Source organism: Colias eurytheme, chromosome 21 (assembly GCF_061535395.1).
Source record: "Colias eurytheme isolate Ceu_HAF_F1 chromosome 21, ilColEury1 Martin Lab GWU primary, whole genome shotgun sequence".
Taxonomy (NCBI): domain Eukaryota; kingdom Metazoa; phylum Arthropoda; class Insecta; order Lepidoptera; family Pieridae; genus Colias; species Colias eurytheme.
The window spans coordinates 4,663,447-4,785,342 of NC_143000.1; the positions used below are offsets into that span (position 1 = coordinate 4,663,447).

General features: G+C 32.0%; 15 protein-coding genes across 16 annotated transcripts; 5 read left to right on the top strand and 10 right to left on the bottom strand.

The window, feature by feature from the left end:
• Positions 1–2,870: 2,870 nt before the first annotated feature.
• LOC149899070 (uncharacterized) lies at positions 2,871–5,128 on the top strand. The gene has a single exon (XM_090114704.1). The coding sequence runs from the start codon at positions 3,037–3,039 to the stop codon at positions 5,023–5,025; it is 1,989 nt and encodes a 662-aa protein (XP_089970830.1). The 5' UTR covers positions 2,871–3,036; the 3' UTR covers positions 5,026–5,128.
• A 4,286-nt stretch (positions 5,129–9,414) lies between these two features.
• LOC149899071 (fatty acid-binding protein 2-like) lies at positions 9,415–11,203 on the bottom strand. Its single transcript, XM_090114729.1, has 4 exons — positions 11,070–11,203; positions 10,745–10,911; positions 9,847–9,957; positions 9,415–9,537 (listed from the first exon to the last, which is right to left on the bottom strand). The coding sequence occupies exons 1-4, from the start codon at positions 11,137–11,139 to the stop codon at positions 9,481–9,483; spliced, it is 405 nt and encodes a 134-aa protein (XP_089970855.1). The 5' UTR covers positions 11,140–11,203; the 3' UTR covers positions 9,415–9,480.
• Positions 11,204–13,267: 2,064 nt separating this feature from the next.
• Positions 13,268–18,478, bottom strand: LOC149899072 (fatty acid-binding protein 2-like). Its single transcript, XM_090114752.1, has 4 exons — positions 18,379–18,478; positions 16,236–16,408; positions 14,476–14,586; positions 13,268–13,354 (listed from the first exon to the last, which is right to left on the bottom strand). The coding sequence occupies exons 1-4, from the start codon at positions 18,446–18,448 to the stop codon at positions 13,298–13,300; spliced, it is 411 nt and encodes a 136-aa protein (XP_089970878.1). The 5' UTR covers positions 18,449–18,478; the 3' UTR covers positions 13,268–13,297.
• Positions 18,479–23,449: 4,971 nt separating this feature from the next.
• LOC149899073 (fatty acid-binding protein 2-like) lies at positions 23,450–26,189 on the bottom strand. Its single transcript, XM_090114080.1, has 4 exons — positions 26,086–26,189; positions 25,128–25,294; positions 24,597–24,707; positions 23,450–23,586 (listed from the first exon to the last, which is right to left on the bottom strand). Exons 1-4 carry the CDS (start codon positions 26,153–26,155, stop codon positions 23,530–23,532), a joined length of 405 nt encoding a protein of 134 aa, XP_089970206.1. The 5' UTR covers positions 26,156–26,189; the 3' UTR covers positions 23,450–23,529.
• An 11,137-nt stretch (positions 26,190–37,326) lies between these two features.
• LOC149899074 (fatty acid-binding protein 2-like) lies at positions 37,327–38,682 on the bottom strand. Its single transcript, XM_090114288.1, has 4 exons — positions 38,613–38,682; positions 38,047–38,213; positions 37,580–37,690; positions 37,327–37,383 (listed from the first exon to the last, which is right to left on the bottom strand). Exons 1-4 carry the CDS (start codon positions 38,680–38,682, stop codon positions 37,327–37,329), a joined length of 405 nt encoding a protein of 134 aa, XP_089970414.1.
• Positions 38,683–41,565: 2,883 nt separating this feature from the next.
• LOC149899075 (fatty acid-binding protein 2-like) lies at positions 41,566–45,440 on the bottom strand. The gene is made up of 5 exons (XM_090114613.1): positions 45,255–45,440; positions 44,546–44,712; positions 43,967–44,116; positions 42,329–42,439; positions 41,566–41,695 (listed from the first exon to the last, which is right to left on the bottom strand). The coding sequence occupies exons 1-5, from the start codon at positions 45,322–45,324 to the stop codon at positions 41,639–41,641; spliced, it is 555 nt and encodes a 184-aa protein (XP_089970739.1). The 5' UTR covers positions 45,325–45,440; the 3' UTR covers positions 41,566–41,638.
• An 893-nt stretch (positions 45,441–46,333) lies between these two features.
• LOC149899076 (fatty acid-binding protein 2-like) lies at positions 46,334–48,021 on the bottom strand. Its single transcript, XM_090114162.1, has 4 exons — positions 47,922–48,021; positions 47,592–47,758; positions 47,046–47,156; positions 46,334–46,390 (listed from the first exon to the last, which is right to left on the bottom strand). The coding sequence occupies exons 1-4, from the start codon at positions 47,989–47,991 to the stop codon at positions 46,334–46,336; spliced, it is 405 nt and encodes a 134-aa protein (XP_089970288.1). The 5' UTR covers positions 47,992–48,021.
• A 3,194-nt stretch (positions 48,022–51,215) lies between these two features.
• Positions 51,216–52,551, bottom strand: LOC149899077 (fatty acid-binding protein 2-like). The gene is made up of 4 exons (XM_090114161.1): positions 52,432–52,551; positions 52,109–52,275; positions 51,689–51,796; positions 51,216–51,410 (listed from the first exon to the last, which is right to left on the bottom strand). Exons 1-4 carry the CDS (start codon positions 52,499–52,501, stop codon positions 51,354–51,356), a joined length of 402 nt encoding a protein of 133 aa, XP_089970287.1. The 5' UTR covers positions 52,502–52,551; the 3' UTR covers positions 51,216–51,353.
• A 1,711-nt stretch (positions 52,552–54,262) lies between these two features.
• LOC149899078 (fatty acid-binding protein 2-like) lies at positions 54,263–60,375 on the bottom strand. The gene is made up of 4 exons (XM_090114163.1): positions 59,905–60,375; positions 59,460–59,626; positions 55,071–55,178; positions 54,263–54,491 (listed from the first exon to the last, which is right to left on the bottom strand). Exons 1-4 carry the CDS (start codon positions 59,972–59,974, stop codon positions 54,438–54,440), a joined length of 399 nt encoding a protein of 132 aa, XP_089970289.1. The 5' UTR covers positions 59,975–60,375; the 3' UTR covers positions 54,263–54,437.
• A 6,247-nt stretch (positions 60,376–66,622) lies between these two features.
• On the bottom strand, positions 66,623–71,276 carry LOC149899079 (fatty acid-binding protein-like). The gene is made up of 4 exons (XM_090114160.1): positions 71,131–71,276; positions 67,566–67,735; positions 67,084–67,191; positions 66,623–66,762 (listed from the first exon to the last, which is right to left on the bottom strand). Exons 1-4 carry the CDS (start codon positions 71,201–71,203, stop codon positions 66,703–66,705), a joined length of 411 nt encoding a protein of 136 aa, XP_089970286.1. The 5' UTR covers positions 71,204–71,276; the 3' UTR covers positions 66,623–66,702.
• A 2,827-nt stretch (positions 71,277–74,103) lies between these two features.
• Positions 74,104–82,681, top strand: LOC149899080 (luciferin 4-monooxygenase-like). The gene is made up of 12 exons (XM_090114158.1): positions 74,104–74,189; positions 74,716–74,875; positions 75,930–76,137; positions 76,314–76,512; positions 76,693–76,815; positions 77,336–77,510; positions 77,904–78,044; positions 78,379–78,504; positions 78,851–78,934; positions 79,102–79,248; positions 79,730–79,892; positions 82,519–82,681. The coding sequence occupies exons 2-12, from the start codon at positions 74,720–74,722 to the stop codon at positions 82,635–82,637; spliced, it is 1,641 nt and encodes a 546-aa protein (XP_089970284.1). The 5' UTR covers positions 74,104–74,189; positions 74,716–74,719; the 3' UTR covers positions 82,638–82,681.
• A 718-nt stretch (positions 82,682–83,399) lies between these two features.
• LOC149899081 (uncharacterized) lies at positions 83,400–89,793 on the top strand. The gene is made up of 2 exons (XM_090114155.1): positions 83,400–83,854; positions 87,801–89,793. Exons 1-2 carry the CDS (start codon positions 83,844–83,846, stop codon positions 89,470–89,472), a joined length of 1,683 nt encoding a protein of 560 aa, XP_089970281.1. The 5' UTR covers positions 83,400–83,843; the 3' UTR covers positions 89,473–89,793.
• Positions 89,794–95,383: 5,590 nt separating this feature from the next.
• Positions 95,384–106,430, top strand: LOC149899082 (luciferin 4-monooxygenase-like). 2 transcript variants are annotated; one of them, XM_090114544.1, is made up of 12 exons: positions 95,384–95,506; positions 99,585–99,753; positions 99,947–100,154; positions 102,661–102,859; positions 102,945–103,067; positions 103,650–103,824; positions 104,048–104,188; positions 104,436–104,561; positions 104,794–104,877; positions 105,130–105,276; positions 105,635–105,800; positions 106,158–106,430. In XM_090114544.1, the coding sequence occupies exons 2-12, from the start codon at positions 99,598–99,600 to the stop codon at positions 106,283–106,285; spliced, it is 1,653 nt and encodes a 550-aa protein (XP_089970670.1). In that variant the 5' UTR covers positions 95,384–95,506; positions 99,585–99,597; the 3' UTR covers positions 106,286–106,430. The 2 variants fall into 2 exon arrangements, with proteins under 2 accessions (XP_089970670.1, XP_089970671.1); XM_090114545.1 differs by having other exon boundaries at positions 95,384–95,502.
• A 658-nt stretch (positions 106,431–107,088) lies between these two features.
• LOC149899083 (luciferin 4-monooxygenase-like) lies at positions 107,089–112,362 on the top strand. Its single transcript, XM_090114156.1, has 12 exons — positions 107,089–107,332; positions 108,378–108,573; positions 108,854–109,061; positions 109,159–109,357; positions 109,551–109,673; positions 109,994–110,168; positions 110,471–110,611; positions 110,875–111,000; positions 111,196–111,279; positions 111,447–111,590; positions 111,752–111,917; positions 112,202–112,362. Exons 2-12 carry the CDS (start codon positions 108,421–108,423, stop codon positions 112,327–112,329), a joined length of 1,647 nt encoding a protein of 548 aa, XP_089970282.1. The 5' UTR covers positions 107,089–107,332; positions 108,378–108,420; the 3' UTR covers positions 112,330–112,362.
• A 448-nt stretch (positions 112,363–112,810) lies between these two features.
• On the bottom strand, positions 112,811–121,255 carry LOC149899084 (luciferin 4-monooxygenase-like). Its single transcript, XM_090114159.1, has 11 exons — positions 120,953–121,255; positions 119,179–119,386; positions 118,506–118,692; positions 118,277–118,420; positions 117,513–117,663; positions 116,769–116,903; positions 115,971–116,102; positions 114,549–114,629; positions 114,059–114,205; positions 113,625–113,790; positions 112,811–113,057 (listed from the first exon to the last, which is right to left on the bottom strand). The coding sequence occupies exons 1-11, from the start codon at positions 121,037–121,039 to the stop codon at positions 112,930–112,932; spliced, it is 1,566 nt and encodes a 521-aa protein (XP_089970285.1). The 5' UTR covers positions 121,040–121,255; the 3' UTR covers positions 112,811–112,929.
• Positions 121,256–121,896: the final 641 nt, after the last annotated feature.

Below are 121,896 nucleotides of genomic sequence, written 5' to 3' on the forward strand. Positions count from 1 at the left end.
CGGCCTATGTATGTGTCATATTTTGCAATTGTTTATAAATACATGGTGATGTAATTGGTGTAGGTAGTACGAATATCTAAAAAATCTATGAAGAATTTTGTGATACAGTAAATGGAAGAATTATAGACTATTTTACAGTATTTAATAAAATCATTTAATTTTTTGTTCATTTTCATTAGAAATGTCAATTTTTCTCACTAAGGTGGAAATTTGGATGATAAGGATCTTGTTAGAAAAATAATTTTTGACTAAAATCGGCATTTTTACCAATAACAGTGTGATAATGAGCTTTTACTAAATCAGGCACACTTCTCGAACTCTATATTTTCTCTTGTATCGGCTTTTCGGTAACATTTCAAAAGAAAAAATTTCATCTGATCAAAGTAACGATACCACAGCTAACATTTGACAGTATGTACATAAACAAAATGATGTCGATAAAAACATTTCAGGTCGTTTGAGAAATTTGCCATTGCCAAAAAAGCTCATTATCACACTGTTTGTATGCATTTTCTGAGTAAATTTACTATGGTAATGTATATTATATTTTAGACCATTAGAAAGTAGATATTTTAACGAACAAAAAGCCTCCAAACTTTTTGTAAAAAGCTGATATTTCGACGTCAGAATTTTCGATTGAAAATTAGGTTGTATTTTTGGTATTAAGTTGAAATAAGGCGAAAAAAATAAATATTTTCAATCAAATAAATTACAGTGTATTTGAGACACAATAAGGTAACTTTTCACCAAATATGTTTATTTGTAAAATATCACCCGGAATACTTTAAGAAGAAAGGAGATGTAAATTCGCATATTATGTTGACAAGATACCAAAACAAATTACATTTCCCAACGTGTAGAATTAACAAAGCTAAAAACAGTGTAATATTTATGGCTATTAAAATATATAATAAAATACCGGACAATTTCAAGGAACTACCAGTAAATTTTTTCAAAAATAAACTGACGAACTGGTTGATGGTGAAACAATTTTATGACATTGAAGAATTTATGACTTTTAAGTAGTGTAAACTGAATTGTGTGTGATAAGTGTGTGATATAATCGTGTTAATCGTAGTGCGTTCGCGTAATTGTGAAAATTGAATTGTGTGTACATTTAAATAATTAGACTAATCAACTTTCTTTTTCAATATTTGCACACCCAAACAATGGGTAGAATGTATTAGCCACATAATATTGTAATTAAAAACATCTATAATTTGTAACTACATTCTTGCAAATAAATATAATTTTGAATTTTTGAATATAGTAGAAATTTTTTTTTTTTTTTTAAAAAGAAATAAAAAACCAATAACTTGGTTTTTTGACTTACAACTTTTGTACTTTTTATTACCTACAACTTTGCCATTGAACTTTTTTCCATAGGACTTGTAGTTTTGTTGGAAATCAAGAGAAACCATTTTTTAGCCTTAAAAGCTCCCCCCTCCCACTTCCCGAACTCGGATTGTCTGTAATTTATTTTTCTTTTAATTTTTATCACATTCTCCTCCTTTTCTAATTGAGGAGAATGTGATAAAAATTAAAAGAAAAATAAATTACAGACAATCCGAGTTCGGGAAGTGGGAGGGGGGAGCTTTTAAGGCTAAAAAATGGTTTCTCTTTTTTGGGTTTCATCCTACTACTATTTTTTTTAGGTTTTTATCATTTTGGAAGGGATTGGCCCTGGTGTATGTTGGGAGTGAGCGAACGTGTTATTCTTATTGTTTTTATAGACCTGAAATTTAATTATTATTTGATAATTGAATAATTATTAATACTTTTATCCAATTGATTATTATTAGAATAAATAATTAACTTCATCAATTGATTTACTTTTAAATTATAATTTTACAGGTAAATTATGAGAGCTTTCATAATTATATTTGCATATATTTATCTACAACGCACCCATTTTACAATTCAAGTCTAAAATGAAACTAGAGTCGCATTTATTTTTGAACATACTGTAAGTGAAATTGCATAAGTGTGAGTACTGTGAACATGCCAGCTTTCCTTAATTGACCGATACGCCCTTAGGCAATAAGATACCTACCAAAATCGTCGACTTACTCCATGACGTGATGGTATTGAAATGACGCGACATAGCAATCTCAATGCGCATATAGAAATTTCACTCATTCATTTTAAAGAAAGCTCATTTTAAATCATTATCTATCGTCTTTGTTTTAAATATATACCAAGAAACGTAATTTAGCGGTGCGACTAAGCACAAACTCCGTTTATTTTATCATGTTTGCAATGACCTTGCGCCTGGTGTCAGTCTGTACACCATAATAATATTTATACGTGATTATACACGATAAACCACAGCGATAATAATCTCATAAACGTAGTACTTAGACGTAGCACGACACTAGCACCTGTGACTAGCACCTTAGGGCGTATTCAGAAAGAAAGCTTGAAACTTATAAGCGCTTATAAGCGCTTATCGGCGCTTATAAGCGCTGGTAACCCGCGCAGGAAAATATATGAACATGCGCTTATAAGCGCTGATCGGCGCCGACAAGTTTGTTGAAACTTGTTGAAACTTGTCGGCGCCTATATATTGTCATGTTCATATATTTTCCTGCGCGGGTTACCAGCGCTTATAAGCGCCGATAAGCGCTTATAAGCGCTTATAAGTTTCAAGCTTTCTTTCTGAATACGCCCTTAGAGCATTTAATGCTCAGAGCACCACACTAGCACCACAGTATTATAATATTGTAATACTGAGCTAGCACCGACTAGCACGATTACTATAAGGCACGATTATTAAGCTCTTTGCGTTACATAATCTGTGGCATACTGCAAATGTATCTCTGTGGTATATAACCTAGAACAAAATGGTAACATCGGAATTCGGAAACATCGGAATTCGGAAATGTCATAACAAAGCAACATGAGAATTGAGAAATTTTAATTTAATTGAAATAAAATAAATAGGATTTATGAGGCAGTTATTCCTTCCTTTTTCGCATAACAATATATTTATAATTTATAATCTATTAAAACGTCCAGTTCTTATCAGTTATAAGAATGTTGAACGAAATATCTCGCAGATGCATTAATATCAGTAAACATGAAGAAACAATGATGAATTATCACAACTCTGCAATAACGTTACGCGGAGATAAACACTTACATATTCTAGAATTATCCTACAACTTGCAGTGCTTTGACAAGAAAATAAATTTAGTGGAATCATCAATACCCTGTCCAAAAAACAGTGCATGTGTGGAGTACCTGACGAACTGTTCAAAAGATGGATTAAAAAATATCGAGCTCGTAGAAATGATAACAAACCCATGCTTATGGCCATACAGCGATCATTTAAACAGGGAATTGACAAATATCACATCCTTCAAATGGTCACCGTCTAATGTGATATTTAATAATCAAAGTGTCCTGGCAACATTGAATAGTGTTGGTAATTTAAATTTCTTCGGAAAGCAACGAAAAGTATGGATGTGCCTTTTTGATTTTTCATCAATCATTAAGCAATATCTAGCTTCTGAGGCGCTAATCCCAGCTACGGTGAACAAACACATAAACTTTAACAAATTGAAAGGAATTGTTTATTCCATTAGTATCACCACATTTTGTTGGTGTCCTCTAACCAATAGGGACAAATCATGTTACCTTGCTACTGCTCAGAAAAGTGGGTGTATATATTTTTGGTGTCTCCTGTTTCATGATTCTGATATAAGCGTAAAAAATGTTGGTAAAATACAAACAAATGATGTAGACATCATGTCTATGGAATGGATACCCTGTGGAAATGATAATTTTTTATTTGTATATTCCAATATGTTAGGAGAAGTAACTGCAAATGTTTGCCAAATACATGAAGATAAGTTACAAGAAATATCAACCATTTCTATATGGAAGTATAAGGATAGATCAATACCAAAGTATATCAAATATATACTTAAGGACAATCAGATAATTCTAGTATTTGATAAACACAGACATGTTATTGCACAAATGTATGATGAGGATTTTAATTTAGTATCGGAAGTTTTTAAAATTGTTAACGATGAAAGAATAACAACAATAACAAAAGCAAAAGAGGGGTTGTATGTGGCGACGATAAACATGAACATATATAAAGCGAATATTATAATTAATGGTAATACATTAGATTTGAGTTTTGAACAAATTCAGCTGAAAGACACCTATACAAACCATGAATTGTATGGTCTCTGCTTTACTGAAAATGATGCAATATGTAATATAGCTCTAATTGATAGAAATATAAAGTTTAGAAAAGAACAATTAAAAATGTATGTAGTATCACTACATTTTGACGGAGAGAACGAAGCAGATAGTTTAATATTTAAGAACCCATCAAATGAATTGGCTCCAATGTGGGATTGTATTGAGTTAATAAGATATAAATGTATGAAAACTAAGCAATTGCCAAAAATTGATTATGAATCTTTCTTCAAAGAAGCAGAGACAGATGTTTACAAAATGAAAGTCTATTTAGTTCTACTACAGTTATATAATAGTCTTGAAAGTATTTTAAAGAACAAATCAAAAGGAATGTTGCCTGAAACATCAGTTGCTGTGATACAGGATAAAATATTAGCTGCATATGCTTCTACTCGTATTACTGAAATATATGAGATGTTGAATAATGACCATGCGCTTAGTACATTAGAATCTGAATGTTTATCTGGCTGCAGAATTTTTTTTGAGCATTATAGTAAAAAATATAAATTATCATTGAGTGATTGTGTACCCAATATAGATTTTCAACAAATAGACATACATATCGAGAAATCTAAGTTGAATACAAATAAATATGTTTGTCAATTCTGTGATGATGATATAGAAGGGTTCTCTTGTAAAAGTGGACATACAAATATGTTTTGTGTATTAACATTAACACCAATAATTGATGATATGGAATATTTAGTGTGTATGCGTTGTAATGTAACTGCACGGATGGACCTTTATCCATTTGAGCCTAAATGTGTCTTCTGTGATGCCCATCTTGATTGTTTTCATTTAATTTATTGAACATTGACATAGGTATATTGTTTTTGAAATGTTTTCAAAAAAAACATTTAAATGTTAATAAATTCGTTTAAATAAAATGAAGAAATATTTTACTCATATTTTTTTAAAGATGTGACTCAGGTCATAGATTGAAGTTTGCGTAGGGGTCACCAATATTTCAAGTTTAATATTATTTGGTTTAGTAGTACCACTACTAGTTATTATTCTGTCCTTAAAGTATTTATAGCTCACATTCGATCGTTACAATTGTTACAATATTATTATAATCATTGAAAATATAATGAATTGTTTAATAATTTTTTGGGTGGCCTTAAACCAACCTTCAACTCATTAACTGAAAGAGACAAGAGTAGAAATTCGATTGCCGAATGGCGGCTGCAGCTGCGGCGGGATCACGGGGCCGAGTGGCCGAGAGACGTCGCGGTCGCTGCGGCAAGACGAAAGTCGTGGGTTCGAATATTTCTGTTTTAAAATTTTTATACCATATCCATACTATAATATTATTATACTTAAAAAGTAGTAAGGAACTTACTTAGTAAACTGTAAGGAACGGGAACTATGCGGGTTTTTCTTTGACAGCGCGGGCAAAGCCGCGGGTGGAAAGCTAGTTTCTAATATTTCGAGTTGATAAAAAAGACTTCCTTACTCGATACACATTTTTTTGCACATTTATTACAAATGGAAGTATTCTTCTTTATCGGTGAATATCAGACACTTTCTTGTTGCACTCAATAATCCTTCACTCAGTTTAACATTAACACACTAATAATCTTATTCGAGTATGTACTGCTTTAGATGAGTGGTCGCAGGTGGTCGCTATGATTTGATATGAGTTGTTTCTCAAAAAGCATAACAACAAAAAAATAGACATAGGTACTTAAGTATAAATAATAATTAAAAGCACCCAGTTACAACTAAACACAAAAAATTAAAGACGGTAAATACATATTGTATACAGGAAAAATATCATATCAATATGAGATAGAATCTAGGTACATGGTAAGAGCATAAATCAGCTCTCCCTACTTTACGTAAAAGGAACAAGAAATATTGGAACAGTTGGTTGAAAAGATACTTACAAGATAATAATACTTATTTATTTAGTCCCCAATAATTTAACAACAATTGTTAATATGTTGCAATAATTAACATGCAAGATAGATAGGTACTTATCCAAAATCGAATGTTTAATTGAGCGTGAGTGATGACTGATATTTCGTAAAAAAAAATTATGATAAGTATTCATTGCCAACTGAGATAATATATATATTATTTTAATCTATCGAGTTATCATCCTTAGGACTTTCCTTAGCCGTAACCTAGACAGAAAAGCTTTTCTCAAAGTATAGCCAATACCTAGATAATAATTTGGTAATATTTCATACCTACTGTTATCTATCACTAAGTCGTAGTTCAATAATGTAAGGACATTAATTTAAATAAGAACCTATCTTATACCTTGAAAATATAAAGGCAATGGCTTTCGCAAATGCTACGCAATCTCTTGTTACCAAAGGCTCGGAATTCATAAGCTCCAAGATAACAAACTCTGCATATTTACAAAAAATTGTAGTAGATCATCGGTTGCTGATGATAATAAATTTGGAATTGGTTGTAGCACTTTTTAACTAGCAAATCGCATTGTTCGTTGTTCCAGGTCAATTTATGTTCCTATAGTCAGCCGTCGGGTAACTAGTTACAATAGGGTACATACTAGGGTACAATAAATAAATTTTGAATTTGAATTTGAATTTAGTTTATAATTAGGTACGTCCATACGTTTAGATCCTAATAAGAGCTTTGATAAACTAATACACTATCAAAGCTCAAATATTTTATCTTTATAACTTTTTAAACGGCTCCATATAAATGTGAATCAAAATATGTACAGTCACGAGCAATAATATATGCCTAGGGGGCGATGTGCAAAAATATCTGTCACTAGAACTAATTCAATAATATCTGTCTGCCCGTATACAGCAAAAATATCTGACATTAGTAGGCAGCATAATAAAGTGGCATCAAAATTATGTGACGAAAATGTTACAGCAAATAATTGTGACAACCTCTCACGGCATAAATATGTGACATCAACTAGGAAGCAATAATATCTGACACAATTTCATATTTCTGTATTTTGCATCGATTCCTCATACAAATCTATACTAATCTATACTAATATAATATTATAAAGAGGAAAGGTTTGTATGTATGTATGTATGGTTTTCACGCATAAACTACTGGACCGATTTTGATGAAATTTGGCACAGATAATCTTTAGACCCTGAGAAAGAACATAGGCTACCTTTTATTTCGAAATATGTACCACGGGCGAAGCCGGGGCGGACCGCTAGTCATAAATATGTGACATCAACTAGGTGGCAATAATATCTGACACAATTTCATATTTCTATATTTTGCATCGATTCCTCACACAAAGCATAATTATGTGACAGCGACTAGGTGGCAATAATATCTGACACAATTTTATATTTCTGTATTTTGCGTTGATTGCACACTAAAAGCATAAATATGTGACATCAACTAGGAAGCAATAATATCTGACACAATTTTATTTTCAATTTAATATTGAATTAATATCTACAAAATAAATAAATTTTATTTTAACTACGTTGTTTTAAAACATTATTACCATATTAATTAATATGTGCCGTCGTTGTATACTACATATTGTATGTCTAGATATTATATACTACTAGCTTAACACCCGCGGCTTCGCCCGCGTTTTCAAAGAAAAACCCTCATAGTTTCCGTTCCTGTGGGATTTCCAGGATAAAAGCTCTCATAAGCGTTAATCCAAGTTACCTTCTATGTGTGTGCTAAATTCCATTTTCTCTTTTTTATGTGAAAGAGTAACAAACATCCTTACATGATACTCACGAACTTTCGCATTTATAATTAATATTAGAAGGATATCATATCATGACAAAATTAAAGTATTCATATACTTACATGAATGCCCACTTGGGTAGATCTATTTTATTTGAAGGTTCAGTGTAACCTTCATGTATTATTTAGAAATTGTTTTGTCACATGTTTTGTTATATTTGACGTTAGCGGCGTTTGACACGATTGCTCCGTTATTCATTTTCATTTACTTATAATTAGCCTATAATATTGCTATTATTTTATTGAATATCGAAAATTATGGCAAGTTATCATATTATCGTAATTTTATTAAAAAAAATATTTACAAAATATAATGTGTCTTTTGTTCATATTCTTACCCCAGCAAAATACATAACACTAATTCAATAAATAACGGTTTGCCTTTTTAAAATCCTATCCTATCTTATCCTACTAGTCCTACTATAATCCTACTTCCTATCCTACTAATCTAGTATTATTAATGCGAAAGTTTGTGAGGATGTGTATGTGTGTGTTTGTTACTCTTTCACGCAAATACTACTGAACCGATTACAATAAAATTTAGCAGACAAATAAAGGGGAACTTGGGTTAACACTTAGGATAGGTTTTATCCCAAAATTCCCACGGGATCGGGAACTATGCGGTATTTCTGTGAAAACGCAGGCGAAGCCGCGGGCGGAAAGCTAGTGTCACATATTTATGCTTTTTGTGAGGAATCAATTATATTTTACAATATGGAAATATAAAATTGTGTCAGATATTATTGCCTCCTACGTGACGTCACATATTTATGCTTCGAGAGGTTGTCACAATTATTTGCTGTAACATTTTCGTCACATAATTTTGATGTCACTTTATTATGCTGCCTACTAATGTCAGATATTTTTGCTGTATACGGGCAGACAGATATTATTGAACCCGTTCTTATGACAGATATTATTGCTAATCTGCAAATGGTAATATATTTATGCTTCTGACTGTACATGTCAATTCTTTCAACTTCAAAACAACACAGTAGTTAGTGAGGTTTAAAATGGCTAAAAATACTGGACTATAAAATAAATATAAAGTCTAGCTGAACATTTATTATCGTTAAGATAAATAATTCTCATTCGTCACTCACACTGAAATTTAATTATTCTTAGGATATTGAAAAATTACAGCACAGATGGATAAGATACCCGGCACTTGGGAAATTTTCCTAATTTATGATCAAGCCAATTGATAAAAATGTGCGACAAACGAACATTAGGTGCAAGACAGGACTATACTAACAGTTTACACTTCCATAAATAATCCTGATAAGCGTGAGGACTGATAGGTACACATTTAGGGCGATTATTATCGCAAAATGCTTGTAGGTACTACGAAAGTGAGCAATTGCAAAGAATAGAATTATTAAATAATAACTTGGGATGATAAAGAATGGTGTTTATTCCCTGGTTGAATATTTTTACTCATATCCCATTTAAAAATAAAACACTACGTAAAAAGTGAGATTGTATTTCATAAACAAGAACTTAAACATCTCTTTACATTAAAATATTTTTTTGATCCACTGATGACTATTGAGCGACGTAGAATCTCTTAGCAGTGCCGGACCAGAAGTTGGAGGTGATTGTCTGCAAAATAATTGATAGGTAGGTACACAAAACTGAATCAAAATGTTATAAATAAAGAGCAAGCAAGTAGGCAGGTGGCCACCTGATGTTAAGTGGTCACCACCGCCCATAAACACTAGTAACACAGGTGCTTAATTAACACGCTCTTTTCTTGAAGGCCCCAATGTTGCAGTTGTTCGGGAATACCGCAGGTTGTAAATCGTTACAAAGCTTCATCATATACGGAGAAGGAAAAGCTCTGACGTTGAACCTATAATTTCGCATCTACTGTACTTGATTTATAAAACAATATAATAAAATACAACTTACCACTACCAGTTCCTCCGGAGAATATTCCCTTACGTATGTGATGCTGTTGCCATCGTCGAATGTTTGTACTTGTGTAAGCTTGTTGCCTTCTACAGTGATTATATTCTTAGGCTAAAATGAAAACAATCAATATAATATGTAACAATCAATTAGTAAAGACAGATATGGTTAAAATAATTTGGAAAATCCAAAAGTGCACGCCTCATAATTTTTTTTTAATAAATATTTATTAATTATTCTTTTTGTTTATTTAATAACAATTAAACCACATCGAATCAGACCCTGAAAAATGAAAGGGTTCTATTCCTGAGCATACTCAAGCGTAAGAGAAAAAAAAAGACTCGATTAGTAAAGTATTTCGGTCGCTATCGTGTTAACAAGAAAAAGGATCCGCACATACAGACACACGGACGTCCAAGACAGAACTTTTTTAAACTGTTTTTTAACTAGTTTAAATAACAAAAATGACATCAAAAATATCATGAACGTTAAAAATAGTGTTTTTTCTTAATATGTGTGTGTATGTATTATCTTACAAGTGCAATGTATGATACATAAAGACATTTTAAGTTTGAAAAATCAGATGTTTTTCGCGAAGTGACAGTAGTACCCACCTCAACGCTTCGCTTATGAGGCGTGCAATTTAAATTTTTAAAAATTTCGAAGGTAACGCATCGGCAGGTAGGGAATCTTAAAAAGTTATGGAATATTTATTTCGGTTTAAGCCGATGTACTTAAGGTCTGAAAGTGTTGGTAGGTAGGTGCGTCATTGTATACCGACATAGCAACTTACAAAATGTAATGTATTTTATGTTTATTACTACCTAGGTACTGCCTGTTATATGCAATTATAGGTATTCTTCATTAATTATACCGTTACTTATTTAAAGATACTCACAACAACTCCTGGGGCTAAAACTTCGTCAAATTCGACGCCGCTCTTGAATTTCATTTCAAAGGATTTTCCTTCATAGACTGTTGTGATAACATATTCGTCACCATTTTGGTCCAATTTTTGTGTCGATCTGCTATTAATGTATGCTTGAGTTTCTGCAGGTGGAAGTTCTAGAAAACGAATAAGTGGGTTAATAGGTATTTATATGACGATATTTTACCGTACATATTATATATTTTGGTAGTAAGAATACTGAATATACTTTGACTAAGCATATTGTATAAAAAAATCTTAAATTTCCTGTGAAAATCTTTAAAAGATCACTTACTTAGGCTATTGACGAAATCTTCGAAGTTTTCAGTGCGCTCCAATTTGAACATCTTTCCAAAGTAAGCCATGTTTGAGAAATAGAATTATAACTGTCTCGACAGGAACTCAGCAAAGTGATAAAAAAATGTAATGTACCGGTTACTTATATTCGTGGTGAACCCGCTAATCAATGTTCATATCAGAAGCTAGAGCCCATCATTAATCGATATCAAATATCAATATAATTTAACCGCCACGAGTTTTTCGTACGTTTATTATTTACTAGCGGTCCGCCCCGGCTTCGCCCGTGGTACATATTTCGCAATAAAAGGTAGCCTATGTTCTTTCTCAGGGTCTCAAGATTGTCTGTGCCAAATTTCATCAAAGTCGGTCCAGTAGTTTATGCGTGAAAACCATACATACATAATTACAAACCTTTCCTCTTTATAATATTAGTATAGACTATAGAATTGATAACAGATAACTATATTACTCATCGTGAGATAGAAAGTAATTTTATTTGTATGGATCATCGTTTTCATTTATTCTTGTAGTATTTTTTCTTAGTTTGGAATAAAAATAAAGCATCAATGCTCGTTTTTTAATATGTACAGGCGTGCAGAAATTACAAGAATTTTCGGCTTTAGTAGTCACTAGAGTGTCGTTCAAATTTATTTTTAATTCTGTAAATTTTTTCATATGTGTCATGCTTATTTTTTTTTCATTACTTATGTAAGTTTCGCGGCGTGTTTTGTCGTGGTACCTACGTGATTGAAATAAAATACCTGGATAATATATATTATTATTTGTAACGTGATATTATAATGATATACCTACAGTGAATTGACTTTGCACGCCGCAGTACAAAAATAAATTCGAATGATAATTATTATAATGTTGAAACTTGAAATCAATGCAAAACATCCTAAGATGAGTGCATTTAATCAATTAACATACAATTTCAAGCTTTATAATGTTAGTACATATAAGCCATAATATAGAGATACCATAGAAATGGCGACAATTTGATTAAATTTGATCAAATTGATTGATCTAGGAATTAAGTAAGGAGTTCCGAGTTCCCTTGCAAGACAGAATGCCTACTTATTACTTTCATATTACGGTGCATTTACATCAAACGAGCGAATGCTCATTCTAACCCGACTATGTCAAATTCTTTTAGTGTAAACAGGCGTAGAGCGTTCTTTAGTTGTTTCTAGTGCGTTCGAAAATATGTTAAGCAATATTCTAATACTGAACATCACTGAATACGAGTTTGCGTTTACACAAAGATAACGAAAGAATGTTCTTGCTCTAGCTCTGTGTTCGTTTGATTTAAATGCACCGTTATATTACATACTAGCTTCCGCCCGCGACTCCGTCCGCGCGGAAAAATTAAGATTTATTTATTTCTACGTATTTTTCCGGGATAAAAAGTATCCTATTTTATGCCCAGGATAATAAGGTATAATTATACCAAGTTTCATCGAAATCGAACCGTTAGTTTTTACGTGATGCCTTCACATACAGACAGACAGACAGACAGACAGACGAAAATTTTTTTAATCACATATTTGGGTTTGGTATCGATCCAGTAACACCCCCTGCTATTTATTTTTTCAATATTTTCAATGTACAGAATTGACCCTTCTACAGATTTATTATATGTATAGATATAACGTTTTATGAAAGTTCTTGATAAGTGTAAAGACTGATACAGATTATAGGTGGGGCGATCATTATCGCAAAATGTGTACTACGAAAGTTAATAACATAACAAAGATTAACACAACGCAGTAACGAGATTTTGGGAATTATGACGTGGAATAAGCGTGGAATGGATAATGGATATATGCTTATTGATTTTTCCCTGGTTACATAATAACTATTTAGTCATCGAAACGATGAAGGAAAACATCGTGAGGAAACCGATATGTCAAAGAATAAAAAAAAAATACGACAACATTTGACATCTTCCAACCCGCACTTGACCAGGATTACGGCCTCATCTGCTTATACGGGAGGCCTGTGTCCCAGCAGTGGGAACGTATATGGGCTGATGATGATGATGATGATCAAGTAATCTGTGTCTTTGCTTCAATATTGTTGCCTACTTAAAGGGTTTATACCAACTTATTGCATTATCATTTAAAAATAAAACACTAGGTACGTACAAAGTGAGATTATATTTCATAAATAAGAACTTAAAATTTAATTCTCGTTGTTAAAAGCATTCATAGTAAATTATTATTCAGCGACGAAGAATCTCTTGGCAGTGCCGGGCCAGAAGTTAGAGGTGATAGTCTGTAAAATATTATGTGAATGAGTTTAATCATTTAAAATTGATTAAGGCTTATTGCCTTATTAATTAACAATTACAAGATTTATCTGTTCGCATTATAGTAATGAAATATAATGCATTAAATAGCAAGAAAATGTAACGGATCACAAACTTTCGACAGTCTTCAATCTAACGAGATTGATTACATTTATTTGCATCATACGTGATACGAGAACTTTGTTTCTAGATATATTTATTTACCTATCATATTATGTTTCATATGATAGGTAAATAAATATAAGTATTAACATAAACATTAAAATATGATTTGTTATAACTAAGAACTTTGACTTTTATAGGTTTGTTAAATATATTATTATCTACTAGATTTCCGCCCGCGGCTTCGCCCGCATTTTCAAAGGAAAACCCGCATAGTTCCCGTTCCCGTGGGATTTCCGGGATAAAACCTATCCTATGTGTTAATCCAAGTTACCCTCTATATGTGTGCTAAATTTCATTGTAATCGGTTCTGTAGTTTTTACGTGAAAGAGTAACAAACATCCATACATCCATACAAACTTTCGCCTTTATAATAGTATTAAGATAGTAGTAAACATAATATAGTTCTGAATAGAATAGAATAGAAAATCTTTATTGAAAAAGTTTCAAAATAATACAGTTAAAAATATGGGGAAATTAAAGCCTGTGTTAGTTCAAAACTGTGTTACAGGCTTTAGAATCCCCTCACAATCTTAGTATATTGGTTGCCTTTTTCAACTTAAATAATTTTACAATTTAAACAAAAAAAAAAGATTGCATGCATGTATGTTTGTGTGTGTGTGTGTGTGTGTGTGTGTGTGTGTGTGTGTGTGTGTGTGTGTGTATGTATGTGTGTGTAATAGAATAATAATTTCTTTTAAATATATGAACGTAATAAGTTCTCTGTGGCTTCGTAATCTAACTGCTTAAGAATAATTAATAGATATTTTTTAAATTTATGATTTGTATATTTTTTAACTATTTTTACGTTATTACCAAATAAGCTATTATATATCTTTGGAGAAAAGAAATCCAAACATCTACTACCGAAAGCAGTATTAAGTTAAGATGTTACTTATGAAATAATTTATAGCATTTCTCTTACCACCACAAGTTCTTCCGGAGAGTATTCCTTTACATATGTGATGCTGTTGCCATCTTCGAATGCTTGTACGTGTGTAAACTTGTTGCCGTCTACAGTTATAACACTGTTGGGCTGAAATGAATTGAATAGATAATTGCAATCCATACTAATAGATATTATAAATGCGAAAGTAACTCTGTCTGTCTGTCTGTTACTCAATCACGCCTAAACTACTGAACCAATTTGCATGAAATTTGGTAAGTATGGAGATATTTTGATACCCGAGAAAGGACATAGGCTACCTTTTATTGCGAAATATGTACCACGGGCGAAGCCGGGGCGGACCACTAGTTATTAATAAATGATTGAAATACTCGGAGGTATAAATGTACCACGCCGGTATTTACATAAAATATTTCGTAAAATTATGCTTTTTCATTATTAGAAATTTAGAACCCAGTTACTTAAAAAGGTAACCTATTAAAAACTCGAATTTCTATTACCCGAATCTTAAAACCCCGAAAACGGTTGTTAGAACTTTTAAAAGACAGATGTAATGAATGACAAATTTTTAAAATTCCTTTTTTATTTCCCAGATGAATCAATTTCCAGATGCACCAAAACCAGATTTTTAAAAAGTATTTTTTTGTTTCCCGTATTCTCATAATACAGATCTCAATATACCAGATTCTCAGAATACTTTTTTTTGTTTCCCATCGTACCATTTTCCAAATAAACTATTGCCAAATTTTCATAATCTTTTTATTTGGATCCCATATAATCGTATAACCTCGTATAACAGATAAACTATTGCCAGATTTGCATAATCTTTTTATTTGATTTCCATACAATCGTGATTATACCTTTACTATCGACTGAAAATAAACATTGTCAGTAAGTAAATTTATTGTTTTACTTGTCCATTACAGACCGGTTTTAGTGTCAAAGTCGACTCAGTAGGTTAGGTTTGAACTACGACCCCCACGCTAGAACCGACTCGCTATTGTTTTACTTGCCCATTACAGAAAGGTTTAAGTGTCAAATTCGACTCAGTAGGTTAGGTTAGGTTTGAACTGTGATCCCTCACGCACGAGCCGAGCGAGCGAAGCGAGCGTGCCGCGGCAGCGGCCGGCGAGTGCCAGAACCGATTCGCTATTGTTTTACTTGCCCATTACAGAAAGGTTAAAGTGTTAAAATCTATTCAGTAGGTTAGGTTAGGTTAGGTTCGTGCTGCGACCCCCTGGAAGGATTTCGTTTTGCTGGATATCGTTTATTTGAATTTCAAAAATCTGGACATTGTTTGTCTGGATATCAATTAACTGTATTTCAAAAATTTGTGTTTTAAAAATCTGGCTTTCGTGCATATGGATTACGGTCATCTGGATTTTGTGCATTTAGATTTCGTATGTCTGGAACTCATTCGTCTGGATTGAAAAACGTCGTACAAATAAAGAAATGGGCAAATGAAATTCGGAGTTGCGATTATATGGCAAACAAAACTTCGAAATTTTAAAATTCGGGGTTATGAAAAAATGTCCAAACGTTTTCTGGATTATGATATTCGGAATATTAAAATTCGAGATTAAGATAGGTAACCACTTAAAAAAGCTGTTCTTATAGTAGAGCCTAGAGGAGACCGTGAGAGATTGGCCTTCACCGATTTGATATCAAGATGACTGATGAGGCGTATTTTTATGAAATATTTCATATACACATATTCCTATGCTCACTTGCCTATCAAAAAGTGCAGCTTATTTTTATTATTATTTAAAGATACTCACAATTATAACTCCTGGTCTAGGGATTTCGTCAAACTTGACGCCGCTCTTGAATTTGTTTTCAAAAGATTGTCCTTCCTTATAGATTGTTGTAATAGTATATTCGTCTCCATCTTTATCCAATTTTTCTGACAAATTGCTATTTATGAATTCGTGAGTTAGTTCAGGTGAGAGTTCTGGAAAAATAAATCGTTTATTAATTTGTATACTGTAAAATCTCCTTTATATATACATAGGTATATATACAATTATGTACAGGGTGTAGTGGTGTAATCGTTAAGTGTGCACAAGCGATTATTCCGTAACTATTGCAGATATCGAAAAACTTTAAACTGATTTCGAAAGTACTTAACCTAATGAGTAAAATGGCCATAATAAATTTTTAAAAATAAAACGAGAAATAGCCAAAAATGTTACATTAAACGCTCTCATACATTTTATTTCCCATACATTTTGTATTCATAGCAGATATTCGAAGTGATGTCCTCATTGTGCAATTCAATGAGGAGCTCTGTTTACAGTTTCTAAATGAACTTCCCTTCAAATATGCGAAGTAATTAAAGCAGAAAACCAAAAAAGAAAGAAAAAGCTAAAATGTTCATATTAAATGAACATGGGATATTCGTATCTCATACTAAATGTATGAGAGGGTATCAAGTTAATTTTTTAGATATTTCTCGTTTTATTTTTAAAAAATTATTATGGCCATTTTACTCAATAGGTTAAGTACTTCCGATATCAGTTTAAAGTTTTTTTGATATCTGTAGGTAATAGTTACGGAATAATCGCCTGTGCACACTTAACGATTACACCCTGTATATAATTATATGGAGGAGATTTTACTTTTTATTTTTTAGTATATACTAGCGGTCCGCCCCGGCTTCGCCCGTGGTACATATTTCGCAATAAAAGGTAGCCTATGTTCTTTCTCACGGTCTAAAGATTATCTGTACCAAATTTCATCAAAATCGGTCCAGTAGTTTATGTGTGAAAACCATACATACATACATACATATTACATACATACAAACCTTTCTTCTTTATAATATTAGTATAGACTAGCTTTCCACCCGCGGCATCGCCCGCGCAGTTAAAGAAAAACCCGCATAGTTCCCGTTCCCGTGGGATTTCCGTAATAAAACCTATCCTATGTCCCGGGGTAAAAAGTAGCCTATGTCCTTTCTCGGGTATCAAAATATCGCTATACCAAATTTCGGTAATTAAACACCTATTTATTGGTTTTAAATCTTTTAATTATCATCATGTTAATAAAATTTTTGCACTTACCACATTTAGATTTAAATTTTTCGATTGAAGCCTTCTGAATAATAAAATGAAATTTTTAGGGTCTACCTGATAGATATGTAGTGGTATTGTATCTTACTAAGACAGAATAAATCATAAGCTCAACCGAGACGGTCGTATTATTTCATTTACACCAGCTCCCCTCACCTCAGATAGAGCAAGTTTTTTAAAGCCAAATGGAAAACTTTTTTTTATGTGATTTTATTTTTTATGGGCCCTTGCAGTTGTGAACATACTGGGTAATTTTATCTTTCTTGGCATTTAATTCTTTTTTTATTCCATTCAAAGATCTAACCATAGTAAATGTTACCATACTGCATTGGCCTATCTTTCAGCTTAGCACACAAAAAAAAATCAAGCATCTAGCGCAATAATTCACGTCACCATAAATAAAAATCTCATCGTACTCGAAGATAGATGAAAAATTGAAAAAAATGTCATAACTCCGAAAATACGAAAAATCGCAAAACATACGTGGGGGTGATTCAGATAGCCCTCTAGGTCCTCTACCTCCCAACTTCCGTTCATCACTACTTTTTGGGACACCCTGTATAATATATCCCAACTGATAATATTTAATACAAGTAAATCACTACACGGTAGGCATAAAACGAAGTCGCCTTCTCTGTCCTTATGTCCCTTTGTATGCTTAAGTCTTTAAAACAACGCAACGGATTTTGATGCAGATTTTTTTTTAACTGATAAAGTGATTTAAGAGGAAGGTTTTAGTGTATAATTTATTAGGTTTTAGACAAAGCGGGCGAAGCCGGGGACGGAAAGCTAGTTGAGAATAAAAAAAAGGTAATTTTCCATAAAAAATGATTCTTAACAGTTTACTTACTAAAACATTCGACGAAAGCTTCGAAGTTTTCGGAGCGGTCCAATTTGTACATTTTTCCAAAGAAAGACATGGTGAACAAATAGTTTTGTAATTGCTTTGAAAGAACTTCAACAAAGTGATTATAAAATGTAATGTATCGGTTACTTATATTCGTGAAGAGCCTTATTATCAACTAGCGACCCGCCCCGGCTTCGCACGGGTGCAATGCTGATACTAAAATATACACTACTGACTACGTGAACGTTGTATAGGTATAAAAATATAGCGGCCCGCTCCGGCCTCCGGCATCGCACGGGTATAAAATACATAGCCGGGCGGCCGCAAACGCTACTTCCTGCAATTTTTAAATCTGTAATATCTTCGAAAATATTCACTTAAATCATACGGTGTAAAGGGCCATATAGATCTATATTAAATGAACAATGTATCCATGGTATTTCATTGGTTAAGGATTAATGCTGTATTGGTTAAAATCGCTTCGAAAATTAGCCATTATTTGTCGTAAAAAGTAAATGACAAAAAAAAGTTATTGTGGGTTATCCATAAGAGATAGACATATACCATCGCGGACTTTTCTGTAGACCTTTTCAATGTGTATAATACTTAGTACATTATTTTGATAAAACTCGTAGGGTTCAGCCTGCGTTTGCAATGTAAGCGGAATAAATGTAATTTTTTACGACATCACATTAGAAACCTCAAAAATAACAGTACTTCTCCACTACTTAATGGATCTTATTATACATATAAACCTTCCTCTTGAATCACTCTATCTATTAAAAAAAACCGCATCAAAATCCGTTGCGTAGTTTCAAAGATTTAAGCGTACAAAGGGACATAGGGACATAGGGACAGGGAAAGCGACTTTGTTTTATACTATGTAGTGATGTTCATATCAATGCTCATCATTAATCTATAATATATCCATACTAATATTATAAATGCGAAAGTAACTCTGTCTGTCTGTCTGTTACTCAATCACGCCTAAACTACTGAACCAATTTGCATGAAATTTGGTATGGAGATATTTTGATACCCGAGAAAGGACATAGGCTAGGTACCTTTTATTGCGAAATATGTACCACTGGCGAAGCCGGGGCGGACCTCTAGTCTATAATATATGTATTATTATAACTATAATGAAACCGAAACGATTTTTCTGTACGTTTAATATTTTTTTTACCATTAATAAAATTATTTACACCTTCATTAATAGAATAAAACTATGTTATTCAGGTGCCTAGGTAATGTTAAATTTCTTTAGGATCATTTTTTTGACTTATTATTTCGCAATATTATTCGATTGTATAAGGTTCTATTAAAATATATATTTAAGACTTTTAAGGAAATGCTATTTTATTGTTAATCTCAATTAATTAGCTTCTGTTCAAATGCGGATTACGCAGATAAAACCGCGGGCAAAACCTAGCTATTTATGGTTTTCTGTAACCAACGCATCAGAGATTATTATATTATCTGTTACTCATGATTTACTTTTTGGAACTACACTTCAATCTTAATTTTTGTCTGGTGTTCTACGAATTGGCCGGCTTATCAACATTCAAAATACGTAGAAACACTATAATAAATAATTTCCATTTTGCCATAGATAAGGACAGTCGGGTGACACTGGGGGTAGTAATTAGTAATCAGTTGTTTAGTATTTAGTAATCTGTGGCTGGTACTCTATGACGTCAAATCGGCGGGAAATATTTTACTAGAATGTAGGCTTGCAAATTACCTACTAGGGAAAGAAGTCATCGACTGATGAATATTTAGTTTTGTTTTTTTGATCCATTTAGCCACGAAATTTTATGTCACTTAATTTTCAACTAGTGATCACCAGCACAAAGTTTATTATCTATGGGTGAGGATTATATTATTATTAATATTTTTTATTTTATTTATTTAAAGTAAAGGGAACTTTTAGGCAGAAAAGCGAGCGCCTAAATCTTAATTAAACAATATTGAAATAATGTATGTAAATATTTATTTAACTTCTGTTTTATTTTTAAAGAAGCAATGCTATTTTTAATATATATATAAATGAATCGCAAAATGTGTTGGTAAGCGCATAACTCGAGAACGGCTGAACCGATTTCGATAATTCTTTTTTTATTATATTCCTTGAAGTACGAGGTTCTTATGTAGAGAGGTTCTTATGTAGAGAAAACGTAAATATGTACCACGGGCGAAGCCGGGGCGGACCGCTAGTTTTTAATAAATATATAGGTACCAAATTTTACAACTTTTTTAAAATATAGCACATTAATTATTATACTTATAAATTTAAAATTGAACTTTACACAGGAGAGTTTTAAAACAAGCTACCTACTTAAAAAGAACTTACAACTTAAAACGACTGATGTTGAGAATCTGATTAATAACTTGAAGCCCCTTACCTATTTATTGTTATAAGATGCTACAAAATAAAACGCAAAAAATTGATTTTACATAACTAATATTTTTTATAATAAATAAAAAAAAAAATAGTTGAGCAATCGTTGATTATCGATTATAGATACCTACTTAGACTTTAAACTAATATCGAAAGCTCTTTACCTAATGAGTAAAATGACAATTATAACTTTTTAAAAATGAAACGGGAAATATCCAAAAATTTTATATCAAACATGTCCATACATTTAGTATGAGATATGATATGACTATCCCCAACATGTAATATGAAAGGTATTGGTTATTTTTTTGGTTTTGTGCTTAAATATCTTCGTAAATTTTTATGAAAATTCATTTAGAAACTATAAATAGAGCTCGATGTGGAATACAATGCTATTCCAAAACGAGGATGTCACTCCGAACATTTGCTTTGAATACAAAATGTATGAGAAATTAATTAATGTAATTAAATGTGTTTAATGTAATTTTTTTGGATATTTCCCGTTTTATTTTTAAAAAGTTATTACCTACTGTCATTTTACTCATTAGGTAAAGGGCTTTCGAAATCAGTTTAAAGTTTTTTGATATCTGCAATACTTACGGAATAATCGAGTGTGCACACTTAACGATTACACCCTGTATATTTCCAGCTGTTATATCTTATTTTGTAATTCTGTGTAAACAGTATCTCTCTGTAAATTTAAGTAATTATTTAAATTTTAAATAATGATGACGTGGCGTAGCGTTGTGGGAACGCGGGGGGCAGCCCGCCCCGGGCGGCAAAATTTCACAGTAAATAATAAAATGTATTTTGTAAATATTTGAACCATTTCATATTTTCAACGCAACTATAAATTTTTGACCGATTGAAAAGAGCACGGAATTTTTATTACGTGATGGTCTATACTGATTTGCGGGGATTCCCCGTATTTTATTTTATGCTTGGATTGTTTATGACTTATAATATTAGTATGGATATATTAAGTTCAATACTATTTACTACGTCCCTTTAAGAAAGTACGTGATGCTTTGACAATTCAAAGAAAGTTTTATTCATGGATCTTCAGTTGTTTCGTTCACACTGTTTCGTAAATGTGATTTTTGTGCAAATAAGTATAGTCCAGGATCCTTCACCCATTTTTGCAAGTGATTACTATCAAGCTAATTTTCCGTGAGTAGCTTTATTTTGATGAGACGCCCAATAATTTCCTGTACGAAACTCTCGATTGATGACCTCGTTATCGATACACATTGGAAAGAGGGGACTCTTTGTTCAAACCATAGATTTTGTAGGACAAATATTTTTTTGGAATAATTAAGATAATTATCTTGAGATTGAACAAAAAAAAAATCAGTTAGTAGGTAATAAATATTTGAGAACCCACGCTACACCACTGTCGCCAGATAGATATAACGGATAAAATATACCTACGTATAGTACCTATCTTAATTACAGAATTTAATATACAATAATGCAGGAGGGATTTACTTCTAACGAAACAAAAAAGACGTGTGGCACTCGGGGACTGCCGCGGTAATGCTATTGCATGCTATGTTATTGTCCTTTCTTGTCCTTTCGTGTGCCTTCGCGACCAACTCGTTCCAAATGTCTTTTTCACATACAACATACCAGAACCAACAACGCGTGCCACTTCACAGAATGTGTGTCTTACACAATGACAAACTAAATGAAATACATCTGTTTTCATGCTCCCGATATAGTTTCAAATGTACAATAAACCAATTATATGTATAAACCTTCTAACTTTGGATAAGTACATGCTTAATTAATGCTTTTTCTCTCGATTTAATATTTCAGAAGTCTGTATTAGTTTTAAGTGTTTGGTTACCTTGCAACAGATTATTGTACAAGTGAATTCTTTTTTTTCTTTTACTTTTTCTATTTATGTTCACTGTGAGACGTAGAGGAAACAATTGTTAATGTTGTTATTGATTATGTCATTAATTTATGTATACCCCTTTAATTGTTTCTGTAAGATCTCCAAATAAATAAATTATAAATAATATGCCTTCAAGCCACACCTCCGTGCCCGTCGGAGAGGGGAGCGTGTGGTTGTTTCGTTACGGAATTTCTGGATTCGGTCCCCGCGCTCAAGGCCTGCGATAGAAGCTATGCAATAGGTTAAAAATATCATAACACATTATAATTTTATTACCTGTTCCTCCCACACACAGGTCACCGGCCACAACCACAAAAGGCCGTCACCGGCATATTTCCTGTACTTTTCATACATTACTTCTCGTGGCTCGTGTGCGGCGACACTTATTGTGAGAGAACTTACCAATTCAAGTTTATCTGGAAAATATTCTCATACAATTGTAACCATATCACCACCTTGGAATCTTTGCACGCTGTGTTACCTTGTCACCTTCTACGGTATACGTCGTCTTAGCCTGAATATACGTCGTATTTATTTTTTATTTTTGACATAGGCAACATTTGACACCTTCCAACCCGCACTTGAGCAGCGTGGTGGATTAGGTACGGCCTCATCTGCTTACGGGAGGCCTGTGTCCCAGAAGTGGGAACGTAAATGAGCTGATGATGATGATAATGATGATCAAGTAATCTGTGTCTTTGCTTCAATATTGTTACCTACTTAAAGGGTTTATACCAACTTATTGCATTATCATTTAAAAATAAAACACTAGGTACGTAAAAAGTGAGATTATATTTCATAAATAAGAACTTATAATTTAATTCTCGTTGTTAAAAAAATTCATAGTTCGCTATTATTCAGCGACGAAGAATCTCTTGGCGGTGCCGGACCAGAAGTTAGAGGTGATAGTCTGTAAAATATCATTTGAGTGAGTTCCAGAACCATTTTAAATTAAGGCATTAAAATGAACAATTCCTAGATTTATCTGCAATATAGTTGCATACGTAGTATATCATTATTAGTCTGTGATTATAGTAACGAACTAACGAAATATAATGCATTAAATTGCAAGAAAATGGAACGGATAACTTTCGACAGTATACCTACAATTTCGTGAGTTAGATTATTTTAGCGGTTTTTACAATCTTAGGATTACACTTCTATTGTCATAACTCATACGAGTAGGTATTGTATCATAAAAAACAATAATAAAAATATGATTTGTTGTAATAGTTCAGGATCCATCGCCCATTTTTGCAAGTGATTACTATCAAGCTAATTTTTCGTGAGTAGCTTTATATTGATGAGACGACCAATAATTTCATGTACGAAACTCTCGATTGTGGTAGCTAACAGAGGTAACAAGGATAAATTTTTTTTTATTTGATGGTTCTCAAATATTTATTACGCAATTTGTAGGACAATATGTCTGTTGAATTATATAAATATTAACTAAGTGAAAACAAAAAATCAGCTGGTTAGTAATCATTTATGATGACCTCGTATCGATACACATTGGAAAGAGGGGAATCTTTGATCTAACCATAGATTTTGTAGGACAAATATTCTTTCGAATAATTTAGATAATTATCTTGAGATTGAACAAAAAAAAATCAGTTTTAGTAATAAATATTTGAGAACTATCAAATCAAAAAATTTGTATCCTTGTTACCTCTGTTAGCTACCACAATCGAGAGTTTCGTATAGGAAATTATTGGGCGTCTCATCAAAATAAAGCTACTCACGGAAAATTAGCTTGATAGTAATCACTTGAAAAAATGGGCGATGGATCCTGAACTATAACTTAGAAGTTTGAATTTTGAAGGTTTGTTAAATATAATATGATTATAGTAGTAAACATATTATACCTATATCATTGATATCACGTATGCAATAATTAATAATAAGCATTTCTCTTACCACCACAAGTTCTTCCGGAGAGTATTCCCTTACATATGTGATGCTGTTGCCATCTTCGAATGTTTGTACGTGTGTAAGCTTGTTGTCTTCTACAGTTATAACACTCTTGGCCTGAAATGGATTGAATCAGTGTAATTATAGGTATATTAAGAGTATAATTAGTGAAGAATCAGGCTGACGTAGATACTTCTACAGACCATTATTATACTTGTTAAAAATAAAAGTCAATCATATCCGCAAAGATGGTGGATATTTTTTTATAATGTTCTAATGGCAACACTTTGAATATTTTAATATACTTACATAACCACTTAATATTTTGTAATATTATGCACCTTTATTATTATAGAACGGATAACCCTGTTACTTAAAATTAAAAGAAGCTACACTTAATATAGTAGCGGGGACCGTGGGAGATCGATCTTCAGCTGATAACTGATATTTAGTGAAATATAATTCAGAAACAAATATAATGATCACTTGCCTATTTAAATTGATCATTTTTATTGTTATTTAAAGGTAGGTACTCACAGTAACTTCTGGTCTTAAGATTTCGTCAAACTCGACGCCGCTCTTGAATTTGTTTTCAAAAGATTGCCCATCATAGACTGTTGTAATAATATATTCGTCTCCATCTTTATCCAATTTTTGTGACGATTTGCTATTTAGGAATGCTTGAGTTTGTTCAGGTGAGAGTTCTATAAAAAAAAATCGTTTATTAATTTGTATAGGTACTGTAAAATCTCCTCCATATAATAAATAACTATATACAGGGTGTTCCACTGTTGGTATACTAAGCTCAAAGGAGGTTATAGTTTTGGATATGCTGAGTACGTAAAAAATACTTATAAAATTCCAGACGCAGTTTTTTTTTCAAATAGATGAATTCTTAAAACTCTATGTGTACACCCATAAAAAGCAACCCGCCCAGCTTTGCTACCAGCACGTGATCTGTCGTTTAAGATTGTGTTTTCATAGACAAAATTCTCTCATTAGCGAAGCAGTTTAGGCCGTCTGCGCGAAGCTAGAGAAGAAAACATGGATTTTCAAAAAAAAATTAGCAAAAATTTTTGATGTAATTTTGTTGTTTAAGTATTTTTTACGTGATCAGTGTTGCAAAACTACAAGTCCCTTCGTGCTTAGTACACCAATAGTGGGACACCCTGTATATGTAAACATAAGTAAAAAATCGATCAATCGAATCAATCCGAACTGATAATAATAAACAAGTAAATCACTACACAGTATAAAACGAAGTCGCCTTCTCTGCCCCTATGTCCCTTTGTATGTTTAAATCTTTAAAACAATGCAACGGATGTTGATGCAGATTTTTTAACTGATAAAGTGATTCAAGAGGAAGGTTTTAAGGTAGGTATAATTTATTAGGTTTTGGACGAGTTTAGGTATAATTTATTAGGTTTGGAAAGCTAGTTGAGAATAAAAAAGAAGGTAAATGTCCATGAAAAATGATTCTTAACAGTTTACTTACTTAAACTTTCGGCGAAAGCTTCGAAGTTTTCGGAGCGGTCCAATTTGTACATTTTTCCAAAGAAAGACATGGTGAACAAATAGTTTTGTAATTGCTTTGAAAGAACTTCAACAAAGTGATAATAAAATGTAATGTATCGGTTACTTATATTCGTGATGAGCCCGATTATCTATGTTCATATCAATTTTCATCATTAATCGATATTATACAACTGTTTTAAAACCGAAAAGACTTTTTCTGTATGTATGATATTTTTTATACCATTAGCATTGAGATATACGTAATTATGGAGACGACACCGCCTACATCTCTTATGTTCCGCTCAACATAAGCTATATGGCTTAACTGCACGCTCATTTTTTAGGGTTCCGTAGCCAAAATGGCAAAAACGGAACCCTTATAGTTTCGTCATGTCCGTCTGTCCGTCTGTCCGTCTGTCCGTCTGTCACAGCCGATTTACTCGGAAACTATAAGTACTACAGTGATGAAATTTGATGGGAATATGTGTTGTATGAACCGCTACAAAAATATGACACTAAATAGTAAAAAAAAGAATTGGGGGTGGGGCCCCCCATACATGTAACTGAGGGATGAAATTTTTTTTTTCGATGTACATACCCGTGTGGGGTATCAATGGAAAGGTCTTTTAAAATGATATAAAGTTTTCTAAAAACATTTTTCTTAAAGTGAACGGTTTTTGAGATATCAGCTCTCAAAGTCGTAAAAAGTATGTCCCCCCCCCTCTATTTTTATAACTACGGGGTATAAAATTCTAAAAAAAATAGAGGTGATGCATGCTAATTAACTCTTTCAACGATTTTTGGTTTGATCAAAGTATCTCTTATAGTTTTTGAGATAGGTTGATTTAACTGTAATTTATTATATTTGCTGCTACGGAACCCTTTGTGCGCGAGCCCGACTCGCACTTGGCCGGTTTTATTATTTGTTTTAAAGTGAAACGGATCAAATATACCTTCGTGTGTGTTACGATATTGCACAAATAATACGGAAAAGTGACTAACATAACTTTTCATCGGTAAGTACCTAACTAGATAATAATTTTTAAAACTTAGTTAGAGCAAAAAAATGGCGCACAGATTTTGTTCGTGGTGTCTCCTCCATACGTAGTAATATTATCTCAATGTCAAATCAAAATCAAAAATTATTTAAAAACTAACATAGTTTTTCATTTCATTCAGTTAACTACATAATTAGGTTATGTTTTATTTCTTTAGGATTATTTTTTTGACTTATTAACTCAGGCCCCGGAACCACAGACACAATAGAAAATCTATTGTGTCGTGGACCGATCGGGCCGCTTGGGGCTCAATGGGTTATTCTTTCGCAACATTATTCGATTTTATCAGGTTCTATTAAAATATGTTTTTAAGGAAATGCTATTTTTTTTTGTTAAGCGCAATTAATTGGCTATTTGTTCAAATAGTGAAAATATTTTTCTATGTTGTCATAAGAAGTCAAATAATTCCTGAAGTGCTATGCGGATTACGCACATAAAACCACGGGCAAAACCTAGCTTTCTATAATATGTTATCTGTGACCAACGCATCATAATCAGAGATTATTATATTATCTGTTACTCATGATTTACTTTTTGGAACTACACTTCAATCTTAATATTTGTCTGGTGTTCTACGAATTGGTCGGCTTATCAACGCAGGGCATTCAATATACGTAGAAACACTATTTTGATATTTTCCATTTTGTCATAGATAAGGACGGTCGGGTGACACTGGGCGACGCCGGGCGTAGTAATTAGTAATCACTAATCAGTTATTTAGTATTTAGTAATCTGTGGCTGGTACTCTATGATGTCAAATCAGCGGGAAATCTTTTACAATGTAGGAGTAGGCACGCAAACTAGGAAAAGAAGTCATCGACTGATGAATATTTAGTTTTGTTTTTTTCATTTAGTCACGCAATTTTATGTCATACACTTTATTTTTAACTAGTTTATCATCTATGGGTGAGGATTTGAGTCAAACATTATTGTGCTCGGAATCCTGATGATGGGAGTATAAAACTAAAGTAAAGGGAACTTTTAGGCAGAAAAGCGAGCGCCTAAATTTCAATTAAATAAGATTCAAATAATGTACAGATACATAAATAAATAAATATATATATATGTCATGGCCATATCGTAGATTTGCTCATTTCATGAAATGGCCAACATAGTTTGATCAGATCGTTAGATCGTCAACTTTTCACGATTCGGTCATCGACATTTGGCCAGATCGTATAAAATATCTTAGAGAGTCCATAAAACATTAAAAAATTCAGAATATTTTAAGAACTTGTTTATTGTCATTTAAGTTAGTGCCGCGGTAGCGCCGGCGAATACCAGAAGCGAATGGTTTTTTCAATAGAAAACAGTTAGGTTAGGTTAGGTTAGACTTTAATAAACAACGCACGAGCCGAGCGAGCAAAGCGAGCGTGCCGCGGCAGTGGCCGGCGAGTGGCAGAAGCGAATAGCTTTTTAAAAAAGAAACAAAAATGGTCATATTTCGTGAAATAGCCATCCACGTTTGGCCTAATCGACGATCTGAAACGTTGACGTATAACGATCTGGCCAAACTAAATTGGCCATTTCATGAAATGAGCAAATCTACGACATGGCCACGACATATACATAAATAGTCATTAAACTTGTGTTTTTTTTATAAGGAAACAATTATTTATAAGGAAGCTATTTTTTTAATTAATTTATAATGTAAATATATTTAAAATTGAACTTTAAAAATAATTATTAAAGGAGTTATAAAACAAGCTACTCAAAAAGTACTTAGAGACTGATGATAAGAATCTCGAGACCCTTTATTTATTGATATAAGTAATTGTAGATTTTATAGGATGCTATAAAATATTTATTTATTATTCCTATAAAATAAAAAGCAAAAAATTGACATAATTTTACATAATATTTTTAAAACTAAATAAAAATTAAATAGTTGATATAAATAGTATAGCATGCGTTGATTAACTTATTCGGCAATATAATATTTCTTCGCGGTGCTGGGCCAAAAGTTGGTGGTGATTATCTGTAAAAAATAATGCTAAATTATGTATTATCGTATATTTATAGATATATTTCCAGCTGTTATATCTTATTTTATAATTCTGTGTAAACAGTAGGTACCTATCTCTATCTACAATTAATTATTTAAATAATGACTACTTTTAGTGATAGCCAGATAGATAATACAGATAATATATAGAATTTAAGTAACATACAATAATGCAGAAGGGATTTACTTCTAACGAACCAAAAAAATTTTCATACATTACTTCTCGTGGCAGCGCTTGTGCCTGTTCTGAGTGGCTCGTGTGCGGCGACACTTATTGTGAGAGAACTTACCAATTCAAGTTTATCTGGATAATATTCTCTTACAATTGTAACCATATCACCATCTTGAAATTTTTGCAACTATGTTACCTTATCACCTTCTACGGTATACGTCGTCTTAGCCTGATACATAGAACCCAAATCAAACATTGTATAATTAAGGTAAATAGTTCATAAACTATAATAATTTTATTTATTTAAAATTTAAATTTTAAATATAGATTTTATAGTTTCGCGGTTTTGATATTCCACGGAGCGGAGATGAGTATGTTGCATGGTTTGAAGTAGAGTATACAGGGTGTCCCACTTTCGGTATACTAAGCGCAAAGGGACTTGTAGTTTTGCATACGCTGAGTACGTAAAAAATACTTATAAAATTCCAGACGCATTTTTTTTTTCAAATAGAGGAGTTCTTAAAATTCCATGTGTACACCCCTAAAAAGCAACCCGCCCAACTTGGCCACCCGCACGTGAGCTATCGTTTAAGATTATGTTTTCATAGACAAAATGCTCACATTAGCAAAGCGATATATGCCGGCTGCGCGAAGCTAGAGAAGAATACATGGATTTTAAGGAAAAATTTGGCGAAAATTTTTCACGTAATTTTGTTATTTGAGTATTTTTTACGTGATCAGTGTATGCAAAACTACAAGTCCCTTCGCGCTTAGTATACCGAAAGTGTGACACCCTGAATAGATGCTGATAGCTACTTTTCCTATATCGGTATTAGGCCATAGGGTCCAAACAGAGCGAACAGCATCGGGAAGCAATTGCTGCGCGAAACAGCTCGGTCAGTGTGGACATGGAGAGGTAGAAAAAAAACTCCAAAAAGAAAAAAAAATATTTTCGTTGGGAGGTTGTTCGCTCTGTAGGGACCCGCTTATTTACCTACGATGCAGATAATTTATCATATTTATTAATTTAATTGTTCCTAGCTAATTCAACATTTGCACGAAATTAAACACATGATTAAAATATGTACATACCTAATTATATGAACACGTCGCAGGCAATTCGCAAATCTGGCCTTTCATGAATAGCCTAGGTTCTTTTTATAGACTTCATTCTTTAAATTGCGTCTATTACATGAGACTTCTACAATAATACTACCCACTACTTTGATTATATTACCGATCGATATGTTATATTATTTAAATATCATGTGCCTTTCGTTAATATAATATCCGTCAATTAAAATAGCATCTCCCTCACTACTGAGCCATCGTTACTCGCTTTTAATTCGCTCGCTAACATCATATTACATAATATTATATCATATCAAATTGAATACTATTACATTTAAGTAGGTATACTAACTACGTACTGAATCTATATATATATATATATATATATATATATATGGGTGATTATACAAAAATGGGGTAACTCGATGTCATCAGCCAATTTAAACAAAGTCTTATTATATTTTATTCAAATAACAATCTATTTTAAAACAATGAAGCGTCCTTTATTTGGTCACTCAATTTCACTTCTTTATTTAAAATACAAATGAATAAAAAAAATAAATTAATACTTCAAATGTCAGTACTTTGGCATGTCACAACTCCGAAAACCAACAATCAAGTGACTATCGTTTAAACATTATCATCGATTTAAGAAAACTTACTAATTCACTACAATCTTTGATGTACATAGTATTATATACTACAACTTTCATAACGCAATGTTTTCCATTTTATTTAAAAAATAAAATTAAACTTTGTCATCGTTTTCACTAGTCAGTCCGTTGTGTGTTTTTTAAATTTGAAATTCTCGCAAAATATCACCAAGTCGAGGTCAAATCCCTGTCTAAGTATTAATGCTGGCAATGAAGTTACTTGTGCACCGCATATTTTGACGGCCGTCATAACTGTACCAGCGCTAGGGTTGTGTTTGTCCTCTAAAATCTTGCTGCGCCAGCCAACATTTCAGTCCTATGGTGAGTCGTTATTTTATTGTTAATCCGATTTTTATTTTCATTTATAAATGGTTAACTATGATTTATAAAACTATAGTTTGTTGATATTAGAAATTAGGCAAAAAAACATAATTTGTGATTATAACCTCATATTAAGTCCCTTTTCATCAATCCGCTGGCATCAGTCCTTTGTCAGATATCGTGCCAGAGGACTGACGCGACCCCATAGTACTGATGATTCTGTCGTTTTTGAGAATTTTTATCTTGATTGCTATTGGTATAAGCATATCTATTTTATATTTCAGTTTAAAACATCATGCGCCACGCTAAAAGAAACTGAATTTGACTAGGGAAGAAACATTTAAGAAACAGTAGCAACGAAAAGAGCTATTGAAACAAACTATAATAATTTTATTAAAAAGATCTTATTTTATTTTGATTATTGATTTTGATGCTTTCAGGGCATGGCAGGGTATATTTATCAGATAAATACGTATACGTATAATACTGTGAAGTAAAATTACCTCAAAATAACATAAAAGTTAATTAATATACTTAATAACATTATAAAAATGTCAAGGGGCTCTTATGAAAACTCAGATGAGAGTTTCATTCGAGCCTTTGGTTTTTAATTTTACTATAATTAGTACTTTTAACATAAATATTGGTAGATTTTTAGGGCTCCGAACCTCAAAAGGAAAAAACAGAACCCTTATAGGATCACTTTGTTTTCCGTTTGTCTGTTAAGACGTTTTTTTTTGGAACGCGTGGAGGAATCAATCTGAAATTTATATTGGATACTCAAGATTAAGAAACCTTGGGGCTGTAAAAAAATCAAACTTATAACGCAACGCAATCAAAAGATACCTACATCCGTTAATACTGCAAATTTCCGCAAAATTCAATATTCGCAAGGGAATAAAAAAACACACAGGATGCTTCCCGTGTATACAGTCTACTATAAACTGCTATATAGTTTACTTCTACTTAGTAAATAGCAACGTCTTATTACACAGATAAAGGAAAAATTGCTAAAAATGTAAATTTTTAGTTACAAACATAATAAAAAATAGGTTTGTTAGGACTCCAACTCGCACTTGGCCGTTTTTTTGTTTCTATTGTTTGTGAATTACTTGAAATATCAAGTAAAACTAAGTCAAAGTAGTAAAAGTTAAGTAAGAGAGTAAGAATATTCACGTAGCGTTAAATGTCAGAAGGCTGTTTTGAAACTTGAGACATTGTTTTTTCCCAGTATCACATATTATTAATTATCATTTTTAAACGTAACTAAGTGATTTTAATACTTAAAAGACATGTGCCATTATTAAAACAGAGATTTGTAGTAATTTTCATTCAATTTCTTTAAGAATATAACAAAATTGTGCTTTTTATCAGTACCATGTTAGCCTCGTCAGTCCCCTGGAGGCCAATTCCAGAAAATTTAAAATATCTCACAATCTACTTAAAAAAGTGGCTGGCCCGATTTGGAACAATATATTCCTTAGATCAGCTATCATATACACCCTAATTTGTAACAATCTGATATAATAAATATAGTAAACAAAATATCCTCAAAAGTTATCCCATTTTTGTATAATCACCCATATATATATATATATATATACCTATCGTTCCTTCTTAAAAAAATTAACGCGTTCATACTTTAAAAAAACTTCGTAATATTCAGTGCGATAGCCAATTTTGTAGATAATAAAATAAACAAATAAAGGCGCTGGTAGTGATGGAATACCCCCAGTGTTCTTAAAAAAATGTGCTGATTCTTTATGCTTTCATTTGTCTATTATTTTTAATTTGTCTGTCAACCGGTATGGAGAGTTTAAAACCAGATTGTAAACTACAGGCCTATATCTATCCTGAATTCGTTAGGTAAAATTTTCGAGATCGTTATTCATAAACGCATCTCACCACTTGTCTATAAATTTATACCACCTCAGCAGCATGATGGCTTTATGAAAAAACGTTCCACTGTCACTAACTTATCCGTTTTAATTAATTATACTTTTGATGAAATGAACAATGGACGGCAAGTAGACGTAATCTACACGGACTTTGAAAAAGCTTTCGATCGTGTCGATCACATTATTCTTCAAAATAAACTTTACGCACTTGGTTTAAGATGTGACCTACACAGATGGATTTGTTCTTACATAATAAACAGAACACAGGCGGTAGTTTTGGGTTCTGCTAGGAGTGACTTTGTGGGCATAGTATCTGGGGTACCCCAAGGATCTATTCTCGGGCCATTGCTGTACAATGCCTACTTATTTGACATATTTACCTGCATACAACACGTGCGCTACTTAATGTACGCTGATGACAAAAAAATTTACTACGGAATTGAATCCGTCGAACACTGCCGCCTAATTCAAAGTGACTTAGATAGACTGGCAGCATATTATATTAAGAATCGTATAAGTGTAAATGTTAATAAGTGCCAAAAAATCACTTTTAGTAGGAAAAAATATCCAATAAACTTTGAATATAAAATAAACGATGTTTTGATAAAAGAAGTGAACTGTGTACGTGATCTAGGCGTATCGCTAGATTAAAAATTGATTATGTCGGAACATATTGACATCATTGTAAATAAAGCCTATAAACAACTTGGTTTCATAAAGCGATCATGTAAAGATTTTAACAGCATAAATTGTATAAAATCTCTATATTCGGCCTATATTCGAAGCATACTCGACTACGCGTCGAGTATTTGGTCTCCCAGCTACGCCGTATACATAGATAGAATAGAATCAATACAAAAAAGGTTTCTCAGGTTCTTAAGCTTTAAAAACTTTACTTATTTTGACAGCTATGACGAAGCTTGTGTCCGCTACGAAATAGAACCGCTAGAAATACGACGTAAACGAAGTGATCTAATGTTGCTTCACGCATTATGGAATAACCACATTGACTGCTCAGAATTGCTTGAATCGATGCAATTGAATGTACCCGGTTTTCGTACGCGCCAGACTAACTTATTTTACATCCCTAAAGTTAATACTAATTATGCACGAAACGGTGTGTTAAATCGCATTATGCGTGTATACAACGCAGAGTACACAAGTGCTGACATTTTCCTACTCTCTAAACAACGCTTTGCTAATGAAATATCTAAAATAAATGGTTTTTTAAACAAGCACTAGCACACACGCACACACCTACACGCACGCACACGTACACATACACACACACTCACACACACACTCACACACACATACTCTCACACACACACACACTCAGTATGTTATGTTTTTTATAATTAATATTATTGTTACTAGTTTATAGTCTATTCTTGAAAATGATATTATGTTGTAATCCTTATTGGCTATTTGTTCAGTTAATCAGCAAAATAGTGGTCTTGTTAAATGTAAAGCTGTTGGATTACCAAATAAATAAATAAATAAATAAATAATTCATATGACATTGAAATTATTTCAGAACAGCATAGGACACCCTGAATATGTTAAAGTAACATTTTTAGGCTGAAGAGGTTATAATTTTTTGTTTATTCCAGCCGGTTTTTTATTTTGACTTCTTATGGACTACGTACATAAACTCTTACATAAAAAGTATTATTATTCAGTGATGCTATCTATCTACTTATCTAGATCTTCCACGGCCCAAGAAAAATATCGTGTTATGATAGGTATATTTTTATAAAATATATTTTATACTAGCGGTCCGCCCCGGCTTCGCCCGTGGTACATGCTTACGTTTTCTCTACATAAGAACCATCCTCGTACTTCAAGGAATATAATAAAAAAAGAATTATCGAAATCGGTTCAGCCGTTCTCGAGTTATGCGCTTACCAACACATTTTGCGATTCATTTTTATATATAAAGACTAGCGGTCCGCCCCGGCTTCGCCTGTGGTACATAATTACGTTTTCTCTACATAAGAACCATCATCGTACTTCAAGGAATATAATAAAAAAAGAATTATCGAAATCGGTTCAGCCATTCTCGAGTTATGCGCTTACCAACACATTTTGCGATTCATTTTTATATATAAGAGAAGAAGATAAAGAAGATGTATAAGCTGTCATTTAAGAGGGCTGGATAAATCTTAAATTTAACTTCCCCAGCAAAATATTTTTATTTTTACTGTCTGTAACATTTCTGTAAGATTTCCAGAATCGTTATCATAGATTATTATCAATTAGTCATAACTGCGTTGATTAGAAAATTGATCAAAGTACACGGTCATAACATAAACATTTCCTTCAGTTATAAAAAGGAAATTTTCCTAAAATGAGGAAAAAATTGGAAAAAATACAGGCGCCTAAAAAGTGTTCTGAAAAAATGAGGTCGCACTTAAAATTAATTTTCTGAGGAATTAGTTATCTTATTTGTCAATACTTGATAAGGAGTCGGTTTTTAACGGTTTTTTATGGAGGTAGTGCATGATTCCGAAATCACCTATGAAGTCAAAGCGGAGTGATTAAGTTTTTGTTTTAAACAGGTGCCTAACTTAATATAATATAAATATAATTAACTTAACTTATAATTATTTTTTTTATTTTTGTTAACTTATCCAACAACTCCATGTTCCAACCTTCATAAAAACACCAACAGTAGATATGTTACATTTTAATCATTCACAACTTTAAACGCAAAATTTCATGTTTCATCATTAGTGTCCTTTAAACAATTTAAAAATGCTTGTTAAATGTACAAATTTTTCGCCTACAATATGTTTGTGGCGAGATAACACCTACATTCACCTTTCTACCATCATAGCGTACTTGGATAATAAACTAGGTACCTAACAATTAATGTTAAATGTGGATGTTGGATCCGTACGAAATTCCTCAGTGCTATAATAGCTCATAGACTATAACTAAAATGTTAGTGTTTCATTTCAACGTATGTAGAGCCCAACGTAGAGCCTGATACATATTTTCACACATATTTATATGACATAGATACAACTTCATCATCAGATAACGTTTTACGTATCATAAGTATCTAGAACAGATTGAAGCTATCTAGAATTATTTTGTGGACTCCTAAATTCTGACGAAGATTTATAAAAATTGCATATCGTTCTTACGAATCGAATGGTTCAAAATAAGTATAGGTTCAGCTATCAAGAGCATTTCCAAAAACACGTTACGTTTCCACATTTCATCTACATATTATTTACATTATAGTAGTATTAGTGACCTTATTAACCAATAATATGTAATTATTATTTTTTTGTTTAGGGTAGTTTTTTTTCAAGTCCAAGCTAAAGGATCAAGTTTTATCAGTTACTGTACCTATATATATTACTGTACTGTACCTATATATATATATTTCAATACATAGAAAATGGTTACGTGCGCGTGCTAATCTGGACTATACATACCTATTTGATACTAGAGGTCCGCCCCGGCTTCGCCCGTGGTACATATTTCGCAATAAAAGGTAGCCTATGTCCTTTCTCGGGTATCAAAATATCTCCATACCAAATTTCATGCAAATTGGTTCAGCAGTTTAGGCGTGATTGAGTAACAGACAGACAGACAGAGTTACTTTCGCATTTATAATATTAGTATGGATTGATTGAACGAAATACATATACTTATATCTAACTTTTGAAAAAAGGGGATGCGTGTCTCATTCTTGAGCTATGTCAATCAATTAATTGCTATGCGTTCATTAGAGGTGCCTACGCAATATCTAATCTTACTGATCATTTATTTTGCATATTAAAATGTGAAGTCAAACAAAAGTAATATAGAAGATGATCACAAAAATAGTCATCATATGAAAGGAAGCGAAAAAGTTATAATCAATGTGCGGTTAGTACCCGCTTAATTCATGCCTTTCTATTTTGGTGTTAATCAAGGCAGCATATTCATTCATTGGTCAAAAGATACAAGAAAATAAAAGTCATTAAAATTACGTTATAGAATTTTAATTAATAGTAGTATCAAAGAAACTCTTCTTGTTAATTTATTTACTCGGCGACGAAATACCGCTTGACGGTGCCGGGCCAAGAGGTGGTGGTCATCGTCTGTAAAAATTTAATATATATACAGTTTTTGTAATAACTATCAATATTTATTTCTTTATTAATTATGTGAATTAATAATAGAAACAGCTGAGAAAGGAACTGACCAAAGTCAAACTATAAACCAAATCTTTTTCTATTTGATTTCAAGAAATATCTCTGAATTCTGATGAAGTTTTTAAAGATTGTGTAAACTTACCACATCAAGTTTGTCGGGATAATATTCTCTAATCGATGTAACAACAATACCATCTTGGAACTTTTGCACTTGAGTGAATTTATTCCCATCTACGGTAAAAGTTGTCTTAGACTGAAAAAAAAATAACGCTAATCAGTATTATAAATATTATAAAGCTTTTTCGCTTCAGCATCCGTAAATGTACTAATAATAGTGTAATATTACCGTTAATATGTGTTTGTGATTTTTAATTGAATCTATATTAAAATTGTATCTAAAATATAAAATTTGTATGCCAATTGTTTGGTGATTTTGTGGACTATAATAATATGAAAAATGTGAATTAAACAAATATTTTTAACAAAATGTTTAAAAGCCCCCAAATAAATAATAAAAAAAAAATGTTTTTTGCTGTTTTTTTTTTTTGCAAAAAATATTCCATATGTACTATTGATGAATGATTGATAGATAATACTGATAATACTCACAATTCCCTTAGGACCAACCGACTCCTCAAACTCGACGCCGCTCTTAAAATTCAAAACTATATTCCTGTCATTAAATTGTAATGTAAGGACGTATTCATCTCCATTTTTTTCTATTTTTTGTTTGGTTTTGGTTTTAACAACCATATCGACTACCTCATCTGGTATTTCTGAAACACAGAGCGTGTAAATACATATTAGTATTAAAAGAACGACTTATAAAATAAAAAAAATGAAACTACAAATTAGTGAATGTAAATCAATTTTTTTGGTCAGTGAAATCTATTCCAGCAATTTAGTATTTAATAAACCGAGATTTGATTAAATACTAAATTTATTTGAAAAGTTAAAATAACAAAACGATTTTACCATTACCTACTCTGAACCATTCCTTCGTTTGTAAGTGAAAATAAAACAAATTTTAAAATACTTAATATTAAAAACCAACAATCACTTATTTCAGCATTCATCCCCTATATTTTCGAAATGCAATTCATACAATTGAAAACTCTCTTGAAAATTCTCAATAATTTCGTTCAACTTGAAATATGCATTAAATTAATACTCACTTAGACTTCTTACGAACGCTTCATAATTTTCCGATTTTTCCTCAACATAGGTTTTGCCAAAGTACGCCATCTCTGTATATTTTACAAGAAAGTCTAGAGAAAAATTGGAACTAATTTCACCTTAGCCTCTAATTTCTTCGAATGCACATTTAATAACATTCGAGCGTTAATATAATAAATGCTACTATCGTAATCTCATGTATTATCACGTCCGAATAAGAAGATTACGAACTTAAGGAAAAGATCATTCTTAATTATCTTTTCCTTAAGTTAATGTTGATTTTTTTTGTATATATCATTTATTTGACAAATAAATGATATTTCTTTTTATGATATTACTTATTATTTTTTTTATTTTAGAGATGCCTATGGTCCGGGAGCCAGCAGCAGATTTTATGACCAAGTTCCTCTCAAGCGGTAATTAGTAAAATGCATCAAAGTATAGTATTATGAAGCCTCGTGAACGTCAGCTGGAGCTCGGTTGGGGGGAAGAGCGGTTGTAGCCTCCCGTATCAGCTGACGGTTTTTCCACCAAGATACAGCCAGCTGACATATATTTATCCACAGTTACATATAAGCTATCATCAGGTAAATTTTTGTTTGAGAGGAAATAACGGAAAATAAATTTTTCTTTAAATTTAACTTTCATGTTCGAGACACCAGCTGACGTATAATACACCATGTTGTAACCAGCTGACTATTTTTTTTCGTTGAGATATTGGGTTAGCTACAATTTGACAAATTTTTAGCTGAGAGAAAATGAATGAATGAATGTATTTTTTTTCCTATGTGCGTGGGAGGCTAAAACCGCTCACCCCCCCAACCGAGCGCCAGCTGACGTTCACGAGGCTTTATAATACTATACTCTCATGCGTCTGACGAATTATCTCTTGAGAGGAAATAGTTAACCAAATTTGCACCTGGCTCCCTAACCATACCAAAACTTCAGGACTTCCCAAAAAGTAGTGTAAAGCTGTCAGAACTTTCAAGCTCTAATAGTGGTTTTAAAGTTTAATTAATATATAATTTCTTAAGCCTGAAGTAAATAATAAAAAATAATAAATATGTAATAAGTTTTAGTGTGGTGTCCGACAATAATTATGTATATCTCAAAATATAAGCTAAAAAACATAAGCTTTGAAAGCTGTTCTTAAGTACCGTAGGCCATTTGGTCGATATTGATATCTATTTGTCTAAATGTTTTTGATTACTATAATTATAGGTTTACCATCCATATACATTGAAAAAATTAAAATCCTTTTTAGATTGTCTGTCAAAAATATCTCGGTGTCCGTATAGAGACTTTCCTGGCATGAACACGTCAAATAAGTAATGAAATTATTAACACATAACTACAATTAATATTTTAGCATCCTGCTATTATTATCCTAGTATTTTTAACCGACTTAAAAAAAGGAGGAGGTTCTCACTTCGGTCGGTTTTAGTATTTCTGCTGGTCAATATTATTCCAATTTATTATTAGAAACCAAAGAACAGAACAAACTTTTTTAACAAAAGAAAAAGAGGTTCTCAATATTGTAGGTTCTGTAGAAAAATATGCATATAAAAATTGTTTAAGATTTTTTTCTTTATCAATATCGTGACAAATCATTATAAGTAATATAATAAAATGACTAATCTCTTGGTAAAATAGATAAAGAATCATATTAAAATACACTTAGCATGTCAATCATATTTTATTGTTTAATTAATCATCTAAGTGAATGTAGTATTTATTGCTGTTGTATTCGTTTCGCGAACGTTCGGGGACAGTGTTACGGGTAACGTGATTAACTGGGCATTATTAATATGGACCGGCTAATATTAATAAACTCCAAGACCGAAGGGCAAAGTGATTAATTTAACCTTTGACCAGCCATAATGAATAATTTCCGACAGGCCATAGTCCATGTAATAAGTAAGTGTTTGAGATAGCTTTAATTTATCTGTTATCACTTGGACCGTGCAGTATAAATAATTCCCGACTAGTAGTCGGGCAATTGGATAAATTAGACCGCGGCTAAGCCGACGTTTTATGCCTAGTTAAAAAAGACAGGAACCTAACCGAAACCGCGCCAACAAACTTATCCAAACCAACGACTATTCTATAAAATACTTCGGTTGACCTATTTTATTACTTTGCCAATATTAGGCTGGACAGTATTCATAATGCCCGGGAAAAGTGATCAATCATGCTATTTTAATCACATTAATTTTAGTATGTTACATATACATATATCATTTTTGTCATGTAAGGCTGCGTTTCCACCAGAGATGTGCGAGGATGTGTAGCAAAGAATGTCTTTTTAAGAACCAATAGTATCGTTTCATCAGAGGTGCTAGGTTTTTGCGCATACAAAACAAGCGAGAGATGTGTGCGAGGGACGTGTGGTAACGATCGATGCAATATAACAGAATGTATTGGATTTTCAGATATCTAGGAATAATCTACCTTTTTAAAAATAATGGAATGTTTAAAATAATCGTTAAATTTTATTTCTACGGTGTGAAGAGTATACTTTGCTTTGAGGTTGCATTACAAAATTTACTCAGTCGTGGTTTTTGACTACGGAGATGTATCAAAATTACTTGAAAATAAGGTCGCGCTAGAATATACTATATTCAAATAATTTTAAGAAGTCTAAGAAAATTGGTAAAAACGTTTTGGAGTAAAAAAATATTGTCTGATATTTAATTTAACCCCTGAGCTGTCGCGTCGCGTCAATAAGGCTGTCTGTCGGACAAATTCGAGCGGTCGGCGCTTTTTACCGATTTTTTTTCGATATCAAAATTGTGATATAAATTTTAAGGCAAAAAGTAAAATCTATGCAATTTTGTTATCTTGAAAAGAAAATTTTATTTTGAAAGATACAAAGATGTGAAACTTCAAAATGAATAGAAACTCTCCTAATAGGCAGGTAGGTGCATCAAAATAAAACAAAACAAATAAGCCATTTTATATAAAATTTTAATCAATAATAGAATCTAACACAAAGTTTATAATTTGAGTATGTTGTTAAATTAATTTATTCGGCAACGTAAAATCTCTTGGCGGTGCCGGGCCAGAAGTTGGTGGTGATTGTCTGTAATATAATAATGGTTAATTAATATCCATGGATTAATATATTATATATTTACCAATTAGCTGTGTTCCGCGGTTTTAGCCGCAATGCTCCCCTCCTGTTGGTTTTAGCCTATAGGCTTCCTTGATAAATGGGCTATCTAAAACCTAAATAATTTTTCAAATCGGACCAGTAAGTAGTTCCTGAGATTAGCGCGTTCAAACAAACAAACTCTTCAGCTTTATAATATTATATGGTATAGATTTAACTCATATTGTATTTATATTTTTTTATTAAAAAAAAAACTTAATGTGATGAAAATATAAATGTTATTTTAACGTAAAGTCAAAACAGTAGGTTTGTGTATTCACACAGTAGTTTGAAAACGAGGGCTTTTAGAAATGCAGATGATAGAAAATATATATTATATTATATACAGTTTTTCTAGCAAACATATTATATTTTGATTTTTGTCCTAACTATACCACTATGTATATCCATAGCAATAATTATTAATAAAGTTAATAATTGAAATGCCTATAAATCATTTTATGGAGATTATTAACGGTGAATAGTGTTTGTAACCAAAACAATTATTTTCTAGTGCCCACAATGAAATGTCATCGAAGTTTGATAAACACTTTGAAAACTTACCGCTTCAATTTTATCAGGATAATATTCTCTCACTAATGTTATGGTGTTACCATCTGGAAACTTTTGCACCTGTGTGACCTTATCTCCTTCTACAGTAAACGTTGTTTTAGCCTGAAAAAAATCAGTACAAAAGTGTGTTAAAAGCTAAAGTTATACGCGGTCCGTGCTCTGTTTGGCTCAAATATGTGATTTTTCAAACCAGATTGTCTATCAACCACTTATCTTACAAACATAATATGAATTAGGTACTAATAATTTAAGGAAATGTCTATGTTGTTAGTTAAGAGTTTTTTTTTTCAATTAATACAGTATTTGTGAATACCGATATAGCAGATATAGCCGATGATTACTTGATTTCACTTTTAGCACATAAGTGTCAATTTCGAAGCTAGAAATATCTGAAATTGCTGACAGATCTAACAAACATTTTTTTTAACTAATTGCAAAAATCCTTATTAAAGTCGTTAGTTAAAAGATTTTTTTTTATTTTGTACTCCTAACTTACGAAATTAAAATCCGAACAATGTGAATTTTTTTAGAAAATATAGTCGATAAAATGAATGAATGATTATTTTCATTTTTCACGAAGATATTTGATTTAATTGATATACATATTATTTCAATAAAAGAATGTCTTATTTATGAGATAAAATTTAAAAAATCAACTAAGGCATCTCTATTATTTTTCTACATTTTTTTTAAGTACCATAAAACACTGCGCGCGACCCGATTCAAATCACTATCAGTCGACAGCAAGCCTTTCCAGAGAGAGTACACTCTGCTGGGCGCTCTACTTGACCCCTTGTTGACCTTTGCTGTTCATAGTGTGTCATAGTAAAAGGAAAGCGCAAGCTACGATAGATCGAGTAGATTTTGACTTGCGTTTAATTGAACAAGCGCCGCGCTCTGCGTTGCATATTTGCATTAATCTTGAATTAATTACACTTTGGCCCTGCGCAGACGACAGACTATCCGTGACGCACTTTTTAGTCTGTGAAAATAGAACCTATGAAATTATATGCAGTAACGCACACGACGCGCAAAAAGTCCGGCGCACAAAAAATCCGTGTAATTCGGGCAGACCGCACCGCGCCGCTCCGCACAAAAGTGTGTGAAAAGAATTGAACGTTTGCTTCAACGCGCGCTAACGCAGACGGCGCACACTTTACACGATTTCCATAGCGTCTACGTCCCTACAGCTCTGCCGACAAAATGATCGAAGATGTGTGTCGTGTGCGTTGAGTCTGTGAAAAATCCGCGACCGACTTTTTGCGCGCCATGCAGACTTTTTGTGCGCCGCAGACTCGATCGCACAAAAAGTGTGCCGTCTGCGCAGGGCCTTTTGCTTAATACAACAACTTACATTCCGAAAGTTATGCCGTACCTACATAGTACGAAATTGTGCAGCATGAAAAGCCTATAAAACACTGTAACTACATAATATTATATCTTAAGCTGACTCACAGTTACTATGTATTTGATTTTATAAATTCATTAAATGTCTTATCTTATTGATTGTTAAGTATTACTATTTTAGATAAATTTAACAGCCGATTTTTTTAGTTGATCTGTTCTTCACATATTTAAATAATCGATGTAATGTAATTTAATTACTAATTATATATCTATTTCACGCACCTTTCCCTTTGGCCCAACTGTTTCGTCAAATTCGACGCCATTTTTAGGGTTCCGTAGCCAAAATGGCAAAAACGGAACCCTTATAGTTTCGTCATGTCCGTCTGTCCGTCTGTCCGTCTGTCCGTCTGTCACAGCCGATTTACTCGGAAACTATAAGTACTACAGTGATGAAATTTGATGGGAATATGTGTTGTATGAACCGCTACAAAAATATGACACTAAATAGTAAAAAAAAGAATTGGGGGTGGGGCCCCCCATACATGTAACTGAGGGATGAAATTTTTTTTTTCGATGTACATACCCGTGTGGGGTATCAATGGAAAGGTCTTTTAAAATGATATAAAGTTTTCTAAAAAACATTTTTCTTAAAGTGAACGGTTTTTGAGATATCAGCTCTCAAAGTCGTAAAAAGTATGTCCCCCCCCCTCTATTTTTATAACTACGGGGTATAAAATTCTAAAAAAAATAGAGGTGATGCATGCTAATTAACTCTTTCAACGATTTTTGGTTTGATCAAAGTATCTCTTATAGTTTTTGAGATAGGTTGATTTAACTGTAATTTATTATATTTGCTGCTACGGAACCCTTTGTGCGCGAGCCCGACTCGCACTTGGCCGGTTTATTAAATTTAGAGACCATAGTCCTTTCATTATAAACTGAAGTAAGAACGTACTCGTCACCGTTTTTTTCTAATGTTTGTTTCGCCTTGGCCTTAATAATCAAGTCGGCTAAGTCATCTGGGATTTCTGAAAAACATAAGTAGGTAGGTAAATATAAAAATACAAAAGATGATTAACATATCCAGTTCAGCATTGACTCTTTTTAAATAGGTTTAGAATGTCACTATATTGAACTATACTGATAGTACGTGGTAAGATAAATAAACTAACTTCTAAATATATGCAATGAGTGCTTTACTGTATCTTTTAGAATAATAGTAAAGCACTGATTCTGAGAGACTTATATAATAATATATATTAGTCTGTGCGGGTGGAATAAAAGAGCAATGTTCCAGGAAATATTGAGTTAACAGTATTCAAGTAAACCCACTACTATCAACTAACAAACTTGTTTAAGTTTTTTCTCATAATCTTAGTGCAGATCAATCTAGATTGACCACCATGGCTGAAATTCAATCAGGAACACCATAGAAATATTTATAAAAGCTTTCAAATACAAATGTCTATTTAATAATCCCTATAATACTTTGTTTACAGACAAATTAATTTTTAATGTATTAATGGTGTCCTAAGAAAAAAAGTTAATTTATAATGTAATAAATACTTACTTAGACTTTTGACGAACTCATCAAAGTTTTCCGTTCTGTCCAAAACATAGGATTTGCCAACGAACGCCATTGCTGTTTAATCAGTAGATTTTACTAGAAATTAAAAGGTCTAACTCCACTCTCTTAAACTATTATACATGCACATTCAGTAACTAACTGTGTATATATTTAAAAGCATTATCGTAATCTGTTGTTTTATCGCTTTTAGACTCAAGATAACTTCCGTAATCGAAGTATAATGACAAACAGATCCAAAATCATAGGTAATCTCTGCAATGATACGATTCTAAGGGTAGGTGGGTATTCCACCAATAGTGTGCGATGATGTGTAGCGAGGAATGTGTTCGCGCGAGGAATGTGTGCGAGGACAATGTGAGAGGAATGCGGTATGTTTATTAGGTCTATAATTATTTTTAGTAATTAACATTTCAACTCATTCTCGAACCGCACATTTCCCACAGCTAGACATCCTCGCACGACACATTTGTCTCGCACATTATAGCACCCTAAAGGCTGTTAATATATTTTAGCGATAACTATCAAAATTTCACTTTCCAAATAAGAGTATTATGTTTTTAGGCTTTACTCTTGTTTTAGTAAATTTCCGGTATATTTTATTTATTATTGAAGGATTTCTCAGTTTTAAGTGTCGAAATAGCTAGTAAGGAAGATAAAATTGCAGTCCAGAAACAATGTCCAGAAATCTGTTTTTGAAAAGCAAATTGAAATTAAATGAAAATATATTATTTGAAGCGAACTAATACAAATGCTCCACTAATAATTATTGTTTTAACAGATTTTAATTGGGATGGTATTTTGTATCAATTAAAATCGAACCTAATTTCATTATATAATTAGGTTTGATGCGTTGCAAAATCATTTGTTTTTGAAAAATATTTCATATGAATTCTAACAATACCAAAACCCACATAGATACATATTTTTAAGTGTATCAAAATGAGTTAATGGTTTTAAGGGAAGAATTAGAGAATATATATGACATAAAAACACAAAAGCTTTTAAAAAAATATTTTATTAAAAGCAACAAATAAATTTGTTTGTTGTAAAAAACTAAGTATTTATTGGGCGACGTAGATCTGTTTACAGCTACCGGACCAGAAGTTTGTTGTGATAGTCTGTAAAGAATAAAAAAAAACTATAAAAATATTAATCATAATCAGAATCTATTATTAATAAAACTTATAGTATTAATAGTAGATAATAGATGATTCACGCGTGATGACATATCCGTATTTACTTATTCAGTTACAATTTTGCTAAGTCATTCAAAAGTATCGTGTAATTAATTATTATTTATCTTGGGTTTATAAAAGATACGGAGGCATAAGAAAATTTTCAATTTTTTTATTGTAGTCATTGTCCATAAGCGGTGTGTCAAAATGGTAACAAACTAGCCCCGCGGAACTATTGAATGTAAGAAAATAATTTTCCTATCAGATGTATGGTTTTAACCAGGTCATTCATAACTTTTAGTTTCAATATTATGTTGGTAAGTATGTATTCTGTTTACTCATTTCAATTATAGAGTAATTGCTTCGCACAGCAGTTGCTTTGCGAAGCTATCGCGTCTGTCTGGACCCGGCTATTCTCAAACTCTTCTAGACTTCTTCAGGACTATTACTAGAAGCACTTTTGAATCGTCATAACATAGTTTTACCATTTACCAACGATTCGGAAAAAGTTACTATGGAGAATAACCGGTAAAAATATCCGTGGTATTGAATTCCGTAGTAGCTTTGACGATCTATATATTATTATTGTATAACTTACCATAACAAATTGTTCCGGTGTGAATTCTCTTACATAGGTGATGATGTTCCCATCGGCGAATTTTTGAACGTGAGTAACCGTGTTACCTTCTACCGTGAATGTGCTTCTGGCCTAAAAGAAAGAAATAATTGTTTGTTTGTTTGAAATTTTGGTTTTGGTTGTATTTGTTTCTTATTATAGTCAGTGTGGGTCAGTGATTAGATGAACGATTACAGCTATCTTTACAAGTGTTAGGTAGGTATCTAAATTGTCACAGAAAAGCAATGCCAATATATTGTAACCATGGCGTCTATTTGGTACATTTCCGAACTAATTAAAAAAAGATATTTATTTTTATTATAATTAACTAGCTGGAACCCGTGGTACGCGAGTGAAAGAAGCCTATATACTAATCAAGAATATAATCTATAAGTACCTGTTGTTGTTCTATTTCATACAAAAGCAGCTGATAGGACCTGTATAAAATTTAAACAGGCTTCATTTCAGAGTACCACGCGAGTGAGCCGCTGCAAATTATTATCTTTATAATATTTAAATAACTCTCACAGTAATTGTTGGTCTGATTTGTTCGTCGAACTCGACACCGCTCTTGAATTTAATTTCAACAGGACCACTGGAGTAGATTAGCGTGAGAACGTATTCATCTCCAACTTTGTCCAGTTTTTGTGAATCCTTCCTGTTTAAGAAGCTTTGTGCTTTGTCTTCTGGTAATTCTGAAAATATTATAAAAATTTAGACGGCGATTATAACGGAAGAATATGTGTTACATATAATCCACTGTAACCACTGCTGGGACACGAGCCTGCGCAACGGGCCAAAAAAGTCAAAACAGTATAAGGTAAATTGACGACATATCTAAAGAATTATCATACTTACTCAGAGCCTTAATGTATTCCTCCAAGTTTTCATTTCTGTCCAACGTGTACACTTTGCCCAGGAAAGCCATTTTGTAGGATAGTAGAATGAATTTCACTGATAAATCTAAACATAAATTGAATTTAAGCAAATTCTTCGGCTTATATTGAAAAAGATGACTCGCATTCTTTTTAATCATTGAAGATAAATTAAATTAGGAGTAATTCTTTAAAGAAGACAAGTTAGATAAGAATTAAGGGCCGTAAAAATTATCAGTATTTCAATTATAGAACCACACCTTACAGAAGCTATATTTGCAAATAATGCTGAAAATGCAAAATTATTTGAAATTGTTCATAAATAAAACTTATAGATAAGAACTTATTTATACAGGGTTACCGGTAAAGTCGTACAGAATATTGAAGGGCCCTAGTAGCTCCAATCGAAAAAAAAATGAGAGAAAAGCCAAAAGAAAAAAGGTTTTTATGAAATATTTTTAAAATTCAATATCTCCATAACGGTTAGGTTTCGGATACCATATTATGGGATCAACTCAGAAATGACCTGAATAATAACGTCCTTCAATATTCTGTACGACTTATACAAGACAAGTTAGGAAAAGTACTTTGAATTCTGTTGATCCTTTTCTTATTTCTACGTATTTTCAATGTGTCATATAGTTTTTGCTTAGTAGGCTACCTCAGGTTGGGACGATTGAGTTATAGTTATGGACACAAGTAAGAGTCCTTTTACACCAATAATGTGTGAGGATGTGTAGAGAGTGTTTGTAAAGAACTAATGGTGTCGCTTCGAACGCTACACGCTTGCTAAACGCTTCAAATTTCTAACTAAATGACGCGATATGATAATGTGAGCATCCCCATGCATTTAAATCTATACTAATACTAGCGGTCCGCCCCGGCTTCGCCCGTGGAACATGTTTACGTTTTCTCTACATAAGAACCATCCTCGTACTTCCAGGAATATAATAAAAAAAGAATTATCGAAATCGGTTCAGCCGTTTGTGAACGCGCTAATCTCGGGAACTACTGGTCCAATTTGAAAAATTATTTCAGTGTTAGATAACTCATTTATCGAGAAAGGCTATTATAGGCTATATATAATTACGCTACGACCAACGGGGGTGGAGCCACGGGGGTGAAACCGCGCGGAGCAGCTAGTAAGAAGATAAAAAGAAGTCTTCTCTCAATTATAGATTCATTAGGCAATATTATTCATATCAACAACACTTGGCTTACTATTATTACTAGTATAGTATTATATTATCTGTGCTATTATTATATTAAGAAGTCAATGTAATTTATCGATACCATGCCTTTCATGATACTACAATCTTTTTAATAAATGATGCCCATAAACTTTATCAATACCTAACAGTTGTATACGTAGTAGGTATATTATTATTAGTCTGTGCTAACAGATATTACATAATATCAATATAACAGAAGCAAAATACAATTTCTTAGTTCTTCTGAAGCTTTGTTGACTTGGAACGTTATCTATCAGACTATCACAAAAAACATACAAATCTCAATCTCATAATCTCAAAAGTACTTCATTAATTACCTATTAAAGATATATTACTATGTATATTGTATACCTACCTATGTAGGGGTTTTACTAACCTAGAAAATGTACAACTAAACACCTAAACTTATTTTCATTTTATATGATTCATGTTAGTCTATTAACAGAAACGAACATATAAAAAAAATAAAACACGACTACCTTTTTTCCCAGAACAGAAATCTTAAAAAAGAATACTACACTACGTCTTATCTAAATTTAATTGCACAATGAGTCACAAATTAAATTACTACTGGAAAAATTAATTTAATCACTCATAATATTATATTAATTCCAAAGTAACAAGATTAAAATTTGATAAGGTTGAGAAACTTATAATTTTTAGAAAACAGACAAATATTTCTTATGTTGTACTTTGTTCACGTTGAAAGGAAAATATTTACATCCAATAAATAAGTAGTTGTGTAGGAAAGTAATAGAAGTTCACAAGGAATGCACAATTTCATTAATTTTTCTGTCATAGTTAAGAATTTTATATGAAAAGAGGAGTCGTTGAGAGTTTTCCTTCCGAGAGATTCCTATAGGCATGTTATAGTCAATTACTTGTAATATCTAGACATATAATATATAAGTAATATGTTCTCGTATATGTATGATTTTGATGGACGTATTGATTCCTTAATATTTATTACTAGGCTCGCTAGGCTAAGGCTACTGTGTATTCTGTCTGTGATCAGACTGAGTATGTTATAGCAAACGCTGAGTTACTCAATTTTTATGATTGCATTTTTCTTATCTTTCGTTTTCTTGTTTATTCTCTTTTGTTTTTATCAAAACACATTTAGACTAGAGTACTTACTTAGATAATTTTTGAAACAAAAAAAAAATCGCAGTCGGATGAAACCCATTAGAAAAGGAGGGGAATATGATGAAAATAAAAGGAAAAATAAATTACGGTCAATCCGAGTTCGGGAAGTGGGAGGGGGGAGCTTTTAAGAGAAAAAAATGGTTTCTCTCGATTTCCGACAAAACCACAAGTCCTACGGAAAAAAGTTCAATGGCAAAGTTGTAGGTAATAAAAAGATCAACAACTTTTGTATTTACAATTTTTTCACATAACCTCAAAATTTAGGTGAAAAATTCAAAAAACCAAGTTTTTGGTTTTTTATTTTTATCTACTTCAAAATTTATTTTATACCCCAGTCTAATTGTTATCCGATAATAAATATTAATAGTAAACAAAAATAATTCCATCATTATGTAAGAACATTATCAAGTAATACAATATAATATTTCCTTTCGCTCTTTAAATTTTATGGACAACAATAAATTAAATTTTGATAAGAAAAAGTGAGTTATATTCGTATTATCTACCAAACTTTAGTGCAGTTTTATGATATTTTTGATAAGGTTTTTTATCATTCTTTAAGGAAAAATGCATTGAAAATTACTCGGCACACCTACAGGATCGTCAATTTCTTGTATATTTATAGGTTGTTAAGATATCGATATGATATGATATGATTTCGTTAATATTTTTATCGTATTATATAGGCTTAGATGATTAAGAAAGGTGCCCGTTCATAAAACGCGTCGCACCATTTTATTTTATGTTTTTACATGGCGTATCCATAATAATCAAAACTGGAAGTTATATCTATTTTTACACAATTTCTTTTTGAGATATTATATACCTATTAAATATATTATAATTTGCAAAATGAATAGTAAAACTCAATTATTATCAAAAAAGTTTTATTTTGGAAACATGTTTACAAATTTGTTTAGTAAATAAATACCTATTAATTTAGTTTGTTTTGTCCTTCTTTGAGATTGGATCCAAATAACACGATGTACAAAATTCAATAAATCTTAATATTAATCAATTAATTTAATAAATGTATTTTACTTGGCGACGTAAAACCTCTTAGCGACTCCATCCCAGAAACTGGAAGTTATTGTCTGTAAAAAAGAGAAGAGCATTAGTTTTTAAATGATGTTTTTCTGTAAAAATGTTGTGCAGTAAATTCATACAATGCAAACCACGACCTAGTTTAGAATACAAACATAAAAAAGAATTTATTTAGCTGCTGCTTGGTGAGAATTTTTCTTTAAGTTTGTGTAATAACTGTTATAAAATGAAAATTGATCCATTGACCCATTTTACAGCAGAAAAGTTACATTATTACATATATTTATACCCAGTTACATTATTACATATTTTTTTTATAAATACTTACAACTACAAGTTGTTCAGGCGTGTATTCCCTGACGATCGTAATGGTATTGTCACCAATCTTTTGGACTTGGGTGAATTTATTACCATCTACAGTAATTATGTTCTTGGTCTGGAACAATCATTATGTAAAATATTAAGTACGTTAATTCAGTTAATCCTTGTACGAAATTCGCAAATAGATTATTTGACAGAAGAATTAAAATATACGAATGAAACTAAAGCTTTAGTTATATTTTTTCTAAATACGTTGATATTAAAAGTTCACAGTATGTAGGTAGGTTCTTAGAATAAGAGGATAATAATATTTCTTTCATTATTTTTAACACAAAAAAATATGAAATGTAGTCTAATTACGAATTAGCAATTGCTTACTTTCAGTTTTTTTAATTAATACAATTTAAATGTTTCTTTGTGTACTCACGGTCACTTCCTGTGACAAAGTTTCATCAAATTCAACACCATTTTTGAATTTCATTTCAGTAGTTCCGTTTGCATTATAGGTCGTGATAATATAAAAGTCTCCGTCTTTTTCAATTTTTTGGGAAGGTTTGGCGTTGATGAAGGCATCTGCTTTCTCTTGAGGTAGCTCTAAAGGAAACAAATTATTTGAATTAGTAAATAAATAAAGCTCTAGCAAATTAATTTACAATACAAAAATAACAAAGAGTTATTCAAAATAATTTTAATCACTACGTAAATATGTTTATATTCTTTTTTACGTTGAAAAATTGAAATCATACTTACGCAAGCTACCAACAAAGCTATCGAAGTTTTCGTTCTTATCAAAAGAGTAGAGCTTTCCGTAGAACGCCATTTTGATGTTTTAGAAGCAAAGAATTGAAAGGTACGAATGAATATTACTGAACAATAAGATATCAACACGCTCTTATATTAGCTACAACCCTATTATCGATCATTTACTGATAAAGGCGTCTTTGAGGATCATAACCCTTATCGACTAAAAGTCAAGTGCATTGGGAGGTTTCTTCAAATAATAATAATTATGTTATGTGTTAAACACAACAAAGGTTTTGATACTAGAAAATCACTTCTAAACTGCTGAGTTTAAATACAGTTTTTTTTCAACATTTATTGACTTATTGTTTTGCCCCAATCCTTTTTCCAAAGCATTGTATGTTTTGCATTCATGCGTATTATCAGTACATTAACAATAAACAGGCACCACACATGGAAATGTATGTACATTACAATATGTTATCATATATTGGAATTTGTGCTATTGGTCAAACTGCATCACCATACTGCAAATCTTAATCCTTATTCCTTAGTCATTTAATATAATTATATTTAAGAGAATTAGCACTATACTTACTTTCATATATGTCTTTTTAAAGCCCTAATTAAATAATAATAAGGAGTCAACTCAAAATTTGAATGTTATGAATGTTAGATGTTATTATATGTCATATAAATAACTTTTAAATAAGCTTAAAAGATAAGAGACATAAATACAATTATAGTGCCACAAACTTATCTGACCCGGTGACAGTGTCACTGATGTCGCTTTCTTTTTATTAAAACAAAATATTCCGTATGAAAAGTCTGTGAAAATGTGACATTTCAAAATGGCGGCACGTAGTTCCAGTTTTTGTCACCGGGTCAGATAAGTTTGTGGCACTATACATAAATAATTGGTCAATGACATTGATCAACAATTTTTTTTTTCATTAACCTAATAATTTTCTTGACATTGATTAACAATAATAAACCGATCGATAAGTTTTGTAACAAAAAATAATCGTGTGAAACCTTTTGCAATAGGAAGAGATACAACAAAAAAGAAAGGAAAAATGAATTAAGGGTGATTTGAGTTTGTGAAGTTGAAAGGTAAAAACTTAAGGGGTATCTTGATTTCTGGAAAAACTACAAATCCTTTGAAAAAAAGGTGAGCATTACAGTTGGATGTAATCAAAAGATCTACAACTTTTAAAAATATTTTTTTTTATTATTATACATATATGCTAAAATTAAGGTTGAAATTGATATTTTGGTTTTATGGCATTAAAATGCTTTATAAATATAAATTTATAAAGAATAGAAAAAATTCGATCACGAGGCGGGACTCGAACCCACATCTTTTCGCGCCATTCCGGGGCGGGCATCCGCCCCGGAATGGCTACGTCCATACATACAAACGTCCATACATACAAACATCCATACATACAAACTATTCTTTATAAATTTTTAAAATTAAGGTTGACAAAAAAGTTGTGCTGTCGTCGTTATAATATATCAATATATCAATCATGCAATAATTGTAGTCAGAAAATTGCCACGTTCTTTATTGATTTCCAATAAAGCTCAAAAATTTCATACATTGAGAAAGTAATATATCAAAAGATGAGCCTTTCTCTTCAAATAATTAATTGGATTTCGAGTTTGCTCTACAATTTATTCCATGCAGGAGCACTGTAACGTCAATTTTGATATTTATCTTGTAGCCAGGGCACTTTTGCAACCACACACGGAAATCTACCATATTATAAATTCTTTAATATGTATTAATTTATTTATTATGTATGTACATAGATGGAAGATAAAATAAAACCTCAAGTATATTCAAAATAGTTTTATTTCGAAAATGTATGTAGAAATTAATGTGTATTAATTTCTATCCTAAATAAATAATTTGTATTTCTCTCGTTCTTGATTGAGATCTAATCCTGATTATACGATGTACAACATTTAATCTTATCAGTAACCTTAATAAAGAAAATTAATTACTTTTACTAGGCGACGTAGTATCTTTTCGCTGTACCGTCCCAGAAGTTAGATGTGACAGTCTGTAAAGAAACAAATGAAGAATAGTTTAGTGCTTTTGAATTTATTGTCCTATATAAAACTGTTAAAGCATTAGTTTAAGATTTGACGTTTCTGCATAAAAATAGCAAAATGCACAATAGATAATGCTAGAGTTTATAACATTTACAAAAACGAATAGTTTACGAGCATTTTCCTATCCCGCATATTGAAATTAAAATCTATCCATAGAATCAGTTCAGTAGGTTTTGGTTGTAACCATATGACAATTAATAATATTATGTATATGCTCCAATGGAGAAAAAATGATTGAATTTGTCTCATTACTTTTTATGATTGAATTTGTCTCAGTACTGTACGTTCAGAAAATCTCAAACAATAAAATTTTATACGAACCTTTTGTTCAAACTATCCTAAACTATCCATAAATTGTGTAAAGTTAACTTACTACCTATAAAAATATCATCTTTTTAAAAACGCTATCATGCTTCCAAGTTTATGTTGAAACTTAAAGAGAGCGTTTCTCTTTTTATACTCACGAGAAAAGTCGCTTCACAAAGTATGCCTTATTTAGTAAATATATTATTTAAATAAATACTTACGACTACTAGTTGTTCAGGCGAGTATTCTCTGACGTATGTAACAGATTTGTCACCAAGGGACTGGACTTGTGTGAATTTGTTACCATCTACAGTAATTGTGTTCTTGGTCTGAAATAATTATTATTTTGTTATTAGTAACTATTAAAATAAAGGGAAATGCCTATAAAGTCCAGTTAGTTAATTAAGTTAGTTTGAAATAGATTATTTAGATTTCAAAAACTCTGTTTCAACTAAAAATTAAAATGCATTGTATCTAGATTCTAGGTAGTTTAAAATGAGAGGAATACTGGACATAATAACTTCAATAAGTAAGAATTACTTTTGAGTGTGATGGATCGTTTTGAGTCGCTGACCAATAAATATGTATGTCAGTGTTCAAACAATGACAATGAGCAACCGTCGCCCCATAAGCCTGACTACACAGACATACATAGTGTTAAACCCACTACCACAATTCCAACCAGTAATACTAAATACCTTTCAAAGCAGGAAATAATTGTGTTGTCAGATAATATTGGTCAGGGATTTGGCGCTATGCTCAACAACTTAGGGCTTAAAGTTACTAATGTTTGTACGCCTAACAGTTCATTTAAATATATAATCAAATCACTGGATCATTTCAGCTTTAATAAGAATAATATTGTAATTATATTATATGGGGACAGTTTAAATATAAATAATAAGGATATTGATGTAGGATTAAAAAAAATGTTAGATATTAGTAGTAAGACTAAATGTAAATTTATGTTGTGTACCTTGCCATACCTACCTGGTTTGACACAAGAACAAAATAGATTAATTCATAATATGAATTTAAAATTGTATAACCTAACAAATCATCATCGTGATGCATTTATTTACTTTGACATTAACTCATGTATTAAATCTTTTACTTTGACAAAGAATACAGTGTATCTGCCATATAGATATAAGCGTGAACTTGCTATGTTAATAGCATATAATATTAACCAGTCTGGTACATGTTCGGTATCAGACCATCGATCTACTATAATTTTATGTAGTAGTAATTTTATACATCAACCTAGATTAAGTGTAGACAGACAATCTAGCCCTAAGCTAGATTTAAACTAGTATATAAGACAACAGCTAAGCAGTCTTTTTCCATTGTGCATCAAAATATTCAAGGCTTGGCTAGCAAATTGTTAGAAATAGAATTGTTTCTGAATGATAACAATATTAAAATATTTTGTGTAACAGAACATTGGCTTAAACAATGTCAGTCGTTAGTAAATATTGAAAATTACAAATTAAAAAGTATATACTTTAGGACACAGGCTATTCACGGAGGTTCTGTTATTTTTGTACATGATAGTGTAAAATGTAAAGAACGAACTGACATTGTTAGTCTTTCTGTAGAACGGACCATTGAACTGTCCTGTGTGGAGCTGGAGCGTTATATTATTGTTTGCGTTTATAGACCCCCTTCCAGTGACTATAATATGTTTGAGACAGTCATGGAAGAAATATTAAAGCGTCTAAGCAGGAGTAAAAAAAAAGTTATAGTATGTGGTGATTTTAATATTGATTTACTTTTACAAACACAAACGGCTACACGAATTGTTAATTTGTTTCAGTCATTTAATCTATATAAACTTTTTAACGAATCCACACGAATTACACCTACTTCTGCAACTTGTATTGATAATATATACTGTGACTGCATCTGTTTAGAGAAAAATATTCTCAATACATTGACTTCGGATCACTGTGGCCAGAAAGTAGTTTTTGAATGGGATTGCATACCTACATTTAAAAGGATTAATGTTAGGCCTATAACTAAAAAAGGCATTAATAAATTTAGGAATAATATTAATAAAAACCTGCCCGTACTAAATGATCAATCCTATCCTAATAGTCCTTGTGAAATGTTTAAAAATCTTTTTAATTTAGTACATAAAGAATTTGAAAAAATATTTAAAGTTAAATCTTTAAATATTACCAAGGATTTACCATTTAGTAAATGGGCGACAGCTAGTATACATAGGTGCAGGAACATTCTTTATGAATTATATGGTATGAAGCAATATAATAAAGACCCATCTTTTCTTAGTTATGTTAGAAATTACTCAAAAATTTTTAAAAAAGTTTGTTTCACTGCAAAGCGTTTGTATATCAAAGAAAAAATACGCGACTCTGATAATAAAGTTAAAACAGTTTGGTCAATTATTAATGGTGAAATGGGTAAAAGCAAATCAAGTAATACCATAAAACTAGTAAATAATGACAGGGTTATTGACAAAAGTGCTGATGTTGCGCTTGCTTTTGAAGAATTCTTCAGTAGTGTCCCTGCTACTATTACTAATAGTTTAAATTCGTCTTCAGCACTCGCAGAGACCTTTTTGAGGGACCATGTTGCGGAGTGCAGTACATTATTTGAATTACGACACGTAACTGCTAATGATATTGTTACTGCCTTTAAGACGCTTAATCTTAAAAATACTTGTGATCTTTGGGGAATGTCCGTAAATTTAGTTAATAATATAATAGAAAATGTTGCGAAAAATTTAGCTTCCATATTTAATAAGTGTTGTGACTATGGTACATTTCCTAATTTACTAAAGCTTAGTAAAGTTATACCTTTATTTAAGAAGGGCGATCAAGAAGACTGTAACAATTATAGACCTATCTCTATTTTACCAACATTAAGTAAGGTATTCGAGAAGTTAATATTAAACCAATTGAGTAGTCATTTTGCAAATAATAATTTACTGCACACCAAACAGTTTGGTTTCACAAAGGGGCGCTCAACCACAGATGCTGGAGTTGCACTTCTAACACATATATATAAGGCATGGGAAAACTCAAAAAATGCTCTAGGGATATTTTGTGACCTCTCCAAGGCATTTGACTGCGTTGAACATTGTACTTTGTTACGTAAACTTAATCACTATGGAATTAAAGGAAAAGCCCAGAACCTCATAGCGTCATACCTGCATGATAGGATACAGACTGTAGTTGTTAATGGAGAACGTTCTAGCGGTGCGTCAATTAACATTGGTGTTCCACAGGGGTCAATTTTAGGTCCCTTCTTGTTCTTGGTATATATCAATGATCTTCCCTATTATTTGCAGGATAGGTGTGAAATAGTTCTGTTTGCAGATGATACCTCATTAATTTTTAATGTGGATAGGCATGACCCAAATGTTGACGAAGTGAACAGTGCTCTTTTACACATATCTGAATGGTTTACTGCCAATAATTTATTATTAAATGCCAAAAAAACCACTTGTGTTGAATTTTTACTTCCTAATGTAAAAAAGTTGAACAGAGATATTACCTTGAACGGGGAGGTATTGCATCCTACTGAGTCTACTGTATTTCTAGGGTTAACATTGGACGAGAAACTACAGTGGGGAGCCCATGTCAACACCGCTGCAGGTAGGCTCAGTTCTGCTGCATATGCAGTCCGAAAAATAAGGCATCTCACCGATGAAGATACGGCCAGATTGGTTTATTTCAGCTACTTTCATAGCATTATGTCCTATGGAATTCTACTGTGGGGCAGGGCTGCAGATATAGAAACTATATTTATCTTACAGAAAAGAGCCATTCGCTCTATATATAATTTACGTGCTCGGGACTCACTAAGAGATCATTTTAAAAATACTGGTATCCTTACTGTACCATCACAGTATATATTTAATAATATTTTGCATGTACACAAAAGCTCTGACTTACACACAAGAGTAGGAGATAGACACGATTATGGCACAAGGAACAAGAATAGAATTGAAATGCCATTTTTCCGATTAGCTAAAGTTAAAAATTCATTTATGGGTCAAGGTATACGCTTATACAATAGAATTCCTCATAATATTAAAGAGTTTAGTAGTACTAAATTTAAAACTTACATAAAAAATGTACTAGTTCAGAGAGCGTACTACAGTATTCAGGAATATATGGACGATAAAGACCCATGGAGGGTTGTCGCGTAAAAACCACAGGACAGTTCTTTGGCATATTATGTAGTTAGGTAGATATAAGTTACATATTATGTAAATTTATTGACATTATTTAAAAGAGCAACTATGGAGTTTCTTGCCGATTCTTCTCCATAGATACTGCTTTCCGAATCGGTGGTAAATGTTAAAATACTATGTAATGACGATTCGAAAGTGCTACTAAATAGTAGTCTAATTGAATAAATGAATGTTTGAGTTTGAGTTTGAGTTTGAGTTTGAGTTTGATTATTTTAATATTAAATGTTATTTTAGTACTGACTCTAATGACGTATCTGCAAACCCATACATTCTTCAATACAAAGCTGAATCCAGTCACACATAGATTGGAATTAAGACTATTATAATTACACATAGAAAACTATTACATATTAAGAATTAAGCAATTATTTAAATCATGTGTACTCACAGTAATTTCAGGTGAAAACACTTCGTCAAATTCAACACCATCCTTGAATTTGATTTCACTAGTTCCCCTTATAGAGTTGGTCGTAATGACGTAATAGTCACCATCCTTTTCAATCTTTTGGGAAGGCTTTGAGTTGATATAGGCATCTGTTTGCTCTTGAGGGAGGTCTAGAAAAAAAATATATTATTAGTATATATATGTACCTATATGTATATATGCATAGTATTAGTAAGTATTATTAGCATACATAGAAATGATAACATTACAAGTTATAGAATATTTCTGTAAAAATGATTAAGTCCAATTACTCGCACATCATTTATGGCACTACTCAAATAATATTTTCTACCAAATGTTTGATATCTACATTTTTACGATTTTTATCAACAGCAAAACGAAAATGATAACAAAATAAAAAATAGCTTTCATTTGAACCAATACTTACTCAAGCTTTTCATAAAGCCGTCGAAGTTTTCATTTTTTTCCAAAGTGTAGAGCTTTCCGTAGAACGCCATTTTGATTTATAGAAGCAAAGAATAGATCGTAAAGGTACGAATGGATATTACTGGACAATACGATAACTGCACGTTCTTATATTAGCTAGTCCATCGAACATTTTCTGATAAAGGTATGTTTGAAGTTCAATATCCTTATCGGCATCAAGACAAAAATAATTGGTGGAATGTTCTTTTCAAATTACTATCTAGTAATTAATTATTAATATTTTTTTTGGGTATTTATATCCAGTTTCTAAGAAATCTTACACTTAAGCTGCTGATGGGAAAAAATGTTAGCAAAATTCTCAAAATTTTCTGTTTACACTTCGAAAATCCATAAAAACATTGTATTTAAACATCGATGTTTATTAATGAAATTATCTCACCCTACTTATTAAACCTTTATCCTTTCATTTCCCTTCTAATCTCACCTACATAATTAATTTCTCGATTGAAGTAAAAAAATAACGAATATCAGCCTTTATTAATGTCACAAAATCATTATTTGGTCAGTAAGAAAGACAACCTAAAAAATATCCATAGCAACTGGATGGGACGTTCCTATTACAAATAAGCTCAATAATTAAAACTTTTTTATAAGGTAACTTTTATAAAAAACTAATTGTTAAAAAATTCAAATTTAAACGCACCCTTAGGATAGATAAATAACAACAGGATATTTGGTTTATTACATTCAATTGTGTAAGTACTCTACATGTACAAAAGGACAGCTGACATACTAAATTGTACACAGGTATTGCAAGTCTGCTTGCCCAATGTTTGTAGAAATAATTATATGTAATACCGTTTATTACAAATCACTACATAGTATAAAACAAAGTCGCTTTCTCTGTCGTGTATGCTTAAATCTTTAAAACTACGCAACGGATTATGATGGGTTTTTTTAGTAGATAGAGTGATTCAAGAGGAAGGTTTTAGTATATATATAATTTATGTTTTAGACAAAGCGGGCGAAGCCGCGGGCGGAAAGCTAGTTATATTATACTCTATTATACTCGGGTTAGGAAGCCACTGTTATAATAGCGTATGCATCTTAGGTATGCATATCCACATTCCTACAAACTTCCACGTTTTTTCAACATTGGTAAGAGTAAGGATAATTACTCGTAGTATAATGAAGAAGTATTATGATATTAACATAAATAAATATAGTTCAAAAACTAAACGACATGCTTGAGATAAACTTATGAAATGATTATATTGTCAGCAATCCTTGACAAGTTTACAAAGTTTGAATTAAATCTGTCCGTTTAAAAAGGGTTAAAATTGAATCTAAACGAGACGGTAAATTCAAACATACAGGTGAAGTTAATAAAAGCGTGTTTATAAATTAATATTGCTGATAATATAGACCACTAGCGGCCACCCCGGCTTCGCCCGTGGCACATATTTCGCAATAAAAGGTAGAATATGATCTTTCTCAGGGTCTAAAGATTATCTGTACCAAATTTCATCAAAATCGGCCCAGTAGTTACAGCCTATTCAATACAATCAAACAAACAAACAAACAAAGTTTTCCTCTTTATAATATTGGTGTAGATTAATAACATGTTACTTATGAAGAAATTGGAATGTAAAAACGATTTTCATACTTGTGTATTTAGTCTGGTGTATGTTATGTACATTAGAATTTATTTCAATTATTTTGTTTGTACGATAAAGATTTCTTATCGGTATTGATAAAGTACTACTAATTATGTGATTTATAAATAATTATAAAAAAGTAGTAGTAGCTTACTAAGAAAACTGCATGAACTTTAAAAAAAATAGTAGACCGTGCTTTACTTCATTTATTTTTTTTAATTTGAAGGTATATGCAACATTGATAAAAATAACATGACTCGTTAAACTTTAATCATTAGTTGATGAGGTGGCGTCTTATCAAATGATATCAATCATGCAATTTTAAACAAAAAATTACCACGTCATGCTATGCTCAACAATATTATTTTATGTGTTTTGAAAGTATTAGGGATTTCATAACTTTTTTTCCATTGCAAGTTTTGAATATCATTCTTTAAAAACGTATTGGAACATTATTAACAGTTTATTAATATTACTACTAATGAGTATTTCATAAAATGTGATCGTTTAAAAACAGATCTTAATATGTAGAGAATCTATATACATGCATATTTAAACATATTAAAACAGTTACAATTTTTTCTGTTTGTCTGTTTGTATGTGCGTCAATCATGTAAAAACCACTGGTTTGATTTTGACAAAATTGTATATATTGTGAAATACCAATATTAGGTTCAACTTATAGGCTATATTTTATTCGAACAAACATTTTTTTAGGGATTGCTCTTCCTAAACGTACAGAGGGATAAAAAAGTCGGAATATGTAATTTCTCCTTTTCTACATTCCACGAAGTAAAAAAAAAATTGTAGCCCATGTGCGCGAAACCACTTGCGGAAAGCTAGTAAGAGGTAATTTTTTTATTCGTTCATAAATCGGTATTAGCACAAACTAATAATAATATACTTCGTATTAGCAGTAGTTTCCCCACCCATAACCAAAACTGTAGAGTCTTATCAACGACCTCATATACGATATTTAACTTTTCGATTAGTTTTTATATGGATAAGATTAGTTTATTTTTTTTTTATATCAAACATATTTAGATACAGATAATTAAAGAAAGATTGCGGATTTCGTTTTAAATTGGAATTTTAAAATCAATTTATTGTTTCGACTTGGCTGATCCTCCTTCTTTAGTTAATTTCTAAATATTGTTTTCATAGAGCACAATATTTCCTAATCTAATTAGCGTATGATTATTTGGATAAATGTTCGTAATTTAAGGTAACTAATGCCTTTTTTGACCCCGTCGGATAATGGGATTAAAGTTTAATGGTAGTAAACATATGTTATCTTTATCAATTTAAGCCAAAATGAGATTCCGTACAATATTATTTACTTTTAGTTTTTTAGCAATAACAACTTATCAAAAGACGATGATAAATAAGGGTAATTAGATGCTTAATTCTCTTAAGAAGGCTTCCCTTAATGAGTCGTTTTATATAGTTTCCACCAATTGTTCTCCTAAGATAGAAGGTTTATATCTAAGTCTAGATTTAAAGAAGAGGACATAAATTTTAAGGAACATGGCATAAAATGTGTAATATCTATACATATATATATAGGTAAATAAAACTCAAAGGTGACTGATATAGTGATCTATCAACGCACAGCCCAAACCACTGGACGTATCGGGCTGAAATTTGGCATGCAGACCGTAGATGTTAGCATTGTTAGGACGTAGGCATCCGCTAAGAAAGGATTTTCCGAAATTCTGGCGGGAACGGGGAAAAACGGGGATGCACGTACAAAGTCGTGGGCGGAAGCTAGTCACAAATATAATCAAAATGAATGAATGAAAAATTCTTTATTGTACTTTTTTTACAACATAACATCTTTATTTTACATATTATATCTAATCCTAACACCATTTTCATTAGATATAAAATTAAAATGCCTGTAGGTATGTTGTCCAACTTTCGATGACAAAAAAAAAGAATTATGGATCAAGAATGGTAGACTTCGAATCTCCAAAATTACATATCACAACCACGATTATCTTTAACCGATTGCAATTATAGAATTGTTATCAAGCGAAAGATAATATATATCGTAGTTTTATAACAGAACTTTATAGAAAGAGTCATACGAGTGTTACGTCATATTGAATAGGTACTACAAAAATATCCGCCTCCTTGGTACACTGGTTGACGCGTGAGCGTAGAACCGAGGGGTCCTGGGTTCGATTCCCGGTGGAGACGAAGAAAAAAAAATGTCTCGGTCTGGCAGGACACAGAAGGCTGATCACCTACTTGTCCCTAAAGAAAATCGATCAGTGAAACAGATGTATGAATAATGCATCTGCCCCTTACCCCACTACGGGGACACGGGACTTCACTACAAAAATATTAACTACCTATACGTTCAGGAAAGAAACTTATTCCTGAAAGTTTACTGATAATAATTAATCACTACAAGGTATAAAACAATGCCGATGTTACTGTCCGGACGTTCTTATGACGTATGCTTTAATATTTTAAACGACGGAATAGATAGTGCGTTTTCTTTAATTAAGAGAGTGTTTCTCGAGGTTCTAGTATATAATAACCTAGTTAAGTTTTAGGCAAAGCGGGCGAAGCCACGGACGGCAAGCTAGTAACAGTATATTTTCTTAAATAGGTACTTGTTTTACATTATGTATGTAAAACAAGTACCTATTTAAGAAAATATATGTTTAAAACTTGCTCATTGTCATCATTTGTATGAAAAAATCTTATAAAGGAAGATGTATACTCTTTCAAATTAAAAAAATTCAATGCGCCTTTGAACTTGCAAATATACAAAATTGATATTTGCTTCGAATTTTTATTCAGGATTTTGTAATAGCTGTACATTTCTTTATAACAGGTAATTTAAGTAATTTAAAATAAATATTTACTTACTACGTATATTTTGCTTAAGTTGAACATATTATTGTTTTATTTTTACTTCTATAACTACACAATATAAATAAAACTGGCCGACATTATTTGTACTGTTCATTCAACACTTTGTTGGTTTTTCTACATTGTGTACACAGACCATTAACATTATTTCGATAATATATTCTTGTTAATTTAAATATAAAACGTTCGCGTTGAAAGCCAGCCACTTCAAATCATTGACCTAATAGGTATCTTTCTTTCGTAAAAATTCATTCAAATATAATATGCAAAAATATCGCATTAACGAAATATATTTTGCATTAACCCTAGAAAGATAATCATATTGAGTAGTACGGGAAAGATAGTCATGCGTCAAATTTACGCATGTTTTTTAAATCGCTCTAAGTCGAGGTATATTATTATTTTTTCCATAAATTTTAAGTTTTTATATATTTACAGTTATATTAGAATAATTAATACTACAAACAATTTATTTATTATTATTTTTACATATATAAAAAGACAAAAACATTAAACGTCTGCATTAAATCAACAATTCTTGTAACACGTATTGTTTCTTATAAAAACTTACTTTTTACCACAATTATCAGACTTTTTTATATGTTATATAAATTTTGTAGATATAGTTATATGAAAAATTAGTGAGAAACAACTTTAGGACATATCAACGTATGCTCACAACATAATATAACTATGTTACATTTTTTGCAGGACGCATTTGCCTTTCGTCCTATTTCAGACGGATAAAAGTATAGTAAATACGTTTTTTTACTGAAGGTCTCCTCAGTACTTTCTTACGATGTACCAGATACTTCATTTGGCAACAAATTGGAGATATTATCACGCAAATATCTTCTCAAAGCTGGTGATTCTAAACCTCCACGCATAAACAAAGAAGACAGTTCCATGCGTCTATATTTCACGTTTTTTTGACTCGGATGTTTTTGTACTTTGTTATTAACATTGTGGCTATAAATTTAATATGCAATATGCAGGCAATTTTAATGATTCCATAAAATAAAGCCATTGGCCAACTCATTGTCTTCCTACTAAAGGACATCAGGGAACACATTCGGTCTAATGCATCTACTCCGCCTTTTGCTTGAATGTAATATATCATGTTTGCTTTGTATCTGATCAGGAAAAGCTTCTTCTATGTCACTTTACTCGTCATCTTCAATTTCGTGGTCCTCCTACCTCACTATCGGTATCTTCACAGGGACCCTCATCGCTTTGCATAAGAGCGGCCAGTATACAATATTCTTCCAATTTTCAATCCCCAATTGTTTTCTATATTTGATTCAATATGTATAAACATAAATTTATAACATAAGTTACAATATACAGTAATAATAAGCTAAAAATATTCAAACTACCATAGAATTCAAAATCTTAAAAGTCACGGTAAAGATAATCATGCGTAATTTTGACTCACGTAGTCGTTATATTTCAAAATCGGTTAGATTAACTTTATTGATATGTATACCATAGGATTTCTACCAGTGAGTTATGAAATGTCCTAAACGCACAGTTATGGATTCGCGACATTTAAAAAGATACAGCTATATTTCGAAAACGCATGAGTCATTTTGACGCAGACTATCTTTCTAGGGTTAAAAATAATCTGAACTTCCTGAATGTTTATGTCGTCAATGCCAAAATAAGAGTGTTTAATTCTTGAATTTAAAAACATACCTTCTTCTCAGAATGTTATAATAAATAAAGTTCATAAATAAATTGACAATATTTGTAATGTTGTTTTATAATATTAAAGCTGTGACATTCACTTAGTACATATCTTACCTAACATAAATCTAGGCTACCTCGCATCACGTTTTCCATTTTATCTTAGTATCTACGACTTTATCCCATTGACACAATCATTTATGTACTTTACACAATATATGTGTATACTACACGTACACTAAGGTCAATTATGCGTAAAGTTCATATTCTGGTACGTTTTTTTGTACGTTATGTAATAATTATAGTACAACTTCGCTTGCGTGATGATGTTAATAAGCAAAATGTACTATTCACGACTAGAATCTATCGCTTTGTCAAATTTCATCTAGATCCGTCTAGCTTTTTACGTGATGAGTAAAACTATTAATAAATTAAAGTGATTTGTATCTAGGTTACGTTTAAATATAAACTGAAATAAAAAATCATTACTCCAATATATTATATATTGTATATATCCTAACCAAGATCACAGTAATATAAAGTTATTTTAGGTACCTAATAATAATAAATTATTCTAATCGTTCGTAGACTCTTATACATGTACCATCCCAGCCTTCTGCGGTGGTTATCTGAAAAAATATTTAATTTATTTAATAAATATCTTCATTTTCCCCTATAAAGCTCGAGTTTCTTCGAAATTATTTACAACATATTTAAAAACAAAATGAAGCTATTGTTTACAGTTCAGTAAATCCATACGTCCATAAGCCGCGGGCCGGGCGGAAGGCTAGTATTACAATAAAAAATAAATCAGAGCGAAATCTATAATTTTCGTACAGGACCTGTTTTGAAAATGAATCTCAAGTCATTCCGGATTTCCTATTAAAAACCCCTTAAAAATATATTTAAATACAGGGAATGAAAGGCAATAAAATAAATATTTTACTTACTACTGTTAACTTGGTATCTGTGAATTCTCGAACATGTTTCGATCGTATTCCCTTGTCTTCTTGTGTTTGTATTAGTTTATTGCCTTCTAATGTGATACGAGATTTCACCTGAAAAGTATCAATTGTTACAAGCGCTACTTTACTACAGTTAGAACTAAAATAACAATGTTATAATATTATTTAGTTAATTAGTATAATTTCAATTCGGAAATTGCAACAGTTCTGCTTACGAAACTGTTGGGATTTTTGGCTTAAAAATAAATTAAGTTTTACACAACTTCTTCCTAAATCCTAATATCATGAAATTTGGGTCATGTTCAAATAATAATTACTGTTTGAGTTTCAGTAACCAAAAAGGACCCAAGTTTTCTATATATTCAACTCTTATATGTATAATGGTAAAAATTTGACCCATGTTTATAATTAGAGAATAATAATTGAAACGGAAATCCATCAATTAAATATTAATTTGATATTCTCACCTTGACTCCATCTGGCCTGTCTTCATCAAATTCTTCATCTAATTTAAACGTGGTAATAACTTTCCTAACTGGCGTAGTCATTGTAAGTGTATATGATCCATCTTCATTTTGAGACAAAACACATACTGGGTATAGGGATGTGACTAACTTTCTGGATATAAGGCCCACTCCTGAAAATAAATATAAAATGATGAATTTGCTTCGAGGTTCTTCGGAAAAGCGGGTAAACTAAAAATACGGATTGAGATCTTTTCTATAACAAGTCGATATAAACAACCTATACTTTTGTATGTATATGAATTGAACCAGTAAAGAACTATTTGATCATAATATACATCTCGACGCTGGAGGAGGCCCTCATTGGGCCCTTTATTTCAGTAGTTTTTTGCCTTGCCTTTTGCAATATGAACTGAACATTCAATATACGTGAATCAATAAAACTATCGATTTCGGTAGTTGTATTGATGTGATATACCTAGAATAAAGTATAACTATTTAAATTAAGCTTTTTCAATTTTCATATCAAATAATAATAATCAACCTACAGAATATCTTCAGTGAAGGAAAGTTCTCGATCACAGTATGTATATGAGGTTTATACTTTATATTGAGGTAATAAACATTAAGAAGAGGTTGAGATGTCATTTCAAATGTATAGTTTCGCATAAAAGCAAATATAATATAAGAAAACACAGTGATAATTTTTTTGTGTATACTAGAAATACAATATAAATATTTACATATCAACTCATGATGACGAAGTAAAAAAATTATGACGGCCGCATAGCATATACCTACACAAAATATCATTAACCCATAATAACCGTCAATACGTTTTAGAGGACTTTGGCTACAATGTGACACGAGGATTTTATATTATAAAATCACTTCATAGTATAAAAAAAGTCGCTTTCTCTGTCCCTATGACCCTATGTATGCTTAAAATCTTTAAAACTACGCAACGGATTATGATGCGGTTTTTTAATAGATACTAGATAGAGTGATTGAAGAAGAATCTTTTAGTAAATAATTTATTATCTATAGACAAAGCGGGCAAAGCCGCGGGCGGAAAGCTAGTATGTAATATAAACTGTTTAGTTATTATTATAACGTACCTAGAATATGTATAGTGTAATCATTTATCTTTATAGTAATTAATTATTGTGTTACCTGCACACGGAAAACACGCCAGGCAACATTAACCATCCATTTAAGTGAAGGAAAACTTCCACTAGCCTTTTTATGGCATTTGGTTTATATTTAGTATTTACTTTTAAAAGAAATAAATCCATACTAATATTATAAATGCGAAAGTAACTCTGTCTGTCTGTCTGTTACTCAATCACGCCTTAACTACTGAACCAATTTGCATGAAATTTGGTATAGAGATATTTTGATACCCGGGAAAGGACATAGGCTACTTTTTATCTTGGGAAAATGACGCAAATAACGCGGGCGAAGCCGCGGGCGGAAAGTTAGTGTATAATATATAGAAAAAGGTTAAAAAGGTTATCATAGTCCTCAGACTCCTTCATCCAATAATAGACGATGGATTTCTTAACACCGTAATTAGTAATTACATACATTGCAATATAAAACCGAAACAATATAAAATATCAATTATATTCCTTTTAATTATTTAATATTATTTCCTCGCTTAAAACAATTGCTTATAACCAACGTTACAAAAACAATAATTACTATAGCATTAGTGCATTGTTTACATAATACTCGTATCCATTATCTTAGAAGTAGATTCTAGTATGAAATAAAGTAGAAATAAACAAACGTGCTAATTACGTACTCCGAACTCGGTACTAGTTTTATTGTATTTCATTAATTAATTGGCCGTCGATTCGATCTTTGACTTCTTGGACTTCGTCCGATTGAAACTAATATATGCGATATTAGTTTTTACGAATTACTGAAAAACAGCAAACATCAATAGGTACTCATTATCCGTATGCTTTATAGTCTACTAGCTTACCGCCCGCGGCTTCGCCTAAAACCTAATAAATTATATACTAAAACCTTCCTCTTGAATCACTCTATCTATTAAAAAAACCGCATCAAAATCCGTTGCGTAGTTTCAAAGATTTAAGCGTACAAAGGGACATAGGGACAGAGTATGCGACTTTGTTTTATACTATGTAGTGATATAATAAGTAGGATGATTTTTACGATTAAGACTTGGCTGAAAAAACGCGAAAATCCCTTTGTTTTTTTAATTTTGACCTCAATTATCCGCAAAGGACGTTTTTACACATGTTTTCGACTACCTATTCGTGTTTCAACTGTACGAGAATTTATGTAACTTGCAATGTATTTTTTGTTCAGAGTTTTTATATTACGTCATGTACAGTATAGCTACAAACAACCGACGTAATGTCTTGCATTATGATTTATGACCTCTAACCTAGCAAGACTGTTTTAATATTTAGGTACATTTGAGCAAGAAAATACTTAATAAACTAGATTTACAATTACAATCTATTGTACACTTATAAATTATTACAAAATTAAATTTATTAGTATTTAAATCAAATCTTGAAACACCAAACTTTATCTTTGAAAAGATTAGAGAAAAAATATCAGAAACATTAAATATTGTATTTTCATGTTTTACGAGTGTTCCACCACGTTCCACTGTAAATTTGGCAAATTAAAAAAGAGCGTGTGTGCCGAGCACACGCGTCAAAAGTGAAACCTCTTTGGTAAGATTCAAGAATACCAAAATCGTCGCCTTACAACATGACGCGACGGCATTGGCATGACGTGACCTTGAAATTTTATCTACTCTCAACTCTCCTAAAGAAGTTTCACTTCAAAAAATCCATATTATGTCGAGTCATCGCCTTATTCCATAGTAACTGCTGACTCACTGTACTTAAATGGTTTGATAATAACTAATCATCAACTGATAATATAAGAACCGTTTATTATAAAACAAGTAATTCTTTATAACTCGCATATAAAAATAGTGCTACTACGAGACTCGCAACTTACATAAGAAAAAAAATTATACACTTTATGAAATTTGGAGCAGAGATTACAAAATAGTTTATACATAGGCGGCGATTCTTATCGAAATATTATGATGGATATTCCCCGAACGTAGAACGTAAAATTATAGCAGTTTTTGGTAATTCTGGGTAGATTTATCTTAAATCAGAATTTGTTCTTAGAGTTATGTATTTTAAAAGATAATAGCTGTAGATAACTGTGTATACCTAATATAACAAGATCGTATGATGCCAAGAAATCTTTATCTTGACCATGCAGTATAAATTAAAATTACTGTTAATTGCAAATATTTACAATGCACCTGCATGTTAGTACATTTAATGCTTAAATAAAGTATTATTCTTTGTATTTATTTATATTTTACTGATCTATAACTGAATAATTTAACTTGATTTAATTATAAATTAAAACAAATAGCGGTCTTATCACTATATCGCGATTTCTCCCAGACAACCAGACGTTCGGAGATAAATAAGAAAGATTATTGCTAGATAATAATAAATTGAGAAACTAATGCGTCAAAATAAAAAAAAAAACTCACCAATGTATTTTAAATAATCCTCAAAGTTATCAGATGTTTTCAGTTTATATTTCTTTCCTAAGAATTGTTCCATATTTCTTTATTTTTAATAAACACGTCTGCGATACAACGGAGTCAAACGGTTTGTAAAAGTACAATAATATAGTATGTATTATGAACTCACGTCTAAGTTGAAAACTTGTATTAACATGGTCAATATTTTTTGCATCGATATTTGTTACTTTTTTTTGTATAAATGGATTTTATTTATCTTGATGATATTATTTCGTAGTGAAGAATAAAATTAAGTAAAATTATATGACATTAGTCACACATTAGTGGAAAAAATATTATTTTAAATATTTCACCTTTTTGCTGGAACAATAACACAAACTGTCATTGGGATTCGATTTTTTCACAAATTTTTTAGTCGTGCTTTTATTTGTGACTAATATAAATAAATGTAAGTAGTTAATAGTTACACTATGAAATAGTGCTAGCACAAAATTCAGTGAAAAACAAATTAATATAAAATAATGTGTTTTGCCATTTATTAATGGTTTTCATAAACCGTACGCACTGTAGTGGTACTGTATAATGAAGGCACTGAAGCTTAATGTAACTATTTTCATAAAAAGTTCAAATAAGAAATGTTATAAAATATTTTCATAAATGTAAAATATTTACTATCTATAACGATTAAATCATCAACTAGTTACTGGATAATACTTAAGTATTTTCGCCTACTCTTGTTATTGCATATATATTCAAGGCAGGCGCCATGAATTTTCTTATGTATCATATTATATTATTATGACAAGATAATATGTGTATAATATTCATTCAAGTTTTCTTATAATATTCATTTAGAAGTCTAATATTCATTTTATATGGAACTCTACATATCTTAACTCTACGAGCCGTAACTTAAACTCTACCGTAGATAAGTGAATTGGTCGTATTCCGAACTTGGCAAGCAGCGCAAGGTGAAAATTTTATTCAATTATTAGAATATGTAGTTCTTGAAATAATGAAACGCCAAAGTCACTTATTTTACTAAGGTACAGAGTTTAAATTAGGGCTTTTAGAGTTAAGACGTGTAGAGTTCGACGCTTGGCTCTACGTCATGAGATCCGAGTACTTTTTCAGAGTGCAAAAAAGTTGGCCACATCATTTTATATGAAAATTTTGATGGGATTCATTTATTCAGATAATTTGATAACTATTTCTGATATTATATCAATTTTATTATTTGTACGTTTTAGTGAAGTCCCATGTCCCCAAGTGGGGTAAGGGGCAGATGCACTATACATGTGTTTCACTGATCGATTTTCTTTAGGGACAAGTAGGTGATCAGCCTTCTGTGTCCTGCCAGACCGAGACATTTTTTTTTCTTCGTCTCCACCGGGAATCGAACCCAGGACCCCTCGGTTCTACGCTCACGCGTCAACCAGTGTACCAAGGAGGCGGTCATTTGTACGTTTGATAAGTAAATAATAAAATGACCAGAAACGTGTTCTTAATATAATTAATGTCTTTACAATTTTCTTCATATAAGGGAATCCTTACGAGCACTTGTATGTACATTTATATTAATTTACCTCGGTTAGTGTACAGGCTTACTAAATTTTATCAATATAACACCTATAAATCTTATTAAATACTATTGATCCGCCCAGGCTTCGCCTGTAGTATATCCACGCTTATTTTATAGCCAGGTAGTATACAAACCTTTTTATTTTTTTGAAATCGGCCTAGTAGCTCCTGCTGCCATTCTGTTTTTTTCTAATTAACGCGCTGAAACAAACAGACACAAAAATATTCAGCTTATGTTATTTTATTTTTATTTTTAAGGATCACCAAAGGTTGTAATATAACGCATACATTAATATATGCACAACCAGTTATACATGACCACAACTTACACACAAGACAACAATCAAGAAATTATTATACAGGGTGTAATCGTTAAGTGTGCACAGGCGATTATTCCGTAATTATTGCAAATATCAAAAAACTTTAAACTGATATCGAAAGTACTTAACCTAATGAGTAAAATGGCCATAATACATTTTTAAAAATAAAACGAGAAATAACAAAAAAAATAACTTTAAACCCTCCCATACATTTAGTATGAGATATGAATATCCCATGTACATTGAATATGTTTTAGCTTTTTTTTTTTTGGGTTTCTTTTTGGGTTTCTGCTTTAATTACTTCGCAAATTTGAAGGGAGGTTAATTTAGAAACTGTAAATAGAGCTCCTCATTGTATTGCACAATGAGGCCATCACTTCGATAATCTGCTATGAATACAAAATGTATGGGAGCGTTTAATGTAACATTTTTGGATATTTCTCGTTTTATTTTTAAAAATTTATTACGGCCATTTTACTCATTAGGTTAAGTACTTTCGATATCAGTTTAAAGTTTTTTGATATTTGCCATAGTTACGGAAAAATGGCTTGTGCACACTTAACGATTACACCCTGTATAAGTAATTACAGAATTATAGATTAGTGTCGATATTTCCATATTATCAATATTATCAACTCGGTCCTGCGTCAACAGATCACATAATAGCTCCAGTATAAAAGTTCTATAATAATTATGTATTGTTCTTTAACCTTCCCAGTTCCCACTGCCATTGAAATCAATTCCAGAAATTTGGAGATTCGTGTTTACCCTGCGCGTGTCCTGTGTAAACTGAACCCTTAATTGGCATAATTTTACATATAAATCTGAGCTTTACTACATTGGAAAAATCCAATAACCGAAATTATTTTTTTAGATTTATCTAAATCTAATTTATTTAAAGCTCATTCAACAGCAATCATAAAATGAATGAATTTATATAAAATGTATACTCATGTACATACATTTGTCTGTTTTAATAAACAGATAACGTAATCTGTTTTTACAAATTGAAATAACTTCGTCCCTTTCATATATTATGAATATAAAAGAGATCCATGTATTATTGAACGTCTTATAATATTGTGATTATTAGATAATAACACTAGGTTATACTCTCAAGTCTCATTAATAATAGAAGTTGTTCGGAGTAACGAACGTATACTGGTATTCCTTTGTTTATTATTTCAGTATTTTTTTAGTATATGGGTTCATGACAGTGCAAATAAAGTATAAAAAAAATATTGCTACTAATGTGCTATAAATATTTGTTACTTTTAACCATCTTAAGTGAATAATAATTGAGTTAAACGCATTGCAAACGTTTATTCATAAAAACGTGAAATTTATCTAAACTAATATATTATTTCTAATTTAAACCAAACGTAATTAGATTTTATTCTAGTGATTAATTTAATCGTAAATATGTTTAAACAAATATTATCGTTCCATTCCATCAAAAAGGCAATTCCCGCTTTTTTTCAGAGATAATTATTATAATTCAGACGCATCGATTTTATCCGCATCTAGAAAGGACGTTCGGTGCGTTACCTTACTAGTTACATTAAAAAAATAATTGTACCAATTAACAATTGTTCCACAGTGATCGGTTAATGACCCATTCGTTTTTCTAATGAATAATATAATTATTTCTCTTAATTTTAATTTAATTAATTAAAACATTCTATTTCAGAATAATGACGGCATTAAATACTTGGAGCGATGCAGTTTTTAGGTATATTGATGATATAGGGTTCAAAATAGTTGCAGAAACTGGTGAAGTAAGTGACAGATATCACTTGGGAAAAATTGTTCTGAAATGTTTCCGCGAAGATCCAGAATTTTTGTTACAGGTAATTTAAATTTTTGTAAGTTTATTTTTGCTGCCTCACGATTAAATGTACATTTTAGTGATGATAAATTTTATTAAGCATACCTATGAAAATTAAAATAAATTATCAACCAATGGAAACTCTTTGCCGAGTTTATCGCATTCAAACCAAATACATTTTAAAAATTTCCTCATATATTATATTAGCGGTGCCGCGCGGTTTCACCCGCATTGCTCCGCTCTTGTTGGTCTTAGCGTGATGATTATAGCCTTTCTCGATAAATGGGCTATCTGGAAATCGGACCAGTAGTTCCTGAGATTAGCGCGTTCAAACAAACAAACAAACTCTTCAGCTTTATAATATTAGTATAGATTACCCACTTAGGTAAATATCTCGGTAGTTTTAATAATTGTACATACTATAAAAAGGAAGTCAAAAGATAAGCTAGATAAAATACATATAAGTATTATATAATGTATGGTTGATTTAATCAAGGAAAATGGTGATTTATGAAGTACTATAAATTATAATATAAATTATTATATTGTATGGAAAAAACTTATCGATAGATATATAAATATTATATCGATAAAGGTTTCTCAACACTCAAATTGCAATGAACTTTCATATCGTAATCGGCATAAGCTCTTATATCATTTATTTTCTCTGGAGGAGTTACTGAGGAGGAGAACTCCTTATGAGGGTTTGAGCCTCAATCGGCATGGCCAAGTGTGTGTTGGCAGATGACACATGACGAACTATATCGTTTTTTAATACCTATCCAAAATACATCACTACTTTTTCTTGATGATAGGAAAGCCATCACCAATATTCTTTTTGGTGTCAATAAAAATATTTGCCACATGCTCGTCTAGCCTTTTTTATTGCAGTCGGGAGTTAGCAATTAATATTAGTAAAAATAAGGCAATGTGCCTTGATAAAACACGATAAACTAGTAGATAGAATATTGCTGCACAATAATACGCTTTATTGCAATTATTTGATTTATTATTCTTATCGTTCATCGTGCATTTTTATGAATTGACACTTTTTAATCGGAATTCCTGATGTTCAGATCGATGGAGCTACAAACGAAAGGGACACATTTGGATCGATGTTGGAAAAGTCAATTCGATGCGCAGAAGCATTCAGAAACCTGGGTATAAAGCAGGGTGACGTCATCGTGCTTATGGCCAGCACTTGCTTGGACCTGACAGCTCCGATGTATGCGTGCTTCTATCTTGGAGTCACTGCAGCTTGCATTGATATGACCTTACAAAAAGGTTTGTTCTTTTTTTACCCATATTGCATTGGCCAATCGTCTATAGAATGACTGTTTTTCTATACATCAATTCAAGTAACAAACCCAAAAAATGCAGTACAATTGAGTACTTCCTCCTTTTGTTTTTACATTCTGTGTGATATATGGAAAATAAAAGACTAATTTGGAAAATTTCAGAGGAATTACTCAACGCATTTAATGACGCGAAGCCAAAATTCGTGTTCTGTCTCGGCTCCAAAGCTGTCGCTGTTCAAGAGGCTCTTAATCAATTAGGAATAGAAGCTGAAATTGCTACATATGGGAAAGAGGCATCATTCAATACATTCCCGGAATTTCTTGAGAAATACTCAGATAACGGAAGTGTGCAAGATTTTCAGTAAGTACTTACTTCAGAACATTCACAGGTATGCGTACAAAAAAATCATAATATAAATGTGGCTTTAATTTTATGATAAATCTGCTATAAAAACTAAACTGTCGTGGTATTTTTAGTATGCATATAGTTACTTTTCCAGATACTAAATATGAAAACTAATAAATATTCCTTTGCTTTCAGGCCCGAAGATTTTGACCCTAAAGACACTATAGGGCTTTTAGTTTCGACTAGTGGTTCTACAGGGTTCCCAAAAACGGCAGCTTCATCCCATAGTAATTTAATACATGGACTACCTAACTTATGGTAATAATGTTGTTCCTATGTATTAAATATCTCTTAAGTTTACTTATTAAAGAATTATGAAATTGAGTCAACGACACTTTCCCCTCTTATTTTGTAATACATATTGACGATTGATAGTTTATTTGATTGCACAAGTATCATAAAACGTAAAGATAATAATTTTATTATACTAAATCCGTTATCAGCAGACATCCGTAATCCATTGAGTTCAAATAATGTTTCACAAGTAGTAATTGTAGAAGTTTTTGAAGTAGTAGTTCTTCTCATTCTTTCGTTTCATATGCAACGTAATTTTGTCCTTCTCTTTTATCTAATTCAAACTTAAATTTTAAATGAAACTTACTTTTAAATGAAAATACCTATTCTATAAAGAAACGGTTCAAAAAATTCAATGTTGGTCATTCAGTACCACAAGCAATCATTGAATAATCGGTGCATGCAACTATGAGACAAAAAATTGAGAACTATATCAATTAATTATTATTAACTAAGTATATAATTCTTCTCGAAAACTTTCCAGGGTTAACTTCAGAAAATACCCAACACCGACACGTCTAGCCCTTATAATTTCCCCCGTGCAATGGCTGTCTGCTCTAGTACATTTCGTCATGAGTCCTATATTTAAATACACCCGATTACAGAGCTCTTTACCGATAACACAGCAACACGTTTATGAAATGATTAATAAATATAGGGTAAGTATTTTGACAGACTAATGATGATGAGTTCGAGACGTTTCGTTGTAATTGATTACACTCCCGAGTTTAATAGTAGTGTGATTGAGACAATTCTTACTTCTTAAAAACTTTTATAAAATTAATTAAAAGCTAGAAAAGTAAGACTCAGTAAGAGAAAGAAAGAGATAGTAGGTAGTAAAGAAAGTGATATAACCTGTAAATTGAAACAAAGTGGAAAATGAGTGTCAAAAGTTATAAAAGTGGAAAAAATTCATTAAAATTGAATTAATATTAAATAAAAGGTACAGGCGAACATTTTACGTAAATATTTTTAAAATATTTATAAATTTTATAAAAAGAGATAAAATAAAAACATTAGATACAATTTAAAATTTTCGTTACCCATTTCAGCCAACGTACTTAATTTCGAGTCCCACATTTATGACAACTCTGTTGAGACCAGGAGATCGCGACCAATGCGATTTCAGTTCCATGGAGCATATTTATCTTGGAGGAAGCGTTGTTTCCCAGGAAGTTGTCAATGAATTGAAGGTTGGTTGATGAAAATTAACAAGATATTGAAGTGAACCACATGGGCACATAATCTTACCCTTGCTATCAAGGTTTTCACATAACCATGTGCTGTTTGTACACCTTGGCTATGAAGGAATCCGATTCCTTAGAGGAATTAATACTAGAATTCTTATCAAAAACAAGGCACTTCACTGATTGAAACTTTCCGCCCATTTTCAGTGTCCTGCTCCTATTCTGTTTTGCTTATCTGTTAGTTAAAATTACTAATAAAATATAAAATAATATACTTACGTAAAATTATGCCATCTGAGACATTTTCCCAAATGTTATAATATTCTCATTTAACTTCCAGATTGTTCAGCCAAATGCACAAGTCTTTGTTGGATACGGACTAAGTGAATGTTCAGGATTGTGTTTTAATTACGTGCAAGCCGTTCGCGGCTCCTGTGGAACACCTGTCGGTCAATATCAATATAGAGTGAGTAATGGCTTTTAGTTTTTCAGCAGGCGTTCGTAATTTGTAAATGAAAATTATTGTTCTTTATTTTCGGTTTGATAGCATCATTTTATAGTCAGTCGGAAAAGATGTAGTTTTTAAATATGTGCAATGCTTGGGTTAAAATTAAAATATCCTCTATTTCTGTTAAGTAATTTTTTTGTTATTTTATGAGACATACCTACATACATACTTACTGTACATACTTACCTAAACCTAATTCTTACAAAACCATCAATTAGTTACAAGTAGCTCTATAAAGTTGTATCTACATGTCAGGGAATTATTAAATAAAATTCTTTAAAACAACTATCTTATGCTTTACTAGATCGTGGATATTGACACACAAAAGATCATTGAAGACGCCAATGTTAGTGGAGAATTGTGGATTAAAGGACCAGCTGTATTTAAGGTAACTATTATTTTAAAATAAACTGTAATATCTTTTAAATAGTACACACATTGGTAAAATTAGGGGAACAAAAGTAAAACTTAAATTTTCCTTAATTTTCTTAATTTGATTGAAAACTATTGATATGAATGAAACAGTACTCTAATTTTTGGTTTGAATGATTACAGGGATATTGGAATAGACCAAATGACACAATGCAAGCTTTGACAGAAGACGGTTGGCTTAGAACAGGGGACATAATGTATAGAGATGAGAGTTGGAACTTCTATTTTGTAGATCGCATGAAGCTATTATTGAAGTATAGGAATCATCAGGTATAACATTTATAGTTTGGTATAATGTGCTCGTAAAATATTATATTATCTAATTACATCTTCTAATATAATAAAGAGGACAAATTTGACAGTCCGTTTGCTGCAATTAAAAAAAACTACTCGAACAAATTATTAAAATACATTACAATCGTCATTGTAAACTGCACAATATTTTCTAAGTCTACACTCTAGTACTCTACAGTGTATTTGTAATGTAACGTGGAGTCTACATTGTTTATCCCGCTGATAGTCGACATCAACCTAGATGAAGCCGGGATGCCATATTTTTGTACATTCTAAACTGGCGAGCTATCTAATTTGTCCATAATATAATAATTATACTCTATTAAATAATATCTTCAATAATTTTAACAAAGCTTTATTATACAGCTTTCAAAGTATAAAATTGAGAGCTTATTTTAGCATTGTAATTATAATTGTATTTTTAATACTCATTTAATAACCAGATATAATTTTCTAGGTTTCGCCAGCGGAACTGGAGAATGTAATTCGAAAGCATCCTAGTGTATTGGATGTGGCTGTGACTGGCATTCGGGACCTCGAATGCGGTGACCTGCCAGTTGCCTGTGTGATAACAAAAGATTCCAATGTAACAGAGGATGAAATAAAAGATTTGGTCAAAGGTGAGTTTAATGCCGCATCCGATTTTTTGCTTTCATTGTGAAAGATATTAGTCTGAGAAAATATAGTCTTGCCATACTTTTTCAATTAATTTAATTTAGGTTGAGTTCAAGTCACGAAGTCATCGAGTGTTAAAACAAAAAAAACATTCGAATTTTCGTTTCTAAGTTTTTAGAAACATCCACAATAAAAATTGAAGAAACTTAGTGGTAAAAGTCTCTACAGTAATAACCTGCGGGTTAAATACTTAAATAATTTGGAAAATCCAAAAGTGCACGCCTCATAATTTTTTTTTAATAAATATTTATTAATTATTATTTTTGTTTATTTAATAACAATTAAACCACATCGAATCAGACCCTGAAAAATGAAAGGGTTCTATTCCTGAGCATACTCAAGCGTAAGAGAAAAAAAAAGACTCGATTAGTAAAGTATTTCGGTCGCTATCGTGTTAACAAGAAAAAGGATCCGCACATACAGACACACGGACGTCCAAGACAGAACTTTTTGAAGTGAAACTTCTTTATCGGGGGTGGACAAAAATTTTGTGAGACATTTTTTGCGTTACGCCGCGCGCGTTACATTTTTGCGTTACGCCGTACTCGTGACATTTTTGCGTTACGCCGTAGTTACTCGTGACTATATACATGTTATATTAAAGTGATCAGCAAAATCAAAGGGTTTGTTTTAATTCTAATTCCAGTGAATTTCTAAAAAAAGTAAATAAGTAATTATATCTATTTTTCTAATACTTAGGTGTAATAATGGTTATTTATTTTTCTAAGTTATTTATGATTAACCTCACTTTTTGATTGTATTTTTCAATACACTAACACGAGGGTGGAATTATGGTATCAATTTTTTCTAATACTTGAATGTTGATTGTGGTATTTATTTTTCTAAAATTGTATTTAAAGTTAACCTCAGTTTTTGATTGAATTTTTTAAAACACCAACACGTGGGCGTGATCATGTTATTTATTTTTCAAGTTATTTAAGCTTAACCTCTGTCTTAATATGTATATATTATGTACTATGTGCGTCATTAATTTCTGACTGTTTCGAGATTTGGTGCAAAATAAAACAGTGTGTAAATAAAATTAAACAATTGAGTAAAAGTATAATTTCATAGATAACACGTTGAGAAGTTCCCTGTATAAATATATAATATACATATTTTGTATAAATACATACATAATATGCCTATAGATCTTTACTCAATTGTTTTATTTTATTGATTTTTTACAAATTTTATTTACACACTATTTTATTTTGCACCAAATTTCGAAACAGTCAGAAATTAATGACGCACATATTATATATACGTTTTAATATAGAATATTTTTTATTTTACAACCTTTACAACTTGATCATTAGGAATTTATTACCTCTATTGTTCGAACAAAAATAAGTTACCGACTTTAAGAACGTGCCGACAATGTAAGTAAGTACACTATTGTTTCTTAGAAAACATTTTAGGAGTATACGATAATAAATCTATGACTCACGTAAACACGTGTTTGCTTGATTGGTGTCAGGTGTTCTATTATAATTTTATGAATTCAAAATTTATAAGAATAAACCTCAAACTCTCTGTCCAATCAAAATCCGCCTAAGTCGAAATCCTTTATAAGCTGAAAACGGCAGTGGCCGGCGTAAATATTCAAATAGGTAGCGAGGAGCGAAGCGACGAGCATCTTAGTTTAACTTTTGAACTACCGCACGAGCCGAGCGAGCGAAGCGAGCGAGTTGCATGTAAATATTTAAATAGGTAGCGAGGAGCGAAGCGACGAGCATCTTAGGTTAACTTTTGAACTACCGCACGAGCCGAGCGAGCGAAGCGAGCGAGTCGCGGCAGTGGCCGGCGTAAATATTCAAATAGGTAGCGAGGAGCGAAGCGACGAGCATCTTAGGTTAACTTTTGAACTACCGCACGAGCCGAGCGAGCGAAGCGAGCGAGTTGCAGCAGCAGCCGGTGTAAATATGTAAATAGGTAGCGAGGAGCGAAGCGACGAGCATCTTAGGTCAACTTTTGAACTACCGCACGAGCCGAGCGAGCGAAGCGAGCGGGTTGCAGCAGCGGCCGGTGTAAATATTTAAGTAGGTAGCGACGAGCGTGTGACTAACGTATTTCTTTAATATTGTATATAGTAAATTATTTTTTGAAAAATAAGGACATAAAGAAGTTTCACTTCTTACGTGTGTACTCTAGTACACGCACACATTTTTTTAAACTGTTTTTTAACTAGTTTAAATAACAAAAATGACATCAAAAATATCATGAACGTTAAAAATAGTGTTTTTTTCTTAATATGTGTGTGTATGTATTATCTTACAAGTGCAATGTATGATACATAAAGACATTTTAAGTTTGAAAAATCAGATGTTTTGCGCGAAGTGACAGTAGTACCCACCTCAACGCTTCGCTTATGAGGCGTGCAATACAATACTAAACTGTTTTCATAAAAAGTTTTGATTACGATACATTAAATTCAAACTTTTTATTAATACAGTTTTAGTGTGATTTCAAAATTTGATTTGAATATTCCTACTACAAATAAGTACTTAAATCTGATAGAGATATGTTTTTAAGTTAATTATTTTAATGAATATTTATTTTTATTTTTAGCGTCACTAAGCGACTCGAAACAATTGCGAGGAGGTGTCATATTTATGAAAGAATTGCCTACAACATCTACGGGAAAAGTTGACAGGCCAAGACTTAAGGCAATGGTTAATAGTAGTTAAAATTAATTCAATATAGAGTATACGAAAAGTATTTTTACTTTATAGTAATGTGTTTTATTTAATACCCAGGCGACTTAGAAAACTTTGTTAAGCGCTCTTTCAGTATGCACTCTACTCGTCAAAAGAAATCGCTTTTTACACTTTTTGAAGTGAAACCTCTTCACTCTTGAGGCGCGTTGAGAGTAAAATTTCAAGGTCGCCTCATGGTAATAGCGTCACGTTCATCTTGCCAAAGAAATTTCAGTTCTGCTGACACAGCTCGCCACGGCGGCCACACACGCTCTTGCTTGTGTGGCGACTGGCGAGCACACGTAACAAGAGTTAAAAATATTATAGTGTGTATTTTCAGCTATAAGATAATTTGCTAAATATATACATATTACGATAACATCAATGCTTTAAAAATAATTAGGATATAGTTATGACTAAACACTTTGCTTATGAGATGTGTGTAGTTTTATATAATTTTTCCACCAAAATATAACTTCCTTGAAGATAATATTATGATGATTAAATAATAAAATATTATGACGAGTTTATTATGAAGATAATAACAAAAGCTTTTCGCGTTTCTTTAAAATTTTAATACACAATGAAAACGTCTACTTCTTCTAATATCTAAATTAATGCTTTAAAAAGATGAAGAATATGAAGTACACTTATGGGGAATGGCTAAAATGCAAGAAATAAAAAGAATGGTCAATTATACCACACAACTGTACAATTGTAACGTGTTATGTACTGTATATACACGCCTTAACTATTAGAGGATGCATGGGACCACCCAAGAAGGACTTGCACCTGTTAGCAATTGCGACATCGCGCACACCTGCGATTCCAGAGAGTGTTGCGGCAATCATCGCCACCGCGACGCTGTAGCTGCTCCGCCGTGGACGACGAGCACTCTTTGTTCCAACATCGAACGGGAGGGACATAGTTTAAGTTAGGAATAATTTATCATGTAATTTTTTTTACAATAAATTATTAATAAGTAAATTTCGGTTTTTTTTGCGCCTTCGCGGGCCGGTCGATATAATTGGCGCAGTCTTGTGGATAATCCTTGAGAGCCGTCTCTCGGAACGCGAAACTACAAGCATCGAGTATCGCTATTCCATCGGAGGGACGACGACGGGGATCCAGAACCTACACCGTTGGCCGCCGCAACGCGAAGGGTATCCAAACATTGATACTGCAGGAAAGGCCGAAATGAAAATCCTGTAAGTACACTAATTCTCTTAGTGTCTTGCCACTCCTAGATTGTAAGTTTTCCTAGATTACCCATTCACGGGAACCGAGGAACTGTAGTGCGTAGGCTTAAAATATATTAATTCATCGAGAATTAATTGTAGAATTTTACAAAATCAATTTGTAAAATTCAAATATATAGATATTAGGTTGATAAAAGATTAATAAATTTAAATATCAATTAATTACGAATTGATTAATTTTCGAATTTTACTAATTAATTCATTTTATAATTCAAATATATTAGGTAAAGATTATTAATTTTTATATTAGTTTAACGAAGTAAATAAATTTATATAGGTAATACAGATATTTAAAATGTCAGATTTGGATAAAATTTTTAATGCGCTTAGACTTTTGCCAGAATTCGATGGTAATGTTAACGTTTTAACAAGATTTATACATTTAAGTGACCAATTAGCTGAGGAATTTATAGATAAAGATCCCGGAAATACTTTAAAAACTGCCGCGTTATGTAATGGTATTTTAAATAAAGTTACTGGGCCCGCAGCCCGAGTTATTAATGCAAATGGTATACCTACTACTTGGCACGGTATTAGAAGCGTATTAGTTAATAACTTTTCTGACCATAGAGATGAGACCGCCCTTTATAACGATTTAGCCTTATTAACGCAAGGTCGTAGCTCTCCTCAAGAGTTCTATGAAAGATGTCAGCATCTTTTTAGTACCATAATGACGTATATAGCATTACATGAAACAGTCGTTACTACTCGTGAGGCAAAAAGGGACCTGTATCAAAAATTAACACTACAGGCTTTCCTACGTGGTTTAAGAGATCCGTTAGGCTCACGCATACGTTGCATGCGCCCCGCAACCATTGAAAAGGCATTAGAATACGTTAATGAAGAACAAAGCACTTTATACCTTCAACAACGTAATGAAACTTTTGATAGGAAACCCCATGTACCTTTTAGAATGTCATACTTGCATGAACCGTTTTATAGACATAATGATAATGATTTTAGTGAACCTATCTCTTCTAAACTACAGCCTATTAATTCGTTTAGACCGCAATTTAAGCCATCAAATTTTATTCAACCATACGGACTAGCACGTCCTACTCGTACTATGCAAATTTTCCGCGCTGCACCCCCTAACTATAACCCGCAGAGCAATACGTTCAGATTACAGCCTAAACATCCCGCGCAACCGAAACCGCATCCTATGAGTGGCGTTAGCCATTACGTGACAAAGACTTTACCACCGACACCTTTTGCACGCGCTCATGATTGGTCAAAATTTGGCAATCCACCCCCGAGTAATTATTTTAAGACTAGGGAGGTGAATCATAATGAATATATAGGTGACGAAGATTATTACTGTACCGATTTATATCCTTATGAAGATGACTATGATAATTATGAATATTACTGTACGGAATATGAACCTTATGTACATTACGAACAGACAGACGCACCTGAAAATTTTGTTGAAACGTGTGACGTACGTTCAGAACACGATCAGGATTTTCAGAATCCACCAAAAATTCGAAAAACCAAAATAGAATTAAATCTACACACGCAACGTCAACTTCCTTATATTCAAATTCATAATCCTCCACTTAAATTGTTAATTGATACTGGAGCTAACCAATCTTTTCTTAGCCCCGATGCAGTACAGAGATATTTTCCGGACGTTACTCTTAATTATGATCCCTTTGAAGTAAGTAATGTTCATGCTGTAACACGTAATAATTATTCTATAACATTACCTAGTTTTCCTGAATTTAATGACCCTGACGATATCACATTTTTCGTTTATAAATTTCACAATTATTTCGACGGCTTAATAGGTTCAGATTTGTTAGATAAATGGGAAGCATCCATTAATTATAAAACTAAAACTTTAAATACTTGCAATGCTACGAATCGGTTATTAGTATATGACTCACGGAACGCTAATCTTTATGAGGACGTCATACCCGCAGGAAGTAGTAAATTAGTTAGATTGCCCGTAGATGTTGAGAATGGAGACGCTATTATACCGGAACAAATTATATGTAATTGTCATATTTCTGAATGTTTAACGAAGGCGAAAAGCAATCGCGCTATCGTGGAAATTTCTAATCCAACCCGTAATGATGTAATTTTTTCAATGGATCGACCGGTATGTGCCGAGGTTTATAATAACGAGTGCACGCGCACCAAACGATCGTCCGACCGTGTGAAACAGGTATTATCTCGCTTGCGTACTGATCACTTAAATAATGAGGAACGTTTAAATTTAGAGTCATTATGTACACAGTATGCGGATGTATTTTATATAGAAGGAGAAAACTTAACATTTACGAATAAAATTAAACATTCTATTAGAACTAAGGATGAAATACCGGTTTATACGAAAAGTTATCGCTATCCATTTATTCATAGACAGGAAGTACAGAATCAGATAAGTAAGATGTTAGAACAAGGTATTATTAGACCATCAGATTCAGCATGGAGCTCTCCTATTTGGGTAGTACCTAAAAAGGCAGATGCATCCGGTAAAGTTAAATGGCGTTTAGTTGTTGATTTTAGAAAGTTAAATGAGAAAACTTTGGATGAAAAATATCCGATTCCTAATATTACAGATGTCTTACGTAAATTGGGTAACTGTCAATACTTCACAACGCTAGATTTAGCAAGTGGGTTTTATCAAGTGGAAATGAACCCGGCTGATATTCCAAAAACTGCTTTTAGTGTAGAACATGGTCATTTTGAATTCTTAAGAATGCCCATGGGTCTAAAGAACAGTCCGTCTACTTTTCAAAGAGTTATGGATAATGTACTGAGAGAATTGCAAAATTCTATTTGTGTAGTCTACCTGGATGAAATAATAGTGTTTAGCACTTCTTTACAGGAGCATATCGTTAATCTTGGGAAAGTGTTTCAGAGATTGCGCGAATCCAACTTTAAAATACAGATGGATAAATCGGAATTTCTTAAACTCGAAACCGCGTATCTAGGTCACATTATTAGCAAAGATGGGATAAAGCCTAACCCAGATAAGATATCTGCCATTCAAAAGTATCCTCTTCCGAAAACTCCAACCGACATTAAACGATTTCTAGGTCTATTAGGTTATTATAGGAAATTCATACCAGATTTCGCTAAAATCACGAAACCCATGACGCAATGCTTAAAAAAGGGTTCAAAGATAACATTTTCTAAAGATTACATTGAATGTTTCAATAGGTGTAAAACATTATTAATGAACGATCCAATTCTTCAGTATCCTGATTTCAATAAAGAATTTATTCTTACAACTGACGCGTCGAATTTAGCTATCGGTGCTGTACTCTCTCAAGGCCCCGTTGGTTCCGATAAACCAATTGCGTACGCTTCACGTACACTTAATAGTAGCGAAATTAATTATAGCACGATTGAGAAGGAGCTATTAGCAATTGTCTGGGCAACGAAGTATTTCCGCCCTTACCTTTTTGGCCGTAAGTTTAAAATTATAACTGATCATAGACCCCTTCAATGGGTCATGAATTTAAAGGAACCTAATTCCCGTCTCACACGTTGGAGGCTCAAACTTAGCGAATACGATTACACCGTAATTTATAAGCAGGGAAAACAAAATTGTAACGCCGATGCTTTATCGCGAATTCAAATTAATAATGAGGAAACAGATTCTTTAGCGGTTAATCCAACAGAGACAACACCTTCATTAATAAAAAGAAGTTCAGATACAATTACTGTTCATTCCAATTCAATTAAGATTACTGCACATTCGAAATCAGATACTCTTAAAGCAAATTCCGACACCGTCACAGTTCATACTGACGCGGAGAACCCAATTCTAGATATCCCTATTACAGATGTACCGGCTGATTTACCTATTCATATCTATACTAAGAAGAAATATGGCGCTGTTGCTAAATTTAGGTTTAAGAGGGTACCTAAATTGTTACAGAATCCTTCCTCTGATCCTGTGCCTGATTCAAGCGGAGGATCCCACCCTGAGTAGCTTGGATGATGGACCCGGTATACTACCATTTAATATTGGAACTGCAAGAATTGTCACACATTATCATTCATTTTTGCAAATTATTAATTTAAAAGATATTCGCGATAGTATAACCATAGTAAAGGATCAATTAAATTCATTAACACCTAATTTGCACGATAGATTATTTTCGCTTTATAATTCACATATCGAACACCTGCATTATAAGATTATTAAATTATCAAATCAGTTAGAAACTTTTGAACCCAATCGCAAAAAGAGAGGTCTCATAGATGGTTTAGGTTCAGTAATAAAAAGTATTTCTGGTAACCTAGACTATACGGATGCAATTAAATATGATACCGCAATTAAATTATTACAAAATAATGAAAATAGATTGGTCACAGAAATGAATAATCATATAAGCCTCAGTAAAGATTGGATAAACCAACAATCTGACATTTTAAACAACTTAATTAAAAATCAGGAAAAAATTGAAATAGCTATAAATGATTTAAAGGAAAATAATTTAAACATTACTATATACATCGATTTAATTCAACGCGTAGCAATTTTATCAGATAACATTGATGATATATCTGAGGAATTACATAGATTAGAAAATTTATTAGGTTTTATTCGTGCGAAAAGTACGCATCATCTTATGTTCAATTCAAATTCACTAAAAGAAATGTTAAATAAGTTAAACAAATTTTATGGCAAAGATCAAATCCCTCAAGTTAATTATAGAGAATATTTTGATTTAGTTAAACTAGGCTATTATTATAGTAATAGAAATATAGTTATAGTTTTTATGTTCCCGGTTGTCCTTCCTGCTACCTTTGAATTATTTAAATTATCCATAGTTCCTAATAAAGATAGTAAAGTCCTAATTCCACCCTATCCTTTTGTGGCAATTCACGACGAGGATTTTATGTACATGGAGGCAGAATGCCCGAAGTCTGGCCTAGGGTATCTATGTGAGGACAAGCTGAACCATCATCGATCCAAAAATGACTGCGTGTATCACCTTATTACCACGCAACGAGTCGTCGCATCTTGTCTCTTCACGCCTGTGGAACTCGGAGCGCCCGCACTAGAAAAATTAGACGACGCCCACTACGTCATCAGTTTCCCCAAGCCATCAAAAATTCACCTATCATGCTCGCAAGATCAATATGACGTCATTAAAGGAAGCTACTTAGCCACAATACCCAAAAACTGCATTCTTCAAACGGAGGCTTTCAAGATAGTCAATCGAGAAGATCATATCAAAGGACAGATAATGAAAATTGCAAACCTGCCAGATTCCAGTCAATATAATACAGATGAAGAAGTTCTGAAGTTGAATTCGATAAATTTGGATAAATTACACGCTAGTAACAGAGCTATATCAATGGAAATGCCTATCAGTACCAACAACGGATACGAGATTCTCTATATGCAGCCTTCCATAATACCGATATATGTTATATTAATAACGAGTGCAGTTGCCCTAGTGACATGGTACGTCGTACGGAGAGTGCGTACATCAAAGCCTATTACTACGAGTGTTCATGGTAATCAAAGAGAAGAAATAGAACATCAATCGGCGGAGTGTGAAATTTCAGCGATATTAACGAGCCTTGCCCGCCAATAATCGCTGAACTTCAGGAGGGAGGTGTTATGTACTGTATATACACGCCTTAACTATTAGAGGATGCATGGGACCACCCAAGAAGGACTTGCACCTGTTAGCAATTGCGACATCGCGCACACCTGCGATTCCAGAGAGTGTTGCGGCAATCATCGCCACCGCGACGCTGTAGCTGCTCCGCCGTGGACGACGAGCACTCTTTGTTCCAACATCGAACGGGAGGGACATAGTTTAAGTTAGGAATAATTTATCATGTAATTTTTTTTACAATAAATTATTAATAAGTAAATTTCGGTTTTTTTTGCGCCTTCGCGGGCCGGTCGATATAATTAACGTTACATATGTACCTATTTACAATGATTTTATAACAACATTTAGTGAATACATTCTAAATTGCAGGCTTGTTATGTTCTTTTAGAAAGTATGTAGGGCCTTTGATCTAACATCGTAGTGAAATGAAATTTGCAGTAGTTAAAAATACGATTATTTTTGGTATTAACTAAATTACCTATTTATTATGTCAATAAAGTTTTTTTTTTATTATTGTTTTGAGGGAAATGAAAACAGCAGTAGCAGCATTGAAAACATTACAATGTATGGCTATTATACGTAGTATATTAGGTATTATTAGTCTGTGCTATTATTATTGTGTGGAGTCATAGAATATTAATTAATAGGTATGTAGCAAACGCTAGTAGAGTAATTGATAAATTGCTTTTGACAAATAGACACATTATATTGTATCCTGCAACATAGCTATATTCTATCTACATATCTTAGTCACATACACGGTGTACATTATACATATTATGATAATCCATACTAATATTATAAATGCGAAAGTAACTCTGTCTGTCTGTCTTTTACTCTAACACGCCTAAACTATTGAACCAATTTGCATGAAATTTGGTATGGAGATATTTTTATACCCGAGAAAGGACATAGGATAGGTTTTATCCCGGAAATCCCTCGGGAACTATGCGGGTTTTTATTTGATTGCGCGGGCGATGCCGCGGGTGGAAAGCTAGTATTAAATAAATCTAGCATCTATGACAACTGTTTGTTATTTTGCAGCGAAATACAAATTATTCAGGTTTTTTTTTTCGGATTTTTGATTTGTAAAACCTAAGTGTAAAAATAGTACCAACTTACTATTAAAATTGAATTTTAAATATTATTTAATAAATAAACAAACACATATCTTTCAAGCGTTATTGGTTTTTACAAACTAGGAGTATTGGTTTTGGCAAATTATCCTAGAGGTAGCTAAGAATAGAGAGACGAAACGAAATACAAGAAAAACTGAATAAAAGTTTACAATTTAGGTTCCACTAAATTCTCTTTTCATTGTACTTACATACTTTGCGGCATGAAATACAATATTTTTTTTAAGATTGCTATTTTTTTTTAAAAGTAAGTAAACCTTACCTGAATAAAATATGTTTATGAAACCATGGAGACGGAAGTAGGTACTACTTTTATGGATTTTTTTGAGTAAACCTGTCGTGCAATTATGTTACAAACGAGCAGTAATTTAGTAAATAAAACTTTATTTTTAAGATTATGTCATTTTGCTTAACCTAGATCTAATCGCTTACACGCGTAGTTTTATAGAGACATTTTGTCAAAATCTCGGTTACTAAGCGTGATATGAGTATTATTGGTCCTTGGCGAATTTATATGGTCATTTTATTATGTATTCTTTTATTTCACGATTAGTGAGAGTAGCTAAATTTAAACATCCGAGGTTACAATAATTCGCACACAGCTCACACCTAAAAAGTCTTCACTGATCCATAGACCTGGAAAAAAGGTAAGATCATAGAAACAGCTTTTGCACGATTTCCAAAAAAGAACAACAAAAATTCTTTAGTGTACACCACAGAGAAAATAACAATTAATATGAATAAATAATTAGTCAATAACTAAAAGAGCACCATACAGGCAATCTTATCGCTCAAACACCGATTTTTCCAGACAACCTGGTGGACAAGGAGACGCAATCGTTTGACTTTCGCTATTTTCCGACGAGTTCGACTAAAGCCCACGCGACTAAGTCACCGGTACCAGCGTTCACACCATCATTTTTCTTATTGTCATTGCGTATCGGTCAATTAGGGAAAGCTGGCATGTTCACAGTACTCACACTTATGCAATTTCACTTACATTATGTTCAAAAATAAATGCGACTCTAGTTTCATTTTAGACTTGAATTGTAAAATGGGTGCGTTGTAGATATGTATATGCAAATATAATTACTTATGAAAGCTCTCATAATTTACCTGTAAAATTATAATTTAAAAGTAAATCAATTGATGAAGTTAATTATTTATTCTAATATTAATCAATTGGATAAAAGTATTAATAATAATTCAATTATCAAATAATAATTAAATTCCTGACTTTGGTCGAGTAAAGATATCTAAGAAATATTATATTTGTAGTAAGTACCTACGTAATACCTACCAATACGCGCTAACAAATATGTGTTACATGTTTATTGTATAATTTTCACACTATTGGTTTTAAACTCAAACTCAAACATTTATAATACAATTTAGCTAGCTTTCCGCCTGCGGCTTCGCCCGCGTTTTCAAAAAAAACCCGCATAGTTCCCGTTCCCGTGGGATTTCCGGGATAAAACCTAGCCTATGTCACTCAGAAATGATGTAGCTTTCCAACAGTGAAAGAATTTTTCAAATCTGCCAAGTAGTTTCGGAGCCTATTCAATTCATACAAACAAACAAACAAACAAAAAATCAAACCTTTCCTCTTTATAATATTTGTATAGATTAGACTTCTTCTAGAAGCACTTTTGAATCGTCATAACAGTTTAACAGTTTTAACATTTACCACCAATTCAGGAAGCAGTATCTATAGAGAAGAAGAAGAATCTATTTAATCATAATCGTAATCTTCTACTTCACTGTAACTTTCATCGCTCGAAGAACTCGATGTTTCGTTGTCGGAATTTCTTAATGTTATTATAAATGAGTCAGTGTAATTATCTACTTTTGGTTCTAATTGAATATATTTTTCCTCATGTTCTCGCGTCTTTCTCCAAACGTCACTAAACATATCCAGACTAATAGCATTTGCTTCCTTTCTAAATAATTCTTACACAGTTTTCAAGTTAAAGTTCACATTTTGTGATGCTACTTTCCCTTTAATAATTATGCCCCATAGTAACTCTATTGGGTTGAGTTCTGGATGGTATGGTGGAAGGCGCAATACACTATGTCCATGATCTTTGAGGATTGCATCAAGTAGGTAAAAATTGTGTATAGTTTGGCTTATTTTTTTTAATAATGTGATAACTCTGATTATTAATTAGTTATTTGATTTTTGAAAAAAAAAATGCCGATTTTAGTCAAAATTTATATTTTTCTAACAAGATCCTTATCATCCAAATTTCCACCTTGGTGAGAAAAATTGACATTTCTAATGAAAATGAACAAAAAATTAAATGATTTTATTAAATACTGTAAAATAGTCTATAATATTCTTCCATTTACTGTATCACAAAATTCTTCATAGATTTTTAGATATTCGTACTACACCAATTACATCACCCTGTATTTATAAACAATTGCAAAATATGACACATACATAGGCCGGGAGATACTGACACAAAATTTCGGGTCATTTGTAACAGAATGGCGGTTCTACAGAGGTCTTATTATGCAATGACTAAAAGAAAAATGATGGTCAGAACTCAGAACGCTGGTACCGGCGGACTAGTCGCGTGGGCGTTAGTCGAACTCGTCGGATAAATAGCGAAAGTCAAACGATTTACAAATCGTTTGACTTTTCCGCGGTATGGCGACCATTTGGAATCGTCCGAAAAGTATGGCATGGCGATTTTAGTAAATGGCTGCACGACGATGGTTACCTGTGCAAAAGTGAGCCCGGTACAAATGATTGAATTGTTTTTTTTAAATCAACGCATTCACGTCGGTATGGCGGACTGTAAGTCACATCGTAACTGTATGGCATGACACTACCGCCTACATCTTTTTTAAGGGCTATCGGTAAATTCTAAAATTTTTGTGTTACAAATCGTTGGACTTTCGCTATTTATCCGACGAGTGTGACTAACGCCCACGCGACTAGTCCGCCGGTACCAGCGTTCTGACCATCATTTTTCTTTTTGTCATTGCGTACTAAGACCCCTCTAGACCGCCATCCTGTTACAAATGGCCCGAAATTTTGTGTCAGTATCTCCCGGCCTAACATGTGCAATGTGTAAATGTGTTGACGTTCCAGCTCTTCTTAATATACCTATACCACAGTATTACCATTATTTCCTACAGTAAGGAATCGCCTTTGATGTCGCGCGATGCCGCCGCCAGCGTAGGTAATGACGCTGCCACACGAAAATACGCTAGGGTTGCAACAAATGGGAAATAAAACAATTGTGATTATTAATATTATGATGAAATCTGTATTCATATGTAATAATTGCGATTATTAAATCTGATGTAATTATTTGTTCATAAATATATAATTACAGATATTGCACTGCTAAATATTATTTACGTGGACACTTTATTTTTGGATGTTCTTAATTGTATATTATAATTTATAACATTTAACTAAGTAATGCATTCGCATTGGGATGTACAATCTGATTAGAAAATAATGAGGACAACATATATACATAGATTTGATTTTAATTCAACAGATACAATTAATACAATCTTTCTGAAATATTGTTTCCTTCTGGGATTTCAATGTAGATTTACATCCGTAAACCGAACAGTTTGTGCGCGCCATAATAGAATATGTAAGTACCTATGTATAATAAAATTATTACACAAAAAATACGACTGCGTCATCCTTTCGCGCTAGGTAAAGCAAACTAAGCGTGTTTGCTTTACGCGGCCCGCGTCGCCCGACCCCCGCCAGTTCCCCTCCGTTTCTCTGCACAAGTACATTCGTCGCACTACTGTAGGAAATAATGGTAATACTGTGCCTATACTAAGAACCCTGTAGAACCGCCATCCTGTTACAAATGACTCGAAATTTTGTGTCAATATCTCCCGGTCTATAATATTTAATACGGTAAGTTTTGTCAGAAAAGAAGTTCGGAGAAAAATTATTAATCAAATTATCATCTATAAAATCTACATTTAATTATTAGAATAAGAAAATATGTACTTTTATTAAGAGGGATCGTTTTTGAAATCAAACAGTTGCAAGAGTTTTATGTAAATTTTAGTCGTCACAAGGACACGTTATTTTTTAAGAATTGTAATAAGCGCATCTTCTTACCGTGTTTTCCCGTAAATAATAAAATATATTTGAAAATTATGAAAGAAGAACAATAATAAAAAAAAATATCCTTAGTGTACTTGACTACGACTAGGTACAGTTAAATCGTTGTTTTACAGTTAAATCGTAACAAAAAATGTAATCTTTACAATATTAGTTTTGATTACGCAGCTCTACTATTATACAAGCTATTTATTTATTTAAACACTTTATTGACCTGACATCATTAAACAATAATATATATACGAGTAAAACAACGTTTGAAAAACATTTCCATTGTAGAATATTCCTAGTAGGTACATAATATTACATAATATATTCATTATATTTATACAAGACAGTGTAGTTCCTATATTTCCTATTATATACAGCTGTCCTAAGTTCTAAAATTGAACACAAGCTTCGTCATCTGTTTTTACTCTACATATTCAAGTACCTCATCAATGATTTTCAATATGTCACTATGCATATTTAATAACCTCTAAAACAAAAACAAAAACATAATGATTTATTAACTAGGTACAACGTTATCAAAAATAAACAATGCAGCTAAGTTAGTTCATAGTTGTTTATGTTAAATTGTTGTCTGTACTGTTATATCTTTATAATAATACCTAATAAATAAACAAGAAATTCAAAGACGCGGCAGTACCACAGATCCAGGCGGTCATTCATGATCTAAAGTGCATATAAATACATCGTGTCTTAGTTGTTTGTAATCATAATATTTCCGCGTATTTATAGTGGTTTGTTACTGTGGTAGGTATGTAATTTATATTTGAACGTGCTAACTAAGTACTAAATAATTGTTATTATTTTTATTTTAAAGGATGTGGTTCATGTATGATGTAGGTAAATTATCCTGATCGTGTGTATTGTTTTGCTTTTTTCATTCGGTTAAAAATGCAAGCAATTAATATGTTTTTAAATATTAGATGTTTTAAAAAATTCAAATAATATTTATATACAATACGCCAAATAGACAGTTTCAAAGATTAATAGTGCATATTTAATACATATAATTAAAATAAAAACTAAATTAAAATTATTTCCACTAAGTACTTCATAAATCACAAACAATAAATAATTTTAAGAAGATCGATTCATTTTAACAGTTTGCTTCTTTAAAATAATATGTATCTAGATACCTATATTTTATTGCTATCGACCTCACATGTATTTATCTTAGGAAATGCACGGTTGCAATTAATATAATTATAATTATATTCACATTGCAAACATAGACAGGACTAGAATAACTTAGAATAAATTGATTACTTACAGAGAAGAATAACTATCAACCAAGAATTTGTTTAAAAAAAATAACTTAATGTTAAAAATTTATAACCATTTATTACCACAATGCAATGAAAATCTATAAAATTAATCTTCATAATAATGCATTACCTACGTATATTTAATCAATCAAAATATATCTCTTATTTACTTGTAGATAACACGTATATAAATTAATTAATCAATAATCAATTAATTTTATCCGATTATTTGGGAATGTTAAATATTAGAGCAAGATATATTATTAGTTTTTACATTAAATCAGAAACAGTAACCTAATATTTTTAGTGTGTATGTAGTATTTTTAAAGAGAGAAAATAAATAATAATGACATTGTAGATACTTGGGACTCAATGGGTTAAATAAAATTAATAAAAGTGACTTTAATTAAGCCATTTCGGCAAACGTAGGTATAAATACGAGGGTGAATCAAAAAGTTTTTGGAATCACTATAAAAATGTATGAAAATTTAACAAAAAACATTTTATTTTACTACATCATCCTTATATTGCTCATTACATTTAAAAATCCATTTTCCAAAATTTGTTATTCCCTTTGAAATAAATATTTTTCTGAACTATCCAAAATCTCATCCACGGCATGCATGGCCGCGTCATATTAGTCAAATTTAGTTCCATGGATATTCTACTATAATTTTGGGAATAAGCGGAAAACACAAGGGATTAAGATTGAAGATTTCCGGTGAATTTGGAAATCGAACCCAGCACTGCGGATTGCTGCAACTTCCGAACGATGAACAGGAGCGATGTAATGAAGTAACTGCACGCTCAGTGACAGATTTCCACGAGGTTTATTTTAACCGCATCACGCACTTTTGGGATAATAACAGCATTATATGATCTAGCGATCATCTGTGCTCTCGACATGTAATAAATAAATATGTTTGCTTCACTATTCCAAAATATAGAGGCCACAACTTGTCAAGCGGTAAGAGAAACCTAAGATTTCTTTATTTGCGGGAAGACGGCCGTATCCAAGACATGCTTTATCTTTCAGTTTCGGGATTGATATGGAAAACTCATTATTAATTTATCATAGCTACGATGATAAAAATAAACTGGATCATGCTGTAACATTTCGAGAATGCGCTTTGAAACATAAAACGACACCTTAAAATTCGTCCGGCAACATTCGAGGTACCCTTCTTGCAAACACAATTTTGAACCCTGAATCTGTTAAAATGAATTGAATGCTACCAAATGAAATCTTTAGAATCTCGGCTACATACGTAATTCTTATTTTTCTGTCTTGCAAATCCAAATTCTTGACTTTTGAAACATTTTCTTCTTTAACGGAGGTTGAAGGCCGCCCGGAGCGATGATTGTTTTTACAGCTCGATCTACCTTTTAAATACAGCAACCAAGTAAGCAACCATTGAATAAGGTAAAGCATTACCCCCTCATGTTTGTTGAGTATCCACAAAAACTCTAGCGCTAAAAGTTTAGGCAAAGGCAGTTTATCACAGCATGCAACTCAATTTTTTTTCCAATTGCGAAAATTATGTCGACTCTTTGCGATAAGTAATTAATAACTTGAGAACGATAAAATGAAATCTAGTGAATTTCGACATATAAATATTATATTATTTATTCAATTTAAAGACACTCTTTTAATTGAGTAAAAAATTACCCAAAAAGTTACAATATTTATATGCACTTCTAAGGGCTTTTTGATTCACCCTAGTATCTACGACCTCCGTACATGAAAACGCAATAATAAAAATCGATGTTACTTGACGTCTATTGTTTACCTACTGTAAATTAAAAACCACCAGCTTTCAAATAAAAAGATAATAATCACAATCGGTTCACACACTCCAAAGTGCTGACGTAACAAACCCAAACATTCAAACTGAGAATCACTTTTCTTTTGAAATTGGTTGAAAATAACAATGTTTCATAATGCCTATTCTTTTTTAAATTAAAAACTTTTTGTCCCTTCAAATCTGTCCCATATCATACAGCAGCATAATATTATCTCATCATTAAATGCCTAGCCTAAACAAAATAAGCGTGCTCGCTTATTTTGATAAGCCAGATAAAAACTTTATGAATGATATATTACTTTATTATTACTAAGATAAACAATTATTACAAGTCATAGTTGCATTCATTTTGATTTCATTTCGAAAATACATTAATAATATTAATTCCTATCATTCCTATTGTGTCTGACTACAATCATAAATAATTTGGAAAATCCAAAAGTGCACGCCTCATAATTTTTTTTTAATAAATATTTATTAATTATTATTTTTGTTTATTTAATAACAATTAAACCACATCGAATCAGACCCTGAAAAATGAAAGGGTTCTATTCCTGAGCATACTCAAGCGTAAGAGAAAAAAAAAGACTCGATTAGTAAAGTATTTCGGTCGCTATCGTGTTAACAAGAAAAAGGATCCGCACATACAGACACACGGACGTCCAAGACAGAACTTTTTTAAACTGTTTTTTAACTAGTTTAAATAACAAAAATGACATCAAAAATATCATGAACGTTAAAAATAGTGTTTTTTCTTAATATGTGTGTGTATGTATTATCTTACAAGTGCAATGTATGATACATAAAGACATTTTAAGTTTGAAAAATCAGATGTTTTGCGCGAAGTGACAGTAGTACCCACCTCAACGCTTCGCTTATGAGGCGTGCAATAAGTCAATACACTGCAGATAATATAATAAATTCATTGCACTTTAGATACTGAAAAATTAACTAAATTGTTCATTCAGAATTATTAATTATCTTATTACCTATTGGCTATTGATATCATCATCATCATCATCATCATCAGCCCATATACGTTCCCACTGCTGGGACACGGGCCTCCTATGAGGGTACAGGCCATAATCCACCACGCTGGCCAAGTGCGGGTTGGCGGATGACACATGTCGTCGAACTTTTGATTCTTCGACATGTCGGTTTCCTCACGATGTTTTCCTTCACCGTTCGAGCAGTGGTGATGTTACAACATGCGCAGATAAATTGAAAAATCAATTTATTTCCTGCGCGCTCGCCTGGTCTCGAACCCCGGACTTATCGATTCGAAGTCCGAGGTCTCACCACTGAGCCACCGCTGCTCTTTTATATAAACCTTTGTATTTAGCATAAGGAAAAAGCTATTGATATAAACCTTTGTATTTAGCATAAGGAAAAAGTTTTGACTAGATGTAAACAATTGCAGTACGATAAAACATTTGTAAATTGGAGATTTTATATTTTTTTAATAAAACCTTTCATGGACACTGATGGAAACACAACTCTAAATGAAAAGCATGAAAAGTTATACCAACGCTACTTACTATTACGAGGGAGTTAGGTATTTAAACTTTATACGTAGGTGTAGATATTTTAATGTATTATAATACATATATTATTTGAATATATTGGTACTAAGCAATGATTTCTGTTCAGAAAAATTTTAATTTTTAAAAATCTTCAATTCATGAGTCTTCAAATCTACGCAATATTAAGGTGTACAATTAACTGTAAAATTCTATTAAACTTTGTCTGACTCTCACAGTGTTCTTCCAAAAATGGACAAATACAGAGGAATAAGCGATGCAATACAATGGTACATAAGTAAAATCCAAGCCGAAACAGTAGCCAAGTCCGGTATTCCAAGCGACCGATATCATCTTGGAAAACTAACTCTAGACGCACTCAAAGATGTGCCTGATAAAGTGCTTCAGGTAAGTCTTATTAATAATAATTAAAATAAATATACATAGAATGAAAAACTTAGCTTTTTTAGTCCGGTGTATAAACTAAACTGGTCAGATTTAAGATAACCTTTATTATATTCTGTCTTAAATATATAAAAATACTAGCTTGTTAGTATCATAACAAAAATACAATATTTTTCTTATATTTTACGATCCCTAGATTGATGGAGCAACAGGCGAGACAGAAACCTTCGGGTCAGTTTTAACAAGATCTGTGAAATGCGCAAATGCCATGCGAAAATTGGGAGTAAAGCATAAAGATGTGGTCTTATTAATGGGACCAAATCATATTCACGTTACTATCCCGATGTATGCTGCTTTCTATCTGGGTGCTGGTGTCGCTGGTATTGACATGTACTTGGTCACAAGTGAGTATTTTTCTTGGCTTTATTTATCTTTTATTAGTGGTCCACCCCGGCTTCGCCCGTGGTACCTACATATTTAGTATCCTATGTCCTTGAAGGACATAGGATACTAGAGCCAGGAGAAGGACAGTCCTTCTCCTGGCTCTAAACTACCTCCCTGCCAATTTTCAGCTAAATCGATTCTGCCGTTCTTGAGTTATAAGTGGAGTAACTAACACGACTTTCTTTTATATATTTATTATTCTGTGCTATAGTTTTATTTCCCCTTTGATTAGTGTGGAGGTATACTTACCAGCTAAGGTATAACAGTCTGTGGTATTACTATTCTACTTACCTATAGACAGATGGGGTCTATTCATAACGATAGGAAAATTATTTAAGTATTCATAGTTTATGATAAATACTACAGAGCTGTTTACTTCAATATTATTTGTTTATATAAGAATGAAGTTGCAAATCGCATACAATAAATGTGCTATAAATAAGATAAATATTTAATCATTTTCATTATACCTACAAACATTTAAATAGTCATAGAATCATATCTAATAAATATGTTTTCGTAATTTACGTTAATTTTATTTTATTTGAGTATTGATATAAATGATAATATAACTATAGAAGTTAACAATTTAGAAGATGTGGTAGTTAGTGGTTATTGGTTAATAACAAGTTTATAAACTACTAGCTTTCCACCCGCAGCTTCGCCCGCGCAGTCAAAGAAAAACCCGCATAGTTCCCGTTCCCGTGGGATTTCCGGGATAAAACCTATCTTATTTCCCGGGATAAAAAGTAGCCTATGTCCTTTCTCGGGTATCAAAATATCTCCATACCAAATTTCATGCAAATTGGTTCAGTAGTTTAGGCGTGATTGAGTAACAGACAGACAGACAGAGTTACTTTCGCATTTATAATACCCCAGCCACACTATGCTACTCGTCCTGCTACTCGTCCTGCTCCTCGTCCTGCTCATCGCGCTGCCGCTCGCCTCGATATTGCCGTCTGGCCACACGCTGCTCTACTCGCGCGATTAATCGCGACGCTCTTCACTAGGGATGGATCGTCGACGTATTTTTCATCAACGAGACTACATCGTTAAATGTCGTTTATCAACTAGTCGTTCAACTAGTTAAAATCTTCGACTAGTCCATGTGTAAAATAAATAACTATTATTAAATAAATTCTTAAAACAATAAATTCTAATCTCAATAAAACAATTTAATAAATGTTTATGCTTTCTTACAAAAATTATACTCCCTAAAAAAAGGATTACTAAAAAACTCGTTTGTTTTTATAGTTTAAATTCAAAACATTGGTCTTGTAAACCAAAAATATGTTTTTTAAAAACTTCAAAGAAAATAATTTATTCTTATCAATAAGACTGTTTAGCCGTTGAATTCAACTAGTGCATTGGTGAGCGATGGACTAGTCGAATCGTTGAGTGTACGTGGTACATATAGACGGTTAATTTAACTAGTCCGTTGATTCCATGACGCCCATCCCTAATTCGCACTCGTATTGCCGGTCCTTTGACTCGCGCGCAAAAGCCGACAAAATAGGGAGCAGTGAGCAGGACGATGAGCAGGACGAGTGGCATGACGAGTAACGTGGCCACACTACGTCCCTGTCTACTTCCCTCGTCACTTCCCATACCACTCGTCGAGTCGTGTGGCTGGGGTTTAATATTAGTATGGATTGATTGGGGAAATCTTTAATTCGTTTCTATGATGAAGAGCAAAATGTATATTTGCTAAAAAAATGCTTCAACAGTGAACAAAAAAATAATACCTAAGCAATTCCTATGCGTGTCTCTGTTTATTATCCGCAGGTTATAATATTTACGGACCAACCTAATTTGAGGCAAAATTAGTTTAACAATATAATGAACATAATTATCTCATAATTTCACGTCACTTACTTTATTATGATAGACCACCAAATTGGTTCAATTGCATCAAATTTTGGTTAAATAATGATACGTTTACCTATATAACCATCCTGTTTACTGAGGAAACAAATCTATTGCATATCTATATTACAAGGTCTTGTAATTATATAAGGTGCATTGGAATAATTACGTATGACGGTGTTAATCCAATAATGGGAAAATTAGCACATAGGTTAGAACTAGTGATTGATTAAAAAAATATGTTTTTTTTTTACTAACAAACCTGTCTATTTTCATACAATAGCGATAAGTATCGTGAAGATATCTAGAACAAAACGTAATCATAATTTTCCGAAATTTCTCTACATCCGTAATTCCCCCAATGCACTATACACTGTAATTCACCTTCGAGTATTTTGATTGAAGAATTGAACTTGAACATAATAGCGAAGTATTTAATGATAATAAAATAGTTAATCATCATCGTCAGCCCCTACATGTACTACTCCTACTGCCATAATCCACCACACAGGCTTGATGCAGATTGGCAGAATTTAAATGTCTTCCTTCAATAATACATAGGTATACTACAGCAATCACATTATTAACTTCTTATTTCAGAGGAACTGAAAGACACATTCAGTATTAATAGACCTAAAATAATATTCTGCCAAAGCGAAAGAGCCCATGATGTAGAGGAGGCTTTAACAGGTCTTGATTTAGGCTGTGATGTTATTACTTTTGACTCGGGATCCAAATTCAAGAGCCTTTCTGAATTCTTGGAGGTAGATGGAAAAGGCACATCCGTCGACGAATTTGAGTAAGCGTTTTTTAAATTTTTGTAAAAGTAGTAATATTGTCGGAAACATTTGATCGAAAGTATTTTTCATTTGAAATGCTTGCAGAGCTTCCAATTTCGATCCAGCAGAAACACCACTGATGTTGATAGCAACTAGCGGAACTACAGGCGTGCCCAAATCCGCTGTGGTCACTCACAAAAACCTTCTAATAGGAATTCAGTATATGTGGTATGAAATTAGAGTATATTGTTGATAATAGATAATAGATATATGCAAATTCAATCAATAATTTAAATGTTGTTAGAAGATTGACTTTAATTGAAAGGCGACCTTTCCGGCTTCAAATTTGTACATAATGACTAGCGGCCCGCCCCGGCTTCGCCCGTGGTACATATGAAAAATAGATGTTGGCCGATTCTCAGACTTACCCGATATGCACAGAAAATTTCATGAGAATCGGTCCGGCCGTTTCGGAGGAGTATATGCAGACTAACATTGTGACACGAGAATTTTATATATAAGAAGATAATATTGTAGAGTCATTTTATAACGCTTTGGGATTTATTCCCAATTAACGGGGTCAGTTTAGAATTTATTTATATAAATTTCTCGAATTAATTTCTCGATGATTTAGACGGAGACCATAATCACATATATTTTGATATCAAATCATAATGATCTACTTACTATCTTTAGTACTGTTATCTTTTTGACCTTTGTTACTTCATAAAATAAAGAAATTTTCCACTATCTTCTTAACCCTTAATATTATAATTTACAATACGGTAAATCTACAATTATGTTTTACAGGGCAAACTTTACCACTTTCCCAGCGCCGACTCGTCTCGTAGCAGTATTATCTCCAATACAATGGTATTCTGCCATATTTAAGTATATTTCAACCCCAATTCTGAGACAAACTCGCCTTCAATCCTCATTGCCGATGACTCAAGAACATGCATATCATCTTATTAATAAATATAAGGTAAGATACCTATACGTAAACATCTTTAAACCAAACCACTTCCAAAACCAAACTATCCTAAAACTCTTAACCAAAGAATCCATATAAAATATGAACTTTAACATAATATGTTACTTTCTCTTCCTTTTATTCCCCTATATATATATTTTTCAAGAGTTTTTTTTTGAATTCAAGAGTGTCCTGAGTGAATTAATTAATTTTTACGAATGTTGTTTTATTTCAGCCGTCGTATGCTATGTCAAGTCCAAATTATTGGGTAATACTTTTCAAGCCCGGTGATCGTGAAAAATGTGACCTCACTTGCTTTGATGTACTTATAGCTGGTGGCTGTCCTTTACAAGAGGGACTGAGAAAAGAAATCAAGGTACACAAGTTTTACTTATAGGTACATCATATTTCACTCGTGTCCATCATAATATTCTTTTAATTATTGATGGTATCAAAACAAAAAATATAAGAACAAATACGTTGGGGATGGTTATAAAAGTAAATGATTAATAAAAGATAATGAAACGTTTTAAAATTTTTGAGCAAATGAAAATATGTATAATCTACTTAAAAAATTTTCTAACTCATTTTTTAAATAATTGTCTCGTTTCTTCAATTCACAGAAAGCGACACCCAACACTTTGATACTGAATGTATACGGCATGAGCGAAATAGCTGGTTTGGCAATGGTGTATGATGAGACCGTCCCGCATTCTTTGGGAAGACCGATCCCAAGTCTTACTCATAAGGTAAACTACACGACAGCAATCTGAGTTAAGTTTTTAGGAGCATTTTTGCAAATGTTTAGTTCGTCTTAAAAAATTTGGGGGCTTTTCTCCAAATGTGATAAATAATTATATTTTAAAATGTTTTATATTTTTAAATGCAGTAATAAGACAGTAATAACCTTGTTCTCCCTTTATAATTTATATCATCTAGTATGGATAGAATATAAAATTCATTAAAGGTTATTTTTTTCAGTTAGTAAACCCCGAAACGCTTGAGGAGATTACAAAACCCCACGTGACAGGTGAACTTTGGGTTAAGGGGCCGAGTATTTTTAAGGTAATTAATTATTATTGTTACAATTTTAAATTAATATAAATAGCAGGAAAAATTGATTCTACTTCATATTTTTGTTAGAGTTTATTTATATTATTATTTATTTATATATTTATTGGTAAGCTGTGGTAAATTTGTGGATTTTGGATACTCTGATAAATATGATTATCTGATAAATTTAAATGAACTCAGTTTTGTTCTTAATGCTTAAAATCTGAATGCACTTATATAATTAATATTTAAATTCTGTTCAAGGGCTATTATAATAATCCAGAAGTGACGTCACAAACTCTTACCGAGGACGGTTGGCTTAGAACTGGAGACACAATGTACAGAGATGAAAAATGGTACTTCTATTTTGTGGATCGACTCAAACTGTTACTTAAATATAAAAGCCATCAGGTAAATTCTTAATTATTTATCTTTATTTTAATTTGAATGTGTACCTACACATTTATCGTGCTCTACTACCTATTTTAATAGATGAAAATCAAAATATTCAAAAAAGAATTTTGATTATGTTATGTTTATTTTTTATTTTCATTATGTTTCACTTCGTAGAAGCAGAAGATGATATAATATATTATATATTTAATGTCCTAGACTCCTTTCGCAGCCTTATTCTAAACCGGACACTTATTAGGTATATTATGTAACACTAATACTTTTATGCATTGAATATTTTTCCACAAATATTGTTTCTTATGATGATTGCGAGGACATATCGCATATTCATTATAAATGTTCTGTTGTATTATAGATTTCTCCTGTAGAAATAGAAGCCGTAATTAGCAAACACCCAGGCGTCTTTGAAGTCGCTGTAACAGGAATACGTAATACAGATGAAGGAGATCTGCCCGTTGCGTGCGTGGTGCCTCACGACGGCTACAATATTACTGCTCAAGAAATTAAGGATATAGTTAAGAGTATGTACTAAATGTTTCTTATAATAGCTTAAACCCATTGCAGAGGCTATAATGCCATATTATACTGGCCAAACACAGGTTGTCAGTTGTATTCTTAGGTTGTATCTATTCGTAATCGATCTTTTGGTTCTTGGATATGGGTCTTTTCTCATGATGTTTTCTATTTCTGAAACGTTGAAAATCAAAAACTCTCGAGCCCTCAACTTTAAATTATCGATAATAGTGGAAGTAGTAGATAGAACTACTGTAGAACATTAAATTCTATGATTATTATCCGTCGTCTATGATATATAATGTATATGGATTATTGACTAGAAATTAATAATTATCTTTTGATTATCATGCCTTTCTTTTCAGACAATTTAACAGACTCAAAGCAACTAAGAGGGGGAGTTATATTCGTTAAAAAGCTACCGATGACGTCAACATCGAAAATAGACAGACCTAAACTGGAAAAACTCGCAAAAGAATCAGTAAGAGAATAAAGAGGAACAAAAATATATTATAATTTCTGGATATCTTGTGTTAAGGTTATCTGCCAGTTAAAAAAGACAAATAATGTATAGAAATAAACGTTAAAAACTGTAAGGCTATCAGTGACTGTAAGTGGTGAAATTGGTATTTCATGTCATAAAATTAATAAAATAGTTTTTTTTAGGAGTGCAGTTTTATTTTTCATTTTGAAACATTTTACAATAACAATATATGAAACAACCAAATTATTATAACTAGTACCATCAGTCATATTTGCATGGTCAATGTAAGTCAATTTTTGGTGGTAGTGAACTCTTGTAAAGTCAGGCAAGTTCTTTCAATACGTTATTTTATTCCCCGTCACCTATACCTATAGACCTAGAGTGATCGATCCGTCTCTTTATTTGGTTTTCCAATATGACAAAGTTTCATACAAACTTTTTTCCCCTATTTTATCCCCTTTGGGGTAGAATTGATCAAAATCATTTCTTAGCGGATGCCTACGTCTTAACATCTATCTGCATGCCTAATTTCAGCCCGATCCGTTCACTGGTTTGGGCTAATTATGGTGAAAAACTAACCCCACTTTGTTAAACATAATCTACCTATTGTAATGACGTCTTTCCCTGATACAAGAAATTAATTAATTATCATTTTATTATCTATCTAAACAATTCAAAGGATCCTTGAGTCATATTATCTGTTATGTTTCAAAATTGCTACTCAAAGACACTTTGACGAAAGACACTTGAAATTGCCCTATAATTTTCAAGAACAAAGCTCGCCCCTGTCTATTTTGTTTTAATAATAAATGTGACATTGAAGGTAAAGAGTCTCATGTTCATCGACTAAGGTTGAGTTTATAATGATAAATTTAAAGGATTAGATATGTAATTGTAATATAAATGTGAAAGTATGTTTGTTTACTTGTCTTTCTCTCAAGTATTAGTGATTCAGTAGTAGTGATATACTATTATGGTTTTTGTGTTGTGAGGCAGTTAGGATGCTAAATATAATCCCATGGGAGTTTCCTAACTACCACGCCGGCGCAGGAGCAGGTGAAAAGCTGCCCAGGAAATCGTTCTTAGTTAGATATCTAGTTCAAAATTAAGTACCAATATGTTGCGAATAAATATTATGATTTACCGAAATAAATACCTTATTACGGTAAATCTTGTAGACATACAAATACACAATAAAGACATGATTAATATACAATTAATAATCTTATTTAAATATATTTTAATTGTTTGATGATTAAAGTTCAGTGAACCACTAGATTCCAATGTTTACGGAAATTTATAGTATGTATGTATGATATTTTATTTTTCCCGTACCATACGCAGCATCAGATCAGAGTCTTAATAGCCATATCAATTTTATTTTATGGAGAAGGAATAGATGAGAATATGCAAGGAAGTATTCAATTTATAAATCAAGTCATGCAATAGGAAATATAAATAATATGACGCTCTGAACAATTTTTTCATATCCGATGCATATTTCTATTGTACTCGTGTATATGTATGCAGTTATTAAACTCCGTCGTTTATTGCAATACAACCCGTGTCTAAGTAGGTACATGAAAGAGGTATAAAATAATATTAATGAAATAAATTACAGTGCTAGTAATTTCTCAATCAAGTACCTACAAAATTTGAGTGACTTATACAAACATAATATTATTCTATAAAGCCCGAGTTATTGACTTTATTAAAATTTTATGTATTTGCGTGAAGTGTAATTGGTGCATAAAGTACATGTTAAACAATTGTAGATGGCCGTCGCCTTCATTCATCGATTTAAACTATAATTTTGGAAGCACATCCTTTTTTCATAGAAAATTTGCTTATGTGTGATTCTTAAATTCCACCTTCGATATTATTCTAAATAAATCCTAACCGTAGTTTATAAAATTACACTCGTACTTATAAATGCGGAACGATCGTTATTCGCTACAACCACATATTAACTCAGAATAGTTTGAACCTTGGGACAAATTACATGAATCGAAAATTTAATTTTTAATCCCGTTAAAAGTGAAATTCGAAACATCAGTATTTTAGTTAAAATTTATAAAAATAATCTTATATTTAACTTTAGGTTTACGAAGATAATTGTGTGAATAAACCTCATAGTTTACAAAATGGTATCAAAACTTTCAAATGACTCGGTGCTTTGGTTCATGAACGATTTGACTTCCCGAATTGTAGCCGAATCGGGTATTCCTAGTGACCGCTACCATCTTGGAAAAATTATATTGCAGAGTTTAAAAGACTACCCAGATGCTATTATGCAGGTAAGATTTTTTTGGGTGAAAACATTAAACAGTTATAAAATTATGTGATACATAATTTGCTCATATGCAACTAGAAAATATAGAGAAACTAAACAAGATATACAGAATATTTATATGGGAACTGAGGCCAAGGGGGAAAGAAAGGACAAAGTCTACACGTAATCATTGTTCGACCAAAATGTTAAATATAATAATGCTTTCATTACACGTATCTATAATCGTAGTGGTAAAATCAAAACTATTTTACACTCAATAAAATAATAATCACTATCCTCTAAAGATTAATGGAGCAACTGGAGATTCAGAGACAAACGGTTCAGTTTTAAACAGAACTATCCTATGTGCGATCTGCTTGCGAAATTTTGGCTTAGAAATCGGTGATGTCATTGTTCTTATGGCCCCAAGTGATTTAGACCTGGCTATACCATTCTATGCTGCATTATTTATTGGAGTCACTGTAGCACCCGTGGACAGAACATTGAGTGTTAGTAAGTGATTCCCTTCATATTACAGTCATTACATTGTGAACTTCCATAAAACTTCAGATAGCTTGCTATGAATCGCACAAATCATTATGTTTTACAGGAGAGTTGAAAGCAACATTCGCAGTATCTGAACCGAAAATAGTATTCTGCCTCAGTGAGAAAGCAACTGAGGTCCAACTGGCACTCAATGAAATAGATTCAAATGCTCAAATTGTGACATTCGACAATGGCGACTATTTGTGCAACTTTGAGGAGTTCCTTGAGAAATATGGAGATGATACACCGTTCGAAAGTTTTAAGTAATGCCAAATCTTACATTTTCATAGTATAACTGCAAAATCTGTTATACAATTGTACCCACAATAAATTGAACACATTCAATGATAATAAATTTATTTTGTCAGGCTATTTTTCGCTAAAACAAAATCCAAACATACAAAATATCCCAAGTCCCTTATGAGCATCGATACTTCATTAAAGTAATCATTATAGGGCTACAGACTTCGATGCAGAAGACACAGGAGCTTTACTGCTAGCAACAAGCGGCACCACTGGAGTACCGAAAGCAGCTGAGGCTACTCACAAAAACTTCGCTACTAGCATCCCATATCTTTGGTAAAATGAAAAATTATTATATTTATACAAAAAATATATTAATTCTCTCTTTTTATTTTGTTTAACGATCCGATAAATATTGTGCTAGCATTTAAGTTTCTAAATAGCCTTGCTTAGGTTTGAGATTAAATAGCGTTATGGGAAAACTTCCTTCCCATAAAAGTACCTACGCTATGCATGTATATTGTATATGGCGAATATTCCGAACACGTCTTCTCATTTTTATTACATATTGTTATCATTGTATCCTTACTATATTTAATGATAATTTAAAATATCACACAAATTTCTATTTATATTTAATTTTTTTCTATTAACAGGTCCAGATCAACTATGTTCCCAGGTCCTACTCGAATGGCTTTGATAGGTTCCCCAATTCAATGGTTGACAGCTGTGATGCACTTCCTTGCTTCTCCTATTTTGAAGTACACTAGACTGCAATCATCTTTGCCTTTAACACAGGAACACGCGTATTATATTATAAACACTTACAAGGTACCTTTGTTCTTTTGATATGCAAAGATTATGGATTGAACGTATTATGAATTTATAGTATTACCTATTATAAAACCGAAGAGTTTATCTGTTTGTAACATAAATGAATATGTACACCAAACATTTTATTTATTTTATTTAAAAAACATCACATGCCATTACAGGACAATGCCCAATGCGACACAGATACAATTTTATTTTACAAAAGAAACTTATCTAACTTAAATACTAAATTAAAATTACATACATAACTACATGGTATTCATATTAATTTATGTTACCAAATTGTCTTTTTTTTTCAGCCCTCTTTCACAGTAATGAGTCCAACATTTATGACAACACTTATGAGTCCCGACAAACGTGATGGATGTGATTTCACATGTTTTGATCTCATTATGTTGGGTGGCAGTGCTGTACCACCAGAACTTATTGAAACTATTAAAGTAAGTCGAGATTTAAAGGGATATGTTTTTTATTCAGAATTTGTAGTCGTAACTTTTAGCTTCACTGAATAATTGCGAACTTTTAATTCACGTAAGTGGCTATGCATAACTTTCCGTTCTTTTGAAATAAAATATAAATTTACTGGAAAGTGGAAAGTATGAAAAAATTGGTATAGGCCGGGAAGAAACAAATTATTTCCTATAGTAAACGGTAGAGCTGTTTCTGTATTAACATTGACAGTAATCTTTATATTTATTTACAGGACGTTTCACCAAGTACCGAAGTTTTCAATGCTTATGGAATGAGTGAACTTACAGGTTTAGCTTTCCATAGCGACTATCCCCCACCTGGATCTTCAGGAAAACCTATGGGCTGTTTTCAATATCGGGTATCTAAATACATAATATCTATGTGTGTATATATGGGTATCTAAAAACATATATTTTTATTTATCTTTTGTATTATTTAATTTTTATTGTATTAAGTTTCAAATCAAGAATTCAAGGTAGACAGAAATTATACCTAAAAATTGAAATAGAAATCAGAAGCTATATCGAAGACAACTTCTCAATTTGATTTTCAGATTGTAGACATTGATACACAAGAAAATATCGAAGAACCAAATATACCAGGCGAGCTTTGGCTTAAAGGTCCAGCAATTTTCAAGGTAAATCCTACAAGATTCAACATGAATATCGAAAATCCTCGTGAATATTATTTCCTCACGTTTAAAGGGTAAAAACCCGGTTCATGAATCTACAAAATTACAAAAAATTAAACAAATAAAATGTTAAGAAAGATATGGATAATATGTGTTTAATAATTTTATTTTAGGGTTATTATAAAAATGAAGAAGCGACTGCAGAGACGTTTGTAGATGGTTGGTTCAAAACTGGCGACATGTTTTACCGAGATGAAAATTATAATTTCTTCTTTTGTGAAAGGATAAAGTTACTTTTAAAATATAAAAGCTATCAGGTACATAAACAGACTATACTACTATTAATTTAGATATTATAAATCCTTTTTGAGTGACTCACTGCGCTTTAGAGATTTTAAATTAATAACCTTGTCTTTCGGTTTCTAAAATGCTTACGTATGCTAAAATAAATAACTTTTTGTATTTTTTTATCTAAAAGATATCACCAGTGGAAGTAGAAAGCGTCATACGACAACATCCAGGGGTTCTAGACGTAGCAGTTACAGGCATACCCGATCCGGAATGTGGGGATCTGCCCGTAGCATGTGTGGTCCTTCGAGCCGGATATGATGTCAGCGCGGATGATATAAAGGAGTTAGTGCAAGGTATTGATGTATTTTTTAATCCTATCCTTTTGTATGTTATTATTATTTTTGACAATTAAATAGACATCAATATTATAAATGCTAAAGTTTGTAAGAATAGATGTTTTTTTCTTTGTTTGTCTCCCTAGGTAAACTCCCTAAAGGGTAAAACTGAACGGATTTTGATAATCGAAAATCTCATGAACTATAAAATACTTGCTTTTTCCCACGGTACGGGTGAACCGCGAGACAAAGCTAGTTTTCTAAATATAAAACTAAGGTTCGCTGTATTTAAACATTTTCAGGAACATTGTCTGATGCAAAACAGCTAAGAGGTGGTGTAGTATTTCTAGATGAAATACCCATTACTGCCTCGACGAAAGTCCATAGAAGAAAATTGAAGGAAATCGTGATGGTTGCGGAAAGATACTGATGAAATATATTCTTCATCTCAAATTTCTTATTATGTACCATTGTTTATTAAGAATACTTGCTTAGAACACTCGAATATTATATTAAGTGTGCATGAGAATAACGAAAAGATTTCGAATCGGTGAAATGTCTATGAGCTGTTATTTATTGATATAAAATATGTGCTGTCAATAATATTGAAAATAACGAGCCATTAAATACGTATTGGACTATTGGAACATGTAGAACACAGCTAGAAGCTAGTTCCTTTAAAGATCTCATAAATTTTAATATTTAGCTAAACTAGAGCGTTATCAACCTTTACATTTATAATCACTCATTGTTTTCAAAATGAATCATTAATGCTTCTGTTTATGATTGTTTATTGCATTTCAAATGTATCTTATCTTGTATTGTAGTAGTTAATAGTAAATATTTATATTGTTTTAAATGCACGTCAATAATTAGGTATCATTAAGTGTAGATAAAGAAAAATACTGTAATATCGTTTAAATATTTGTTATATTCATTTATATTAAAAGGAAAACATATTATAGTCCATTTAACAATAATTAACAATTCTTTATTTCTATTAATTTAATTATATTATACTAAAATTATTTTATTCTCTTGGAGAATTTAATACTATATCTAACAGTTTCCCTCGAGCTATTTTCCCAGTCGATGTGGCAGGTAGCTCTTTAAGGAACAGCACACCTCCTCGTAATTCCTTGCTTTTTGATAATTTACCTGAAAAATTAAAATTCATATTATAACGTACCATGCAGTCCCATATTATAGAACTTTATTTTTAAAGAAATAAATAAATTAATATTTCCTTATGTGACCATATTGACCGACCGGTTGGCTTAGTTGGCACTGACCCTGCCTTAGAAGCCAGAGATCGTGGGTTCGATTCCCACCCAGGGCAAATATTTTTGTGATGAACATCGATGTTTGCTCTGTATCTGGGTGTCAATTATCTATATATAAGTAGATATTTAAAATTATAGATGTATGTAGATATATCAGCCATTTGGATTCCTTAACACAAGCGAAAAGCTTTTTATGGGATCATATCGTGCCGTGTGTGCAAAATGTCTTGAAATATATTATATTATATTTATTTTTATGTTTATATACAAATACATCGACAACTGGATCGGTTACAAAAATAGATTAAGTAATTGATTTTTTGTACAGAGAAGCCATAAAATCTCAGGAAACTGCCACTACTTAAGAACTAATAAATAAAACTATCGCAGTATTCAATTACTTCTAACTCAATTCTACAAAAGTTCTACTAATTATACTCACTCAGTACTAAGTTCTTAATTTCTTCAGCAGTGACGTTATGTCCGTTCCGCCGTACAACACAGGCGACCGGTCGCTGTCCATCTTCGGGATCATCAATGCCAATAACACATACTTCACCGACTCCTTTATGACTGTGTATAACTTCCTCTAGTTCTGCTGGTGTTACCTTAAAATATAGGAAAAATGTGAGCCATCACGGAACGCCTGACAGATGTGAACTATCAACATTATTAAGCAGAAAGGAATAGATTGCTGCATATAAGTCTATATTGCGTTGTCACGCAGGAGTTAACTCAGTTACTTTACCATTAATAGTGTATTGCCTGTTGCTTGCCTGCTAATGTATATGTCTTGCATCTATCTTTCGATACAAATTTAAACTCCTTTCAAAAATTTTGTATTTTTTATTTGATAGAAACCAATTGTGAACTTACATGGAAATTTCTATACTTAATAAGCGTTTTAATTCGATCCACAAAGTAATAAAAATCGTTTTCATCTCTATACAAAAGATCGCCTGTCTTGCAATAACCATCTTCTGAAAATACATTAGCAGTTTCCTCTGGATCATTATAATATTCCTGCAAAAAAATACACACAATACTAATTATTACTTCATTTAAATGGTTGTTAAGTTATCCATTTCTGACCGTGACCTACAATCGCGTGGTCACAACAACCAATCTATGTTAAAGTTAATGAAAATATGACGATGTTCATGATTTTTTTCTGTGAATTGAATTGAAATGTGAAAAAATAAACCCTTTATTTTTTTCTCTGGGAACATTTTGAATTCATTTGAGAGTATCGGAATCACCTCTCCATTTTAGACACTGCAATTTTCGAGGAAATACGAAATTAAGTTGTAATTATCAACGACGAAATAAAATTGCTTTCAAATATATGTAATAAATCATTAAATACCGTAAAGCATGGTCCCTTGGCCCACATTTCTCCGGGCACGTTCGGTTCCGTGATCTCGTTTCCAGTCTCAGGATCGACTAACTGTAAAAAATTGTTTAAAGATAGGAACATTCTTGGCATTCTGTTATAATTGCAACTATAATGTAGTTACAAAAAAGGTGTTATTACAATGTTAACGCGCTAATACATTCTACCCACTTTCTGGGTGTGCAAATATTTAAATGGAAATAAGTTAAATTACACTACACCAACACTACACAAATAACGAATGAATGAATGAATGAGAACTTTATTGTACACACCAAATTACAGACATTACATAAAATAGAATACACATAAATTGCACAATGGGCGACCTTATGGCTACAGAGCCATCTCTTCCAGGTAACCCAACCAAGGAAAGCAATGACAAAAACAACGAATACATGTAGGTGGTGTATACTGAAGCACTGAAGCAATAAAAAAGATAAAAAATAAATAAATATGTATAATACGTACTAATAGATAAGAGAAAATACATAAATATATAAGGTCATCACTTAATTAAAGATATGTAGTAATTAAAAAGCAAGTTTTTGAAAGCATCGATGGAACTCGCTTTGCGTATAGCTATTGGTAAGTCATTCCATAGTCTAATAGCCTTCACTGTAAATGAGGAATTGAAAAATTTAGTTTTATGTATGGGTACATTAAGGAGATAAGTATCACTGGATCTCAGATTTAGTCCGTGGTTACTTGCGTACTCAAAGTTGTTTTTTAAGTAGGGTGGGGTTCTGGGATCGAATAATATTCCATACAACAGATGCAGCACATGAGCATCCCGGCGATATCTGATAGGCAGCCATTTCAGCCTGCGACGATAAGCAGAGACATGGTCATACTTACGCAACCCGAAGATAAAACGGATGCACAAGTTCTGAAATCGCTCAAGCTTATCGAGCTGTATCTCAGTAAGGTCACAGAAACTGACATCGGCGTAGTCGAGGATAGGGAGAAGGAGTGATTGTGCTAACAAAATTTTGGTCGGAATCGGAAGAAAGTTTCGTAATCGCTTAAGGGAGTGGTATGCCGCAAATAACCATTAAACTTAAAAGCTAATGCTTGTTATTTTCCCATTTATAACACTAGATTTCCGCCCGCGGGTTCGCCCGCATTTTCAAAGAAAATTCCGCATAGTTCTCGTCCCTGTGGGATTTCCAGGATAAAAATTAGCCTATACATATATTGTTATAAGACAATATATGTAACAGCAATATATGTATATAGTGGGTTTTGAGCTACCTACATACCAAACTTCATTGTAAGCAGTAGTAGTATTTGTCATTTGTGTGAAAGAGTAACAAGCATCCATCCACCCATCCATAGCATTTATAATGTTAGTATAGTAAAAACTTAAGTCAGAATAAAGCTTATTTTACGTACCTTAATAGAATATAGCATGTGAGGTTTACCACTACTACCACGGGGAGTTCCAGGGACAAATTGTAAACAAGGCCCAATTAATTCAGTTTGACCATAACTTTCAAATGCGATTGCTCCTTTTTTCAGACATTTCTAAAATACAATAATACTTACAATACTTATATGTAGTACATTGCGCATCAAAAAGCAATAACGATTGTTATACGATATAAATAAATTAAAAAACGAAGATAAATAAATTTTAAATGAACCTTGAAGGCGTAGGTAGGCAATATACAGGGTGTCCCAGTATTGGTATACTAAGCGCGAAGGGACTTGTAGTTTTGCACACACTGATCACGTTAAACAAGAAAATAACATCAAAAACATTTTACTAATTTTTTCCTGAAAACCCATGTTCTTCTCTAGCTTCGCGCAGCCGGCATATACCGCTTCGCTAAAGTAAGCATTTTGTCTATGAAAATATAATTTTAATAGATCACGTGCTGGTATTTACAGTTGGGCGGGTACGGTTTTAAGAATTCATCTATTTGAAAAAAACTGCGTCTGGAATTTTATAAGTTTTTTACGTACTCAGCGTATGCAAAACTATAACCTCCTTTAAAAGCTTAATGTACCAACAGTGGGACATCCTGTATATAGTGGGTTTATTTATAGGTGGCTAATACAATTCAGGAATATACAATTTATTTTAAACTGTAAAACATGGATTATCGTAAATGGGAAAGATAAAATTTTAATTTTGTATCTATTATAAATATAAAAAAACCTGACTGTGAATAATTTATTAAAATTTACCTGAAATTCATCTAGTACATCCAGATAAACCTTAGAACCGGTGACCACAAGAACATCAAAGCATGTTAGATCAACATCGTTTTTTCGTTTCAGCAGTGTCGCCATTAAAGAAGGACTAATTAATGCTGTTACAGGCTGGAATGGTAAGAAATATTTTCTATAAACTTGATCCAAAATAAGTGAACCTAAGAATTTAGGGGGAATTTCATTTAGTATTACCATGTATTACACTATAATTAGGTACTTAATCGAATTTATATCTTAACCCGAACCCAAAGAAGCCTTAGTTTCTCGGTATACCTAGGTGTAGATTGCGTGTAGTTTTTGTTTAAATTTTAACAAAGTGCAAAAATAACTAATCTTTCGACTTTGTGATATTAGTTATAAGTTGGTATTACCTACTTACTCGTACTCGTACAGTATTAATGAATTAACCTTTGCTTCTTTAGGTCGGTCGTTTAGTAATTAATTGATGTTAATTTTTAAATTTGTGCAGTTAGGTACTGTTATAATTGACAAGCATTATCTACTATATAAAAATAAGTCGGGTTTTCCTTCCTGACGCTATAACTCCTGAATGTACGAACATAGTGCACGAACCGATTTCCACGGTTTTGCATTCGTTGGAAAGGTCTCGGGCTCCGTGAGGTTTATAGCAAAGAAAAGGTGTCTCTGGTGGCGAAACGGACTTCGCCCGGTTTGCTAGTTTTATCATAAAAAATATAATTATTGATAATTGCGTACCTTATATTGGTTGATTATTTTTATAGTATATTCTAAATCGTCCGGTATAGATGATTGTACACGTTTTTGACCAGTAAAGACAGAACCAATTGCAACAAAATACGCAGATATCCAGTTGATGGGCGATAGACATATTGTACTTGTATTGTTGCTGTAAAAATATTTATTTATAAATACTGTATTGCAAGTAAAATAAATACAGAAAGAACATTATATAAGAAAAAGAACATACACAAATGGCGGCCTTATATCCTCTGGAAGATATCGCTATCTGCTAGGTAGCGATATCTTCCAGAGTACCATAATATCACAGTATTACAATATTAATAATATTATGTGTTGCGTGAGGAGATATTATATTTCATGGAGATGGGTGAGATAAATAGATAAGTAATACAGTTTAACATGTTGCTGCTATATACATTGTAAGCTGCCATATAAAATTTATTTATTACATCTTTGTCTCAAAACACTTGATAATTAAAATTACCATTTATTTCTCAGCAATAGGTCTTGTAGAAGGGTACAAATGACCTCTCATTGTGCGTTAGGCTTAATTTTGTTGCTAGTCGTAATGTTTTATTTGGACACATTAATTTATATTTTACTAGCTACTACGATTGTAATATTAGCACAATAATAATGAGTCCAGTTATTTATTTATTTAATAATGAGTCCGTACGCAAATGCTATGTCATAAAGGTCCAGATATAATTATTTTTATAACTTTGTACGCGTGATATAACTTTATTGTAGGCACTTACTATTTTTCCCTAGGCAATAAAGAATGGTGTAACATTTTGCCCGCAATAGCTTCATGTTTGAAAGCAGCTGCCTTTATTTTTCCCGTTGTCCCACTTGTACACATCAAAAATACATATATTTTGTCAATATCGAATTCAGCTACCCTAAAACATAGGTACATTTGGTACAAAAAATAATTTGAATAGTCCAAAAAATTGCAGATTCAATATTAAATAAACACTATCTTACATAAAATTATCATCTATGTGAGAAACATTATTTGACTCGACGAATTTGGGAAAATTCTCATTTCCAAATACAATAAGTTTAACGTCCAATCCTAAATCCTTTGTGACATTCACATATGTTTCGTATGCTGATTTATCGCAAAAAGCTACCTTTGGCGACGTAATTTTAAACAGCTTTTTAATCTCATCTGTAATCAAAGAAATAGTTATTACTTATCTACACTAATATTATAAAGAGGAAAACTTTGTTTGTTTGTTTGTTTGTTTGTTTGTTTGATTGTAATGAATAGGCTCATAAACTACTGGACCGATTTTAAAAATTCTTTCTACATTATCCACGAGTAACATAGGCTAGGTTTTATCCCGGAAATCCCACGGGAACGGGAACTATGCGGGTTTTTCTTTGAAAACGCGGGCGAAGCCGCAGGCGGAAAGCTAGTTATTAATAAAAGTAATTAACTGTTCCAAGTGCATGCACTTCTGACTGACATTTTTTTTTTGGTAATTAGGACTTCTGGGAAATTTAAGGACTATTAATTAAAACCACAGATTAAAACATAAGCCTTGCTTATGCGTTGATTTGAAGCTTTTGAAATACCTAATCGGCTAATCCTTACTTTTTTCAATCATTTGAAATATGTTTCTAAAAAATTGTTAAATTTTAGAATAATTACCATATTTATAGTTTGGATCAACTCCAACAATAGGCAGCCCATTAAATAGAGCACTATAGAAGGGTATGTACAAATCTAAGTGGTTATTACCACTTATAGCCAGAACATCGCCGGGCTTCAAACCAACGCTGCGCAGATACTTCGCTAGCTGAATAGAACGTCTTAATACTGATCCAATTGTTTCTTGCTGGCCTGTTACTACATCTACCTGTAATAAAAAAAATATAATAATAATATGGATACCACTTGTATACGTAGTACAATATTATTATTAGTCTGTGCTATAACTCTTCGCTTTACCTACCTGTTAGTTTACACGCATTAAACATTTTTTTGAACTGTTCTTTGGACTTTGATGCAACATTGACATACATCCGCATTTACATAATGTAGACTCGTATGAATCAAATTATCACTATCCTTTTAATTGAAATCCTTGAAATTTTATTGTTTATTCAATAAATTTTTAGCACGAAACAAGTCTAAATCAACGAGATGTAGACGTATTTAAAAAAGAAAGGGCGATGTGTTTCAAACTTTCTACAGTTGAGTGAAAGTAGTTTTTTTCTTATGAAAATTGATATCTGTATTTGCCCTTACTTCTTCTCATTATATGCATAAGAACAAGTAAGTATAATATGTATAAGTAGACCTTCACCAGGTGCGCAGGTAAACACTTACCTACAGCGTCTTTAAGTATTGATTAATCAATCTTATTTATTACATTTAAGTATACATACATACGTATTCTACATAGAAATAATATTATTTTCAATACATTGAATAAACTTTTATAATATGCTGATTTTTTGTGGAATACCCAAACTCAAACTCGATAAAAAATATGGTTATTTTTAGCATCATTAAAATACAAATCAGCGATTACATAATATTTCTACGGTACGTGATACAAATATATTATAACTCTTATGGTACAATTTTCCAAGCAAAACCCGTAATTGTATACCTACTTTGATCTTCATATTGTTGAACTCTGCGTATCATGATGACTTTTAAAATTATGCTAAAGTTATGTACGTGATTCGTTTAATAATTTCCTCGTTTTGAATTTGTTAATTTAACAAATTTGTGAAAGGTCATACATAGAAAAATATCATGAAACGATAAGATAATAATAAAAAGCATTTATAGACATAGTATTGTTAAGAGACCCAGACCACTAAGAAACTAATTTAGTAAAGAACCAGATGTGACCGATAAGTAAGGATTCTATAATGAAACAACAAATGAGCATCGATCTTATCACTAATAATGGATTATTATTATAATATGTAGTTGTACATAATATTATTTTTATTGGCGCGAAAATTGGACATAGCCATCGAAATACCATAAACCATGGAATAAAAAAAAGAAACTCACAAAAGGAAAGAACTATGAAAAATTCCCAATAACTCCTACGGTCTAAGCCAAATAAATTCATTTCGTTTGTGAAATAAAGGTGTCGAAAGGCAACGAAATAGACATTAATGTGATTATTGAAGTTTATAAAAGGGCTGAAAATATTTGCAAAAAACCAAACACACTTTTATGTCAAAATTATCTGATATTAGTGGATTTGTTTACTTTTAGTTATCAATAATTATAAAACATTGTTACAGATATTAAAAGTGAAGAGATTTTCGCCGATTGATATAAATAATCGAAAAAAACAAAACAAACACGACCTTTATTAAAAATACAGATTGACCTCGGGTATACAAGCAGTGAACTTTAAAAAATGTAGGTGGGAGATAAAAATTTAAGAACTGACCTGACACACCAATTGTGAATTCTCACTCATTGATTGCATCATAACATGACCAATGTGGTAATCCGGTCTCATTTTTAAATCACACATTTTTATATTTGTGTTAACTGCACCACGTACCACGACCAACTGCTTCTAAATAAATCGCCGTGCTCTTGGACAAAGCTTTATACTGGGATATCTTGATATTTATGTCCACAGGCTATGGTATTTTAAACTTAATGCTCTTTATCTTAACGTCTCATTTAGGAGTCGTTATATGATATTCGTATGACAAGATGAGCGTAAGATCATTGACACGTGGTTTGGATATTTTATATCGGACGCAGCATGTGTTAAGTGTTAACACATCTTACTAATTAAGTTTGTTGATACTGACTATACTATTTGGTTGTTTGTCAATTGAATATTGTTGGCCACTTCCTCAAGTACCACTGAACACTGACACTGTACAGTTTACTGTACAGTTCTTTAAAGAGAGTAAAGTATGTTTACGAATAGGTACCCAGGATACAATACAATTTTTAAACAGAAATATAATTTTTGTCGGATGCTTGTAATTGCCCAGAATATCAAGTAAACTCCACTGTGTTCCAACACAGCTGTGATCCTGACGTGCCTTATTCGGTGGCGCAGTCATGGACATAGTTCATAATTCAATCGCACCTTTGATGAAGAATGTTAAAGATCCGAATTCAATTGATCCGTCTTATATTGTCAGGTCACATTAACCATTTTCATTGTATTCAAAACTTAAACACCATGATTGAGAAGGACGATTATCTTCGATGGAGTACATTCAGTATCAAGCAAAGCAAGGAAAGGAAACATATTAGAAAATCCTTCTAAAATAAATAATCTTAATATGCATATCTTTCTTCTTATATATAAAATTCTCGTGTCACAATGTTAGTCTGCATACTCCTCCGAAACGGGTGGACCGATTC

Coding starts and splice junctions, on each gene's coding strand:
- LOC149899070 (XM_090114704.1), top strand. CDS start 3,037: ATGTTGAACGAAATATCTCGCAGATGCATTAATATCAGTAAACATGAA.
- LOC149899071 (XM_090114729.1), bottom strand. CDS start 11,139: ATGGCTTACTTTGGAAAGATGTTCAAATTGGAGCGCACTGAAAACTTC. Junction 10,912..11,069: donor AGATTTCGTCAATAGCCTAA/GTAAGTGATCTT, acceptor TTCGTTTTCTAG/AACTTCCACCTGCAGAAACT. Junction 9,958..10,744: donor TTTTAGCCCCAGGAGTTGTT/GTGAGTATCTTT, acceptor TTTTCATTTTAG/CCTAAGAATATAATCACTGT.
- LOC149899072 (XM_090114752.1), bottom strand. CDS start 18,448: ATGTCTTTCTTTGGAAAAATGTACAAATTGGACCGCTCCGAAAACTTC. Junction 16,409..18,378: donor AGCTTTCGTCGAATGTTTTA/GTAAGTAAACTG, acceptor TTATTTTTCCAG/AACTCTCACCTGAACTAACT. Junction 13,355..14,475: donor CTCCGGAAGAACTTGTGGTG/GTAAGAGAAATG, acceptor AATATTTTACAG/ACTATCACCTCTAACTTCTG.
- LOC149899073 (XM_090114080.1), bottom strand. CDS start 26,155: ATGTCTTTCTTTGGAAAAATGTACAAATTGGACCGCTCCGAAAACTTC. Junction 24,708..25,127: donor TCTTAAGACCAGAAGTTACT/GTGAGTACCTAC, acceptor AATCCATTTCAG/GCCAAGAGTGTTATAACTGT. Junction 23,587..24,596: donor CTCCGGAAGAACTTGTGGTG/GTAAGAGAAATG, acceptor GATATTTTACAG/ACTATCACCTCTAACTTCTG.
- LOC149899074 (XM_090114288.1), bottom strand. CDS start 38,682: ATGGCGTACTTTGGCAAAACCTATGTTGAGGAAAAATCGGAAAATTAT. Junction 38,214..38,612: donor AGCGTTCGTAAGAAGTCTAA/GTGAGTATTAAT, acceptor TCTGTGTTTCAG/AAATACCAGATGAGGTAGTC. Junction 37,384..37,579: donor ATCCCGACAAACTTGATGTG/GTAAGTTTACAC, acceptor AAATTTTTACAG/ACGATGACCACCACCTCTTG.
- LOC149899075 (XM_090114613.1), bottom strand. CDS start 45,324: ATGGCGTTCGTTGGCAAATCCTATGTTTTGGACAGAACGGAAAACTTT. Junction 44,713..45,254: donor TGAGTTCGTCAAAAGTCTAA/GTAAGTATTTAT, acceptor TATGTTTTTCAG/AAATCCCAGATGACTTAGCC. Junction 44,117..44,545: donor GCTCGCGCACAAAGGGTTCC/GTAGCAGCAAAT, acceptor TAGTACTTATAG/TTTCCGAGTAAATCGGCTGT.
- LOC149899076 (XM_090114162.1), bottom strand. CDS start 47,991: ATGGCTTTCCTGGGCAAAGTGTACACGTTGGACAGAAATGAAAACTTG. Junction 47,759..47,921: donor GGAATACATTAAGGCTCTGA/GTAAGTATGATA, acceptor TAATATTTTCAG/AATTACCAGAAGACAAAGCA. Junction 46,391..47,045: donor CACCGGAACAATTTGTTATG/GTAAGTTATACA, acceptor TATTCTTTACAG/ACTATCACAACAAACTTCTG.
- LOC149899077 (XM_090114161.1), bottom strand. CDS start 52,501: ATGGCGTTCTACGGAAAGCTCTACTCTTTTGATAAGAACGAAAACTTC. Junction 52,276..52,431: donor TAGCTTTGTTGGTAGCTTGC/GTAAGTATGATT, acceptor TGTTTCCTTTAG/AGCTACCTCAAGAGAAAGCA. Junction 51,797..52,108: donor CTTTGTCACAGGAAGTGACC/GTGAGTACACAA, acceptor TGATTGTTCCAG/ACCAAGAACATAATTACTGT.
- LOC149899078 (XM_090114163.1), bottom strand. CDS start 59,974: ATGGCGTTCTACGGAAAGCTCTACACTTTGGAAAAAAATGAAAACTTC. Junction 55,179..59,459: donor TGTTTTCACCTGAAATTACT/GTGAGTACACAT, acceptor TAATTATTTCAG/ACCAAGAACACAATTACTGT. Junction 54,492..55,070: donor CGCCTGAACAACTAGTAGTC/GTAAGTATTTAT, acceptor GTTTCTTTACAG/ACTGTCACATCTAACTTCTG.
- LOC149899079 (XM_090114160.1), bottom strand. CDS start 71,203: ATGGAACAATTCTTAGGAAAGAAATATAAACTGAAAACATCTGATAAC. Junction 67,736..71,130: donor GGATTATTTAAAATACATTG/GTGAGTTTTTTT, acceptor ATTTATTTTCAG/GAGTGGGCCTTATATCCAGA. Junction 66,763..67,083: donor CAGATACCAAGTTAACAGTA/GTAAGTAAAATA, acceptor ATATTTTTTCAG/ATAACCACCGCAGAAGGCTG.
- LOC149899080 (XM_090114158.1), top strand. CDS start 74,720: ATGACGGCATTAAATACTTGGAGCGATGCAGTTTTTAGGTATATTGAT. Junction 74,876..75,929: donor ATCCAGAATTTTTGTTACAG/GTAATTTAAATT, acceptor CCTGATGTTCAG/ATCGATGGAGCTACAAACGA. Junction 78,505..78,850: donor TCGGTCAATATCAATATAGA/GTGAGTAATGGC, acceptor ATGCTTTACTAG/ATCGTGGATATTGACACACA.
- LOC149899082 (XM_090114544.1), top strand. CDS start 99,598: ATGGACAAATACAGAGGAATAAGCGATGCAATACAATGGTACATAAGT. Junction 102,860..102,944: donor ACATCCGTCGACGAATTTGA/GTAAGCGTTTTT, acceptor AAATGCTTGCAG/AGCTTCCAATTTCGATCCAG. Junction 103,068..103,649: donor ATAGGAATTCAGTATATGTG/GTATGAAATTAG, acceptor TATGTTTTACAG/GGCAAACTTTACCACTTTCC.
- LOC149899083 (XM_090114156.1), top strand. CDS start 108,421: ATGGTATCAAAACTTTCAAATGACTCGGTGCTTTGGTTCATGAACGAT. Junction 109,062..109,158: donor GGACAGAACATTGAGTGTTA/GTAAGTGATTCC, acceptor TATGTTTTACAG/GAGAGTTGAAAGCAACATTC. Junction 109,674..109,993: donor ACTAGCATCCCATATCTTTG/GTAAAATGAAAA, acceptor TTCTATTAACAG/GTCCAGATCAACTATGTTCC.
- LOC149899084 (XM_090114159.1), bottom strand. CDS start 121,039: ATGTGTGATTTAAAAATGAGACCGGATTACCACATTGGTCATGTTATG. Junction 119,387..120,952: donor ATTCACAATTGGTGTGTCAG/GTCAGTTCTTAA, acceptor TTTTTATTACAG/GTAGATGTAGTAACAGGCCA. Junction 114,206..114,548: donor CCAAGGGACCATGCTTTACG/GTATTTAATGAT, acceptor ATTTTTTTGCAG/GAATATTATAATGATCCAGA.